The sequence below is a fragment of the Rhinolophus hipposideros genome (genome assembly GCF_964194185.1).
Source record: "Rhinolophus hipposideros genome assembly, chromosome: 21".
Lineage (NCBI taxonomy): Eukaryota > Metazoa > Chordata > Mammalia > Chiroptera > Rhinolophidae > Rhinolophus > Rhinolophus hipposideros.
The window spans coordinates 913474-1056671 of record NC_138067.1 but is presented as its reverse complement, the minus strand read 5'-3'; the positions used below and the strand labels follow the sequence as shown (position 1 = coordinate 1056671).

At 53.5% G+C, this 143198-nt stretch overlaps 1 protein-coding gene across 1 annotated transcript; it reads right to left on the bottom strand.

Moving 5' to 3' along the window:
- Positions 1-36252: 36252 nt before the first annotated feature.
- TSHZ3 (teashirt zinc finger homeobox 3) lies at positions 36253-102628 on the bottom strand. The gene is made up of 2 exons (XM_081030492.1): positions 102393-102628; positions 36253-41006 (listed from the first exon to the last, which is right to left on the bottom strand). Exons 1-2 carry the CDS (start codon positions 102430-102432, stop codon positions 37837-37839), a joined length of 3210 nt encoding a protein of 1069 aa, XP_080886618.1. The 5' UTR covers positions 102433-102628; the 3' UTR covers positions 36253-37836.
- Positions 102629-143198: the final 40570 nt, after the last annotated feature.

Here is a 143198-nt window from a genome sequence, read left to right as displayed (position 1 = left end):
ACAATTGTCATGAATTGTTTTCTTACACAGTCTATAGTAAAGATTGATAACTTGCTAAAGAATCTCCCATAACTTCAGAGGAAAACCATGAAAATCTCAAACTTTTAAAACTTCATTACAATTCACATTGTATATGAACATTATGGCTGGTCACCAAATCATTCTTAAATATTCATGTTATCTATTCTGCTGGAATAATCAAGAAATCCGTTCACCAGTTTGTAGGGCTTCCTGCTTCCCACTGCACCAGAGAAGCAAGGCTCTGGGCCTCCTGGTGGCACCTTTCATCTAAGAGGAAGGCTGCAAGGGTCATGCATGCTAAAGGACAGTGACACAGGGCAGGCACAGACTGGGTGACCAGGAGGACTTTCTGAGGAGGTGGCGCTTGAGTAGAGACTTGATCAAAAGGGAAGACGTGGAGGTGTCCAGCTCCAGGGCCGGTGGGAGGCCCTGATTCTTTACTCCCCGCCTTCAGAATCAGTGTTGCAGACCGGCCCCAGCAATACACGAATCCTCTGCTCTTGGACAAAACAGCTCTTCACCTGGGACTTCTCTGCTGGCTACCGAGAGAGATGTGAACTAAATGATTCGCCATCTTAACACATGACCCTGTAATAAATAAGGGTCATTACCTACAGTGAATAATGAACCCCAAATCTAAAAGGGCACAAACAACAGAAGTTTATTTTTCTTTGCAAACCCCATCAGTGGCCGTGATGGGTGAGGTGTCTGCTTCCTGCATGTTTCCAGGACCAGCCCCTCTCCCTCTGGCAACTTTAACCTCTTCTAGAGCAGATCTGGTCAACAGAACTTTCTGTAGGGATGGAATTTTCTATACTTCCCTGTGCAAAATAGTAGCCACTAAGGATATGTGGCTATCAAAATTTTAATTGTGGCTACTGAGACTGTGGAACTGAATTTTTAATGATACTTATGTTTTTAAAGAAGAAAAGCATTGGGGGACCTTTTTCCCCTGGCTTCCAGATTGACTTTGTAGTATTTAAATATAGTGAACACAGTCATGACAGTGGTAGCAGTGTACTAGGAGCCTAACAGAGCGATGCAACCAAGTCCGGTCCAGAAATAGACCCACAAATACATGTTTAGTTGATCTTTGTAAAAGGTGCCAATGCCAAGGTGAGTGGATGCGGGGAAAGAGCACCTCTTCGACATATATCTCTGGAATAACCGTACAAAATAAAATGGTCGCAACAGATCTGAGAGAGAAAATGACTATGCTGTGTGTGTTACTTCTATAAAACTGATTCCTGACGTTAGATGCATCAGCTGCAACTTTATAAAGAGTGGACTGAATCCCAGAAACATTAAAGAAGACTATAATGGTAAAAAGGGAATGCTGAAGGCAGGACTCAGACTAGAGACCTACAATCCACAGCTGCCCACGATGGGGAGGAGCCTCAGGCTAGGAGGGTGGTGGGCAGGCCTGGGAAGGAGGACACAGCCCGAGTCATCAGGACACGGGAAAGAGGACGCAGCCCGAGTCATCAGGACACAGGAAAGAGGACGCAGCCCGAGTCATCAGGACACGCGAAGGAGGACGCAGCCCGAGTCATCAGGACACGGGAAGGAGGACGCAGCCCGAGTTGGCCGGAGCTGTGTTTGCACTGTCTCTTGGCCTTTCTGTTTTGGGGTCCCATCCAAGTCCCAGACACAAGCCAGAAATAAAGGATCCTCTAGTTCAATTTCACTTGTTTTTGCCATTGGGTTTGAGGGAAGGAAGGAGTCATGAGTATATGGAACTGCGACATTACCTGTCCCTCATTTTTAAAAATTTTAGTTAATTTAAATTTAAATGTGATTAGTGGTTATTAGTGCTTAGAGCCTTAGCACTCTCTCTGTTCTGCTGTCAGATGAGGAAAAAGAAGAAAGGTCCCATGGGCTGTCCTGGAAGTGGTGCACTCTACTTTCTCTTTCTTTTCATTGGCTAAAACTTGGTCATGTGGCCACACCCAATTGCAAAGGAGGCTGGGAAATGTAGTCCAGCTGTGAGCCCAGGAAGATGAGGGACTGGATATTGGTGAGCCCATAGCAGTATCTATGATCCTGGGACTGAAAGTTAAATGAAGGCCAAAATATGTGCCATTTCCTTTTGAGGCGGCAACAGAAGAGAAGTTACATTCGAGCAGCACAGAAGCCAAACTCGTTAGAACACTGGGGCCCTGGGTAGACCATGCTGCTCATCGTTTGGTCCAGAGTCTTCTCTCTTTCCTTCAGTTCTTTTGGGCCTTGAGAGGTTCTCCACACGGTTCCTGTAAGTGCACATGGCACGGGTTACAATGAACGTGACTGCTGACTAAGTGTGAAACCCCTCGCAGGCCAGTGCAGTCCGATTTACACAGAGGCAGCAGAAAGCACACCAGCGGATATTGGAGTCTGCACTGGGGATGGGCTTATTCAGATGCGTGCAGCCGGCTGTTATTTTCAATGTGCTCGGAGATATTTTCATTTGGCTCTTGACATGGTAAGGAGAATGATCAGACCCCGTGACTCTCTAGATTTAGAAAAAACTTTAAAGGCTCTGGAGGATGTCCAGGTCCCACCTGCCTGCTCCCCAGTGCTAATCAGAGTGGAGCTGACTCCTCCCGTTGTCATGTTGTCCTGGCTTTTCTCTGCCACCTTCTGTTGTCTGGATTCTTTATCCCTGAATATCTTCCTCTCGACTGGAACTTCCAGAGGGCAGATGGACCTTTTCCTGCGTTTCCCACAGGGCTCACAGAGGCACTTTCGTGGAGGGTCAGGAAGTGTTCGCTGAACTGATGGAGTTGATGTGGATGGCTGAGTGCAGGTAAGTGGCTTAGGTAAGTCCACTGGCTTTGCCCTGGGGATTGCGGGTCCTGTCCTGTGCCATTAGCATTTGACCAAGTTGAAATGACAGAGAGCGATCCAGAAGCCTTCCTCATTCACATCGGAGGTTGGAAATGAGATGTGAAAATGACAGCCAGGATTCGTGTCGGTAAACACTACATGGAGCCAGGGCAGGAGCGGGTCCTGCTGCCTGCCCACCTTCACGGAAAGGACGCCGTCAAGGCCCCTGGGATGGATGCCGTAGAAATCACCCGACTCCAGACAAGCACGCTGCTCTGGAAGCTGATACCTGGGATTTCCGTCGAGAGGACGTTACAGACCAGTGCCCCTCACTCCCTGAACATCTGAGCCTGGAGATTGTCCCTCCGCCCATGTCATGGAGCAGGATTTGGTCTTGGTGCCTACATGACATATCCGGGTCAGCTAATACACGAATGAATAAGCCTCAAGGCTCGTCAGCTCCCAGGACCTTAACCCTCTAAGGCTTCACTGACACGTAGAGCCCTTGGTACGTCTGGGCCACATGGTCATACCTTCTCCCAGGTAGGTCCCTACATGATGGACTCTGAGTTTTACCTTTACAAACCATGTGTATATATGTGTGCGAGGGAGAGAGAGTTACATCTGAAAAGCCACAACATACAAGAAGCAATATTAAGTGTGTATTTAGCCAAATGTTTCGTGGATTTCTTTTCTTTGAGAAACCCCAGTACAGGTGTTGAAGCCAACGGGGGGCCCTTTCACTCCAGTATTTATTTATTTTTCTCTCTCCTTGCAAAGTGGTGCACATGTACTATGGAAAGCAAACATTATACTCTTTATTGTCAAACAACGTTCATAAGGTTCATGTGCCAATGATGAGGCCGAGGACCTCCCACAGAATGTCTCCTGTCCCGGAAGAATTTCACATGAAATACAAAATACGGGAAGTGAGGGGACCCTTTACTGCCAGAAAAGAGAACCAGCCCACACCTAGTGGCACTGGTGGGGCTGGATGAGCTCAGGCCCTGACTGTCCCAGCCGACCGGGGCTCCTCCTCTGCAGACAAGCATGGGGGCTCAGGGTGGGGGTGGACCACAGTGGGAGCTGAAGGGTGTTTACTCAGAGGAGGCGACTTGCATCCATTCTGTGAAGCTCTGACATCCAGATGCATGAGGCACGCAGCCCTCCGGGGACGCGGGCAGTGGAGGCGAGGTGATGACAAATGGAAGGCACTCTTGGCCCTGGCGCACAGGCCTAGAATCCAGTAGCAGTCCAGTTACTATTTACAGGAAACCGGCACAGAGTTATAAGTTCTCCTAGACGGCTTGGTGCCATGGTTCTGGCACCATGAAAAGCATTAAATAAGGCTCAGCATTTGTCTAAACCATGCTGCGTTTCTCCACTTTCTGATAGAATTGCATTCTCTGACTGGGAGCTTCACTGAAGCCCTTCCTGGGGGAGTAGAGAGCGGGGCCTACCGTCACCCATGGTTAATTTGTGCTCTGTGCTTGTTTATCCAAACCGTATGTCTGGGTGGTTGTAATTCTGTGTCACTGGCTGTGTGATGCTCTCTGTGCTAAGAGCTCGGGAAATAGCAACAGCGTGATACATAATCACGTCCGCATTCTGAAGGGGGGCAGGCAAGTTTCTGGTGACGTTTGTTGTGGAGACAGCCTCCTGAGGACGTCGCCATCCCTGCCTCCCAGGCTGTGATCCGTGTGCTCCTATAAGCAGGACCCTGTGGACGGGACAGAACCTGAGGGAAGCCACACGTGCTGGGTCGATGCCATGTCCCGTTTTCGTGCCCGAGCCCTAACGCTCGTGAACACCCCAGGTATGAAGGCAGACTGTTGCTATTTGGGAGTTCTTGCACACAAGAGAGATCCATTCATGCCAGAAACAGTTCAAAAATACACCCAGACTCTGTTACCCCCCGCCAGCAAGCTCGTCCCACCATCACATGCCACCTGCACGACAGAGGTCGCTCTCAAGCCGCCACACTGCTCAGCCATCTCCGGGCATTTCTCTCACCAGCCCACGTACCACAGCGACTAGTTCAACCCCTCTTCTGTCCCCAGACTCCACACCTGGCAAATGGTCTTGTCCCCTTCTTCATGGAGAAACGAGATGCCATCACACAGGAACATGTCATCTGCCCAAACTGATTCTGTCGGCCCCCTGCCCCACCACCCCTGCTCTCCTCCCTGAGGTGAAGCCGCTTCTCAGGCCTTCCTCCACCCGTTCCTGTTTTCCTTGCTAAGAATGCCCACTAGTCCCCATCCTTCAATTTATCTCCCTTGCCCCCCATATTCCCCTCCTTCTCTTGCCTTTCCTCTTGCTGCCCTCCCCAACCCAGCTTATGGGAGGTGTGCGACGTGCTGGTCCCAGGTCGTCACCTGCTTTTAATCCAGACATTTCATTCCATAAGCCAAGACTTCCTTTTCACTTCAGAGAGTTGGAGGGGGGTTCTGTCATTTAATGCCAGTGAGTCTGGCCCTACACGAGCACTTACTAAATTCAACTCTGGCCAGTCGTCCTGTTTCTGCTGCCCCCAAGTCTTCTACCTGTGCCTTCGAATCTCAGCAATCATCCAGCTTCTGCTGCCAGAAACCTGGGAACCAGCTTACACGCCTTTCTCTACTGTCATCATCAAGCCTATAGATTCCATCACCAGAATACATCTACTCTGTTTCCTTCCCTCCAGCAAGTCCGTGATGCCGCCACCCCCCACCCTCAGATAGCAGAACTGTCTCCCCACAAAACATCCGCAGTCATCTTAAACCCCAAGTGTGCCGCGGTGCACAGGCCTTAGTGTCCTGGGGAGCTGGAAGGACAGTAGAGGGAGCCCAGTGATACCCAGGAAATAGGCAGGCGCTACTGGACTTGGCATAACTCCAGAATGCCCAGCGATGCAGGAGGCGACGTCAACTATCATTTCCCAGCATGTTTCCCAGAACAGGTGTTTCATTTTTATCATTATTGCTTATTTTATTTCACAGTAGCTTAAGGACAAATTTTCTTCCTTTAGTTGGGACATTTGAACACGGAAGTTTTCCAGCCACTTCCCGTGGGCAGTTTGCAGAGAGCAGTGTGCAGACTGTAAACTAAGATATCTCCTGACTCTGCCAAGGTGCTAAGTCTGGTACGTGGGCCATGACAGCAGGGTCACGTGTAGGCTTTGATGTCGGCAGCTCCCGACAGAACCTACGAAGATGTGAGTGCTTCCAAGGAGACACACAAACACCCTCATCACCCTGACCTCAGATTAGCCCCTCCACCTTCTCCCTCTCCTTAGAGACCTCGGGATTCCAAACTCTATTGCAACAGCATCGAAGAGCGTCAGTCCTTCCTGATTGGGGAGCTATCCTGACCCAGTGGCCTTGGAAGGGAGTGGAAAGAAAAGTTGTGCTGAGGTAGGTGCTAGAAGGCTACACCAAGAGGGGACACGTTTCTTCTTTTCTGGAAGGGATGCTAAAACACTAAGGTCGTCCAGACCCTTCAATGTACTGATAAGTCTGTTGTCATTTCAATCCCCAATTTTAGAACTTTTCCTCTGAAAAATGACTATGATTGTTGTCTGAAAGAATCAATGAACAGTCAAGTGAAATTTAACAAAACAAGTATTAGGGATGTTTGCACAAACAGATGTTAAAATTGATTCTAAAACTACAATAATTAAAATAAAGTGGTACCGGACTGGGGTAAACGGGTAGAAAGAACATGTAAGACTCAGTTCATCCTTTTACACTGCTGGTGGGATTGCAAACAGGTGCAGCCACTATGGAAACCAGCATGGAGGGCCCTCGAAACGTAAGAAAAGCACTATCGTGTGACCCAGCAATTTCTCTTCTATGTATCTACCTGAATAATATGGAAACCCTAATTTGAAAAGATAGAAGCGCCCCTCTGTTGATTTCAGCATGATTAACAACAGGCGAGATAAGGAAACAACCGACGTGTCCACGGATTGATGACGGATAAAGAAGATATGTGCACAGCACCAAACTCTGCAATGAAAACCATGAAATATGACCATTGGCAACAACCTGGATGGACCTTGAGGGTATTATGCAGACAGAAAAGGACAAATCCCGTACGATTTCACTCATGTGGGATATAAAACAAAAAGAAACAAACAAAAGAAAAACAAACTCATAGACAACAAATGAGTGGTTACCAGAGGGAAGGGGGTGAGAGGAATGAGAAATGGGTCACGGGGGACAAGTGGATGGCAATGGATGGAAACTACACTTTTGGTGGTGGGCACGCTACAGTGTCCACACAGGGAGTTAGAATATTATGTACCTGAAACTTACATCATGTTATTAATCAATGTTACTCGAATAATAAAAAAAAAAGGTTTAGTTCATGGTAGGAGGAATATTTCAAACCTCTGGGGCAATAATGAGAGACAGTTGTGAAATCCTAAGAATAAATTGACTCCTCACCACTTCACACCACATCCTAAAATAAACTTCAGGTGGATTAAGGTTTAAAAGTACGTATACAAAATAACTAGAAGTAGATGTAGGTGCATGTTTATCGGATGTCGTGTTGGTAAAATCTTCTAAATGGTATTTCCCCATAAAGTAAAATATTGGTAGAATTAACCATATAGAAATTAAAACCTGCTGCTATGAGCAAAGTTTCAGGCAAATGACAAACTGAGAAAAACAATATTTGCAACATATGCAACAAACAGTTAATATTCTTAATGCCCTGAAATGTCACTGTGGACAGCAGACAAGATTAGGAAACTCACAAAAGGAGTACTAACGGCAAAAATATGAAAAATGTTTAACTTTGCAAGCTGTCAAAGATGTGCAAACTGAAACAATAGTGAAACACAATTTTTCAGCTATTACGTTGACAGTTGAAAAGAAAGAAGAAAGATTGTCTGGAGCGTGGGGACCATGCGCCCACAGATTGTGGGCATGAGCTTAAAGTGACACCAGCTTTCCAGGGGCACTGGGCCGGACTCTTCCAAACTGCACAGCCCATTCCCACAGCAATTCCTCTGCTAGAAATTTATCCTTAGAAAATAATCATAAATAATGGCAGACATTTATTTAAAAGATGTTCCCTGGAAGGTTGTTTATAATAGCAAAAAATTAAAAACAAAATAAATGTCTGACAATATGGAACTGGTTAAATAAATTATGGTGCAGTATAATCCACGACCATAAAAAAGTCACACTGGGAACTATTTAGTGACTTTGGAAAAGGTTCACAATATATAGTATAATGGGGCAGGGGGGAGTTGCAAAAGAACCTGTACAACGTGGTCTCACTTTTTGTTTTTTAAAATGTATGTATGTAAATCTATGCATAGAAAAAGACTTTAAAAGGAAAATCAAAAAGTTAAGGGTGATTATCTCTGGGTGGCAAGAATATTGGTGATTTTCATTATTTTCAAAATATTCTGCAATAAAAATGTATTACTTTTGTTAACAATCTTCTTAAAAACATTAGCTTCTATTTAAATTCTGCCTAGAAGTCAGGTCTCAGAAATGGTCTTCAGGGGCCTTTTTTGGGAAATTCTTGCAGCCAGAAATTGGGAAAACAGTCTGGCCTCAGAGCCAGGACAGGAGGGCACAGAGGATGTCCCAGGACCCATCCTGCACACTTCCCACAGCTGTCCCCTCGGAGTTGTGGCGTGGGAAGCTGATGGAGACTGGAAGTAAGAATAATAAGTAATCAACTTGATAATATATCAATAGATGACAATAAACATTTATTAAGCACTTGGTACTTTCCAGACACCAAGCTCACTGCTTTACAGATAATATTCCCATTTAATTTTCTCAACAATCTTTTGGCAAAGAGCTTTTTGTCTGCAATTTACATATGTGTAAACGGAGACAAGGGTGGTGATGAAAGTCCCCAGTCATCCAGCCCTCAGGCTGCCGAGGGGCATTTCAAACCCATGAGACTCAGACTCCCTGCCCATCTTCCTGGATTGGGGGGGTGGGGGGAGGAGCGTTTTCTCCAAACCCTGAACCCTCATCCCCTCATCACCACCCAGGCCTCGATTTCCTTTGTGATTCAGCCTTGTATTGTGTAGCCTGCCTCCAGTGTGAAAGATTTGTGGCAATTGCATGATGTATGAGATGCCATTTGTAAAAATATTATTTAGTGTAAAACATGATGTTTTTCCTCCTGATTTACAAGTTGGATTTATAAATCTGCACATCCCCTATCTGCGTTATATATCTTGCCGCTGATTTATAAAACGTGCCTGTAAATCTTCCCGCAAAGTTTTGATTCAGAAATCATTATTTTAAGAATTAGATTTAGGTACAACATTCAGCTGCGGGATAGGGGAGGCAACGGATTTGCATAACGCTGGTGGGAGCATAGGGGTCCTCCAGGGGCTTTGCAATTCGTGCCCAGGAATTCCAAAAGAAAATATCGGTATAAGGGCCTTATGTCACACTTCAGCTGCAACTGGCTGATTCACACAGCCAAAGCCACACAGTAATGAACCCTTTCATAAAGCCCCACTTTTCTTTAACTGCAGACCCCGATGTATGCACCCTGATTACCACCTCCATCACAAGCTCCTGCACACCGCTGGTCTTGGTGAGGAGACCCCGGGGGCAGGGAGAGTCAGAACGGATTCCAAACGGGGGTGAGGGGGTGTGCAGGGTCTGTAAGATGCTGCCTTCAAGGTCGCGTGGAGCTGCACTGTCACTCTGTCCCTGTTCCTCAAACAAAGGACGGGAGATCTCAGGGAGAAGAAATGGCCAGAAATTAGAACGTATTTTACAAATGGCTGATGGCCGAATAAATCAGTGAACAAATGAACAAACTCAGTAATTTTTTTAAGAGTGGAGGCCAAAAGGTATTCAACAGATAGCAAAAAGTGACACACAGTATAAATGAGGAGAGAGGGGTCCTGTGGGGACTGTAGCAAGATGCTTGTCCCGTCTGGATGGGGCAGCCATGGCTTAGCTCCACCTGGTTGTTGCCACGTGGGATGCTTGCCTAGTATTTCTAGATCTGGCTTTTCTAGAAAATCCCCAAATCCAGATTTTTATGTTAAATGCCCCAATTTTAAAGATCAATTTTATTCAGCTCTAATTTATAATAGTAAAATTAGCACATTTTAAGTGTAATGGTCAATGATGATTGATCAAAGTACACCCCTATACAACCAATTCGGGGACATTTCCATCTCCCCAGAAAGTTCCCTCCTGCCGCTTGAAGGACATGTCTCCCCCGTCCCACTGCTTCGGTGAACCATAGGTCTGCTTTCTAGCCCTATATATAAGTTTTGCCTGGTTTAGAATTTAATGTAAGTGGAATCATACAGAATCATGTTTTCCTCCCACTCAGCATAATGTCTGTGAGACCCACCCACGTTGTCCTATGTTTTTATACTTTGTCCCTTTTTATGGCCGAGTTGTATTCCATTGACACTTGACACTTTACACTTCCTATTTTACAAGAAAATAAACTTACAATAGTATTCCATTTATCCTCACATCCTTTCTGCAATTGTGTTCTCTTTTTCTTCTCCATACATGGTAAATGCTACTCTACAATATTATAGTGTTTTTTTTTTTTTTAATCAGTGTTATTCTGAGTAGATTTAAATTATAAAAAGGGGAACAACATAGATTTTCATCTGCCAGACTCATTTCCAATTCTGGTGCCTTCTATTCCTTCCATGTACATTTAAACTTTCCTGCAGTATGATAACATCTTTGGACATTTTTTTTTTTTGTAGTACAGATATCCTAAAATAAATTTTACAAACTTTTGTTTGTTCAGAAAATATCTTTATTTTATCTTCAATTTTGGAGGTAATTTTTGCTGGATATAGAATTCAGGGTTAACAGGATATTTTGCCTTTTACATTTAAAAAAATAATAATTCAGTTGTCTCTTAGCTTCTGTTATTTCAGATGCAAATTCAGCAGTCAGTTCTTTGTTTTCCCCTGTATATAACGTATGCTTTTTATCTGGCTGCTTTCAAGATTTTCTTAGCTTTGGGCAATGTGACTCTGATAGTTTAGTTTACATTTATCTTGTTTGGAGTTGGGTAAATTTTTCTAACTTAAGTCACTGTATCTCATCCAATTTAGTAAGTTTTCAATCATTAGTTCCCAAAATTTTGGTCTGCTTCATTATCAGCGTTTTCTCTGCCTGGGACTCGAATTCACTGTTTGTAAGACCAATAGCATGCCTATTTTTGTCTCAGGATTCCTTTACATGATTTAAAAATTTCAAGAACTCAAAGAGCATTTGTTTATATGGGTTATATCTGGTGATGTTTGCTGTACTAGAAATTGAAACTCAGAAATTCTTTATTGACTTATTTTTAAATAATAGTAATAATGATAAGAAGGAGGAGAAGGAGGAGGAGAAAAAGGAGGCCATGTCATGTTAACATAAATAACAAATTCTTAACGGAAAAAAATATTTTAAAAAAATCTTGCTGAGAAAAATGGCATCATCTTATATTTTTACAAACTGTTGTTCTGTCTTAATAAGGAAAAGACAGCTAAATTCTCTTATTCCTCATCAATCTGCTGTGACTTAACACATCATGTGGCCCACAACTGGAAATAGAAAGGGCAAGTAAATCTTAGTATTATCATGCAAATAGCTTTAACATTGTAGATTTTCTGAAATAGTCTTGGGGACTCTCACTCTTTGAGAACTGTTCTTAGGCAATTTATTATTTTCACACAGGTCCCTAAGGTTCTGTTCATTTTTATTTTTTCAATCCTTTTTGTCTCTGCACTTCTACTTGTAAAATGTCTATTGATCTGTAAACAAGATTTTTTCTTTGTCCACTTAAAATCTTCTGTTAAGTCTGGTAATTTTTTATTTTCGTTATAATTTTCAGTTCTAAAATTTCCATTTGGTTCTTTTTTATATAGTTTACATTTTTCTGATCAAATTCTTTTCTATTCACTCATTAAGACAATATTGTCCTTTCATTATTTGAATATAATTACAAAGCTGCTTTAAAGTCTGCGAACGCCAACGCCTGGACCCTCTCACATTTCGTTTCTATTGACCATATTTTCCTTATCCCTGGGTCATATTTTCCTGTTCCTTTGTATGTTTCATGGTGTTTTATTGAACACTGTACATTAGAAAAGGCGTGTTGCAGAGAACCTGGACTCTGTAGCTTCCTTCAGGGATGGGAATATTGCTTCATTCTTTGCTGGCAGCTCACTGAGAACTTACGCTGGCTTGGTTTTATGTTTGTTAATGCAGATCCCTGGAATCCCAAGGCATTTCCAGGCCCCTCTAACTTGGACTCAATCTCCAAACTCTCTACTCGGGGTATCTTGTTGGGGCAAATCAACAGCACTTCTTATACCTGTGCCACAACCCTTCTGGTGACCCAGTGGAAGTCTGGGGTTAGCAGCGTGCTAAAGAGGTCTCTTCACTCTGACAGGACCCTGCGCCCAACGCCCAGCACACAAGACTGCTCTTCATACATCCCTGCTGTTTTGATTTCAGTCCCCCAGGAGCTGCTGTCTGGTCAGCACTGGGTAACATGGCCTGCAGCCATGGACTTGTGTGGGGCCCACAACAGCCCCCCGCAAGGCACTACAGGTGACCCAGGCTCTGACCTGTGTCCTCAGTTCAGCAGGACTGCCCAGACACCACATAGCTGTGCTGTGGTTGGAACCGTACCCAGGCAGGGACCTAAGTGACCAGGGAGCTCATGAGTGTCCCTCCTGTCACTAGTCACTGTTTTTGTTACTTATTTTGTGTTGCTGAGCACAATTATCATGTATTGTGTCTAGTTTTATAGTTGTTTATGGCAAGAGAACCGGCCTGCTGCCAGTTACCTCATCGGGGCTGGAAGTGGGAGGCTTCGGTTTTTTAATATTGGCAAGGACACTTGAAAAAAGTGCAAGCACATCTACAGCTCAAGGGCCACCTGTTAGGATGCTTGCATTACATCCCACTTTTCAAAATGTGGTTTTTAGAGGGGCAACGTCAGCATGACCTGGGAGCTCATAGGAAATGCAGAGTCTCAGGCCCCGGGACAGACATAGGGACCAGAGTCTGCAACTCAACAAGATCCAGAGGGGATCTCATGGGCATTAGCACTTGAAAGGATCTGGTCAGAGTGTCTGCACTAGCTGCCTGGTATTTCCCAGACCAGTACTAGGAACCACGTGAAATACATGTCCCAAGGCGCTGTCTGTCCTAAGCCATGGAACCAGAGCCATCAGGGTAATAACTCCTGTCACCTGGAGCGCTGGGGTTACTGAGCTATTCCATCTCTGAGCCTGTGAGGTGCACTGGACCCAGTGTCCCTATGGGTGCCCTATGGGGACCTGCCCTGTACTGCCACGTCCATCTGATTCCAGGTAGACAACTCCCAAAGCACGTAAACCACAGAGATGATGCCACGGGTAGTCGTATTTCCTCAAGGACTTTCAAGCCCTGCTTCTGACACCTCTCTTACCCACATATCCACGTGGGCAGTCAGTGATTTCTACTCACCAGGACAACTCTGCTTTTCAAACTTTCACTTAAAATTTGCCTCGGCCAGGAAGCCCTCCTTAACCATCCAGTCAGAAGCCCTCAGTAAAGATATTCCTATAGCTGAAAACACAGCTACATGGCTGTGTGTATGAACTAAGAGAAGAATGGTGCTTTCTACTGGCCACTGACGGATGGCTGTCCACTACACGGCGAGGAACCACAGCCCTAATCTGCTTGTCTGAGTTCAGCACCTTCCAATTTGGGTACCAGCCTAACCCTAACCCACGCTGTTACTCAACCCACGATTATAGTTACCATTTACAAACATCACCCAGAACAAGTCTGTGGCAGGAGGTCCAGTTTGGGGGGCAGATCGACACCGTGCCAGCGTCCTTTTGCAGACACACTAACATTAAAACTAAATCGCATAACTTTACTAACAATTGTCACCCCAATAAATTTTAATTAAAAAAACAAAACTAAACATAATTGCAGAAGAGTCAACCTGGAGAACCATGTGAAGTCTAGCCAAACAGAAGTTTTATAACTACCTAAAGAAGCAACCAGGGCGAGACTGGTAGGACGTATGGAGACGCGGAACGGCCCCACCCCTGCGGGTGGTGCATGAGAATCAGGTGGGTATCTCGGCCGCGGACATTCCCCTGCAGGAGCCACCGACCGAGCCCCACACCGTCTCCCCAGTCCAGAGTGCTGGTGCCCAGAAGAGGACCCCCACCACATCTGGCTGTGAAAACCAGTGGGGATTCTGACTCTTCCATGTGGGACGGAAGGCGGGAGAAACCCAAGCGTCCTCTTAAAAGGACGCGCAGAGACTCGCTCGCTTGCAGGCACTCACCTTGGGCTCCAGCAAAGAGACAGTGACTTGGCGGGGTGTCGGAGACATACGGGGGTGCAGACTGGGGTATGTGGCTTCATGGCCAGGGCTGGAGCACAGCCGCCATTCTTCCTGTGTTGAGCCCTTCTCCCCAGTGGCCTGCAGGCGGATGACGTCTTTCCTGTATTGAGCCCGCCCCCCACTAGCACACAGCCAAATCTGAATCTGATTGGTCTGATGAACTCTGCTGCTCCACGCTGCTGACTCAGCTGGGACCCCACCCCATCCAACTCCCACTGCCTCAGGCACTTTCTTTGCAAGCAGCCAGCCCCGCCTGCATTGCACTCTTTCTGGAAAACTATCCTAGTCTCTAGGCCCCAGGCAGGCAGCCACTGACCCCAGGGTGCTCTGAGACTTTAGCTGAGTCACTCCAGGCTCAGCACTGGTACCAAACCAGAGTCTACATTAACCTGATGACCACAATTCTTCCCACTCTAGTGACTCCCTATGACCCTGCCTCACCCAATTCACATACTGTATGAGGCTTTATCAGTGGCTGAACCTTAAGGGAGCTGGCATGTGGCAGCAGGCCTTGGGGTGTCCTGGCTTTTTGCAGAGTTACCTCAGGCTCAGTACTGGTGGCCACTGTTCGCAGCATGGCCTTTCCCATGTGCCTCCAATTTTAGCTCAGGCAGCAAACGTGGATCACTCTGTAGCTCCTACCAGGTAGTCCTTGGCCAGTCACAGGCAGTGGGAGACCTGGGCCTGCACCAGAGCCACCACCCTCCACAAAAGAAAAAAGAATCCAAAAAAATTAGGATAGTTTAAGGGGCTTCTGGAACATCAAGCATAACAATATTTGCATCATAAAGGTAACAGAAGGAGAAGAGAGAAAGGGATTGAGAACTCATTTGAAGAAATAATGACAAAAATTTTTCCTAACCTGCTGAAGGAAATAGACATACAAACCCAGGAAGCACAGAGTCCCAAACAAGATAAACCCAAACAGGCCCACACCAAGACACATCATAATTAAAATGCCAAAGGTTACAGACAAAGAGAGAATCCTACAAGCAGCAAGAGAATGACAACTAGTTATTTATAAGGGAGCTCCCATAAGATTGTCAGCTGATTTCTCAACAGAAGCTTTGCAGGCCAGAAGGGATTGGCACAAAATAGTCAATGTAAAGGAAAGCAAGGACCTACAACCAAGATTCCTCTACCCAGAAAGGCTATCATTTAGAATTGGAAGGCAGACAAAAAAGCTAAAGGAGTTCATCACCACCACACCAGTACAACAAGGAATGTTAGAGGGACTTCTTTAAGACAGGGAAAAAAAGGATAAAAAAACATGAATGATAAAATGGTAATTGCTACATATCTGTCAACAATGGCTTTCAATGTAAATGGATTAAGTGCTCCAATGAAAAGACATCGGTGGGCTGAATGGATAAGGAAATAAGATCTTATATATACTTCCTATAAGAGACTCACTTCAGAGTGAAAGACACACAGAGATGGAAAGTAAAGGGATGGAAAAAGATATTTCATAACAATGGAAATGAAAACACCTAAAATCTGAAGTAGCAATACTTATACCAGACAAAATAGACTTTAAAACAAAGGCTGTAACAAGAGACAAAGAAGGACCAAACCTTCCTACTGCTGGTTAATTATTTGAAGAAACCCAAAAACACTACATTGAGGGGACCTGTGCTTCCATATGTTCATTGCAGCACTTTTTATGGTGCCCAAGATGTGGAGGCAGCCTGGGTGTCCGTCAGTGGATGAATGGATAAGTGGAGGTGATATATACAATGGAATATTGCTCGGCCAGGGAAGGGAATGGGTTCTTGCCATCTGAGGCGGCATGGATGGACCAGAAGGGTACTGTGCTGAGTAGAGTTATGTCAGACAGAGAATAACAGAGGCAATGTGATTCCACTTATATGAGTATGTGGAATCTAAAAAACAAAATAAACAAACAAAACAGAAACATACTCATAGATACAGAGAATATTTTGATGGTTGCCAGCTGGGAAGGGGCAGGGTGAAAAAGGGGAAAGGATTAAGAGGTACAAATTGGTTATTACACAGTGGTCATGGGCATGTAGGGTACAGCATAAGGCATATAGTCAATAATATTGTAATAACTATTTATGGAGTCAGATGGGTGCTAGATTTGCTGGGGTAATAGATGGGGGAGTTGGGGGGCAGGGTGGTAAAGGGGAAGGGATTAAGAAGTACAAACTGGTAGTTACAAAATAGTCAAGGGGTTGTAAAGTAAAGCATAGGGAATATAGTCAATAGTATGGTAATAACTATATATAGTGTCCGGTGGGTACTAGACTCGTCATGGGGGTCACTTCTTAAATTATACAAATGTCTAACCACTATGCTGTACACCTGAAATTAATATAAAATAATATTGAACATCAACTGTTATTTATAAATTTAAAAGGGGTGGAAAAGGGGAATAAGAGGTCCAAATCTCCAGGTATAACACAAATAAGTCCTGGGGATGTAACGTACAGCATGGGGAATATGGTCAATAATACTGTGACAGCGGGGACGGTGTCAGGCGGTTGTGGGGCTTATCGTGGTGGTCACTTCTTTACGTGAATAACTGTGGTGTACCCCTGAAACTCATATAGTATTGTATGTTAGCTATATTTTTAATAAAAACATTTTTTTAAAAATGTCTGTGGCATTTTTCCTTTGTCACTTATATCATCTATCCAGTCACCCCTGGGATGGGCCCCAGTGTGTCACCATATCACGCAGCATATCCTGTATCATCCAATGCCCTGAACTTCGTGGGGTCAGAGGGAGGTGAGGGCTGGAGGCTGGTGTCACAGGGGTGACCGTCCGGCTGCCTGCCTGTGGGACACGTCATCTCAAACAGCAGAAGCAGAGGGGTGGGGGTCACAGGCAGAGAGAGACACAGGATCCCATCCTTGGGGGCTCCTCCTCCCTTGCCAACGTCAGGACGCACAGTGTGGGCAGCTGATGCGTGTTCACCTGGCCGAGGCAACGGGGGCTGAATCCCCTCGCTGTGACCTTAAGAAGCTTGTTGCATCTTGACGACTCCGTTTTCCCCATCGCACTTGGAAACTTGACGTATCTGTATTTTTGTGTCCCACGTGAGTGAGAGGCGGTGCTGGCAAATGCCATGCAGCCGTTTGGGGAGCAGAAACGAGCTTTAGGTAGTAAAAGCCCAAACGTGTGCATAACTTTTGGTCCACATTTTTAGTGGTATAGTTAATATTTGCATACAGGATTTATTAGAAACTATTTACAACGACAACAATATAAAATGATCCTGAATCCGACTATGGAGGACTGCCCAAATTATGATGTAGCCTCGCAATGGGATATTATACAGTCGTTTGAAACCTGACAAGGAAAGTTAATAGTGTTGGAAAACGCTCCTGCTCTAAAGCACCCGGATATACACTCTGCATGATTTTGTTATCTGGTACAAAGCACGTGAAAACACATCTATGGTGATTATCTCTGGGTGAGTGTTGACTATGGTGATTTAAAATTGTTCACCGTGTTCTACATGTTACAACTGTACAAGTCCACACACAGGAAAAACCCGATTTGAAAAACGCCTTGGACTGGAGTCTGAAGGCAGGTTTGAGCCAGTCCCAGCTCAAACTGTGTGACCCTGTGACAGTCCAGGGAACGCAGCAAAGGGGGGGCTTGCCTGGCCTTTCTCCTCAGAGGAGGGGCTGACACAGGGCTACGCGCAGGGCAGGGTCCCAAGGGGGAAACCGGCAAGCAGGTGGCAGGGACTGTGCTGCCATAAACTGGATGAGGAGACCAGACGCTATTCTCCTAAGGAAGGTGGTGCTGATAGGATTGCAGCCCTTATCATCTCCAACCCAACTTCAAAACAGACAACATTTTGAAAAAGACGAAAAGATGAAAGCTCATGCAGAAGTTTCTTTGCCTAGTAACAGAAATGTCTCTGGGTGGTTCAGACATAAGCTACAGCCGAAAACTCTAAGATCTATGGAGCCCTTCTGCCCCCCCCCTGCACCCCCCACACAGACATGCTCCCGCCAGCCGCCTGCTGGGATGCAGGGCAGGGGACAGCTCTGTGCAAAGCCTGATGTGCCAAGACGCCTGTGGCCTCCGAGGCTGTTCCCCACCTGGGCCCACGGTGCTGTGACATCCAGCACAGCCACTTCGCAATGTATTTGTGGCATTTATTTAACTGCAGACTGTGGCTGTCCTACGGTGTGACAGGACCACTTCTCCACAGCGACTCTGATACTTGCACACGTGAGTGACATGGCTGTGCATTCCTTTGAGTGTGGCATTGCCCAGGGACAGTACTGCTCAGACACGCCCTTCCTGCGGCCTCTCAGATCAGCTGTGGCCGAATGGGTCCACGTGAGCTACGTGGAAATTCTCCAAGAGTTTTGTTTTCTTTTTAAATAAGCAAGCTGACAATTAGAGCGTAGACCATGAAGCCATTTTTACAAAGGTCACTCGAGACATTCTAATTCTAATTTCTGTGGGTATGTGAAGGTCTGGACAGAGTGACACAAAGTGACAGCAGTGGTGAGATCTGGTCGGGGGAAGGGTGGAGGACAAAATGGACTTTACCTGTATTTAATGTTTTTTCAAGAACCATGTGTTCATAGATCACCTGTGCAATCAAAATTGATTTAAATATAAAATTAAAATAGCTAACAAGTAATTATAGGTAGCTGATAATTGAACAAACAAATAAATATTCTGTGGACAGTCGAAGCCAGGTTTCATGGCTGGAGAAGGGACTTACAAAAATGTAAAGGGACTTTGGAATGAATCTTGTGTTGAATTGGAAGTGAAGGTATAAGTGTGAACTCACAGTTTTAAAAAAAAAGGATAAAGGGGGGAAGCGAGGGAGCTGAGAGAGAGAGAGACCATATGTGGACATACAGAGGATCTGGAAGCAATGGCACCCCAGTAGCAAGGAGCCTTTCAGGACCCAGGTTTGGGTCTCTATGCGTCATCCTTCACTAAAAGAACCAGGCGCCTTGGAGAAACGGCTGTTTCCAGGCGTGGAACACTGAAAAGACAAGATGATTCTGGAACATCTTCTTGTGCTGATAAAGTAAGGAAGTGCTTAGAGAGTGACAGGGTCATCGTTTGTCAAAAGGGCGATGAAGCCAGTTTGAAAGGACTCCCCTCGTCAAATCTGACCATCTTAGCATTAAAATAAATAATAATAGAAAAGAATCATTACACATTGAATGAAATAAAAACCCATGAGTTACATTGATATAAGTGAACAAGTGGGGAAAAGGGAAAGGTCTCCCTTAGAATAGAAAGACAATTAGTTAAAGTAGAAGGAATGAGAATTAGAAAAAATACCTTTAGGCAACCTCAAAATAATAATGGAATCAACCCAGTCATCCATGCATGCGAAGGCACGTGGGTGAATGCTTGAGGAGTAACTGGATATTCACACAGTCTCAAGCTATCTGTCCACAAGAGACCAGTCACAGCGGGAGAAGGGTGACTTAGGTAGAGAAACTGGCAACACCACTGTAACCAGGTGATCCCAGGAGCATCTCCAGTCGGGACAAAGTGACAGCCTGACCCCTGAGGAGCCCACTGGGAAGAATGAGGCACCAGCTCAGGGCTGTTGCTGCCCAAAATGCATAACCTGAATCTAACCCTAATCACACATCACACAGACCCAAACCAAGGACATTCTGCAAAGTAAGAAGCCGGTGGTCCCCAAACGCATCCGAAGGAAGCTGAAGGGACGGAAGCTGGAGGCAGCAGTGGCCTGGGGTTTCCTTCGCTGTAGAGGGCGTGACTAGGACAGTGGCCACTTCGGAACGCAGTCTGTGGATTAGATACGAACACGGCAGTGCTGATCTCCAGAGGTTTTGCTTATTTTCTGATTCCTGTGGTTACACAAGTGAACAGAGAGCGCACACTTGAGTATTTGAGGTAAGAAGGCATCATGGCTGCTAGTCACTCTCACCTGGTTCCGGAAAATTAAAACACACGTGCATACACATAACAGCGTGTGTGTGTGTGTGAGTGTGTGTGTACGTGAGTGTGTCTGTGTGTGTGTCTGACTGTGAGTGTGCGCATGTGAGTGTGTCTGTGAGTGTGTGTGCATGTCTGTGTGTGCACATGCACAGAGAGGCTGGCAGAGGAGGACGGGGGAGACAGATGGAAGGAGAGCCAGCAAATGTGAACAACGGGGGATCTGATGAAGGTAACATGGCGATTCTTGCAACTTTCCTGTTAGCCTTGAAATTACACACTTGAAAGAAGTAACACATTGGAGGTGAAAAGGAGGAGACAAAACAACTTGCCGCAGACAATACGGGCTCCATCCTGAGTCAGGGTCAGAACCCCGGCAAAGCCGCAGAGACTGCAGGTAGAATGCCTACGAGCTGGCGTCCAGGTCAGGCCGAGGGAGTGGCCCTGGGTAGTGACCTCTCCCAGCCTCAATCTCTAAACTCGGGCTTTGAACCCCGAATCGTGGGTGTCAGGTGACAAAATGGCAGCTGGCCAGGCCCCCCCAAACACATTCCGTGAATATGAGCCATGACTAGCCCTGCCCTTGCAGTGATGCCCCCAAGGTCCATCACTGAAATGTAACAAGAAGGGGAGGCCCCCAAGACCTGAAAAACAAAGAACAAGCACTACGGGGGGGGGGCAGTAGCCTCTGCCTAAGAGGCCGTGTCCGGTTTGATGGCGGAGAGCTTTTTCATGAATAAAGTTACAATTTTAAAACCACTGAAGGGCTTCAGTTAACTGAAGGACACTGGGCTCCACCAGCAGATGTAGGACAAGCCGAGTGTCCCCTTATTAAAGGGGCAGCGACCCCAGGCAGTGCTGTAACTCCCCTGCACCCCCGCCAGGGCCTGACCTGACCTGGGAAACTCTGAGATGAAGTCAAGATGCCCCTCCCCCCACGCCACCCCAGGCTGCCGCAGCCACTGTCACTGTCACGGGGCCAGGCCCGCGGGTTCCCTCTCCTACCGGTCAGCTGAGCAAGGACCCTGGCACTGACCCAGGAAGCAGTTGTCAGACTCCACACACAAGTGCACAGTCCCCACCCCACACTGTACACTCACACACTGTACACACACACGCACATACACCACCACGAGTGTGTCTGAATGAACGTGTGCGTGTGCGCACACACCCTACAGGGAACCTTGACACACAGAACACACAGTCAAAGGAGACTTAAATGCCTCGGGCACTTTAATTCTTTCTGTCCTTGGCAGGGAACTTTTCAGTGTTTGCAAAGCTCCTGAAACGCCCGCTGCCCACCGCAGCTTCAGTGCCTGAAGGTCGTGTCCGAGGGCAGACCTGGCAGGGGCAGGAGGCGGCCACACGCTCGGGGCTGCGTCTCTGGTGGGCAGGTCCCCAGCCTCCTGGGCCCCGGCCCCTCTGTCGTGCTTTCCTGGCCCCTGGGGACTGGACGAAGGGGGCGAGGAGATGAAATCTCAGCTGTGGGCAATGGGGACTCTGACCAAGTGGGGCAGCGTCAGAGTGCCCGACCTTCAGCAGGACCGTGGTCAGCACACGTCCGGGGTGACGGCCGTCCCGCAGGTGGAAGGGGCCGACCCCTGCTGCATGGCTCACTGGCCACCCCCTACGGGGCACAGGAAGTTGCCAGGCCCCAGAACCCCCAGGCCCTTCTCCTCGAGCCCCACCTTCAGGACCACCTCCTGAAGGCCTTGGGGCCTTGCGTCTCCCTCACACATGGGCCTGTTTTCAAGTCACTGCCCCCACTGCCGAGAACGGTGCCCTGTCTGTGGGCACTGTGGGGCGAAAGGCCTAATGAGTCCACACTTCCCACTCAAATGCCACGCTGCCACCTGTCACCACAGCTGCTGTCCCTGCGGTGATGTGTGGTCTGGGCTGGCGCCACAGTCACTCAAGGGCTCCTGGGTGTCCGGGTGGCATCTGGCCCTCGGACGGTGGGCAGGGGGTACGCAGGGAAATTCCGCACAATCCCCTCCTCCCTAGGAACCCGGGGGTTCTCAGGGCCTCGGAGGGGTGTGCCCGGGACCACCCCCAGGGTGTGCCAACCAGGTGCCAGGCTGGGCAGGGGCGGGTACGGGACGAGTGAGGTGCCCCCTCCCCTGTCCAGTCTTAGGAAGGAGCCTCCCCTGGGGCCACGTCATAGGACGTGACACTTTCCCACACAGGAGACGACAGGCTGGTCAGCCTGGGCGTGCTGGGGGCGAGGGGGGCACGGGCTGGGACAGGAGAGCCGAGTGGTAGCCCCAGGTTCTGCCTCCCCTTCTGTGAACACAGGTTACAGATCACACTGCTTTGCGTGGGAAGTGTCATGAACATGGGGTTCGCCCAGGCCCTGGCTCTGCCTCCGGTGGCCTGGCTCCCAGGTGCTCCCCGCCTGTAGAAGAATCCCTTCTGTGGCTCGGGGCAACCCACACACGCCCGCCCCACACATGCCTGCCACCTGGCCGCACCTGCCCTCTGCCAGGCGCTTCACAGGTGCCAGAAAGAGAGGAAGACGCAGCCCCCAGGTGCTGCCTGAGGGGCAGACACTCACCTGTAAGCAGATTGAGGCATGAGCAGTGACAGACGTCTGCCCAGGGGCCTCCGGCGGCTGTGCTGGTGCCTGGGGTACCCCGGGGGCTACGAGGCGAGACACCAATGTGTCAGACACAGCAAACAGGCACCCAGTGTGCGCTGCTTCTGTGACGACGCATTCCTTCATTTGCGATTCATTCATCATTTCTTGATTTTCTACTCTGCCAGGCACAGAGAAGGCCCCCAAGAGAAAGACAGCCCTCTGTCCACAGGGAGCGGCATTCCCAATGGACAGGACCTCCCGGGCACCGTGACAGCCTGAGGTGCTGGCTGAGTGCGGGCAGCCCCCCTGCACTGGCCAGCTGCCTGCCTGTGGTACCCAGCCCAGGGCCAGACACACGGAGGTCATCAGCCAGTACGTGGCGGTGCCGCCTGAATTGACTCTGACGGGAGTGAGGGCAGGTGACTGTTGGTGTGGGCGGTGCCCCACGGAGGGTGGTCAGTGGCTTCAGGCAGCGCTGTCCAGGAGGCCGGGGGCCACAGAGGCCCCAACATGTGGATGGACAGACGGGAAGGCAGGCCGGGGACGTGCTGAGCTGCCCAGGACAGGCACTGGCTCTACCTCAGGGCCTGGCACACGGGGACGCACAAGACATTTGTTACTGCCGGCAGGAAGGACGCACGCCCCAGGCTCTGCGAGCCAGCCCTCATGGGTGTCCTCCTGGGAGCACAGCAGGCGCCTCACGGCACACCAGCTGCCTCCTCCAGGTTGGCCTGGCCTGGCCTGGGCGTCCACCACTGCTCACCCAGGCGGCCATTCCTCCGGCCCCACGCTGCCGTGTCCAGCTGGGCGGGCATCGTCCGGCCCCGTGCCGCCCCCGCCATGGCCCCTGGCCCCACGCCCTCCCTGCACAGCGTCTTCCTGTAAAGTCACGGCAGTATTCATAAGGTTAAAGCAGAGTGAACTGTTAATTTTAATGCTTTCTCTAAGCTTCAGTTTTAATAAGCGAAAATGATGTTCTTATTTGCAGTAAAGTGGTGTTATAAAATTCTGTCTGTCAAGCTCATTTTAAAACCATGGAAATAAATGATCTGACAAAATCAGGCTATTAGACAAGTGAGGAAGAGTGATTTCCATAAAAACTGGAGGAGATGCTCCTTAATTTCACACTCGGTAGTCTTTTGGGTCGACTAAATTTTTAAATAAGTGATAAAATTATATTAGCACAATTGCATTTTTATAGATTTTTTTGGTCATTGTACTCTTTTTCAATCCCTTTATTTTAATTGAAACTGTTCTGCTGAAAGGTTACTCGCGCCTTACTCTGCCTCGCGTGGCCCCCGGCTCACAAGCCCTCCGGCCGTCCAGCAGGGTCGGCTCATGGTGGACATGGCCACTGCCGGCCAGACCTGTGGGCTGGGGCCCCTGGGCCTGGTGGAAGGGCGGGGTCCCCGGAGGGTGTCCCCTGGGGCCAGCAGCACATGTCCCTGGCTTCTGAGACCGCCCCATTCCTTGCTGAGAGTAAGAGAAACGGGAGAGCGTGTTCCAGGGAACTTAGTTCCCCCACTGAGCATGCTCAGAGAGCAGGGCCAGTCGGGGTTTGAGAGGGAATGGCAGCTCGGCTGGGATCCTCCTTGTGCCGCAACCCTGCCAGGCAGAGCCTCTGTGTCCTTCACACGCACGGTCAGGGTCCGGGCCTCTGCTCTCTGCCGTTGCCGCTTTGGGCCAATTCTGAGACCTCGCCAGCAGGTCCCGCTCACCGCGGCCCGAGCGCCTCTCTCCTCGTGCCGGTGGGGCCTAGCCTGGGTCACTGTCGTCACAGCTTCGCACAGGTCCAATCGTCCCATACCCTCGGTGCCCGGCCTGAGTACATAAAGTTGGGACATGGCCTTGTCCCCCTCAGTGGGCAGGTCTGGACTCAGGGGCCGGGACCTGGAGCGCACAGGACACTGGGAGGTCCAGCCTCTGGCTGCATCCCCTGTGTGTGAGCAGGGGCCCCGGCCAAGGTGGCTCTGCAGGCTTCCAGGGAGGCAGGTTTTAAAGGCTCACACTGACCTCCAGGCCGCCCTCTTCCTGTGTGGGTCCCTTCCTCACTGAAGGGCAAGCACATGGCCCTGGTGTCTGAGGAGGGGACAGGCTGGCGCAGAGACCTCAGCAGGAGGCTGTGGCCTGGAGCTGTGTGGAGTCGTCACCCCAAGTGCTTTCATTGATTTAGCCGATGCTTATGCTGCACTTTCTGTGTGCCCAGCACCGCGTGGCCCAAAAGCAGAGGCTCATTTCCCACGATGGGGGAGGAGAGGATGCCCGTTTTCACCCAGGGACCTTTCAGGGTGCATGCTGGGCCGTGAGGGACAGCTGGCCTCTCTGTGCCTCAGTCTCTCGTCTGCGCCATGATGCTGAATGGCTCTCCCAGCCCCCACCACGTGTGCCCCTCCCAGCTCCGGCTGCGTGTGCCCTCTGCCAGCCTCTGAACTCTTCTGACATTCAGGAGAGCACCTTCCAAGCACAGAAGTCAAAACTGCACTCTCCACAGAGCCTCCAGGAGGGAAGGGGGTGCAGGGGACCCTGAGAGTCCCCTCCCTGGGAAGAGGGTGAAGTGCCTGGGAGGTGGAGCCGGCTGGCCGGGTGGCCTTGGAGGGGCCGGGCTGTCTCCTGGGAAGGAGGAAAGAAGTCCAAATTAGTCATGTTGTATTACTTCTTTTTATGGCAGTGCTCTGAAGTCTGCAAATGTCAGCATGTTAATTTACTGTCACTCAGTGATATTATTGCATCCTTTCAAAAATGTGTTTCTTGCATTTTCAGTAGCATACTCCAAGCGTTCTCCACCGCAAAGTTTCTATAGATAGTGCGACTACTTTCGCTCTGACCGGTGCCAAAATGTAGAAATCATGGTTGACTGCAGACACGTATGTGTTAAGAGTGGCGCTGGGGCCTCCGGCTTCCTGCTTCCAGAGCTCGGGGACAGGGCTGAGTTTCTCTGTTCTGGTCCTCTCACCTCTTGTCCTCCAAAGTGCTCTGGGGTTTGTCTCCGAAGGAGCATCGGAGACAAATTTAATGGAGCGATTGTAACGACACTGTCATGGCTGAGTTTGTACGAGACGTCTGGACCCTTCCTGGTGTGAGCCCCGCCCACCCAGTCCCTCTCCTACGGTGGCAAACCCATTTCAAAATTCTGATGAAACACTTTGTAAATTTTGTTATTCTGTGATGGTAATAAATCATTATAGCCTTAAACACTTCTCTAGCTTGGAGCCTCAGTCACAAATTATCTTGTCATTCTGACCAAAACATTCTCCAAAAAAGCTTGACAAGTGCTAAAACCCAGAACATGAAACCATGTGTTGTTGTGAAGGCAAGATTCAGAAATGTCAATTAATTAGATTAAGAGGCTACTTTTAGCTTTCCCCGTGTTGCCAAATAACCCTTAAAATATGCGGAGCAGGGGAAGTCTACCTCGCGGTACAGCACTTTTGTGCCCAAGCACGAGGGTGGGTCGGACTAATGGACGGGATGATTGTCTCCGTCAGCTGGCAGAGAGAATGATCTAGAAGCAGACGTCTTGCTTCTCTTCCCACATTGAGGCTTCACGAGCTGGATCAATCCTGCATTTCTGTGTTTCCCGCCCCGCCCTTAGAACTCAGACCCAGACCTAGGCAGGAAGTCAAGCCCTTTGCCTGTGTCTTCAGCAGGGAGACGGCTTTTCAATGTCTTTCTGTGCTTCTCTTTCATTTGAATTTGCATTTTGAAGTTCACTTTGTAAAAAAAAATACCGTAGAGAAATTATTTAAATGTTCTTTATCCCTGTTTCTTGAAAATCTTATCTTTAAATAATCTATATCCTCCATTTTATTTATGCCATAAACGGTTCCTATATTTTAATGGTCTGTTTGCTTTCAAAGGGTTGTTGGTTTTAATAGCTCAGTTACTATCTTTGTAAACTAAACTCCTTCTGACGAAACTTCAGCACATCATGTCTGCTTGTGTGTGGAAGGCGCATTCCAACCCCCGAAAAGGAAATTTAAGCCAAATAAATGTTCTGCCCAAATTAAAGTACATAAAATGAATAGTTAATTTGGACAAGAGCTGATGGACAGAGCAGTCGGACTGCGGACATGTGGGTGTTGGGAGAGCGAGCTGCCAGCAGGCCGCAGGAGGGAAAACTCAAATGAAATTAACTGCCTGTAACCCCCTTGGCCTGGGCCTCAGGACTAGTTGGTGGCAGTGTTGGCCTGGGTGTGCCAGGCGCACAGAGACGGGCAGGACGGCAGCACGGTGGAGGGTGATGCCAGGCCGTCCCCTCCCAGGACCTGATGAGCAGCCCCTGCTCCCTGCCAGGACCCCATCAGCTCTCTTGGGGGGGCTGGAAACACTTCCAAATCCCATGGCAGCTGTACCCACCTTGGTTCCTTTGTAATCCATGTGGATTCTGACACTCACTTTGTGACAGGGCATTTTCATGGGGGAAGGACACATGAGTGCCCACACACAAACGGCGGGGGGGGGGGGGAGGGGACACACGGAGAAAGATGAAAGGCGGGGAGTCTGGGCACAGCTGCATGGTGCTGAGGGAGCCGACTCCCATCGGCACTCAGAGCCTGGCCCTCCACCCCCAACTACCCACAGCCACCCCAGCAGCGAGCGTGAGGAGCCAGGGGAGGCAGGAAGTCGGCTGCTGCCCGGAGCACGCCCCTGGCTGCAGTGTCCATGCTGCTGTGGGAGGGACTTCCTGTGTGCAGCTATTTCCTGCGTGACGTTGTTTTGTGCAAGGCCAAGAGCGGTGGGGACGTGGGGCTCTACAAGCAAAAGCCAGGCCCCAGTGTGTCAGAGCTCCCACCCCCGCCTGGCACCTCACACCCATTCCAGCCAATGTCACTGTGTCTAGCCGGCAACGAGGCAACTAATGAGCTGACAAAAGCCTGAAGTTACCTCTGGAACTAGGTGGGTAATAAACACAGAAATAAACAGATGCCCAAATAAAATAAAACGGTGGCGCAGCATGCGGGCCTCCCATGCCCCTGGCATCCGCCTCAGCACAGGGTGCTACAAGCACTGCAGGTGCAGGTCTGGGCCCACGTGTCAGCCCTGCAGCTGACATGGTGTCACCTCGGCCAGGTCCACTGACCCAAAGAGCCCACTGTGAATAAGTGCCATGGCACACAGGGCTAGGGGGACACGAGGGGCTGTGGGGGACACGAGGGGCAGGGGCTAACCACAGCCGCGTGGCAGGTGCTGCCCATACCCGGCCATGTCCCTCCATCTTCACCATCACCAAACCCGCCGAAGGCGTCCTGCTGCCCATGACCTCATGGGCAGTGCCAGCCGAGGATAGCCGGGCCTGTGCTTCTTGTCTGCCCGCCCCTCGGAGGGGGCCACAGGCAGACTTCCCTGCAGGACCCCTGTGGGGCCCCAGTGGCAACCTGCTGTTTCCCACCTGTGCTTCCTGGGACCGCCTGTCAAAGGAAGTACCTGCCTTGGAGTCCTCAGCTCAGCATCTGTTTCTGGAAGACCCTCACCTTCAGTAGGCAGGGCCACCTGGGAGCTGATGCCCCACCAGAAACAGGCAGCCACCTGCTGTCACCTAGGAATGCGGCACCTGGAGATGCCAGAAATCGGCAGGAAATCTCAAGTTTTGGCGAGGAATTAAAGTGGTTTTGTTCGTACGTGTGGCCCAAACCAAACATTGTGCAGGTCACACTCAGTGCACAGGCCACGCTTTACAACCTATGCAGGTAACGCGTCATGTGCAGCTCAGGTGCCAGAGGCCGAGGGAGGACGTTCTCTTTCTAGTGAATTCTGTGCTGCCGCTGCATCCGGGCCCAGGAAGTTACAACAAAAAGGACCTGCAGCTTTCGTGTCCCCAGGGTCCTGAGCCTCAGCTGTGCCCTAAGACCAGAGCAGTCAGGACGTCCCCAAGGTCGGCTGTGTGAAGCCAGGACACTGTGACCCACGGGGGGGACGCCGCCCCCATCAGTGAGCCTGCACCGAGCGGCCTGCGGCAATCCCACGGCGCAGTTTCTCCCCAGGTTTGTCCCCACTGCCCCCTGCACGGAGATCCTTCGTGGGGGCAGCCACCCTGAGGAACCCGGGCCAGAGCTCATCACCCCACGGCAGAGCTGAGGCCACACATTATTCCAGAAGCGCAGAGGAACAGCTACCAGTCCATACACAGCACACGTGCTTGACCCTGACATCAGGCAGGAAGGGCCTGCACTTGGAGCCTGGAAGCAGGCTGAGGAGAGCCTGGGAGCCCCTGCTGCTGGGAATCACAGCTGTGGGTTCAGGAATGACCCCGTCCTGGCCACCCAGGGCCCTGGCTCCCACGATTGTGACAGGAAGCTCTGTTCCCCTCAAGGTTGCTAAGCGGGACCCCTGAGGACAGCATCCCTTGAGGGGAAATCGGCCTGAGCATGAGGGGAGGGGGGTGAGAGGCAGAGAGAGGAAGGGATCCTGGGGACATCACTTAAGCACACATGTCCAGTACTTCCTGGAGCCACCATGTCTGGATTTCAGCTATATGACCCAAATTTCCTTTCTTTGCTTAAGATCCTGAGCCAATCCGTGCTGACAGCATCTTGACGACCACCCCTGAACCCCGAAGCCTGGAAAGGGACGGCCACCCTCTGTGTTATAAGTTGCAGAAGGCAGAGGGGGGCCATCTGTGCTGCCTGGGGACCCTCCACGGCCTGTGAGTGTACTTCAGGGAGCCCAGTGTCCCTGTGACTGAGCAAACGTATCGATGTGCCCCAGGCACTCCTTCCTAAGGATGTGCATGTGTCATGCGGGAACACCCCTAAGTGGTCACGAAGCTGTGGAAGAGTCTAAGAAAGACGCCCAGGTGAGAAACACAGGCAAGGGGTAAAAGACAGCTTGCCTCCCTGTCACGGCAACGGTTCAGGTCCATTGACTCAGGATGTGACAGCCTCGCCGTAGGGCTGGCCATCTCCAAGCGCACCCTCCTGGGCTGTGACATGAGGGGAGCCTCGTCCCCCAGGCTCCTCCTGGCCCTCCCTCACGGTCCAGCCCAGGCCCACGGCCTGACTTGTGGTTTTGCTTTCTTTTCTGGCCAGTCTCATTCTTAATCGGATGTTGCCATTTATTTGTCACCATTGTTTTGTCTCCTTTCTGCGGCCCGACTCCACACACATGAAAGGCCAGCACAGGTGGCTGGGTTCCTGGTTCTGGGTGCCAACACCAAGGGTCCCATGTGAGAACCGTTCACATGGCGACACATCATCAGACCTTCTGAGGTGACACGAGACGGGCTGGGGGCCACCCCTCCTGGGGTTTGTGCAGGGTCCAAGGAGCCCTGCCAGTGCCCCAGCACACGTCCTGGCCGGCCACACAGAGCTCCTCAGAACTCCTCTCAAGACAGAACCATGGTGCCCACATCTAGGGACGTTACCCCTGCTGTCAGATGGGCTGGGGTGCCAGAGCCCCCACAGACGCTGCAGTGACGACTGTCTGGGTGTCCGGATCCTCATGCCCTGCCATCGGTGGCCCGTGCCCGCGGCACCGTCTCCGTCCCAGCATTCACCTCCCCCGCTGTGCACTCCTTCATTCCCCCTCGTGTCCTGATCACAGAAAGAGAGGGACTGGCTTATTGGCAGACACCTCACATCTCTGGCCTTCAGCCCAGCTGGGACAAGGGGTCCACCTCTTTTCCAGCCTCGAGAACCTCCCCCAAGAACGGTCACGTGGTGGGGTGGGGGCCTGGGTGCAGAGGAGGGAGCCGGGCCTCCAGCACTTGCTGCATCGGGTCATTTTCTCAGGCTCTGTGCGGCCTTGTTGCCACGTGGCCATGGGAGGCATTTGAGAAGCTAGAGAACACTGTTGCAGGTAGTGGGTCTGTCTGTGGTCACCCTGGGGAGCAGCCGGTGGCAGCGGCCTGGGCTCGCTTTCCACACCCTGCCCCGGCCCTCAGGCCCAGCCCCCCTCGGGTTCACTGCCCCCAGGAAGGGGTGGGTATCGGGAAGCACATGAGACCCAGCCTGACTCAAACGCAAGGGCCAGCTGTTAAACTCCTTCCAGAATGATGGTCCTTTTGGAGGTAGGGACTGGGTGTGCGGTCAGCAATGACGCGCTTTCTGCTCAGCTGTATGGCAGATGCTTCTGGGAGCAGAAGTCTGGCTGACCCTCCTGAGAGCAGCAGTGGGCTCCTCCCTGGACCTCGGCTACGGGGGTCCCACAGGAACCCTGCCTGCCTGGCTGGGAGACGCAGTAAAGTACATGAACGAGTGACTGTCCTGAGAGATGTACTTTGGCCACATGGGGAGGCTGGGGTGACGCCTTGGGGCAAAAACAGCGTGGGAGAAGGCCGTGACTTCTCCAAAACATGAGGACTCCCACCTTGTTATCTTAGCTGGGGCCCCGGGACCCATCCCTGGCTTGAGAGGTGGGCTCTGCGTGTCACCCTCACTGCAGCCAATCCCAGCAATGCCATCAGCGTGGCATTAACCAGGGCGGGGACTTCCCAGGAACCCAATTCCACAGGCCGTGCCTGGCAGGGCCGTAGCTGCAGAAAAGCCCCTTTCTCTTTCCCAGCCAGCGCTCCTGTCTGAGGCCTGTCACCGCAGCCCTTCAAACCCCTCTGACTGGGTTGGAGCACGTCACACTGTCACCAACTCAGTTTTCATTAGAAGGCTGCTTCTCGGTTAGCGTAGCCAAGCAGAAAGGCTCAAACACGTGCACAAATTAAATCGACATCCAAACTCCACCAATAGACAAAGCAATTTAAATGATATTCATTAGAGCGATGACAAGCCCTGATGAGGCTGCGGGAGCCGGGTCCCTCAGCTCTCGCCAACTGGGTTTCGTGAGCGCTGAGGCGGAACCACAGCCATGGCACCTCCTCTTTTAGCTCAGAAAACGAGTCCTTCCTGACACACCTGATGTTCCCTCCCAGCTCCTCTGCTGTCTCGACCCAAGTTGACCAGCCCCGGTTCCTGGACACAGGTACGGCCATGAGCCGGAGACCCATTAGAAATGCTCCAATTAAAACAGATTTCAGTGTCTCGTAATTTCCTTTCCCTTGGCCTGGGAGATCTCTAATTCACAGTTATGATGGTTATAAATGTGTCCCTGGGAGCCTGCTGGGGGAAAAATCATGGAAGAGAAATGTTGGAATGAAGTAACTTTTAAAACTTAACCCTCCAAATTCAAAATGTGGTCTCCAAAGTCTTGTTTATACATTTTGGTTTTTAAAGAGAGAGCAGGCTGCACACCCCATCCTCTAGCCCCCACCACTTCAGGCCGTGTGGCCACGGGACCCTCAGGCCCCACACCTGGGGGAGGAGCCACGCCAGCCACAAGCCACGTCCGAGTGTCCGAGGCCCAGGGAAGAGTTGAAGTCCACTGGGCAAAAAGCGGGGGTGGGGGGGGCTTCTGGTTCACGGCTAAGGGCAGAGGGAGGCCACGCCACTCCTCTCAGGTCTCTGGGCTTGGGGTTTGCAGCCCAGGTGATTCCATCATGGGGGAACAGTCGGCAGCTTCTCACATTTATCATTTGATGCTCGAGGTTAATTACGTGTGTCCTTGGCTTTGATCAGAGATACCAGCACCTGAGAATGCTGCCGGTGCCCATATCGGCAAAATAGGGATTCTCAGAAACAGCCTTGGAACACACCTCACCATTAAAGCATAAGCTCTGCCTCACAAAGAAGCTCACAAACAATGACACAGATGGGGCCGTGCCTCGGACTTTCTGTGTTGACAGGAACGTCCCGCCGTGTGGCCCCAAAGAGCGGTCACCAGCCACGTGTGGCCATTGAGAACTCGAAATGTGGCCGGTACGCGTGAGGACAAAACCTCGTTTTATTTCATTTAGACCGAAGTAGTCACATGTGGCTGGTGGCTGTCCAGCGGACGCCAGGTGACACGATCCACACAGCGCAGCCTGGTTCCTGAGGCACAAGCTGTGGGTGTGGTACCCTGGGAAGAGGTCACCTTGGCGGCCATCATGTCATCGAGGGATTGGTAAGAGGACATTAGCACATGGCACCATGCAGAGGTGGTGGGATGGCAGCTCCTCTGACCGTCCATCATTAGAATTTCATTTGGAGACACCTGGCTCCTTGGACCGGGGAGGGGGTGCCGACCCCAAAATGCTGAGCCTCAACAAGCTGCTAACTGAAGCCCCTCCTGACAGGCTGTGCCCTGACTGACCAGCTTGCTGTCTGGGGCTGTCTGGACCTCACAGACCGTCAGGACACTGCCCATTGTGTTGGCCGAGCAGGGAGTGTGGTCCTAATTCCAGGGGCCTCGGGGCCCTGGGGACCCTCCAGGGCACGGCCTCTTGGCAAACCACTGGGGGCAGGAAATGGTGCCATGAGGCCAGCAGCACTGCCCTGTCTCTGTCTCGGGGGCCCCAGCAGAGGATGGAGAAGAGCGGCACCTCCCTGTACGGCAAGCTGGTATCTGGTCACTGCTGCACAGGGACACTGGTGTTCAGCCCTCGGCTGTGACAAGCCGCCACCCCCACCAGTAGGGCAGCTTTCTCAGAGAGGGGCTTTTCTTCCCAGAAGCTTTAGGCTCAGAGACAGAATACAAGCCTTTCCCAAAGGAGTGGGACTGTCCCCAAAGCAGTGGCAGTGACCGTTGCAAAGGCCCAGCGTCCGACAGCTGCATGGGGGCCCAAGCACGTGCCAGCCCGTCTCCCCAGGTCAGCTTCCACGGAGGCGTGGGCTGGCACGGAGCTCCTGGGGAGCTCAGTTCAGGTTCCTTTTGACAAATATCACATGTGCTTCCAAATAAATCCCGAGGGAGAAAAAAGGTTAGTTTTTCTATTACCAAAAGAATAACTCTGGCAGAGTAAAAATGGTAATTTCCCCATTAGCTAATAGGATAATAGCTATTATTTTAAAGTTAAAGTATTTATTATTAAAGAGTGGTGTTGGGGTTTGTGTGTTTTCATTTCTGTGATTGCTTGCTACAATACAGAGTGTGTTATTTTTGTGCTAAATAGTCAACACAATACAATGTGACTGCAATCCTCCAATTTCAAAAGAGCTGTGCCGATGAATTCAAAAAAATAATATGATTTTATTTTTTTCTACTCGATGACTCGAAAAGTTCTGGAGAACATGGTTTGCACAGAGGACTTGTTCTGCAGCCTTCTTCCCCGGACCCTGTCCTGCCACCCCCCGAGCTGCTGCTGCCCAGGGGCCCTGCTCTCAGATGGAGCCACAGAGCAGGCCTCAGGTGGGCAGTGACGTCCCCCAGCTGCAGTGGTAGGAAGTTGAGGGCGGGGCCTCCTCCATTTGCAGAGACCACAGCGGGCCGCCCCCTGTACCTGAGCCCAGCCTGAGGACCACACCTCTTTGGGCTCATCAATACCTTTTCCCTTTTGCAGAATAAAAATAGAACAGAGGTGCCGGGGAGGTCTGGGTCCTCCCCACAACCACCCCTTCTACCTAGGTAAGATTCTGGTTAATTATAGAATACTTGCTGCCTAAAACTTAAAGATACATCGCTGATATTTTTTGCTAAATGTTGACAGCAGCGAATAGCTGAGATGTGGCATATTGATTTCTTGTTGTGAAGTGAGCTGTTCAAGCTCCATTTAAGATTTTCATCTTGCATGTAGCCCTGAGCACATCATAGCACCATAAATTAGTTAAATTGCACATTTATCACAAATGTTATTTTAAGATACTGTGTAAATGTGATGGCTGCAAGATATACAGTAGGTCTGCAACAAGGCCAGGCTGGGGGGTGAGGTCGGGGTCACCTGCACACCTCTGGTTCAAACCCCCTCCCTGGCCCCGGGTAAAGACCTGGCCTGGAGGCCCCGTCCCTTCCTGCTCTCACACTGTCTGTCAGCGGCACCGGTAGGAGGGCGACCACAGTACCTGAGGCTGGAGCACAACAGCCTGCTGCCTGTATGACCGGCTGGGCTGCGCCTGGAAGGCTGGTCCAGGCCGTGGCCCATTCTCCAGCCAGGAGACACCTGTGTGACCTGGGGAGCAAATGGCCCTACGTTTCCAAGTGGGGTGAGGGCTGAGCCCACACCCCCACCCATGATGCCTGGTTTGGGGATGGTCACTGTGCTCAATTCTGTTTCTGTTCATGACCAGGGCCCTCCACAGCTCAGACGCTGTTTCCTCTCGAGGTGAAATTCATCTCTAGGCCCCTTGAAGCGAAAGTCCTCTCCTATCCTGGCTGTGAGCCCCAGGTGCCAAATGAGCGATGTCACCCGCTACCTGCCTCGACCATAAATGTTCACTTCTACACCTGAATGGAGAAGTCTTGAAGTCACTGCTGGGGGTGGGGTGGGGAGGAGATGGGCAGAGAGTCAGGTCCTTCTCCCAAACTGTGAAAAGGGGTTCCACCACCGCGCACACAAATCCCATCTCCCTTCAAGCCCCATGGGCCCAGGCGGTGATGGAAGTGTTGTCAGTTTAATCTGTTAGATGCAGGACTTTGGATTCTAATAAACCAATGCTATATTTAACCTGTGAAAAATTCAAGAGTAGAAATCTGGGCTCCAGGATGTGAGGTGCGGAAGAAATGAGAGGGAGGGTGTCTCTGTCCCCTGAGCCAGGTCCCCCGGGAAACACGCTGTGTCCTAGAGCTCTTCCCAGGTAAAGGCTCACAGGGCAGAGAACTGCTCGGAGGGAACGCGGGCCACGGCCATGGAAACAGGGACAGGCCCAGGACCCAGAGGGCAGGCACAGCCCGTCCTGCGTCTGCACCACCATGAGAAGAGAGCACAGCCAGCTCGGCGCACCGTCTGCCAAAAGCCGCTCTGAGTGGAGCGCCTTCTCTCCAAACACCCGGAGGGAGCTGGTTTCCCGAAGGAAGGCGGGGCAGACAGACTTTGGACTCATCTTGACAAAAAGGGGTGGGGATGAGTGGGAAAATGGAGGCACGTTGCCAAACATCTCTGAAAGGGCTTAATTTAAATTTTTAATAAAAGAGTACTTTATTAAGTCGAGGTGTTTTATGTATGACACGGATGTGAGACACGTCTCATTTGTATAATTCTAGGGTAGGAGCTACGATTCCACACAGTGCCAGACTGGTTTGCACACAGCAATGAAGGTATTTTACAAGTTCATGTGCCGTCATGCAGCCTGCCGGCATGACGTGCTAGGTCTAGTAAACGCTTACGCTGCTCACGTACACGCTGTCCCCGCTGCCCCTGGGGACAGCTCACCCCCGCACCTGCTTGTCTGCGGCTACTTCGGCCCGCTCCCCACCAGGGCTGCTGCCTGCCGCCTGGACATCTCATTCAACAGCAGGGGACCACCCTGCAAAGACCTCGGCTTCTCACAGCCGGGATGGAGGCCCAGCGGTGGCCCCACGCGAGTCACCTGGTGTGTGTGACTGGGCTCTCCCAGAGAGAAGCTAACCTTGTGAAAGTGTCCTCCTTTCTGTAAAAGGTCCTTTCCTGGGGACATTCTGCCCACGCCGCCCGAGGACTGCCACCTGCTCTCCAAACGCCGAAGTGCACGAAACTGCCCTGATTCGCGCAGCTCCTGCCTGCCAGCACCGGGCAGACACGGCTACCAACTCCGTCATAAACGGGTCGCATACAATTTAATTTTAATGTGCTCGTTAGGCGGAGCACATTTCAGACATAATTGTGAATGCAACACAAAATTATAGCAAAAAGACAATTTTAATGCTGCCGTAGAAAAAAGGGTTATATGAAGAGTCACATAATGGCGGTTCATTGTCAACAACAAAACGGGGCACAGAGTGTTACAATGTCTGTGCTCTTTACATGCCGATATTCTATACATAGGTTCTCGTATGGTGTCAGCTGTCAGTTACTTCTGCAAATTAACTGCCAAGAATGGAGACAAACAGGACCCCCTCGGAGCGCCGGTAACCACGGGTTACCTCACATCAGCCTAAAGATAAAGCTGCAGTGTGGGGTCTTGGGAGAATCGTTAGGAAGAACAAAACGGAAAGTTACCGACTGAAACCAAAAGGCATCGCCCAGGAGGACCCCGCCACCCCGAGGGCCGGCGAGCCCGTGCGACAGGCGGCGTCACAGGACACCACCGTGTGACTTTCAAGCAAAGTATTACAGTACAAACATTTTAAAGGCTTTATCAATGTTTAGGAAATACAGTACAAGTTCCTCTTTTTTTGTTCTTTTTTCCTTTTCCTTTTCAAACAGACTTAACCCTTTGAGCACTGAGTTTATTTTGAGCATCCTTTGATTTCTAATAAATACCTTTAAAAATCATGTGCAAAATAGTTACGGGGCCGCCTGCCGCAGATACACCTCCTGGCCTGGTTTATTCCGACTGCTCAGAACACATGGGAGTACAGTGGTCATAAATACATATAATTTAAACACAGACCTCTGTCAATATAGATGCACTGTAAACAAACAGTCACACTTTGCTTTCAGACAATGCTTCTGTATACTTTATAAATGCTATCTGTGGTATCTTCTGTATAATTTACAATGTTTGCATGTAAAAAACAAAACCCATAGACCTTAAAAAAAAAAGGGAAAAGAAATATACACTATACATAGGCACAGCTTATGCCCAGAGCATAGCAGGTACGTAAAACACCGTTGCTGTAAATGCAGGAAAAAAGGTCATTTAACCACAATCACATTTTTCATCAGAGAGTCTGAAATCTATACAATATATACATCTATGTTTCAATGTGAAAATAATATTCTTTTAAATTTCAAGGCGTGTTATACCCCTGCAGACCTGCATAAATGGAGGTTCATATTATTAATTATAACGAAGCTGGTACGGAGCTTAAAAAACAGAGCTTCATACATTATCATCATTTTATTTTATTTTTTAACCAAATTAATGCAAAAGTGCTTCAAAGTACTCAGAGGGCTAACGATGAAAGGGTGGGAAACGCCAGCACTCACGTCGCGTGGATTGAGTGTGCCCGGTTTCGTTACAAACGCGTAATTAAACTGTCCGGTAATGCATGCAGCTCGGAGCCCGGGGGCTCACAACTAAGTCCCATGTACACAGAGTCCCGAACACGTCCACTGTGTTTCAGCCTTCATGTTTCACCAGTAACCACGGCTGTCTGCACCTCCACTGAACACTGTACAGTTACACAAAACAGTGCGGCCGGGGCCGAGCGGCTGTGTGCAGTTACCGTAGGAACGAGTGCCGAGGGCGAGGCAGGGGGCCCGAAGGCGCCTGCCTACGGCAGGTTCCCTCAAAGCACGAGACGGCTGCTGTCATCAAAAGCCAGCGCTACTGCTTCTCTAGCTCACAGACGTACAGGAGGTGGTCTTCCGGGGACTTGCCGTGGGTTTTGCTAAGGTGAAGTTTCACAGCATGCTTGCTCGCAAAGGTCCGATTGCAGAGTTTGCACTGGTAGGAGGTGCCCAGGTCCTCCTCGGGGGAGGACGTCATCAGCTTCTCCGATGGCGACTTCGTTTGTGCTATCTGATTGTTAAGCTGCTCGGTGGACAGTTTGGATAAGTCCCGGAGCCGGAAGCCCAGGTGAGACTCCAGGTGACTGATGTAGGTGGAAGGAGTCCTGATTTGGGACGCACAGTCATTACAAAAGAACACGGGGTGGCCCGTGTCCAGGTTCTTGAGGAACTTGGTCCCCCCTGTCCTCCGCAGCTGGTACTTGACGTTGGCCAGCCAGTGGCTGATGGTGGTCATGGACAGCCCCGTGAACCTGGAGACGTGCATGCGCTCCTGCGGGCTCAGGTCCGACATGACGTACTTGCCCTCGGGCGTCTGCCGGAGGCTGGCTGCGAACTGTGCCTGCAGGATGAGCAGGTGCTGCGGGTTCCAGTTGGACTGGCGGCCCTTCCGCTTCTGGGCGGGCGTCGTCTCCTCAGCCTCCTCCAGCGTGGCCCCGTCCACATCCGACTTCTCGGAGGCGCTGGACGGCGTGGAGGACTTGGACGCGTGGGTCTCCGTCAAGTTCTTGAGCATGTCGGAAATGTCTGACAAGGCATTCTCGCGCAGCGGCGAGCTGGACACGAACGACACGACAGCGGACGCTTTTGCTGTGGTCACGGGGGAGGAGGAGGTGGCCGCGGACGTGGGCGTGGGCGACAGAAGCACCGAGCCCACGGCGCAGCCCTTGTCACTCTTCCCTTTCCTCAGGTCCATGGGCTGGTCGTTGCTGACGTGGTAGAAGTAGCGGTCCAGCGGCTCGGCCTTCTTGGACGGCGGGGGCGGCGGCGTGGCCACGGCCGCCTTCTCGGCCAGGCTGTTGCTCATCTTGAAGAGCATGCTCATGGGGTCCAGGACGGGCAGGGCGGGCTTGGCGGCCTTGCCCAGGTGGATGTTCATGACCGACTGCAGGGCGCTCAGCGGGTTCACGAAAGGCTGCTCTGGAGGGTGCTCAGTGATGATGGCCGTGCTGCTGCTCAGGCCGTTGGCCGCGGGCTCTGCCGGGGGACTGCCCTCCCTGCCGCCCTCCCGCTGGGGGCTGGGGCTGTCCTCCTGGCGGCCCCTGTCGCTGGGCGCCTCCCTCTTGCTGGGCTCGCTGATGTCGCTGCTGCAGGGGGACGGGGTGGCCCTCTTGGGCGGAGAAAGCGTGCCCTCTGGCTCCTTCATTTTCTCCTCCACTCTGGCCACTTTCTCGGTGACCTTTTTCACCAGCTCCTCCATGGCGTGGAAGTTTGTCTTGGGCACAGGGGATGTCTGGCTACTGGGTGGAGACACCAGGCTCTGGCTTTTGGGGGGAGACAGGATGTCGCTGCTGCTGAACACGGGTTTCAGGGGTGCGCTTTTCGCCGATGAGCCCAGGGACAGCTTCATCATGTTGGGGAGCTGGTAGGCGGCGTGGATGCTGGGGTAGCCCCCCCAGCTGGGGGTGCCGTTCTGCGCCTTGTTGATGGCAGATGTCACGGTGTTCTCCAGGGACTTGAGGATGTCCAGGCCCCCCTTGGGACTCTCCTCCAAGTCGCTTTCCGTCAGGTAGTGGTACTTGGAGGGGACGTCGTACTTCTCCTCCTCCTCGCAGGGCTTGTCCTTGGCTGTCTCGTCAGGGGTGGCCTTCTCCTTGTCCACTTCCTTCTTGACCTCCACATGAAGCTTTGGGGAAGCGCTGGCTGGAGTGTGGGACGGGGACGTGAAGGTGGTGGCGGCCAGCGGCACAGACTGCACCTTGTCGTCCAGCAGGGCCGTGACGGCGGGTGTGACGGGTGCCTCCATGATGGGCTTCCCCTTCTTCATGGCCGAGTTCGTAACCTTGATGAAGTGGCCGGTGACCATCATGTGGGCCGTGAGCTCCTGCAGCGAGTCGTGGGAGCTGCCGCACTCCATGCACTTGAGGATCTGGGACTTGCGGGCCTCGAAGTGCCACGCGTAGCTGGCGCCGTTCTGGTGGCCGTAGCGGTTGTTGGGCGTGATGTAGGGGCTGGCGGCCTTGGGCAGCAGGTCGCCCGTGTCCGACAGCGCTGCCTTGGGGGTGCCGCCCGCGGAGTCTGGGGAGCTGGGCGGCTCCAGCTCCAGGGGCGCTTTCCTGCGAGCAGCCGGGAGGATCTTGGCGGCGACGGGTGTGACGGGCTCCTTCAGAGGCACTTTCTGGTAATGCTTCGTCTTGATCATGTGGACGCTCAGGTCCTGCAGGGACTCGAACGAGTGGCCGCAGTACATGCACTTGAGCACCTTCTGGGCGTCCTCCTTGCCCTCCATCTCCAGCAGGGAGCGCTTGCGCGGCTTGGACCAGCGGCGCGGGTTGTCTGCGTCGGCCTCCTGGTTGTCGTCGCGGTAGTGGCCCGTCTCGTTCATGTGCACTGTCAGCTGCACCAGCGTGTCATAGGCGGCGCTGCAGTCCTTGCAGCGGAACTTGCTGGCGCCCGTGAAGATGGAGCCGTACAGCTTGCTGCTCTGCCGGTACAGCTGCACGGTGCTGAAGAGGCTGGGCTCGGGCAGCACGCGGCCCTGCGACACCTGCTGCAGCGTCTTGGCCATGGCGCTCTGGTGCCAGTCGAAGCTGCCACTGCCACAGCTGCTGCTGCTGCTGCTGCTGCTGCTGCCGCCACCGCCGCCACCATTCTTGTCGGCGGGGGGCGGGTGCAGATGGAGGCTGAGGCTGGACCAGTAGGACTTGGACAGGAAGTTGTTGTACACTGCCTTCATCTGCTCCAGGCTGTCTGACATGCCCGTGTCCTCCGGCGGGGCCACGGCGTCCTTGCTCTCCTCCTCATTCTTGATGGAGCCACTTTCAAAGTCAGCCATGCGGTCACTGGTCTCGCTGATGTGCGACTCGCTGTCCATGTCGTGGCCAGAAAACTCGGCGGCCGGTGAGTTCTGGTAGCTGGGGCAGGCCCTGCCCGGCTCCTGCTCGGGGCACGCGTACTTGGCCGCGGGCTCCCCGTCGGCCGTACTCTCCTCGGGCTCTGCGTCTTCGCCCACCAGGGCGGCAGCCTTTAGCTCGTCGCAAACATAGGCTGTGTGACACCGGGTGGGAAGGTGCGGAGAGCGGGCAGGCCAGACAGAAAGACGAGAAACAGGGGGAAGAAGAGAAAGAAAAAAAAATTAGTCACTGTTGATCTTACCTGGAATATTTTCTCAGCGCTCAGGAAAACACAGCAACAGTGGATGGGCACATTTATTTGTAAAATTAAATAGTTACAACGTGGTGTTTCTTTGGAGCGAAAAAAAAAAACAAAAAAAAACTCTGCTCTTCAAACATAATTTGCCACCTTATTCTTCTCAAGGGGCAACAGCTTGAAATTAAAACTAAATTTGAAATTAATGAAGCACATTCTGGAGGTGGCATTCATTTCTAAAGTAATAAATTACTTGTATCAACCTCAGAGACAGCAGTTCCTGTCTGTCAATTAATACGTCTTATGCTTCTCCTATCCTAATGTGTTTCTTAACAGACAGATTCACAATTTAAATTAAGAAGCATTTTTTACTCATTACATTTTTGAGACTCAATCTTTAATAAATATAAAGGACAAAAACATCAATAAAATTTTTACAAAGTAAAAAGAAAGTACACCAATTGCAATAAATTAAAACGATATTTTTTTTTCTTTCTTCCTTCTGGAAAAGCATGTCTCATAAAAGCTCAGCGTGCATGTCCTCCCAGGAGAAGTACGCTGTTCATTCCAGGTGGGAGGGAAGACAACCCACTACTACCCCCTGGCCTGGGTCCCGTCCCCCGTTGTCCACTCAGCTGTCCTCAGCCAGCGGCATGCACACCATCCATGCAGAATTATGTCCGCGCGGGTTCAGGACAATTGGTATGCGGCCCTCATCGTGCTGTATAAATATACACAGGACCTTCCGGTGGGCCTTACAAATGTCAGCGTGTTTGCTCTTTCCACCACTTTGTCAATATTTGCTCTGCATCCGCTTCGCAGGCTCCAACAGGGATCCCGTCCCCGGAAGCAGTGAGGCTGGATTGTAAATCCAGTGTGCACTTCCCCAGCAGGTGGGGGGCACGGCTGAGCAGCTGTGGGTTCTGCAGCCGTACACGCACAGACGCGGAGCCAGAAGAACACTAGTGCTAAGGGAACAAAGTGATTCTTTTTCACTCTCTTGCAATCAGCGACGTGGGTGGTTCCTTACTGGAGGCTGCCTGACACGGAGACCCGAGCTGGCGGGGCTGCTGAGGACAGGACACTGGGCCTCACGCATTCATAGTGTCGCCACGACTCGGAGCCGACTCCGTGACCAGCTAGCCCTATGGTCACAATTTTAACCCCGAGGCGAAGGGGCAAAGTAGGTGTCTGCTGCTTGACACCTGTTTGCTGCAAAAGGCCAGTGGGCGCGTCTGCCAGGTGGCTGGGACACGGCAGGGCCAACTGCATGGCGGGTGGAAAACAAAAACGAACACTGACTTTTAGTAAAGAAAGAACCTTTATTTGGGAAATTCAGTCCCATAACTAAATATTTGCCCTAGATGAATTTCACCCCCCCCCCAAAAAAAAAAAACAGTGAAATGACTCAAACCAATAAGATTCCCTGGAAGACACATAAAATTTCCCCTGGCTCTTCTACGTTCATCAAGTGTGATTTCTTTTCTTTCATTTTTTTTCCCCAAAATTTCTTTCTTCGGCTACACTGTCTTTTTTTTTCTTTTAATATATTTTTTCAATTACAGTTGCTATTCAATGTTATATTAGTGTCAGGTGTACAGCACAGTGGTTGGACATTTATAAAACCTATGAAGTGATCACCCCAATAAATCTAGACCCCACATGGCACCATCTATAGTTATTACCATGTTACTGACTATATTCCCTGTGCTGTACTTTACATCCCGGTGTCTATTTTGTAACTGTCAATTTGTACTTAGTCCCTTCACGTATTTCAACCTACCCCCAACCCCCTAGCCAGCTGGCAACCATCAGTTTGTTCTCTGTATCCATGAACTTGTTTCTGTTTTCTTTGTTCTCTAGATTCTATGTATAACTGAGATCATACAGTAGTTGTCTTTCTCTGACTTAGTCCACTCAGCATAATACCCTCTAGGTCCATCCACGCTGTTGCAGATGGTAAGATTCCATTCTCTTTTATGGCCGAGCAATATTCCATTGTATAAATGTACCACCTCCTCTTTATCCATTCTTCCATCAATGGACACCCAGGCTGCCTCCACATCTTGGCCACTGTAAACAATGCTGCAATGAACATATGGATGCAGACGTATTTTTGAATTAGTGTTTTAGGTTTCTTTGAATAAATACCCAGAAATTGGATTACTGGCTCTTTGTCTCCTGTTACAGCCTTTGTTTTAAAGTCTATTTTGCCTGGTATAAGTATTGCTACCCAGCTCTTTTTTTTGTTGTTGTTCCATTTCCATTTTCATGGAATACCTTTTTTCCATCCCTTTACTTTCCATCTGGGTGTGTCTTTCAATCTGAAGTGAGTCTCTTGTAGGCAACATAAGTAAGGGACTTGTGTTCTTATCCATTCCGCTCTCCTATATCTTTTGATTGGAGCATTTAATCCATTTACATTGAAAGTAACTGTTGATAGATATGTAGGTATTGCCATTTTATTATTCATAATTTTGATTTCTTCTTCTTCTCCTCCTTCTTCTCCTTCTTCAAAAAGTCCCTCTAGGATTCCTTGTAATACTGGTTTGATGGTGATGAACTCCTTTAGCTTTTTCTTGTCTGGGAAGCTCTTTATCTGTCCTTCAATTCTAAATGATAGCCCTGCTGGATAGAGTAATCCTGGTTGTAGGTCCTTGCTTTTCATCACTTTGAATATTTCCTGCCAATCCCTTCTGGCCTACAAAGTTTCATTGAGAAATCAGCTCACATTCTTATGGGAGCTCCTTGTAGGTAACTAACTGCTCTTCTCTTGCTGCTTTCAAGATTCCCTCTTTGTATTTAACCTTTGTCATTTTAATTATGATGTGTCTTGGTGTGGGCCTCTTTGGGCTCATCTTGTTTGGGATTCTCTGCGCTTCCTGGGCTTGAATGTCTATTTCCTTCCCCAGGTGAGGGAAGTTTCTGTCATTATTTCTTCAAATAGGTTTTCAATCCCTTGCTCTCTCTTCTCCTTCTGGTCCTCCTATGACGTGAATGTTGTTTTGCTTGATGTTCTCCCTGAGGCTCCTTAATCTGTCCTCAATTTTTTTTTTTGGGGGGGGAATCCTTTTTTCTTTCTGCTGTTCTGGCTGGGTGTTTTCTGCTACCTTATCTTCTAAACTGCTGATTTGATCCTCTGCTTCATTTGATTTACTGTTGATTCCTTCTATTGCATACTTCATTTCAGTTATTGTATTCTTTATTTCTGACTAGTTCTTTTTTATGTTCTCTATCTCCATTTTTATGTTTCCTATCTCTTTGTTGAAGTTCTCACTGAGGTCACTGAGCATCCGTATAGCCAGTGTTTTGAACTCAGTGTCTGGTAGGTTGCTTGTCTCCGTTTTGTTTAGTTCCTTTTCTGGAGCTTTGTCCTTTTCCTTCATTTGGGACATTTTTTTTGTCTCCTCATTTTGGCTGCCTCGCTCTGTTTGTTTCTATGTACTAAGTAGATCTGCTATGTCTCCTGGTCTTAGTAGAGTGGGCTTATGTAGCAGGTGTCCTGGGGGGCCCAGCGGTGCAGTCTTCCTGGTGTGTCCCTTGTGTGGGTTGTGTGTGCCCTCCTGTTGCAGTTGAGCCTTGGTTGCTGTTTGCCATCATTGGAAGGGATTGACCCTCAGGCTGATTGGTTGTGAGGACTGGCCATGACTAGAGTGGAGTTGTGGTGTAGAGGCTGACCCTACAGAGCAGGATTCACTTAAGTGGGGCTCTGGTGCCTGCTCAGTCTGCCCTGTGCATGTGTCACTTGTGGAGGCAGTTGCTGGGTGCTGTGGTGTGGTCTAAAGCTGGCCACCAGGTATGTTGGTTCTGGGGCCTTTTGTGAAGGGCTCTGGTGCAAGCCAAGCTCAGCTGCTGCTTGTGCCCTGCCCGGGACCATATGTAGACCTTTGAGAGATTTTAGGAAAGTCCACAGCATGAGCCAAGACAGGCCATTTATATGAAAAAGCAACTGGAAGTGGCTTCAGAGAGCCTGTTAGTTGGGTGGGTCAGGGTCTCAGGGAATCACAAGGGCAGGGCGAATGGTGTCATCCAGATTGATGGAGACTCAGAAATAGGGCCACCTGGGTCAGCACGCCAGGAAGGGGAGGGCATAACAAAGGAACAATGGCATCTGCCAGCACTTCTGCCTGGGAGAAAGCTGCCCCTCCATCCCTCACCCTGAGGTGAGACAACTCAGTTCCTCGCCGTATGTCCCTGGTACCTTCGAGCTGTTACCGCAGCCCTGAAGCTCAGAGCAGTGAGTCTATTAGCGAGTAAGTCCGTGTGTGGGCCCTTTAAAAAGAGAGCCTCGCACTCCATCTGCCTTCGTCTCACTTAGCCACAGTCTCCACTGGTTTTCACAGCCAGAAGTTATGAGGACTTCTCTCCCAGGCACTGGAACCCTGGGCTGGGCAGGGACTGGGACCCCTCACTTCTTGGGGGGGACCTCTGCAGTTGAGCTATCCCTCCCAATTTTTAACCAGTACATGTGGGTGTAGGGCCAGCCTGTTGTGTCTCCGCCCTTCCTATTATTCTTGAGGTGGCATCTTCTGTATGTGCTCAGTGGTAGGGCTTCTGTTCCGCTGGACTTCAGGCAGTTCTCAGTGAGGGTTGTTCTGCGGTTGTAATGTTGAGGTGGTCCTGGGAGGAAGTGAGCGCAGCATTTACCTACTCAGCCATCTTGACCGAACTCAAATGTGATTCCCTGTTTCCTCCTAAGCCACTCCTTGAGCTCCAAGCTTCCTAAGCTGATCCAGCGGTGACATCCCACTTGGATGGAAACAGCATCCCAGGAACACACGTTCATCCCAGCTGTAGAGGCAGAGACATGGTTGCTCATGTGCAAACAGGGAGCAAGAGTCTTCTGCCTGAGCCATGGAATGTGCTTCACAAATGACTGGAAGAAGGTGACCTGCTGCAGTCACCCGAGGTGTGAGGGGCTGTCGTGAACCATAAGTTTGCGGCCATGCACTTAGAGTTGACAAATTAAAATGGGAGAGAAGCTGTTTTCCTAGAGCAGGACCAACGTCAGCGGGGAGCGTGGTGCTAGCCCAGGAAGGCTGCTTCGCCACAATGAAGAAGGTGGAAGCATGTGTTGGAACACGATTGGGAAAGAATGATAAAGGCAGTGTCTCACTCTCCCTACAAACTTCCTCGCTTGCAGCTCGCTCTGGAAATCTGGCTCCCAGGCTCCAACAGGGCTGGCAGGTCAGGAGAGAGGGCAGCCAGGGCGAGTGTGCCCCCCAGTCACAGTTTCCCTGGAACTGTCCTAGTTTTAGCACTAGGAGGCCACATCCTGGAAATCCTGTCAGTCCTGGACAAACCTAGGTTGTCACCCTAGCCAGGGACACAGGGCAGGACCAGGTCAGAGCATCTAGGCAGGTCCAGGCATCCTGAAGAAGAGCTAATGCAGGGAGTTCTGGGTTAACTCGACACATCCCAACATTTGGGAAAGAAGGAGGAAAGCACATGGACCTTGTTCTAACAGCCATGGCATAAGGAGAAGCCTGGCCCCGTGTGCACAGGGATGGGTCCCAGAGCCCTTCTCTCCTGGAGACGCCCATGAGCCACATGCTGGCCACTCTGATCCATTCCAATTCCCCTAGAAGTAAGTTTGGGAGAGTCAGGAATTCAGACATGGCCCCAGCTGAAACCACTGCGTGACACCAGCCAGAAGAAGCAAGGCCAACGGCAAACATGAAGGAGCCTGTGTGGCAGGAAGGCCTAGGGGCTTCACCAGCCCACCTCCCACCCAGGCCCCGGCCCCTGGGAGGCTACACACAGCGGGGTGCACGGCAGGCCGTCTGGAGCCCCACACGTGCACTATCCTTGATTTGACCCGCTCCGGCCCCCAGCTGGCCCCAATACGACCTGCAAATCGCACAGCAGTATCGGAATGCCATCAGTCTGGTGACGGAGGAGGACACTAATATTGAAAGAAAAGTAAGGCCAACCTCCCTGTGGGAACAAAATCCTGCTCTGAGGAAAACTAAAAAGCTGTGGTGCCACCCGACCCTGGGTCCTGGGAGGCCGGGCTCACCGCACACCCCGGCCCTGCATGGTTTCCGAGGCCCTCACCAGCACGCTGCCGTTCACAGGGACCTTGGCACCTATGAGAGCAGCCACCCCTTTCCAGCCCGACAGTGACAAGTACATCCTTCGGCTGAAGTAAGACTTCTCCCGCTGGTTCTTCCCTCCACGTGAAAAAGGAGGCCAAGCTGAGCCATCCCGCTGCGTGCTGCAATGGTCGCAGTTCCCTGAGGACACAGTATTCTCTCCTCACTCCTGAACTTCAGGAATTTGTGAGAAAGCACAAGACGTGGCGGCAGGGCCTAAGGGACGGAAACGTCCGTCCGTCCCACACATCCGTGCCGAGCACCCCCATGTGCCGGGAGGCTGCACTCTGGGCACTGCGTCATTTCTTTCTCCAGGCCTCAGTTTCCCCATCTGCTCGAGATACTGGGTGTGTGAGGCCCTTCCTCCTCTACTTCTCTGGGGGGTGAGCTCGCTGGCCCTGGTTTATTTTCCCCACACAGGCTCCCCGTGACACTTGACAAGCAGTCCAGTCCTCAGTGTCCCACTGGGCCCGAGGGGCGGGCTGCACGGCTCACAGAAGGAAGGGCTTCTGGACCCTGCGCAGGTAGCGTCGTAGTCATGCAAGGACGGGAGGGGAGGCTGGGTGGACAGTGAGTGGTCCCCCGGGGGGCGGGCAGGTGGGCTAAGCAAGAAGCAGCTCCACCGGCTGGCCTTTGCGGGGCCCAATGGCTGGCACCATCCGCCGCTGGACCTGACAATGACCTGCATGGTCTTGGGAAGCTCTGGTCCTGGGAACACTCTTTGGAACCCTGGTCGCTATCTAACATTCCCGTTTGAGCTCTCCGAGGTCAAAGGCCCCACTCTACACCCTACAGTTCTGCACACAGCATACAAGCGACACATACTCACTGCCTTTCTGGGAAAGACGCCAGCCGGAGGCCTCAGCCAGCAGGAAGATAATGTCACCTGCTGTCGTAAGAGGATCTGCCCCTTCCCTCTGAGCCGGAGACCAGCATCCCCACGGAGCCCAAGTCCAGCCCAGCCCTGCCACCCATTCTCCACAGAAGCCACTGGCTCCTTAGTCAGAGGGATGGTCGCGTCCCCCGTGGGACACTCTGGGTGGCTTTGCGTTGTGCTTGGATGAAGGCGCGATTCCCAGAGCAGCACAGCCCTGTGTCGTCAGGCCTTCTTCCTGTGACTCGGCATCACTGCCAGAGCTTCTCTGCTGGGAACCCCTGGGCGTGCAAAGAGGGTGGGGGGCCTCTCTAGCCACCTCTCCCCACCCCCCAGGCCACAGGTGAAAGGCCTTCCTGGGGGGCTCCTCTCACCCCAACGTCTGTACCCTGAGCTGCAAGGTGTTCCAGGACGTCCTAACAGACTGTCGGGACCAGCCCCACCCTGTATCTGCCGCAACCCTACTGCTGAGGGAAGGGCCACTCGGTGTCTTCACTGACGTCCAAATGATGAGCGAGCACCACAGACAACGTCCTCACACCTCCTAACAGTGGCCCCACTCCCAGGAGGCTGCTGGCCGTCGTGAGTCCCCGAGCAAGGAGGAGGCACTCGGACTGGTTCTGACGGTCACGGGCATTTTCCACAGGGCTGCACCACGAGGGACAGGCAGGAGGAGAGAACCCTCCCCGGCTGGGGGTCTGCGCGTACAGGACCAGCCCTGGCTGTGCCCTCACTCCAAACCCGTCTCCAGGACGTGAGGCCCTCAGTCTCCCCACCTTTGTGGCCAGCCCAGGGATGGGAGGGGCTCTCACCGCAGCAAGTCAGCAGCTGCGGAGACGGAGACGCACCTCACCGGAGCAGTCAGGAGCAGAGACGGTGAGTGGCAGGAGGGTGGGGCCTGCATCGCACTGTCCCCAGAGGTCCCAGGAGCCACGTCCTCTCCGAGAGGGAAGCCCCCACAGAACTGGCCACTCCCCCTGCACCCCATTGCCTTTCCCTCCGCGAAAAGTCAGCTCTTCCAGCCAGACTGCCAAGGGTTTCCCCTGAGGGCCAAGGACAGACGTTGCAACAGCTGGATGGACGAAAGGAAGGACGTGGCGTGAGCAGAACCGAACGAGACCCCTGGGTACGGACGCACATTCATGAAAACTCTCCAACCTACAAAAGCTTCCTGCAAAGTTCTGCAGCCTGACACCCCTGGCGCGTCAGAGACGGAACAAGTGGTTTCCCTAATGAGTGCCTGTCACGGACCTCCCTGCACTGACCACGCATGACCCTCTCGGTGGCCCTAGGAGGCCAACACCACCACCTCCCTTTTGCAGCCCAGGAAACTGGGGGTCAGACCAGTTAAGGGGACATCCCGCGCCCTCTGCTGGGACCCACAAGGTTTGACTAAACTCCCGAGTCACACAATGGCCCGTAGACAGAATGCTGTGCTGCTGCACGTGGAGTGGCCACCAGGTCACAGCCTTCCCCGCGGCCCCGACCCCAGCGGGCCTCCACGGCTGCCCCCCAGCAGGGTCTCAGCGGGCCAGGGGGACGATGGGCTTGTCCGGGCATGAGAGCCCCTGCCCACCACAGCAATGAGGTCCAGAGGTAGCAGCTCCCTGAGTGACATCACTGTCATCACTGACTGAATCAGCCACTAGGTGCAGAGGAAGCAGTCAGGGGCTGGGGGTCTGCCCCTCTGCATGGGGCTGGGGACATTGGGAGGAGGGAAGAGGCTGCGTCCCGCTCCCAGAGTGATTTCAGAGTGAGCTGTCCTGCGGGCTTTCACATTTGGGGGCTAAAAGGAAGGTTCTGAAGTTAGAATTCTGATTTCTCATTCCCGAGACTCCCTGGGAGGGTGCTCTGCAGGTCCAATTCCCTCATGCCCCCTGCCCCTCTCTTCCTATAAAGACCACCCAGAGGGGCAAGTCTTCCAGCAACGTGTGTGATTCTGGTCATGTGTTTCCAAAGAAGCCAGGGATAGTGACGACAGGAGGGGGAGGAAAGGCTGGGAGAGGAGGGAGCCTGGCTGAGGAAGGACGGTGCTGAGAAGGGAGCGGGCAGGACGGAGCGCAGGGAGCAGAGAGGACCAGGGGACAGAGGGGGCACAAGAGGCAGAGCGCAGCCAGCAAGGCGAGTGGGAGGCAGGCAGGAGAGGAGGAAGCCGGCGGAGATCTGGGCAGAGACAGGAAGAAGAGGCTACCCCAGGGGCCAGGCCTGAAGTGGGTCCTGCTGCAGGGACGGCGCCGGGTCGGCTCCACAGCTGGACACTCAGACCTTCCCTTCGCTTCCCAAGCACTCAGATTTTCAGGAGTCACACGGTGACTTTCCTGAACAGTAACAACCAGCTGAGGGCCGGTGAGAAGGCCCCTAACTGCCCCTCAGGCCTCGGTGAGCACCTCCCCCCACAGCTGCTCTGGGCTGTGCCAGGTAGAGGACTCCTGGCGTCCAGCCTGTCCGGGAGCCCCAGGAAGACAGGCCCCCGAGCCCAGGGCCTCAGCCCACCCCCAGGAGCCCCTCTGAGGCCCACAGACATTGGGGACTCAGAACAGCCCAGGAGACAGGCGTGGGCAAATGTGGGGGGCTAGTGAAGCAGGCTGTGGAAGCAGGTGTCCCGACCCCTCTCGGGGCTCGTGCACGCCGTCTGCACACCCCCTGCCTTCCCCTCAGAGCCAGGGAGTCTGTCACAAGCCAAACGCAAGTGGGTGTGAGTTCATAAGCGCTGTGCCAAGCCCATGTTTAGAACGCGCCTGACACAGAAGCATGCCGGGGTCACCATGTGCTGCCTCGGCCACTGTGCTTCCCTCCCCTGCACCCCACACCTGAGGGGAACCGCTGGGGAGGCCCAGCGCCCACTTGGAGAGCCGTCCCCGGGAGCCTGGGCCCGGACTCCCGAGAGGATAAGCCGTTTTCGTTCGAGTTCCTTCTTTGCATTTTTTCTGTTAAACTGAGTGATGTCACAGACAGTGAGACCCCGGGGCTTGGCGCCTGCCCTGCTGGGTTTTGTTCACGTGACCGTGAGACTGGCTTCCTGTCTCTGAGCTCTGGTGTCTCCCCATGAACGGGGGAGGGACGATTTCTGCGGAACTCCTCCTCAGGTGTTTGTGAAACCAAGGACTTCCTACGGAGTGAGCACACAGGACTTTCCCGAGCTGAGGGGCCTGCACAGGGCTGGCGCTTCATGCACACAGGCCACACGGCCCCGCACCGGGTCTGCACGCCTCTGGGCGGAGCCTGCTCCTGGAAGCACCGGTCTCTTAGGAAAGGGGGCGGCGGGGGGGGGGGGGCTGGCTGGGGTGAGAGGTCCCCGTGACAAGGGTCCTGCCCCTCCTCCCTGGGCTGCCTCCAGATGTGCGCTGCAGAAAAGGGGGGAAGCCAGGAAGGGGACGGACGGGAAAGGGAGGTGGAGGTGAGATGACATCACAGACATCCCTGCGCAGCACAGGCCTGGCTCCAGCTCCAGCCCCGCCCACCGCTTCCACCTGACTCAGGTGCCCTCTGAGTGTGGGGGGCAGTGCCAGCCAGTGGGCGGAAGGACGCATAGCAGACACTGGGACCCTGCGGCTGCCAGCACCCCCGCAGCCCAGCCCCAGGCCCGGCCAGCGCCCGCCTTGAATCATTCTCCTTCCTCTTCACAGGGGAAGAGCCCAGAGTCCCCAGAAAACCTGGCCTATATCTCACCGTGTTCTAAGCATGCCTGGAAAATCCAGACGGGCGGATCTGTTTGCACAGAAATGTGTGCTTTGCCAAAGACTCCTACGAAGTGCCGTGAACCCGGGGCCCTCTGGGCTACTGCACACGGGCCTCTCTTCTGTGCGCGTGTCACGCCCCAGTGGTGACGGGGTCATCAGGCTTATCTGCTGCAACCTGATTTGGGGCCCCGAGTCACCCGTTGTTCTGAGAGCCCCTCAAATCGGCTGCCAGGAGCCCTGGAGGGTGTGACGGGCAGTGAGACAGGAGGGTGCTCAGAGCTGGGCCAGCAACGACCACTGTCACCCTCCCGGCAGCTCCCAGCACCCTGACACTCGGTGTCCCGGGGGAGGAGAAGTCAGGATGCGGACATCCTGCTGGCTGGGAGGGGGTTCAGAAGGCAGCACTGATGAGGGGATTCCTTTTTGTGCCTTGAGAGTGAGGAGATGGCAGAGGGAGGGCAGCTCAGCTAAATGCACTGGGTAACACCACCAAGCTGGGCAGCCTGAGTTGTTGAGGGGCCTCTGTTAGGATAGTAAGTGGGCAGCAGAGCGAAAGGCATGCTCGTGGCTGGTGCCCAGGTCACAATTGGGCAGAAGACACAAGTTTTGTCCATCTGTCCACCTAGGCACCTGGAGTCATAAGAACCAGCATCCAAGCGGTCTGGGGTGACAAACGTCACAGCCCCTGGGGATGAGAATGGCATTCTTGGGTGGTACCAGAGAGACCAGGGGCCTCCCACCATTCCTGCTGGGAACAGCAGCTTTCCAGAAAGCAGAACAGCAAAGGGTCCAGGCCAGGCCCGAGGGGCTAGGAGCTCAGGCCTGGCTCTGGGGGAGGGAATGGTGGCTGGAGCTACGACGGCCAGGCCTTTTCCGGACGGCTGGCCATGCTGGGATGACAACCTCCTCTAGACTGACTGTTCTTCCCACCAGCAAGGTCAGGAACGTTAATCCCATGTCATGGGTGAGACGAATGCTTGTTCACAGGGTGTTACTGCTGCTGAAGCTGGGACACTCTCACACCAAGAAAAGCTCGAGCCGCCTGGCGAACGGGCCTGGCGTGCGTGTGGCAACGTCTCTCAACACAGCCACAGGGGCTGGCAACCTGGGGCCAAACAGGCTTCTGCTGGGCCTCTAAGAGGCCAATGAACAGCAAGATCCAGGCCATGCCCGCCCTGCTGTTGGAAAGCCAGCCTGTCCTGAAGACTGGGCACCCCAGCCCAGGCCGGGTCCTCTCGATGGGAAGAGAACGAGAGGCTGGGAGCCCACCCTGGGCCCACCGCCGGGTTAGGGAGACGCTCGCAATGAAAGGGCCCCATTTGGCCATCTCAGCTGCCCCTCTGAACAGCCGTCCTGGGGCCCTCCCCATGGCAGAGCTGGCGCAGACAAAGGAAGCCAGGATGTCACAGGCAGCCCAGGAACAGAGAGGGAAGCCAGCTCCCTCAGCTCTGAAGTCACACTTGTCCCACTGTTTCTGGCGGATGTGCTCAACTGCAGGTGGACACCAACCCCACCCCGCAAAAAATGTATCAAGGACACAGCTGCATTCAAAGCAATTGCCTTGGATAAATCTGCAGATACTAAAGAGCAAATAAATACTGAGACCATCTTAGTCACCTCTGTCCTTGGCTCCAAGCACACATGAGCCACCTGGGCACCCAGTCAACAAGGTACGTCCCTGACACTCAGCTCTCAAGGCAGAAGTGTCCCCCACCCTGCTCTGGGCAGTGGGGGTGGGCCGTGTGGTAACCAGTGATGGTCTAAGCATGGCTCCTGGAGCCTGGCGAGTCCTGGCAAGAGGGTGAAGGACGTGAGGCCGGCTGTGGGCACCACGCTCCCATACTCCCATCTGAGCTCAAGATACGTCCAGGTTCCCTGCCCACCTGCAAGAAGAGTCTCAGGTCAGAACCCCTTCCCATGTCCTTTCTCTGTTATTCCACAAAACCCGTAAAGGGGAATCCTAGTCTATAATGGAATTAATAACTCAGAGAATTAACTTCATCCACAGACCCAATTCACTCACGTTGGTGGGGTTTCAGACAACAGCAAATGGTATAGGGGTGAGTTCTTACGGGAAGGTGTGTGCTCAGACCTCCCAGAGCTCACACAGAAGCAATGGTCACTGTGCTAATGGCCGACGGTGGTGCCTTAGACACCCTCATGTCTGGGACAAGGTATCCCCTGCAGGGAGCACAGTGATGCTTCCTGGGGAGCTTGTGGCCCCTAAAAGGCCGCTTAGAACCAAGGGGAGCTCCTGCCTACTCACTCAGTGACCTCAAAACCCCAGGAAACCAAAGTAGAGAATGGGGAAACAGGTTGGGGAAAATTGGGGGCCATCTTTACAATACGCCTCTGCAGGGTGGGCTGTACAGCTCCATTCTCACTGGGCCTTACGGCTGTTCTCCAGGGCACCAGAGGAGCTGTATTCAGAGAGAAGGTAAAGGGATGGCTCTCACGAAAGAGGAATCAAGATTCAAATGGAAGAGAGGGTACAGCTTAAGCCACTCAGTCACCCACCCACCAACCATCCATCCATCCACCATCCATCACCCACCCACCAACCATCCATCCACAAAGCCATCCCTTCATCCAATGTGTATATGAAACCACACACACACTCTAGCGCTTCAGGGTTCACAGAAGAAGTTAGCAGCGTGAGTAGCTCCGCCACAGGCTGTGCTCCCACACGGCCCACACCGCCTTCGCTGTGTAGGTCACACGCAGTAGAGGACCCTGCACCACCCCGACCTCTTAGCTTCATGTTCAAAGCCCGTATGACCGAGCTCCATCTGTCACTGAGCCTGGTGACAGCCCTGTGGTCTCGGGGTTTATGTCGCTTCTCCCGTTTTGTGTGCGATGTTCCACCTTCTCCACACTGTCCCTGCTTCTCCCACCTCCCCCCGAGCCATTCTCACAGGTCTCTGAAAGGGGACTCTTTAACCTCAACGGTGACACACTGGATGGGAACTCCTCTCTAAATTCTCAAGTCTAGGGAGAAATAAGGAACGATTATGGGCATCATCGCTTGCATGTCTCTGGCATTTATCTCTCGCAGCCTGGGAACGCCTACCCGCGGACACAAATGGCTTCTCCACATACATCACAGGGGCAGAGGCCGGGCACTCCTCACACAGCCTGGCAGACCAACACTCTCAGTAACTCCTGGCAGCGCTGAGCGCAGGGGCCACCCAGACCCAGTGTCACCGCACACAGACGCCCCACCACACCCACCCACGCGGAGACAAGCAGCCCTGAGGGACCTTCTGTGTCACACACTTCGCTCCACGTCACCTCCCTCGCACTTCACAGGACACAGACACTAGGCAGAGAGTCAAGGCCATGGGGTTTCTCAGCAGTTCCCCACATGGTTCCTCATCTTAGGACCACAAGGACACCAGAAAGCGAACGTTCCCAGAAACGCCCAGAAGCCCAGCCCTTCTCGCACGGCACTGGGCCCCCACACGAGAGCCACTTGGGCCGCGAGACCTCCCTGAGGCCTGCAGCACTGCCAGCAGACAGACAGTGTACATCCCAGCACCCAGCCAGCCCTCACCCAGCACCCAGGCAGCCTGCACCCAGCACCCAGTCAGCCCTCACCCGGCACCCAGCCAGCCCTCACCCGGCACCCAGGCAGCCCTCACCCGGCACCCAGGCAGCCCTCACCCGGCACCCAGGCAGCCCACACCCGGCACCCAGGCAGCCCACACCCGGCACCCAGGCAGCCCTCACCTGGCACCCAGGCAGCCCTCACCCAGCACCCAGGCAGCCCTCACCCAGCACCCACTGAGGCCTACCAGCACACATGACCACCATTTGGATGGGTACATCACATTCAGAATAGAGATGTAATCTTCCTAGTCAGCTTGAAGTATTAAAGTATCAAATGTTTTATAGTTTTCACTGATGTATATAATAAATACCTTTTGATTTTAACTTTATTTCTATTTATTAAAACAGGTTTCCCCAAGAGCAATATACCAATAGTGTGCTTCAGCTGGCGGCATCACATGAGTGTTTCCTTTCCACACCCTGTCTCACTAATTTGTACTGCTGTTCACATAGTCTGACCTAGGTGCCCCTTGTTCTACACTCGAGACCCCTGCGCACCTCACCAGCCTTCAGAAGGGGGGAGAGAAACCTAAAACAGCAACAAACGCTGAGAGTGGCCCTGCCACCAACTGCTTCGTGGGTTACTCGTCGTCGTACGGATGGTGACTACGCAGCACGCATCTAAATTGAAAACACGCTCACCATTTGTCGTAGCGAGGAATTGTACTACAGAAATACACACTCCTAAAAGACACCCTCCGTGTTTAAGGGCGTTCTCGGCATTTTCTCACAATTCCGAAGCAGTGGGCAGATACAGTGAGGAACACGTACCATGACGTCATACGCAGCCATTTCCAAGGAAGACGAGGGGGAAAGGCCCGTGGGCGCGGGGTGCAGAGCCACCGGACCCCTCACTCACGCTGCAAGGTCTGAACCGGGACCAGAGCCGTGCCCTGTGGCAGCACCTGTGCCAGCTGCACACGCACACGTGACACTACCACGCTCCTCGGGGCATCTGCCCAGCGGGGGTGAACTCACCCACTGGGAGACCCGGACAGGTGCCTCCTCCGGCCTGGAAGTAAGCCCGGCAGCCACCAACAAACTGTCCCCAAACCACTGGGAGAACCTTACACACCGACAGGAAGGGAGGGGCAGCAGCCACAGACGGTCCTACGTGTTTGACCCATTTGTTTCAAGCTCAGTCAGGCAAAACAAGTCTGTGGAGTGACGCTGGTGGGTGACCGGAGGTTCCCACTTCCGCATCGGGGCCCTGGTCACACGTATGTGTTCACCTGGCAAAAATCCATCAGCCTGCCACCTTTGTCTGCTGTCTTTCTCTGTGTTATATGAAACAAAGGTCTTACTATAAAAAGAATAAGTCTGTAAATTGTGACATGGGAGTATGTGTAACACATATTGTCACGGGGGGGACATAAACAGGTCTCAGAAACACAGCCACTGAGCCCTGCACACACTTGTGTGTGTGAGGCCTGGATGTGACATTCTGGCATTCTGGGTAAAGTTGTCACCTGTCACAAGGGACTATGGGAAAACTAAGACAAGAGGGGACTTTGTGCTGAAAGCCTGGGACGTGGGAGCCACTTTCCCACCTGCCTCAAGGGCTGCTGGGCTACCTGGCTGCCTTGCTGTCACTGAAGCACGAAGGCCTGGCACCCGAGTCACAAGTGTGGCTCTGTCCCCGAGGGAGCCAGTGGGTCTTTGGTCTACCTCTGCCTTTCCAGTTTGGGCTGATTTCTGTTGGGCTGACCCTAGGTGAGCCCTGGCCCCTCCCAGGGATCCTCCCAACCTCAGAGCGCAGCCCCGAGACCACTTCTCTGACCCCCCGGAGCCCGAGGGGTCTGTGTGACAGGCAGGGGAGGCTCGGTGAGAGGTGTGCAGTGCCCCAGGGGTGGCCATGCCCTTGGGGCTGTCAGGGCACAGGACACACACATGGTTCACTCCACCTTCCTGGCCTTCCTGACCCCCAGTCCTCAGTGCCCCCAACCCCCAACGCCAAGAGAAAGTTCTGGGGCCTGGATCTTCTGGGTGTAATCCAGGTGCTCAGCACACACCCAGGCCTGAGGGGCGGAGGGAGGGCTCTCAGGACCACAGAGCATGTGTCCTGGCTGCCGCTTGCTTGCCTGGCGTCCCCTGCAGTCCCTTGGGACACCCCAAGGGCCCCAGAAATCAGGCTCCTGAGGCACAACCATGGGGCGCTGTGCCCTGCGCCAGGGACCTGCAGCCCATCACAGCACTTCCCAGGCGGCACCATGAGTGGCCCCAGGACAGAACCGGGGGAGCTCCTATGTCCTGGATAGCCGCCACTCCTCAGGTGGCACGAGGGACCTTTGTGGCCCCAGCACCTCCAGACCCACTGGCGCTTCGGTGTACCAGGGCAGTCCCTCTGGCCCTGTGTGCCCCCAACCCTTCAGAGACCTGTGGCTGCTCGTCCCCACAGTGGCCTGGGCCTGGGTGGATGAGGACACAGTTTCCACAGTCCCCGCCCCAGCCCAGCACTTGCCTAAAAACACTCTGAATTGAATCAAAAGTTAGAATGAAAAGATGCCAGAAACACGGAAGGCAGACCACGCTGTTTCATTTCCCTGAGACAGTTCAGGACCTCGCTGCATTTCCATGAAGAATTAAACGCCCTACGCCAGCTGTCAGCGCACAGGGCGCCCTGTTCCCCCCGTAGGACAGCACTGGGGGCGGGCAAGCCAGCACCATGAGCCGCACTGAACGGCTCAGTGATCAGCTCCCACACCCACAGGACACAGGTGTGGGCCCTTCCCGCCTCTGCCCACTGCTGCCGTCCTGAGTACACACTGGAGTGGACGGCTGGAGTGTGCAGACGGGCCGGAGGGCCCTCACTCCCTGGGCAACATCGCCTCCCCTGGAGGGCTGTGGTGAGTCAGACGGCACAACATACGCACGGTCGGGGAAGGAGCACGTCAGACGACGGGGGTGCCGAGCCCGCTCCAGTCCCCAGTGTGGGGTCAGGTCTTTCTCTTCTCCTTGGTCAAGAGGGAAAGTGTCTTTTAATCTGAAAACACAAGTGGAGGGCTGCTTCCTGGGTCAAGCAAAACCTGGCAGCTCCTGCAGCCATGTGTGCCAAGGCTGCAGAGTATGGGGGAGCCGTGCTCCGTGCTGGGCACCGGGCAGAGTCTGGCCCCTGGGGGTGAGCGCTTGTCAGGAGGGGCCAAACATTGCCCTGCAGCTCCCGCCTCCTCCTGCTGAGCCCCAAGCCCGGCCCAGTGTCGGGCGGCCCTTTATTGGGGTGGCCTCTCCGATGGGACAGTCTGAATAGCCTGTAGCCACCACAGAGAACACGAATGTCACATGAGCAAAGACACTTGTCAAATGCCTTTCCCTTACAAGCACCCTCATCGTGACCTGTGTTAATGAAGTTAATTGAATTTAAGATCAATAATGGTTAATTATTGCAATTTGACATTAGAGATAAATGGCTTTTAGACAGAGAAGCGCGCACGCGCATGTGTGAGTATGAGAGTGTGTGTGCATGAGAGCGTGTGCATGTGTGAGTGTGTATGTGAGAGAGCGTGTGCCTGTGTGTGTGAGAGCGTGTGTGTGTGTGTGTGTGAGAGAGAGCGTGTACCTGTGTGTGAGAGTGTGTGTGTGAGTGTGTGAGTGCATGTGAGTGTGTGAGAGCGTGAGTGTAAGAACAGGCGGACCCTCTCGAGAAGGTCCCCACAAGCCTTCCGTTGTCCCGGCACAAGCTCATCGACCCCGTCCTCTGATGAATGTAGGTTCTCCGGAGCGACAAGTAAACTGTACGAGACGACTCTAACGCGCGTCACCGGCCGAATCCATACCCGCCGCACAGCAGGATCTATGGAGATGGGTCAGAGCAGCACTGCAGACACAAGAGCAGCTCAGAAGGGTGAAGGGCTGTGACACCGACCAAGAACGGACGTAACTGTGGACAGTCATGGACGCCACAGGTCGGGGCCGTTTAACTTGGGGCCTCAGAGAGGATTCCAATTGACCACCCTTTTTTTTTTTTTTTTTAACATCACCAAAGAGGAACTCAGTTTAACATGGAAAAACACGCCTATCTTGGAAAGTAGGTTACAAGCAGCTTCCCATGGAATGGCCCGGGTGTGGGGCCCCCGGGCGGCAGTGGGGACAGGCCCGGCATCTCTCGTGCTGACACTGATCATTTGGCCCCATCCCAGGCCCACGGCTCGCGGGGGCTGAGGCCCTGGCTCTCTGCAGCTGTCCCCAGGCCCGGACCAGAGCTGATACACAGCTCCTCTCATTTCTTCCAAGTTGGGGAAAAGTTTACTTTTTAGGAGCACTTCTTGGTAGAAAGACAGATCCGCAGAGGTGCCTGCAACCCCCTCCGAGCACACAGGCCGTCCCGTGGCCACTTAGGACACTTCTAATGACGAGTGCTGTTGCGAGGCGAGCCTAGGACGGTGGAGCGCTGACAACAGGCGGCTGAGGAGCTCTGTCAAAATGTACGATTATGCAGAAACAGTGCTGAGAGCCTGCTAATCACCTGCTCGTGTCAATTACTGAAGGATCTCTGACAGCATATTTACATTAAACACCTTCAGGAGCAAAATGCTCAGCGCTATATCAGAACGGCTTTCATTAGCATTAGCGACTCTTTCAAACTCTTCCTTTCTGTCTACAGCAGGCGAGGTGTGGAGAGGCTGGGCGGGGGCCGCGGAGGGTGGGGTGGTTTGACTCATCCTGCTGTAAAGACACAGGTGACGCTGACGTCACATGTGAGGGACCCCAGTCCCATGTGACTCTGAGGGGAGATGACAGGGCCCTCCTTAGTTCCCGAAAGCGGCTGCCAATGAAAAGCAACACCCACTTTCCTCTTGGCTGGGGTGGCAGCCCTACATGTCTAATGCCACCTTAAGTGACAAGGCAAATGGCAGGAGGACAGGGCGTATGACGAGCTGGGGCTGGGCACCATTCTAACACCTCACCCTGGTCACGCCGTACTGCCCACAACTAAGGTGACACGGAAACAACCAAAATTAATGGCGTGGGGCATGGAGAGGGGCAGCTGAACGAGACGCGTCCAGAGGAAGGCTCTGGCCCTCGTGCCAGGCGTTGTCCCGGAGAGGGACGCCACGCCAAGGCACTGACTGCAAGGCCCACCCACGGGCCCCCTTGGCAGGTCAGAGTACCCAGAAAAGCACATCTGAACTCGGGTCGTCCAGCTAAGATGGCCTGTCTCCCCACACAACAGTGCTGGCAGCAGCTGGAATGGTTGTGGCTTCTTGTTGCACTTTGTTAACTTTTTACGTCCACTGCCTCCTGTTCTTGTCACACCCACCCTGTGAGGCAGTTGGTGGCCCTCCCACTTCTCAGATGAGGACACTGTGCCCTACTTCATGCACAGCTGGTCAAGCAGAAAGCCAGGATGTTCACTCAAGTCTGGGCTCCCTGCACTCCACACCAGGGACATCTCAGTGACCGTGAACAAGCCCTGTGAACACGTGGTGACATTCCTCACACTCCCGGAGGCAGGCAAGGGGTCCATTCCATGACGCTTGCAAAGCCCCGGAACCACCTTAGTCTCCGAAGGTGAGTCTGCACCATTCAGAATGGAACGCACGGCTGGGTCGTCTGGGCTGCCACTCACAGAACTGAGGTTCTGGGGCAACCCAGTCCCTGAGCTGCCGCCCACACCCCCCAAGCACCCGCAGCGGAGGGCCGAGCCCAGGCCCTGCATCCCGGGGAGCACTGGGCTCCAGTGACCACACGGGCTGAGGGACACACGAGGGCACACACAACCCCCAGCCCGAATGAGAGACACAAGGACACACAAAATTGGAAGGACACATCCCTCTGCAGCCAGCCCAGGGAGCCCGATGCTCGTGCTTATTTCAGAAAGGGGTATTAAGTTATATTTAAAACAAAAAGGATTTGTTACAGAGACTCTGAATGTGTATTAAGTAAAAGCTGTCTCCTCCACTGCCAAACACAGGCCTTCCCAGTGGGCCGCGTATATTTGCTTTTACCCTGAAACATGACATGTGCCTGTCACTTGTCTCATTAAAGTCTGCGGGACGAAAGAGAATGCAAAGGGCTGCCACAGTCATCCCCAGTCCAGGCCCCAGTGAGCTCAGATGTGGCGGCCGTACGGGACCAGGAGGAGCCCTGGACGCCGGGCTTCTAGCCCAGGGAGCCCCAACCCAGGTGGCTCTGAGAGCCCCAGGCCTGTGTGCTGCGTATAAGACGTCATGGCTGGGCCAGGTGACACAGCTCGCTTTCCTTTTTCTGTACAAATTAAACATGCACGTAACACACCCACACACGTGTGTGCACATGAACTCACATAACACACCCACACGTGTGCACATGAATGCACGTAACACTCCCACACACACGCATGCACAACACATGTGACACACCCACACACGTGTGCACACATCCGTCTGCACATGCACAGATGGATGAATGCCTGAATCTGGCTGCCCTACAAAGTTATCCTTGAAATAAATTTGAACAAACAACTCCAAACAAACTTACAGCAAATGAATACACTCGGCAAGAGACAGGCCTCCTCAGGGCCAGCCTGCCGTTTAAATCTCTGACTCCTGGCTCCCGGAGCCGCCCCACCACCTCTGCGCAGATATCAAGACCCTCCGGGCCCGCAGGCCATGAGCCTCCGTCTCGTACAATGACCCTTCTCCACAGTGCCCAGCGGTGCCCAGGCTGCGCCCTCGCTCCAAGGATGGCACAGGCCTGGCGCGACGGGGGCCCTGCGTCCACACGGGGCAACAGCCTCTCCCGGCCAGAGTCAACAGGCGAGAGGAGAACTCTCCAGACGTGACTTTTCTGGGGTCCGGCCCACACAGCCCCCTGGGGTTGCTCAGGGCCTGTCCCCACCACACCCCTGGTGGCCTGCCTCCTGTCTGGTCAGGCCCTTCGTGCCCAGAAAGGTCCAGAGGCCTCCTGGGCCACATTCCTAAAACCGCAGAGCCGCGACTGAGTGTGGGCACTGTCAAGGGACAGCCCAGAACCCTCTATGACAGCTGGGTCATGATTGTGGCCCATGCCAGCCAAAGCAGACAGCTTCAGAAAGATGGAGCCCCCATGAGGGTCTGGGTGGGCAGTCACACTAATGGGACCTTCAGCAGGTCCCTGAGTGGGCCCGGTACCCACTCAGGCTTCCCACGCTCCCCCACTAACCCCTACAGGTCTTATGACACACACACTCCTACCACTCGCACCGCACCTGGGACTGGGAAACGTGCTCGAGGGGATGGGGTGACTGTGTAGGGCCAGGACGCGGACCCGGCCTCTGTGCCCGTACTGCCACGGCCCACCTTTCTGGTCACGCTGAGCCTCACGCACACCCTCAGCTGTTTACAGAACGCAGCCCCTTCCCCGAACTGCCAAACTGGGACCCCAACCAAACACATGGAATCGCAAGTTTTTAAAATATCAAAACCTTAAATTGTCTAATTAAATTGATCATCATAAATTATGTTTTAGCACCGAGAGCTGGATTTATCAGAGTGTGATTTAAATATTTTACGGCATATGTGAGTTAGAGGGAGAGTGTCTGAGGGCTAAGTACCGCTGTCGAGCCGCAGACTTTGACAAAACTGTAGCACAAATGCTTCCGAGGTAGTTTGTAAAAATTATTTATTTCCATCCCAGTTAATTATGACGGGAGTCTTTGTTGAATGCACGAGCGTTAAAAAAGTGGTGATATTTTATGCGCCTTTAGCTGGAGCGCGGTTCCCGCAGTGCACTGGTGGCTCTGTGACATTTAGCATTCACTCACAGCTACTGTAATAAGGGGTTTGATTGCTTCCTTTGCAGACGCAGTAATTTAATAACTGTGATCAGTTGCATAAATTTACTATACAACCATCTTAAGTTAGCCACATTAAAATTAAGCAAAATTGTAATCTGTTGACAGATTATTGCTACTGAACAATTCTACTAAAAGCATTTCAGATTAGCAAGTGCCATGCACATTTGTGTTTTATAAGCTTGTAAAAAATACGGCGGCTTCTCCCCCCCACCACGCTGCACTCACCCTCTACCCCATACACCCCCGATCGGACCAGGACACAACCTGTGGACATTCTCAGCTTTCTGCCAATCACCTGAATAGCCGACTTCGTTCTGTGAAATGTGTTGTGTGGCAGGTCCTGCTATCTGGAAGGGGAAAAGCAGCGCATCAGCCTCTTCCTTTCCTCCCAGGAATTTCCTTTGTGCGACTTTACACCCATTGCCTCTGAAGGAACCTCCTACCATGGAGCCTTCCGGATGACAGGTGGCGTCCCCAGAGGACAGGCAGAGCAGCCATTCCATAGTTGGCTGCAGGGCGGCAACACTGCCCAGCTTCCTCGTGGGCTCCCGCAGCGGGCACCGGGACTAGGGAGACACCAGGAGCCCCGGCTCCATTGCTAAAGGACCTCGCGACAGGGCACAGTCTCCACGGGCAGGTTTTGCCTGCAGCCTCGAGAGAAAGACTCCGGTGCCCTTCCCGCTCTGCTCAGAAGCCAGTGGGGCCCAAGTCTCCTGCTTTGTGCCCCACACTGACTTTTCAGAGCACTGTTTAGCCAAGCAGGCAAGTCAGGGATAACTGTTTCTGATCCTTCCCAGCAAATATCTGTAACCATCTGTTTACACTTACCGCATATGCTTCCACATTGCCAATTTTATCAGCATATAAAAAGAATATCTGCTTTAAAAAAAAATCGTAAATATCTTAGGATGCATCTTTACATAATTCAAGAGGAAATTTTTTTTAAAAAGAGTATCACTTGAAAGCAGTGTGGGCACAGGTCTGTTTCAAGTTTCATTCACGTGGAGCTTTGGGGTGCAAGCCACTGGAAGAGGTCGGGCCTTTTCCGTAGGGCAGGGTCAAATGTCAGAGGTGACAGACGGCCTGTCAGGGAAGTGGTGTGTCCTCCCTGAGCAAATGACTGAAAACATGGAGGACTCGTGGCTGGGGTGGCCCTGCATATGCAGCCTGTCACTTCGGATGGAGTTCCAGCTGTCCCCAGACAGGGGACGCGCGGGGCTGGCCTGCAAGCGTCCTGCAGACCTGAGAGCACCGCTGCGCTTGACAAATTGGATGGGACTTCTCTACCAAATTTCCTGCCAAGAGGCCTAACAGTCAAATGTCGATCTTCTTCTCATCAGCACGGAGTGATGCCCTGACTCTGGCACGGTGTCCCCGTTACTTAAAGACAGAGTTAATGGGAAATGATGGAGGAACGTGAGGGCCATGAAACTCCAGCCAAGAAAAAGCGTCTTCCATCACTGGCTCCTTTATCCTGGGATAGGATAAAGTGTGCGCACAAGTGTGGAAGACCGTGATTCTCCTTCGACAGCAGGGAACCCGGGTCTGTCACTGCCACCATTACCTGCAATTCTACATAACAAATCGGAGCTACCCTGGGCCAGGTTTGTTTGCTTCTAATTATAACTAATTACGCTTCTAAATATGTTCTTTAGGGTCCCCACATGTATAAAAACAGAGGCAGGAAAGGAAGGAAATGCATCAGGATTATTAAAAGAAAGAGAAACATACGAATTAGCTAACTAGTATACTCATTTCAATGTTTAATAATATTTGTTAACATTCCAGCATACGCTGCGGAATAAGGAATTACCCACAGCACCACCTGTGCCCGCCTGGGACACGGGGGTGTGGCGTTCTTTCCTGGAGTCTTGGAGCCCTGCTCTCCAGGTTTCCCTGAGTAGTTCTTTGTATTCCACCCCGTCCCACCCTCCAGAAATTTAAAAAAAGAAGATGGTAAGTTTTGTTTCCCACCAAAGCCTTTTAAATAACATCTTTACAAAGCACAACTTAATTACATAACTCAAGTGCTTGAGGAAAAAAATAAGCACTTTCCCCATAATTTTGGAAGGTGTCTCTACCCGTTTCTGCACTGCACCAGCTGTGTGAACAGCCAGGGCCCACCCTTTCCCTCCGTTTCTTCCATCTGCTCGGGCCTCCCCTCGCCCTATGCTCTGGAAGGTTCCGGGCTCCTGAGGCTTGTGCCAGGGCTGAGAAGACAGGAGAAGATGCAGAGGGCATAGAGAAAGGCCAGGGTGAGGGCTCAGGCCCTCCCACCCTCTCACCTGTACGCAGAGCGCCTCTTTGCCTGAGCACAATGCAGAGCCAGGTGGGGCCCGACAGGGTCCCCCAATCACACGCAGGGAAGGGCCGGACCGAGGGGCCCCCGCCACCCCGTGGGCTTGCCTCCTTCCAACTCCACTTCCGATGCAGCTCGAACACAAAGAAAGCCTTAACAGAAATGTTACCGAGGAAATAATGGCCATTTCCAATGATAATACACAATTTTAGCACTGACGCTTGGCTGATTTAGGTGTTCGGCCAAGGTGTCAAGCAGCCTGGCTTCCTCACGCAGCCTTTAATGGGTAACTGGCAGGCCCTGGCAGCCTTATTTCTGGTTTAGATTTGGTTTGTCGTTGGGTGCCCATTACCTGCCACTCATCTTTGATCTCTTTGGACAGGTCTGATCAAAAGACGTCATTTGACCTACTCCACTTGGCAGAAACTTGTATGACTCTCATAAAGGGGCCACCCCAGCTATAAATAAAATGACATTATTATTTTTCTGTCCCATCATGTAGAAGAGACAATTATGATAATGCAGTGTCTGTCATCGGGAGCCCAGCAAACTGCTAGCTCTCACGCAACTGTTTAGCTTTCTTATTTGTTTTTTGTCTGTTTTCCTCCATCTCAAGTTGAAAATAAAGCAGAAGTGAAATCCCTAATGCTCGGCTCCCACGCCCGCCGAGACGCGGGGCTCCTTCCGTGCTGCTGGCCTGCTGGTGTGGCCAGCAGCTGTGCCTGTCAGCGGTGGCTGGTGGCTCCGGCTGTGTTGGAATGGGAGGCAGCCATGGGGTTAGTGTTGTCCGGCATTTAGTGTTTGGAAAACAAGCCGATCTCTGAAATTAGAACTGAGAGCTAGTACTGCAAATAGATCAAACTCATGGCAAGGGCTTATTGTGTCCTTAATCAAGTCAGAATAAGGGAAAATGCGTTGGAAAGTTCACCTGACAAACCAACTAGAGACAGCTCAGGAGGCACTGCCAGGAGCCCACGTCCTGGGGACACGCTGGTCCTATTGTTTGTTCCCTTCTCCCGCGTGGACCACAAACGGGCTCCATTCTCATGCGACTGGCCCTCAATCCTCTCTGGAAATGGAGGTCGGGGTACCCAGGTCTGCCTCCTTCCTGGGGGTGAGAGCTCCATGGGCACACAGGGGAGTGTACAGAGATAACGGGCTCAGGTGCCTCTGAGGACCAGAGGCAGCGAGTCTCCGCCCGCTGCGTGCCAAGAACCTGCCACTCAGGGTGTGCACTCAGCCAGCCAGTGCTCTTGCCTGGGACGAGAGACACCGTCAGAGACGCCTGCTGCGTTCCGCCCGTGGCCTCGGACTCATGTCACCCTAGAGCTGAGCAGGGAACAGGAATCACACGGACACGCACCAGGTCCAACCACTCACCCGAGAAAGGAGAAAGCGAGGCCCAGGGAAGGGGGCAGGCCACCAAGAGCAGTTCAGGACAGAGCTGAGAGCGGAGCCCAGGCCCCCACAGCCGCAGTCGGGCCCACACACCTGACTTCCCCGCTAGCTCACCCCTCTGAGAGCCTGCGACCGCGTGCTGAGCCCGCTGGGCCTGCAGCTCTATCCAGCTGCCTCTGGCGTGCTGGCTGGCTGGCAGCTGGCTTGGCAGAGGCCATACACAGCAGTCAGCAGGTGAGAGGCACCACTTTGCACGGCGCCCTGGGTACAGGGCATGGGTGCCCTAAGATCCTCAGGGCCACCATTTTCCCACCTGGTGAAGGGATATGGAGTGAGCACCGGAGAGGATGAGGCAAGGGGGCTGCAGTAAAGGGGCGGAAGGATGGAGGGGGAGGGAAGCAAAATGCAAATGCCTTGTCTGCAAGGAGCAGGGCGGCCTCCCGTGGGCTGAGCCTGGGAGCTGCGTCTTCTGCGACTGTGCACACAGAACACTTTCCAGGCACAGGAGCACAAGGCAGGGCAGCTCCAGCCCCGGATAAAGTGGGGACAACCCAACGAGGTCCTCTCACTCTGAGGAAGAGCGCAGCTGAGTGACTTCTCGGCTGTACCGACCACCAAGTCAACAGGGACAGACATTCTGCGTTAGCAGAGGCGTCAGGAAAGTTCTGGAAATAGCCCCTCAACTGGGAAGTCGAGGCAGGAAGTGACGAGTGTAGAAAGCGTGGCACTCCCTAGTCCCTGGAATGTGACTTGTCTTGCAAAGCACTAGACAACAGGGCCCGGGGGAGAGCTGGTTCTCCAGACCTGTTGGCATATTATTCCCTGAGCCTGGGCTCGGGCTCCGCCGCAGGAGGCTGTCGCTAGCTCTGCGTCACCCCTGGGACGAGGAAGCCATCGCTCCTCTGTGTCCCATCCTGCTTAGTGACCACCTGCATCACGACACCCCCACCAGGATCACCTGTTTCTGCCGAGTCCTCTACACGCTGACCACCTTGGGGACTGCCTCCATTGCTGTCCCCTGCACCTGCCAGCACTGGCCTGAAAAGGTGCTCAATATACGTCCACACAGGTTGTTCTTGTGACTCACGACACACACGCTCCTGAGACCTGGTGCCCCTGGAGGGATCTGTGATCACAGGAAAATGCACACAAGCCCGTCTCCCATCCTTGGGCTTGAGCAGGACCTGCCTTCCACACACCCAGACCCCAGGTCCCACTCGTCAGCTGTCTCAACAGTTTGCAAGCCTCTACTAAGGGCCCCAACCTTCTCATGTCTCCCTGACCCTGGGCCCAGATAACGGGCCCCTCTTTCCTCTGAGCTGCTGCTCAGATGCCAGGGGATCAAAAACTGAAGACGCAGGGTTGAGTGAAACAAGGCAGAGTGTGGGGTCAGAGCAGAGGGGGCACGGCACAGCCACCCTTTATCTCCCGGCCCAGATGTGAGCCCCACGGGCTCAGGGCCCGTCCGCACCCTTTCCTTCTGCTGTTGGGTACAGCACCGATCCAGGTCCTGCCACCTGGGGGGTCTGCAGATACCTGCCATGTGGGTGACCAGCCGGGCCAGAGGACAGTGAGTGCGGGAGGAGGTCTGAGCGAGCCGCAGGCTCTTCCTGGCACACATGGCACAATACTAATGTGCCAGACCAAACCTCACTTCCACTCCGTCCTAAGTAGCTGGGGGACTCGGGCAAACTACGGAAGCTTCTGTGTCCTCGTCTGTAAAACAAGAACAAAAGTTCCATCTTCTGAGAATTGCTGCCGACAGGCTTATGCCCAGTGCCCGGCACCTGGCAAACAGCCAACACAGAACAGTTGTTTCTAGTTATAGAAACCGTGCCTTTCCATTAGCCCCGAGGACCCTGCAGTAACAAGATGGGCAGGGCCTTCCCCGGGGACAGGACCAGTCCCGTGGGCCCCCCCCTGCAGCGGGGACAATCACTCAGTCTCTTCAGCCCAGAAGAAGTATGGTCACCTTGGCAGGGCAGGAGCTGAAAACCATTTCTCCATCCAAAAGTCTCTCCCCATTCAGGTCAAAATTCCACGCGTAGCCACCCAGGTGACCTCCAGGTGAAGCACTGGCCTGATTGGCTGCTCTTATAAAACGCAGCTGAGCCTGGGGCGGGCTGGCGTGGGAACACTGAGGGGGGCTGTGCACGAGTGACTGGACCGTCCAGCTGTGCTGTCTTTATCAGGTTACCCCCTCTCCCTCCCATTCCCGTCTTTTCCCAGGACAGATCCGAGCACTTCTGTCAGCTGAGGGGGGAGAGTGGAAAAGACCCATAGCGGAGGCCACCCAGGTGCCCTGAGCCCCGCTGTGCCTGCCCCTCCCCCACCACCTTCCCCAAGGTGAGAGGCCAGAGAAAGGCTGGGGTTGGTGGCCTCTGACCCCCCAGGTCTGTCCCTTGCTGGAGGACAGGACTGGTCCCACAGACCCCCAGTGCGGGCAAGAAACGGGGGAGACACGGTGCCAGCTGTGAACAGAACGTGCTTCTCGGGCTGCTCATGCCACACACCAGTGAGCGGAGTCCCTGGCTGAAGACAGGAGACGTCCTGAGGTCCACACCGACTCCGCTGCGGGAGACTGATCGCTGAGCTCGGATCCCCTCTGTGCCCAGGAGATCCCTCTCTGTCGCAGGGCCGTCAAGCCCCCTTTCCACACCTGCGAAGGGGCAGCGGTGACAGAGGCGAGGACAGAGGGCTGTGTCCCCCAGGGCTCTCAGAGGCCACTGGCCGCCCAATGTGGAGACCTGAACGGGCGGTGAGCTCTCGGTCAGGGGCCGAGCACAGAGACACAGGAGAAGCTACTCTGTGGTCGCACGCGGCCTCAGTCAATAAGCTAGAAGTCAACGCACTCAAAGGCCAGCTCCTTGGTCAAGCCCGCCACATTTCCTGCACCCACGTGAGCTGGCCAGCCAGGCGGCTGGCTGCCACTCGGACGTTCCCCAGGACAGACAGCGTCCTGCACTGTGGAGGGGCCCTGCCCTCCCACGTCCTCTGCAGAAAGACTCCCCTACAGGACGTCCTTAACCCTGTTGAGACGCAGGCCCCTCTGAGAAGCTGACAGAAGTCAGCATCCACGGAGCTCAGGCCAGCCTTAGCGTGGGACGGACCCCAGCAGTGGTACGTGGAGATACGAGGGGTTCACCTTGAGTCTCAGGGCCATAAATTACTCCCTTGTCAGTCGTGTCATTTTCCCTTCTGACTGCTTCAAGGAGAAAGTGTCTGCTGCCCCGCACACCACCCAACACTGGCTGATCTGCTTCTTAGAGAGCGAGATAAGGCATCAGACTCAGACCACAGTCAGGGGACCCGGGACAATTTAGTGCCGTTGTTTGATTTCACTGCATTTATTTTCATGGTTATTTTCTCTTTATGGCAAGTGATTCTGGGTCTTCATTTATGGAAGTGACACACTTTCCTTTTAAAAATAAATTTATTTGATTTAAAAAGTGTGTAAATAATAATGCTTAGGCAGTATGTGTGGTATGCAGATTTGTCAAATAGCACGACAGGTTTGGGACACAAACGCTGCGCCTGCCCCAGAAGGTTCCAGAGAGGACTCTGCACAGGAGTCCCCTCACGGCCCCAGCGCCCAGGCTGCGGCGAGGGACTGAGGCCTGGTCAGAAGCAGTGTTTGCTGCCTGAGATTCCCAGCACCCCCACTGCTAAGGGTGTTTGGCAGGCTGCTGTGAGAGAGCTGCTTCTCCTCCAGGGAGGTAGCAGTTATCAAACCTCAGCACCAATAAATGTGCTAATAAAAAATGTAAAATCCGCAATGAGCCGTATCGATTAAAGGCAGGACACTCCGCCTCCAGTGCCTGGCTCCCGGGCCTGGCCGCTGCCCGGGGCCTGCCGCGGAGTCTGTGTTGCTGGGAGGACCCGGCCGGCGGCCGAGACGGGGGCTGCCTGTGCCTGCGGGTTCCTGTCAAGAGCGCTGGCAGTGACGCTGCAGGTACCCGTGCTGCCTGCCACCCACGCACATCCGCAGCGACTCCGTGAGGGGGACACACGTCTGTCTCTGCCAGCACCCAGCAGGCGGCAATGACGGGGAGCTGACTCTAGGCGGGTGGACTGTGGGTCAAGTGAACACCCAGGCATGTGGCCTCGGCCACCTGGAAACAAGGGGACGGGGGCTGATGGACCCCGCCCCACGCCTGGACAGGCCCCCAGCAGCGCCGAGCACGTCTGACCCGGGACGATCAGCAACGGGCGCCGTGGGGATGGGTGTTGGGCTCAGAGTCCAGACCCCTGGCCCTGGCCCGACACGTGCACCTACCAACATGGAACAGAACGGAGTGCATGAGCCTGGGGCTCACCTGTAAGTCAGGTAACACCTTTGTTCTGGAGAGTGACTGCTCAGAAGAGGGGGCTTTTCTCGCGGCCTCTCCAGGATGTGGGGGGGGTGCTTTGTGGATGAGGACACCAGGCGTCCCGGGGCTGCCTCCTTGGGCCCCTGCAGAGCCCGGAAGCTGCCTCTGGCTGCCAACCTCTCCCCATACCAGGACTAGAGGCCTTCTGCCTTCACCGTCTGCAGGACAGATGCCAGGCCCAGCGCAGTCATGCCCCCCCTCCGGCTGCAGGAGCGAGGGCTGGCATGCTCTGAGGGGGCCAGGCTGTGTGCAGATCCACACGGAATCTGGCCGGGCCATGTCAGCTCTGCGCCCACACTGCAGCTCCTCTTCCTCCGCCGGCCACCCTCCTCTGGCCTGTTTCTGATGGTTTTGAATCCTTTCTAACGAAGGGATCACAGCCCCTTGTGACACCACATTCTGTGCAGAACCTGTGATCTGAGTGGTTGTGAATTGTTCCAAGAGCCGGAATTGTATTTTGGAAAAGATCGGGATTGTACTCGTATCTGAGTGCATAATTTTGCCCCACGATGTGTTAGATTACACTAATTAGCTTCGTAGCTGGAATGGGAGGGATTAACCGTTTGGATGAACCTTGCTCTGTAATCACCCCTGTTCCCACCCCCTTGTTCTGTGCCCCTCTGGGCCCTCGCAAGGGCAGAAGGAAGAAGAGATGCTGGGTGGCTCCCGGAGAGCTTGGAGAGCTATATCCCTGAGCCTTGGGAGTTACTGAGCCCCGAAAAAAGGAGGACGGGTCCCACATACTTCCGAACTTTATCAGTGATGCTGGACAGCCAGGCCGGCACGCCACCGCGGCTCTGAGGGGAGGGCACTTCTGCCCTGGGCACAGGTTAGGGAGAAAGCCATTCGGCCCAGAGGGTTCAGCCATGGTCCGTGGGAATGCACAGCAAATGCAGCCACGCACAGCGACACTCGCTAAAGCGAGAGAACTTGGAATGGCACCTACTGACCAATCCAACTTTTTTTGTAACTCTTGTATTTAATGTTTGATTGTTTTCCTTTTCTTTCTCCCTTCTCCTTTGAGATAAAAGCCTGGGCCCCCAACAGCCCTCCAACTTCCTGACAGAATCAGTCAATGAGAGCCCAATGTCTCTGCAGTCTGTCTGTAACTTGGGACTCATAAGCCCACTTCTCCTCCAAAGGGTGAACCCCGGGGGGCTCCGGAAACCCTGCCTCTGGGGGAGGTGCTCCCACCAGCGGATGGCACAGGAAATCTGGGCGCCATGCAGGCCCGACAGTGCGGCCCCTCCTGCCTGACGCCAGGCACTGGGTGGCTTCGTCTTGGAGTGGTCCCTCACCACCCAGGCCGGCTGGGCATGGCGCTGAGAGGTAAATATGAGAAATACAATTGGAATTATGATAAACAGAAATAAAAGGGGGCTAAAATCAGAAAGGTTTTGTGAAAAGAAAAACGGCTGGCAATAAAGCTGAAAACAGCAGTGCTCTGAGGCAATTTAGACTGCAAAACACAAACCATTAAGTTTGTGCATTATCTTTTAATTTAATCTTGAATGATTTATAATCCATCACGCAAGGCTTCAACCATATCCAATTATTCTCTGCTGCTTGATTGACAAGAAAGGTGATTTATTAAGCTAATAAAAAGTGATGTGAGCTGAGCTCATATAAAAAATAACCAGCCGGACAAAGACTTTAAAGAGACATCGACCATTTTTTTTCCCATAGAGAAGGGTTTTGTCACTTTTACCCATTCAGCACTAATCAAGTGGTAACTTAGGAGAGAGTGGCAAGGTGTAATGATCACTGCTATATAAATTAGACTCCCACCTTGAGGGGTCTGTAAGGAGAAGAAAACAAGTATCAGGGCAAACAGAAAAGGTCTGAATCCCCTAAAATGGTCCCAAATGTGAGAGGCCTGAAAGTCCTCGTGAGGAAAGCAGCACCGACACGTGTGGCTGTTTCCAAGGACGCAGAGCTCCCTGCTACTGAAAAACACCTTCCTAGTTTCCCACTTTCCAGGGGGGATCCGCTGGAATCTCCAGGTGCCTGTTTGGAGAGCGCCCCTGTTTCCCACAGCGGTGACACAGGAAGCTTGTAGGCATGAATTACAGGGGAGAGGGCACCTCCAAAGTCAGCTCCTGGAACTGTTTACCTAATGCTGCTCCAAGACTCAGGGGAGAAGGCGGGTCTGCAAGATGGAGTGGTGTGTGCGAGGCCTCCCCTCATGCACAACAGGACGCCACTTGAATGTCCGAGATGCTGGCGTGTTTCAGTGAGCACAGCACTTCAGAACTAATGATGCAATCAGGCCGCGTGCAATCAGACCGCCTGGGCCTGGGAAACAGTGCTGCTCACAGCAGCCGTTGTGCCGTGTGCTAAACCCTTCTGGAACAGAGGGAATAAGAAAGTAGAAAAGCAAAATTCTTAGTTTGCATGGGGGAGAGCAGGGAACATGTCCAAGCAGCCACTTTCCCTCCTGCCAAAGAGGGAGGGGCGGCCAAGCCCCCCACCTCCCACTGTGAGCCCAGTCACTGAGGAGCCCCTCTAGTTCTTTCACCGTTTTATTTCTCAATTATCTGAGTCACATGTGTTCCGGCAAATATCCTGGGCTCGATTTTATTTTCTCCGCAGCCACCACTACCTACAGTATGTTACGCGACCTGCAAGGGCCGGCCCCTGGCATCAGCCCTGGGGGGTGGGGGGGCAGCCGAGACTGCAGGGGCTTCACAGCACAGGCAGAGCCACAGGGACCTGACTTCTCCGGATTTCTCCACCTGTCCACAAAATCCAACCTGCTTTCCTTCCCTCATCTTCCCCGTTCCACCTCTCTGGGCACCCCAGCCCCAGCCAGAGCCCATGTCAGCCAGCTGCTCTGAGGGGCCCGGGGGGGAGGGCAATGCCTCAGTCCCAGCCCCCAGCCATTCCAGGGCAGACCAGGCTGTGACCCACTTCAGCCGCCTCCGGATGACAGGCCCCTGACCCCGCTTGCCAGGCCCTGCAGGATTCCGACCTGCCTGCACTGATCCCACTGGCCAAGCAGGGCGAGAGCCAGGGCCTGGGGAGCTCCCGCGGAAACTAAAGACAAAGGCCGTCAACAGGATGGCTAATTGAGACGCAGGAGCCAGGTGTGGGGACAGCACAGGACAGAGCCAGGGCACAGCCTCAGGGACAGTGTGGCCTCCCCTGCGCCCGCCCAGGCACAGGAGCCCTGCTGCTGTCCCCAGATCCCACCGCTCCCGCCGGGTTCCTGCCAATGACTCAGGCAGCCTTGGCTTCTGTTGTGTCTTTCTTTTTTCTTTTTTCTTTTTTTTTAACTTTCCTTCCGGAAATCAGACCTGAACATCCGGGTTGGGAAGACCACAAAGCCCAGCTTCACTTATAAAGTGTCCCCCGCCTCTTTGGTGTCCGGGTCCCAGGGGCTGTGGGGCAGCCCTGCCTGCCTGGCCAGGGGGCCCAGCCCCACCCACGGGCTGCTGTGTGAATGTTTGGCTGCAAGACCGAAAAAGCTCCCTTCACCAAAATCAATTCCAAGATTCCAAACAATCTACCGAAGAGTTTGCAGTCAGCTCTTGAACCACTTAGAGAAGACAACACTCGGGAAGATTAACCCTGTGGCTCTATTAGGGGCGGCATAATAAATGTACATTTAAAAGATCTATAAACACGTATTTATCTGCAAAATGTTCTTGCATAAAACTGTTATTGAAAAGGCTTTCATTTTATCTTTGTGTTATTGTAATTTTATTGAATTGCTTATTCATTCTTTGATATTGTATTTTAATGGTATTATAAATCTGTTTTATGTCTGATAGGAGGCTCATTGTAAACTGATGTAACAGATAATATGGCAATCCACCATAAAAATTCTAAACCAAAAATGCAGATCAGAACGCAAAGAAGCACTTTAATTCATTCTCGGTTTCTTTTCATTTTATTTTTTAATTATTTTTCATGTGCTGGTTGCCATCTGCTGATAAAGGATGGTTGTGTGAGACTCACTGTACAACACAATAGGAACTTTTTGTACAATTCTATTCATAAAAAATGATAACAGTATAAAAGCGCTACACTCCTTTCGACGAGGATCATTAGCAAGTTCATTGTACAAACTGATTTAAATTAGTCACTTTTGGAACAAAATCCCTTTTTTGTAAAATGTCTTATTTTGGGTAATTTTTAGTATCATGAATAATAGAACAAAAAACCCACTTTCTAAAATGTCTCCTATTATTTTTATCCCTTTATTAAAAACAATGAGAAACAATTATGATACAAGATGGTATCAACACGCAGAGCAATTATGTCATAAACCCAAGCGGCTCAGAAACTTAGCAGGAAGTTCATTCAATAAAAGCACCTTCACGTGCTGTGTCTAAGTGATAAAATCTCCGTGATCGCAAGGGAATGCGGCCGCCCATCCTGCAACCACCGCCCAGTCCCAGGAGGACCCTAAGCCTTGCGGCGCCTGCTTGCAGGTCCCTCCCGGTGGCGTGCCCACCAGCCTGGTGCCGAAGCGAAACGCATCTCATTCGCCTCAGCCCGGCTCCTGGGTGGTCACGTGCGCCTGACACTAGTGGCCGAGGAGGTGCTTTTCCTGGGAGAGCTGGAGGCATCGAAACCGCTGCTAGAAGTCGAACAGCTCATTCCCCTAAAGAAAGGGAGCAGGCAGACTCGGGGAAAGGTGGCTCGCCACCTAACAGCCCGGCGATGCGGCAGAAACACTGCGCTCCGGAGAGCAGCTGCTGCACATCCGAGAAGGGTGCTGTGAACACAAAGGACCTCCATCCAAAATACGGAACATTGGGCTTCTGTTCCTTAAGAATTCTGGACGTAAATCATTGTTTCCAATAAATACTTTAAAGACTTCATTGTATAATTGGGAATTTGTACATATATATATATAAATACATATGAAAACCATTCAATGAGATGCCAGCAATTAACCACGTAAGGAGTGAAATGGCTGAGCCCTCCCAGCACGAGCCCGTAGGTTGACACAGTCATGACGCCTCTTAACCTGAGCTGTCACCTGCGAGGCAGAAGGCTAAATCTAGAGGAGCCAGGTGTCCCCACAAGGGTGGCAGCCAGGCCCCAGGAAACCACGGACCACTCACCCCACACTCATGGTCCCTCCAACCACCGCCAGTCCGAGTCCCTACTCAGAGAACTTGGGGAGGGGCAGCCAGCACAACAGTAATAACTGCAAAACGCTCTTCTCACCCTGAAAACACAGTATCACTGACACAGGGGCTGAGAAAGACGCTGAGTCCAGGTTGGGTGGGTGAGCAATGAATGTGGGCTCTTAAGGGGCAGCCCCTAGAGAGTGTGAGTGATGGACCCTTCAGTTCACAATTCTTTCCAAAATCAACGGCTGACAGCAGCAATAGGGAGTTTGTCCCTAAATCTCCCTACGCTAAAGACACTTGTGACAGTGTGGCTCAAAACCATAGCTCAGAGCTGGGAAGTCTCAGCAAGACCACACTGGAAACAGGGTCGCATGGAAGCTTTGATACGTACAACACTTCACATGATACATTTGACAGTTCTTAAGTATAGTAAGAAACCACATAGCTGTGACCTAGGACCCAACCTGAGACTCACAACACGCCATGGGGCCCCTCCCACCAGGCAGGTCTCCTGGGGACAAATGCAGGGACCCCAGAGCACCCAGGGTTGGCATTTACTGCTGAGCTTCGTAAGGACGACTGCCAGCCTGGGGGCTGTGGACCGGCCTTGCTGCACCATGCGCAGGCCTCTGACATCCAGCTGCCGCTGCAGGCGCTGTGGTCCCTCCCTGTTTGCTGCTGTCTAATACTCTGTCTCGTGAAGAATACTTACCCTTCAGAGAGACAGGAGGGGCCGCGCAGGGGTGTCTGTCTCAGAGCCCACGGCTGGCGCGGCAGATCTGGGCTGTGCTCTCCCCACCCCCGCCACGCTCTCTGCAGTCCTTGTCACTACGTGACCCCTCCCCTGTCCTTCCGGGAGGGGACCTGCCCAGAATGACCTGAGTAACAGGCCGCTCCCCTGCCCTATGCCTTTGCAGGCTGATGGACTCAAGATGCAGTAGGTGGGGTGCGAGAGAAGGCCACAGGGCAAGCGTGGGGCGCATGCAGGTGCCGGGCGCGGTGCCCGGAGGGTGACAGGTCCCTGATCTCAGGGCACTGGACCAGCTGCAGGCCTGGGACCCCCGGCCCTCTGGGGACTGTTTGGACGTCACTGAGTCCCGAGCGTTTGCTGAGCTCTGGGCCGCGTGGAGGACAAGGCCAGGCTCGCTCCCAGGGGCTGTCGAGACGTGTGCAGCCTGAACTGCCTCCAAAGAGGTGAGTGTCCGCCTCAAGGTTTCAAAGTCAGAAATCAGCGAGTGTCACCATATCGACTTAACACATTTCAACACCCAGAGAACGTAAAATGGTGCTGGTGTGGAAGGGTGACAGCAAGAACTACAAGCAAAGTGCAGCATTTTATCCTTTTCCTTCAGAGTCCTCCCAACCGCTCGCAGCTCCCCATAATCTAAGGTCAGCCTTGGTCCCATTCATCACTCCCTTACAGACCCAGGTGACGATGGTGCTGAAAGGTGAAGGCCCTGCTCAGGGCTGACCTGTAGATAGGCAGCGCTGGACTCCTCACCGCTCCACGCCCGTCCCCCTTATTGCCGCGCAGCTCCCCTCGGACACACCTATGGCCTCACCAATCGGTTGGCACCAAGACTCCCTAAAGATGCGTTTCTGGGTTATTTATGTTCAAACTGCCCAGCTAGTGAATGCACTTCTGGCTGCCTGGAGCCTCAGGCGCTGCTGGGAGCCGCACAGAAACCTGCTCATCCCAGGACACTGCATGGAACAGACTCCAACCCAGTAAAACCTGGGCCCTCAGCACAGGCAGAAAGCCGAGTCCAGTGCAGACACTCGTCCTCCATCTCCCTGCCACCTGCAACAGCCAGCCCATGTGGAAAGTGCTAGCTCCCTCTAGGGTGTGTGTGTGGGGGGGGGGAGAGGGGTGCGCGCGTGCATGTGAGAGCGAGAGTGAGAGTGACAGAGACAGACAGAAAGAGAGAAATGAGGCGAGGAAAAAAGAAGAGAGCAGTACTTAATTTTGAATGAATAAGTGATTAATGTATGTGTAAGAGAATGAATGAATGAATCAATCCATGAGTGAATGAATGAAACTATTTAGTTACCTTCTGCCTGGTCACAAAGGTCTCTGATACAAAATGGTATCAACATCAGGTCCAAGGATTAGTGATATTGTGTACTGCTGAAAATGTGGACAATAAGGAAAGACATACAGAAGACAGAATGGAGAAGAAGAAAGACGACTTGGGTTTTGAGGTAGGAAATCCCTTTTTCCTGCTACCACACGCGCCTATGTGCCTGCTGGGTCTGCTGTTGTCAGGCAGCATTGAGTGGAGAGCACCAGTGTCCTGGACAGCGTTGCAGACAAGCTTTCTGCTGAAAATGCTGAGACGACCTCAAAGGTGTGCCCCTCACAGTCCCGGACACCACAGGCCCGTTGTCCTCTGCCGACAGGACCTGTGTTGCCCCCGCAGCCCAGGATCACACGATCGGCTGTCACTTAACTCCACGGAGGAGGGCGGGACCGAGAGCCTCTGCCGCATGCATCTGGGAACCTTTGCTGTTCAGAGCTTGGAGTATTTTCCAAACTAGAAAAAACTACTATGATTCAATGATGAGCTCCTGTAAATAAGTTTAATTATAAAAAATTAAATTTATTTGAGACATCAGGACACATGAGCTTGGCATTTAAGTAAAAAGAGAAAGCATAATTCTGTCAATGCTCATTTTTCTTTTGTACAGTTTTTTCTAGACTTTTGCTGTGGTTTTGTTCTTCACCTCTACAAGGACTGAATGTCAAAGAAGTGTACAAAGTGGGAGATCAGATTTACCTCGGCTCTCACGATATACAGCTGGCTCCTGAATGCCCAGGTGACAGTACATCAGCTCACCCACAAGGAGCCCTAAGAAAGGGCCATCGAGGCCATGGGAGGAGCTTGGCGTCCGCCCCACACAGACACATGTGCACACACACATGCATGCACTTATACATGCACATATACATACACACACACACATGCACAGCAAACCACATACATGCAGGCACACGTGCACGCACATACACACATGCATATACAAATATACACACAAATGCATGCACACATACACACATATGCACACACAGACATGCATGTGCACATATACACACATGCATGCACACATGCACACACATAAACACAAATATACACATACACATGCATGCAAACATACACACACCCACAAACATATATGCAAACACATACACACAGAGACAACACACATGCATACATACACATGCACACACAGACACATGCATGTACACACATATACACACGTACACATACACAGATACATACATAGACACACAGACACACATGCAGATATACAGACATATAAACACACACATGCACAAAAGCATACACATACAAACATACATACACACAACGTACACATGTATGAATACACACGCACACACACGCACAGATACACACACATACACATACATATACACAGACACACACGGGGCGCCTGTAGGAGCTCAGAGTCTTCCCTGGTTATCCCACTGGCTGCTCACCGTGGGGACCAGTGAGGCCCGGGGATCAGCAGTCAGGAGAGACGTCACCACCAAACCGGAGGAAGGACGACGTGGGAAGCCCAGGGCAGGTGGGCTCTCAGCGCAGCCCCAAGCCACCCGGCCAGCGAGCAGGCCTCTCAGGGAGCCCCGCCTCGCACAGCAGCCAAAGGCACTTTCAAAGCATCACTATTATTTTTTAATTTAGTAGACCTGTGAGTTATCCACAATGAGAAAGCAACTGTCTGAATTTTTATTTTTAATGTTTATAATTTGACTCTTCAGAATGAAGTCTCAAGTAGCAAGATTTTGGACCCAAATTAAATCTTACTGAAGACTTAAATTGCACCCACCCCCCATACAAACAACGGTGCCAAGACTCGGAAAGCTAATACAATTTATTTAAAAGCCCCGATTTCTCTGATGCCAACACAAAATTACGACAGCCTCCAGTTCACACACAACTCTGGGAACGGAACCTGTTCCTGTGTAGCAACTGACGTGCTGTCCTTCCAGCACTTTCCAAACCCAGTGCAGAGGCAGAGGCCCGAGGCCCATGCAGCAGGGGCTCCAGGCGGGAGCGCAGGGTGTCAGCTGGCCCATCGTGTCCCAACCCACGGACACGTGGGGCTCCACACAATCTGCCCGGACAGCATTCTTCACCAACCCCTGGACACAGGCCGCCCCCACCTGCTCTGGCATTGCCTCCCAAACACGGGCACGCCAACTGAGAAAGGTGAGGCAGCCGGGCGCCATTCGGGCCACGTCCAGAGGGGACACATTTTAAAGTCAGCGCGTCCCTGAGCACAGCAGTTCCGAGGAAGCACAATGATTTTTTTTTTTCCCAATTCCATGAGTGGAAAGTGAAGAAACCATTTTCATATGAGCATATTTTTCTCCAAGGAACAGTTAGAAAAATGCTGATGTGGTGTCTCAACACATTTTATTCCAACACCATCAATTACATAAAAACACAATTAAGTCACTGCTTCAAAATCCTTAAATATTATTCAGCCAAAACCCAAAAGGACATTCTCAGTGTTCCGCAATCATTACTAAGGGGCTGCCGCCAGCCACCTCTGCCGTCTCCGCAGCAGCTGGACCAGGAGCCTGCGGTCCCTGCACTCCTGCCTGGCCGCCGGGCTCCGCCAGGAAACGACCACGTGAACTCGGCGGGCCCCGGCCCACTCTGGGCCCCCGTTTTTGCGTCCACCAAACAAGGCCGTCAGTGGATCTCAAGGGCTCTGATCCCAGGAACCTCACAGCAATTTCTGTCATCCACAGACTTCAATAACAAAGGCAGGTCTGGGGCCCACGTGGGGCTTCCTGTCCTGGCGCGTCACATCCTCCTTCCGACGCCGGAGATGGGAGCCCTGCCCAGCTCAGGCCGGTGCGGGCACGAGGCCGCCCTCCGCAAGCTCTGGCCGCCTGTCAGAGTCGTGAGCACACACCCACGCCGCTGTGAGAGGCGAAGGCCGCAGCCTCAGGGAGAGCACTCCGGCGTTTATCGTTTTTCTAACTGAATGCGCCCTCCCAGATGCCGACCACCCTTCTGGGACTGTCCCACAAAGTGTAAGTGGAGGGGTGTGCAGGAGGCTGGCACAGCAGCCGAGGGCCCATCCGGGGACCCTTGCTCACCAGAGTGCTCCGCAGCCCGGACGAAGCCCGGGCCGCTCCACACCACGTCACACAGGGCTTCAGAACGTAGGAGACAGAACACACACATCCCGTCCCCAGCTTGTCCTGAAAACTGGGGCACATCCAGATTTTCAATGGCGCTGCCTGCACACGCAGCCCCGAGGGCCTCTGCTGGGCCTGTCACGTGGGTCCCCTTGTCACGCGTCCGTCCATCTGTCCTCCGCGTATCTTAGCTGTTGGGTGCGTGTCAAAGGAAGCGGAAGGGACTAAGCCACACTTGTAACTGCACACAGGGGCAGGGCCACGTGTGAGTCCACGGTGGTGAGCGCGTGCGTGGACACACCTCACACCGTGCCTGGCCAAAGGGACTCTCTCCATGGTTTGCCCTTTGCTTTGCTTGGATTTTGTATTATGTGCATTATTGTTTTCTAAAGAAAAAACAAAAATGTACGTAATTTCACGAGTGGAAGCTACTGTCCGACTTTTCAGGGCTTTGTATGTGCAGCGTCTGCGGAGAAGCCCTGTACACAGAAGCCTGGCACATGTGCATGTGTGTGTGCACGTGTGTGCAGGCGTGTGCGCCAGGACACGTGGGCCGTCAGAGTGGGGGTGCTGCTTCCCGCTCCTCATACAGCCTCTACGTCACTTTCATGGACATGCAATCTCGGGTGTGGGCGAGAATCTCCTTTAACTTCCCGGGAAGCAGCCCTCAGGGAGTGTGCATGCTCGCGAGGGAGAGCGGGGCTGCGGCACACTGGGCCGGGCAGACGGCCCTGCGCCGGGCCGGCGGTGCGCACGGCCTGGTCTGTGCCCCTTCAGACAAGTGTCCCCCACAGGCCCCCGCCACCCTGAGTTCTGCTGGAAAGTCTATGCAATGCAGACCAGTGTGCTGGGCCCAGGACCACGCAAGTCAGCGTGGGAGCAAAGGCTGGAGAAGACGTCCTGGAGGGCCTGAGCCATCCAGAACACGCACTTCTCCTCACGCGCTCAGACTGCCGCAAGGCGTGGGGGGCCCGCTTCTTAAAAGCAAACGAGTAAAAACCCATAAGAAAAACTGTATCACCATCATGAGCAAGGCGAAGAGTAGGCCATACTCACAGAAAACAAACGACGTGTCCCCTGGGCCGCACGGGGGGGGGGGGGGGGGGGGGCTGAGCGGGTCCACTTCTACGCGGGGTTTTTCAGTAACTCCAGTAAATGCGTTTTCTCTCCCTTGTGATTGTCTTAACAACACTTTCTTCTCTCAGCTTACTTTATCGTAAGAACACTGTATATAACACATGTAAAGTCCAAAGCATGTGTTAAGCAAGTGCTTATGTTATCATAAGGCTTTCGGTCAACTGCTACCAGTTAAGTTTTGGGGGAGTCAAAAGTGAGACGGGATTTTCTACTGTGCGGGGTTGGCCCCCCTCACCCCCACGTTGCTCATGGGAAAAGTGGGTTCCACATAAACACTTGCCGTGTTCCTACAATTCCCTTCTACCCTGAGGCCTGCAGGTCCTAGACCTGCAGCCCTGGGCTTTGGGTGCCTGTCTGCCCGACGGCGGCGGCTTTCCACATACGCTGTGGACCTTGGAGCCACACTGCAAATTCTAGAGACAGTAAAATAAAACAGTGAGATAAGTGCAAGTGCGATGCCTTATATCAACATGTCAGGGTAAATACCTGAGGCCCTTCCTTTCCTGCACATGAAAAAGATTTGGTAGCTAATGAGAGGGAAAGAAATGCAATCTGTTAGCATTCTGCTTATTCTGTTTGAAAACACGCATGAGGCTAGTTTGAAAAATGCCTTTGGTGAGAATAAGACTGTGGAAACATTGGTCTCGGCCACTGCACACGTATGTCATGCTCATACCAGGGAAACGCACAGACCTGTGCAGACATGCACAGAAGCACGCACACAACACACAGCATGTATGTAATCAAACCGGCGCTTAACTTACAGGCGACAGCACGCCAGCAGGTCAGCCCCGGTCACAGAACCTCCAAAGCCACACACAAGTGAAGCTAAGTGCTGGGGAAGTGAGCTCCCCTGCTCCCTACCTGCTCGACACGCCTTTCCCAGGATTTAAGTGGACAGAGCGTCTCCAGCTGCGCCTTCAAACCAGTCGGCCTGCTGTGAGGTCGCCAAGGCGTTTGAGGAGATCGTTTTAGGGCCTTCGGGTACTGAGACATCGAGAAAGGCATCCAGACCCCACTTTGTTCCTGTGGGTGCCAGCTATTTATCTCTGTCCTCTGAAGAAGCTAATGGTATAATGGGCAAAACCTCAAGAATAATTAAGAGAAACGCTGTTCTAAACTGTCAGCAGAAGTCTAACTTTCCCAGGACCCCAGCTCGAATGGACCCAGTGCCGACACATCGTGCCACCAAGGGAATCGCCAAACCCACCAGCAGACAGTGTGCTCAGCTTCCACCCAGGGAAAGGCCACCAGGTGTCCCCGAGCTGTTCCTCCAATTTATGTGCCGGGAAGGCCTGCCGATGGATGCGATCCGCTGTACCTCAGCACCTCGGCTGTCCCCGGGGTGGGCTCCGAAGGCGGCCGGGACAAAGACGCAGAGGCTCCCCTGTTCAGGCTGACCTTGCCCTGCAGACGCGCTGCCCAGGCCAGCGGCAGCCAGCCCTCGGCCAAGACGGAGCCCCTGACAGTGTGCTCTGCCAGGGAACGGTCCCTTTCTCTTGAGTAGAAAGTGTATTTCTCCTTTTACATCCAATACCAAATAAAAAGGCAGACACTGTTGTTTCTTTTCTTCTCTTAGTCAGACTCAGGCCTACTGCTATGTGAGCCTCCAAACAGGAGGTCCCATTTTAAGCCAGTGACAGTTAGTGACAACACTCTATGCATATGCAGATGTCGTAAGGCAAGAACTAAGAGTTATCTGGAAGCACAGGAATGGGAGACAGCTTTGAGGAGGCAGCCTTTCAGACGGGCAGTGTGACATCCACACGCTTTCCAAGACTCTCTCTGCCTCTCCACTAAGTTTCCGATCACTGTTGCCAACCTAACCTGTGTCACTTGTCGGCCAGCTTCCTATGGGGGCCACATCTGCACCCCACTGACCTCGTGTAAATCCAATGAGCCACGTTTACAGAAGGACGTACTCCCGCCTCTTCACCGAATCGCACCAGCCCCAGCCCTGTGGGCCCAGGTCCTACTGCACGGGGACGGCTTGTCAGTGGCAGAGACAGGCAAAAGGTGGCCTTGCAGGAAGCCACCCACATCGAAGGGAAGAAATGGGTGGGAACGGCTTCATCCGCCCTAAGGCCGGAAGTACTTCTTGGCTTAGTCACCTAAGCTCAGAGCAAGAAATCAGAGACAGTGCATTTCTTACTGCTGAGACGCAGGTGTCAGCTGCCCGGGCTGTCTCTGTGCAGGCAGAGCTGAAGTTTACATTTGTACCGTGTCACCACACTTAGTCTCCGAGCACAGCCAGCAGGCAGGGGCACCCGGTGGCCGTCACACGGGCACGCGCACAGCCTGCACTTCCCGGAGCCAGAGTCAAGGTGGCTCCCTGTGCTGGGCTCCGCCCTCCCTTCAGCCAGTGGATTAGTCAGCTGCTACTGACAACTTGCAGACTAACGGCAACAAGATGCTCTTTACAAATGGTGTTAATAAAGTGGCTACTAGTTATAAGTAACCACTAGATGGCTTTAGATTGTCACCTCTGGATATCTGAAGGTGAGTGAGCTGTGGTCCTGGCAGCTCCGCTGGCCTCCCTTAAAGGCTGGTGTCAAAGTCTAGGGAGACGTCTGGAGGCGGCGGCACCCGGCTGTGAGCACTCGGGCTGGGGACGGGTGGCAGGGCCGCCCGCTCGATCCGCGTCGCCTCATCTCACCACCTTCATGCAGCTCAGGAGAAGGACGCGTGCCAAAAATGTGCTGTTGTTTTTCACCAAGTTACAAACCACTCCTCATTCTAATAGAAAAAGGGGCAGAGACTCAGCTAGGAAGAGGAAAAACTGAAATTCCATTAGAACCGGCTCCCTCCAGGTCCCGGCGAGGGTGTGCGTAACCACAGAACTGTAACATCAGCTTCTTTGTTTTCCTTACCCTGGGTTCCTCTTTATTTCCTTTCAAAGAGGGTCAAGATCTTTTTTTTTTTTTTTTAATTCACCAAAGCTGCTTTGTGATTACTGAAAGGTTGGTTTCTCTGTGTAATGGCCAGTCTTAAATTTAAGGGCAAAATGTGAACCGCTCACAAAATCTCAGCCCTCACGGCCCTTGCCCCACCTCACCCCGGGGCTGGTGGAAACGTCAGAGGGCAGCTCTGAGTGGGCTGGGCCGTCCCATCCCTGGGACAGGCAGGCCAAACCCTTCCCAACAGCACTAACCTTCCAGTTCGGGTTTTCTGCCCCCCCACACCCTCCCCACCCTCCCCTAACTGGCCCTGGGGTGGGGAGAACACAACAAACAGGCTGCTGACAAGCTGTGTGGTCCACACCCCTTTGGACTCAAAACATCAATGAGCTTTTTGACAAGTAGGCTAGTTCCACTTAAATTTAGACCAAAAAAGTCTGGGACTCTGTCAGGCATGAAGCAGCCCAGCGGGGGCAACTGGACACAGGCGGGGGCTCAGGACCACGTTTTCCCAGAGTTCCTGTCGGCAGAGACACAGCTCTGTCTGGAGAAGGTGGCCGGTGCCCCGGGCCCAGCGTGTCCCCTCCACAGCCCCAGGGCATGCTGGCCCCGCAGGCACAGATGGGCCCGTCCGCACCCACACAGCAGCGGGAAAGCAGAGGAAAAGCAGGGCCTGTGGGGCTCATTCAGCAGAGCGGCCCCTAACGTCTCCCCCTACTTGGAGCTGACCCCCAACAACAGAGTCCGGAACCGGCCAGGACGGCCCTCCTCCTTCCAAGGACTCCCGGGGAGGAAGCCGACTCAGCCCAGAGGTACCAGCCAGAGCGCCGCTGACACAGGTTCCTGCAGGGGACGTACACAGAGCGATGGCCAGCCTTCACGAGCTCACTGGTCCTGGAATTTCAGGAGACACATCCATAAAAGGATTTCCACAGCAAGCAATTTACTATCTATTTTTGGTGCGCCGACGAATTAAAAGGGGGCATTAGTTTTCTTTCATAGGTTGCGATAGCCGAGTTATCATTTTTGTCTTTGTCACTGATACTCCACATCTGTCATGAATTGTCTTTTTAAATCAATCTGCATTCATACAGGTACCAAAACATCCCAGGAATCACCATTCCCAGACGATGTGGCTAAATGTGACGCGGGCCTTCAGCCGCCCCTCCGCTTGGCCTGCGTGCCAGGCCAGGATCAAGGGCAGACGCGGGACAGGTGACCACAGACCAGGGGGGCAGGCTGGCGCTGGTGCTCACGGACTCACGGCAGCCAAGCGCGCCAGGTCCTGCGCGGCCCCCAGGGGCCACCTACCGGAGCCCAGCCATGACAGTCTGTTGATTTGACCAAACGTCCGTCCACTTTCTGTTTCCACACTGGAGCACACCGCACCCTCACCAGCAGGAAGGCTATTGCAGAGGACAGAGTCCCCGCCATGTCCACGTCCTGAACTACAAAGACAGCATCTGCCCAGCACGTTCGTCTGGGCAGGCACACCCACGAGGTCGGGGTACGAGGCACATACTGTCAGACCAAGGAGGGCCCCTCTCACCTTCTCCCACTTCCCCTTGGAGCTGGTTCCCAAACACAAATGCTGCCATTCACAAAAACGTGCACAACTGCCGCTGGGCAGCAAAATCATCCCTCCGTGACCAGACCCATGCCATGTGCTAACCACGGGGAAACACTGGCTCAGCCCCCTCGTCCCATCCGGGGCCGACAAGATGGAGTGCTCCATGCCTGATAATACACTCATCAATAAACCTTATTATTACATCAGGAAGTGCAGGATCTGCTCCGTCATTGATCGCAGAGCCACAGACCACCATGCTGCTCCCACCAGGTCTGCACAATCCCCGTGGGCTAAGTCCATGAGCACGGCCAGCCTCTGTGTCCCCACGGACACAGCAGCAGGGCCAACGGGAGGCCGGGCAGGCGACTTCTGAGAGCTGCAGGCGATCTGATCTCCAGCCTGGCGGGACGTTAACTGAGACCACGTCTTGGGTTACCCAACATCAGGCAATTTGGGGGCTGCCACACTGAGGTTATCAGCTGTGTTGGGGCCTGAGATCAGTAACAAAGTCTGCATGAAGCCATCACCCATCGACACTCATTCTCAGTTGGGTGTGGACTCCAGGGAAGAGAACCATGATTTCTGGGATCCTGAAGGGGCCCCAAGCACTCTGGTTCTGTCCATGGACACCGTGCTACAATGTAAGGTAAAGCAGAGAAAAGGCCACAGGGGCCAGACTATAAGTACCGACCCAATAGGAGAGAAGATGGCAAAGTACTCCAGGGTGAGCTCACACCCAGGGTGACATCGCGAGCGGGGCCACAGCACACACAGCACACTCGCTCCCTGCCACCGCACCCCACCCGCCGCCCCAGAGAGACAGGAGCATGGCCGCTGCCCCTGGACACCACCTGTGTCAGGAGGGGCGACGTGGGCAGGAGAGCCCCGCTGTTCCCACCAGGAGAGGCGCATACTGGGCTGGGGAGAGGCGCAGGCAGCCCCGCGGCCGGCACACACAGCTCCCCCTCCAGCCTCCCACCCAGAACCCAAACAGTCTGTTTAACCAGCAAATCCTCGGCCAAACTCCTGGCATGCAGAGTGTGCTCTCTCTCCAGCAAATCCATATTAAACCCCCAAATAAGTACTATCCACTGTTCTGTTTGCAACAAAAAACAAACAAACAAAAACAACTTTGCTGAGGTCCTGCCAGTCTGAGCCCACGGGACACAGGGCTGGGCTCAGCGGGCTCAGGAACCGACCGTGTGTCCTGGTGAGACGGGCACCCGGGGAGCTGGCACCGGGACCCTCTGTGACCGGCCCCTAAACCTGGCCAGCGAATTCCCATCGAAAATGGCACTGCCCTCCCCCTCAGCCAGGTCACCGCACAGACGCTGGTAAGTACTTGTTTGTTGAACTGAAAAATCATTACCACGGAACACGTGAAGTAATGAAAGATGTTTTCCTTGGAGAAATGTTACGTACGTCCCTCCTTTCACAAGGAACTGGTACATGCGTTTCCAGACCATGCGCACGCAGGACGCAGCATGAAGGTGGCCCTCAGGACGCAGCCCTTGCTGGTGGTGTATTCCTCCTCCGTCGCCCAGCAGACCGACCGCGTGCTTGTTCTATTGCGTACCCACTGAACCACCTGGCTAGGAAGCTGAGTCACACAGCAGTGTCCATGGCACCTTAGTATTTTACACAAAAAAGCAAGAGAAAACCATAGCACCGCACCTCATAGATGACAGCGGCGGGGTCCTGCTAGCTAATATAGATGAAAGAGCCATTTTACTACAGGCCCAGAGCAAAACAAAGGCAGGAAACGGAATATCAAGAAAGGGGACCATTTGAGCACAAGAGAACCACCGGGAACCCCACTTTCATCTCTCCCAAATGGGTACCCGGGCCCCCTTCTAAAGTGTTTCCTTAGGCAGAAGAGTAGTAACAATTGTATCATAGGTGATCTGAGGTCTTTTAAGTGTTTCAAAATGTCTTCACCTACAGGGAGGCCTGCGGTTAATTTGTGTTCTTTGTATCTGTCGAGGCTAATTTGTGCTTTCTTTGTATCTATGGCACAGCCATCAGGGTGGGGGCCAAGCCTGCTGAGTCTGTGGCGCCCACCTAGGGAAACTCCAAATCACTTCCAGGTCACCTTGTCTCAGGGCCTACGAGAGGGGCATGTGTCACTCAGAAAAAACACCCAAACGTGCAGGTGACGTGGGGCTCAGTGGAGTCCTCCATTTTCTCACCACAACACGACCCTGAACACCCTGGCTTTCTCCTGATACCCCCTGAGACACTAGACACCCACTTGTATTCACCCTCCCTTGTCACAGAAACAATAACCCATTGACAGAGGTGCTAAAATTCTGGCCAAAATGGACACTCACAGAACCAAAACTAAAGAATAACCGACCCGGCCTTCCCTCCTTCCCATCTCTGTCTCTCGTTTGTGGCTTAAACAGATGCCGGGGTCACCTGGGAGCATAGGAAGTAGGAGACCCCAACCACAGCTCAGAAAAACTGACCTGCACGAAGTTCTGCTTAAAACTTAAAAGCCCTCCCCTTTTTCCTGTTCCCTTGTCCTTTCATAAGGGGAAGTAAATTTCAACCTGATTTCACCAGTGCTAATGGTGGGTACTTTTCAATACGTAAATTCACAAACCTACCATCAGCGAACCTCTTCCTTTGCTCTGCCCTGAGGGCCTGCCACAGTTTAGGCCGCATGCTTTCCCAGTGGCAAGTATTTGGAAAGGGGAGAAGAACGTCCCCCATTGCCCATCTCCAAACGGCCCAGTCTCACAGGGACAGGAGGGCCCCCTGACGTCACAAACTCCAGCCCGGGCCAGGCCCCCACGGCCTCGCTGGCCTTCCTACAGCACAGCCCTTACAAGTATCAGGCACTGCCCAAGAAAACGTGGGACCTCAATGACGGCTACCTCATCAGTAGACCCCCAGTGGGACCCTGAGAGCTCAGAAGGGTCACCCAGGGACCCAAGGAGTAGCCTGAAGTCAAAGTCATTCATTTGCTGGAGGTCAAGTTCTGAACAAGAATACTTCCTCTGGCCACCTGGCCAGGTGAGACCTCTCTGAGGGCCCCAACAAGCCAGGCAGGTGCTTTTTCTTATCTGAGCATCTCTCTCTCTCACCCCTAGTGGGCTCCCAGCACACTGTGGGGGAGATGGACATCACACCTGAGGCACGTGCCTGGGACCCCCCCCCCGGGGATGCTGGGCAGAGTCCCCACTGCCACCATGGAGGGGCAGCTGAGGCATGGGGTTCCCAGTGACCCAACCTGCCACACTCTGAGAACAGTGTCCTGACTAAGAAAAGTGTTGCTTTCTTCCTTCTTCCGAATTCTAACATCCAGTCCTTTCTTCCTCCTGCTAATTTTAGAAGCCCTGCTATTCTTTGGGAAGAGAACGGTGTGAAAATCAAGCATAGTATCCAAAAATAAAAGAGTGGATCTGTTTCAGGGCTTATAGCATATTTAACTGAAAAGCAACTGCAGATATGCCACTTTCTATCTAGTCTTTAATACGTTTTCCAATTTCTCCAGAACATTTTAGGTTCAGAAAAGGCAAGGATGAACTTCCCAATCTACGCATATTTTTGAGAATGAAATGGGCACCCCAAATTGTTTCTAGGTTATAATTGGGGGTCTTTTCAAACAGTGATGCCAGGTAATCAGTGAGGACGTGAGTCACCGCTGTGCTTTATGGGGCCACAGGGAGATGGATGGCAAATTCCCCTGGAGACCTACAGTGTTCCCAGACAGGTAAAGTGACACAACGCTCTCTCTGTGGACCCGAAGGTGGACATCACTGCATGCTTCTCAAGCCTCCCACCTTCATTTAAAAAGCAAATTTTCGTGATCTGAGGAATTCAGTTTTTCCAGACCCACAAGTGTGGGAGGCCACACAGCCCAGGTTAGTGGGGTCTGAAACTCTCCCGAATAGCCCTGTGGGACGGCCAGGGAGCCAGGGCAGACCCAGGGCGCTGTGGCCACCTGAAGACCGCAGCCCGGGCCTACTCCAGCCTGGGGAGCCGCAGATTTGTGACAGGAAGTTAGAGCTCCTTCATGCAAACAATAAATATTACTTCTGCTCATATCGGACTTTTCTCCAGTATCGTCTTTGAATGTTGAACCTTTTTCAATTAATTAAAAACTATGCACTGCAGAGTGCATATTTTATCAGCCCTCAGCTGCTTAAGTGTCTAGAAAAGACCAGGCAGTTTTTCTTTCTTTCTTTCTTTCCTTTTTTTTTTTTTTTTCCAGGCAACCCAGAGCAAGTACTTGCAAGGGTCATATCTTTTTAATTATCTTTTCTCTCTTTGATTAATTATTCCGTCTGACAATAGCGTGTTTCTAATGCTATTCACCTGCCTTTGATGATTGACAACTTTTCTGTCTGATTCAGAGCAAACAGCTGCTGCTACGATCTCCTAGCAACCGGGGTGTGATGGATGAGCCCCCAAGATGGATGGCTGCAATAAATCATGTCTCCAGCCATAAAACTGAGAGAAGGGGATAAGAAGAAAAGCGAACAAAAAACAAAACAAGGTTTCTTCCCATGAGTGCACTCAGGTCCTCACCAATTATACCTGGAATGGACTTTCCACCTATTAATAGGGAAGTTTTTCTAATCAGTAAAAATGGACGGTGCCATTTGTATCAAAGGTGTTTACAATTGTTCCTGCAAATTGGCACTTGTCCTCCAATTACCTCCAACACTGCCCAAGTGCAAGGGCAGAGGATCAAAGTTTTGCTTTCTTCCATGAAGTCTCAGGGAGACATGATACTATCGTTTTGTAGTCAGATGCGATTGCAGGCACCAACACAGCATATAAACCTGCTTCTGCCCGAGGGGGACGAGACCGCAGTGGGCCACACAGAACGTGAGCCCGGGTCATCGGTGCGCAGTGTCAGGCCCGCGACACTCGGAACACACAGACACACTAAGCTGCAGGACTGGTGGGTGAGGCAGCCACACGCCCGTCTTTACTGGTCGGGGAAAAGTTTCTTCAAGAAGCAGCAAGATATGAACGTTCAGCCCTCCCATAATTCTCGGCTCTCATCTGGGTAGATAAAAACTACCCCAGTCTAACTTTCCGTCATTTTTTAAAATTAATGTCCACACTGTAAGTCATACAAGAAGCCCTAAATCTAATTAGCGGCCCCAGATGAAGTCACATCTTTACTAGAATGCCTCACAATTAAATCTGCCTATCAGGGCTCCTAGCGGGGGTGGGGGACAGGCCAGAAGCCAGCAGTCCCCGTCCCCATTTTCCACCGGGAAACAGGCGGCAAGGCCAAGCTGATGTTGGTCCTCCGGGCAGCTGGGGGCTCCCTCGGTGAGCCAGCCTGCGTCCCCGAGAGCTTCCAGTAGGTGGGGGTGTCCTGGAGCAGAGCTCAGGGTGCGAAAGACCCAGAAGTGATTAGCTGGCGGGGCCTGGAAACAGCTGTCCACATAAGTCCTGGCGGAGCCGGACAGGGCGCAGACGCCAGGGGGAGGGGACTGCGGAGAGCAGCAGCAGAAAGCCGCAAAAGATCATTTTTTATCTGAAATATTCCTGAAACGTGGAAGTCTATTCTCACACTGCTAACCAAGCCAACCAGTATTTTCTGAATAGTTATATTGTGCTAAGCTTTTCAGATACAGATTTTTTTAAAGCATGTCACAGAGTTTTTAAAAATCAGACAAGGGTCCTGGCTTTGGAAAGTACAGCTCTGTTTATATTTTAATGTTTCCTACGTGACTGGCTGTGTCGGGAAAGCGAGGGAGGGGAGAGGGAGAGGGAGAGAGAGAGAAGTTGCCTGTTAGCTTTAGTGTAAATCACAAATACTTCATTTTTTTCCCTATGTCCTTGGAAATTATTCAAACTTAAAACCTCCCCCTGCCCGTTTTTTTTTTTTGGGGGGGGGTGTCTTCTCTATTGTAAATGGAAGGGCTTGTGGCTGGTCAGCAGCAATGAGAACCCAAGGCCAATCAATGCAAACACACTCACACACACACGCCCCTACCCTGGCCCAGCTCATCCAGCTCTCAAGTTACAGGTTTACACGGCAAGTCTAAATAATATTCAAAATGATAAATGGCACCCTAAGCCCGGCATCCACCATCAATCTTTTTTAAGGAACATCCATCTCCAACAACGCATGTTTGAATCATGTGAAGCTAGGAGCCTGAGAGCCGTTTATACCACCCCTCACAAGCTAGGCGACTTGAATGATACCTGTCAGCCCTGGGGTTCTTTTTCATTGACTACTAATGGGAAAAAAGAAAAGGAAAGAGGAAAGGAATGGAAAGGGGAGAGACAGAAACGCGTCAAAGGCTGAGCAGTGTGGTTTAGCAGATAATACGAAAGCACAGACTTCTCCGTGGCTCTGCCAATCTCGTGCCCACCAGGCCACACACCCCGACAGCCACCCGCCCCAAGCTGCCTGGCCTCTCCTGGGCCCTGATGTCCTCTCTCCTCCCTCTGCCTCTCTCCCTGCAGGCCCAGGGGACTGTGCCGGAGGAGAAGATAGCACCATAGGGACCGGGCTTCCCTCCGTCCCTGTTGTCTGGCTGGGGCCCATATGATAAATGACATATGTCATTCTGTCAGGAGGGAAGGGTGGGTCAGTGATGTATGACTCTGCTGAAAAGGAAATCGACTCTTTGGCACGGTGCAGCTCTCCCCCACCAGGATCTGCTCAGAACTCTGAAATGAATCCTCTCCTGGCCGTTTCAAGTGCATACTTAGGGCAGGCTGATGGGAGGCCTGGGGAAAGCTACTTTATCCTCCCTGCCCTTCCCAGGGCCAAAAAAAAAAAAAGAAAAAAAAAAAGGTTCTGCCACTGGGTACCTGCAAAAGGCCACGCGTGTGTCAGAGTCCCCAGCAGTCACACACCACGGGTTATTAAAAATGTGACTTAGAAAAACAAAAAGAAATTAAGTGAACTAAGGTTAGTCCTTTTATTTATTTATTTGTTAATGGCAAAGGGCTGACACAAAAGCTAGATAAAAATTAGCATGTTTGAAGTAATCATTCCGCAGCTTGACATCTGCATAGTAAATTTTAAAGGGAAAAAACGTGTGAGACAGCCGTGAGCCGCTGCGCCCTCCCCCTTTCATTAGCTCACTGCCAGGGTGGCAGCGCCGAAGCTCATTATGGCAGCAGGATTTATGGAGCTGAACCCAATGGCAAAGAAAAGGCATCTGTCAATAATTGTAGGGAGCTGCACCCACAGCTTTGAAATCTCATTAAGTATGCAGTTATCAGGCATAAAGATCAAAAACATTACTCAACTCCGACAGAATCTTATGGAGGAACATTAATTAGCAACAGGCCTACAGTACAAAAAAAAAAAAAAAAAACACAGACTTCCTCTCACACCTGCCCAACCCACAAACCTAAAGCAACACTCCCCCTCCCGCCCGAAAAAAAATAATTCCCAGCATGTGAGGCTGATCAAGAACATGAAACAAGAGAGACAGAAAGGAGAGGGAGGGAAGGGGTGGGCGGGCGCAGGGAGGGAGGGCGGGGCAGCCGCTGAGAAAGGCTTGGCGGTGAGGAGAGAAAAGGAAGGAGCTGTCAAACTTGAGAAGGATGTCAGCGCTGGCCCTGATTACAGGGGCCCACGGAGTTCTCAGACCTTTTATCATCCTCGCCATCAAAACCAGCGGGGAGACATGGCAGGAGAGCGGGTGGCTGCCGGCTGCAGCCCAGGCCCAGGGCCCAGACCCCAGGCTGCCCCACTCCCCTGGCAGGCAGGAGCCCCAGGTCCACTACAGCCAGGGCCAGACCCAGCTCCCGGGGCCCTGGGCGTCACTGCTGTCACTGTCCACCGTCTTAAAACACCTTTCCTTCCTCCAAAAAGCCTCTGATACCTGCTTCTGAACATACATTTTCTCCTGTTTTATGTCCGGGTACGACGGGCTTATGTACTTTGTCACTTAAAAGACACTGAGAAATAAAATATAAATGTGGAGAATCACATGCAGACTGTCAGGCCAACTCTGGGTCATGAGACGTCAGGACCACAGAGACACCGGTGTGCGGTGCCTCCAGGGTGCACACGGCGAAAGGACTCGCAGACCAGCTGCCTCTCCCAACACACCCTCCACCTTTTGGGAGCTGCACCGGCAAAGGACCGTTCACACGTGTTTGGAAGCGTCCCCTGAGGACTGTGGGCTGGGGTCCCAGGCAAACTTCTCTGATGTCCTCCCGGCAGCCTGGATCCAACGGAGGGACGCACGGCGAGGCTGGGGGCCTCACATATGACTGGGGTTTCAGACAGGACACCAGCCAGCTCCCTGGTCCCCAGGTTCCCCTGGAAAGGTGCAGAATCGGGTAACAAAGCACCCGTTCTGTTCTGATCTCCCTCATTGCACTGTCACAGAGGTGGCTTTCTCTGGTTCCCCATAAGCACATGCTGGTGTGCTCTGTGTCACACACTCACACACACGGCACTTTCCATAGTCACACATCACAATCTGAAACCTGTGCTGTCACTCTTCCCTGAGCTCGTCTTCCTCTCCCACCCCACACTCGGACCTCACTCCATGCCCACCCCTGAAGTGTTTACCTGTCTCCTGAATTAGCCACATCCTTAAGGAAAAGGTCATTAAGATTCCTAGGCAACCAGCTTGGAGATCCCTCCAAGCCAAGGCCCATCCTTTCCAATGAATGACTGCCCTCTGGAATATCAATGAACACGGCTGGAAGGAACTGTCGCCGGTGACCAAGAACAGGAAGAGCACTCGTCCAGGAGCCAGGCTTGGCGAGAAGAGACTTTAGCAGCAGTGCTACAATAAGGTGTTTATATTTTTTATGTGCTTACCATATTACCTTTATTATGTGTAACAGCGAAGTGATTATAGCAATTACATCTAACAGAATTAATTACAGAATTGCCATCATCCCAGGATACATAATGCATTAGAGCCAAAGAGAAAGCGTCCTGATTGTAGGGACCATTGTTGCTGCGCATTTCCCCAGCAGCAATGCCAACCAACGGCAGCCTGCACAGAGAACCAGCCAGGGGAGCTGGGAGAGAAGTTTAACAGGAAATGAGGTATATTTTCTTTAAATGAAGTAACACTTTTGCGTAATAGTATGCGGGCACTATTGGACATATAAAATCAATTTAATTTTTAAGTGTAAGTCTTATAAATCCACACATCCACCATTGCCACATAAAGGAGAAAGCACATGGGTGGAAGTCTTATAAGTCTTTACGTATGCAAAACAAATTCACTCAAGGCTTCATTAATATTAATTTAAATTCAAAACCCATTTACATTAAATTGTTCATTAAAAATTGCCTATTTTATGCAACATGCATTTCTCAAAGAAGCCAGAGGAAACTGAATACATAGGGCTAGATTTAATGATGGGGATAGAAAATCAAAAGTAAATGGATTTGAGTCATTTCACGTATCTTACCAAACAGGCCTTTGCTCTCCTTTAAGGAAGGGTTCCAGTTTGGGGAGCAAACAAGCATTCACAATATTTTCGCCCTCTGCTACTATCAACTGGCAAACATGACCTTCTGGTCTACCGCAGGGGAGGAAGAAAACGAGAGACACTGCGGGAATGGAGAGGGCAGCCAATCCAAAACTGGACCACAGAGCACTCGGAGTCAGGCTTACTTCTTTAAAAATGCACACCAGTTAGCATTTGCCAGTGCCCACCCTGGACTAGAATGAAGACTTTCTGTGTCCCCTTCACTCCGCCCCTGCAGCCCTTTATTCCCCAGGCAAGGGGGCAGGGGTACGACCAGGAGGTGCGAGTTCCTGGACTTGGCGCCCTCCCCCTCAAAGACCATCTAAACCGACCCTGTCTCCCGAGCAGCTGTTGTGGATGAAGAAAACACAGTCATAATTAATAACACGTGTCCTGACAGTACGAATTAATAATTTATCATTAAGCCCAAACAAATTCAAATGATTCTTCAAGGGCCTCACCTTTGCACGTTTGAGAAAACAATGTGAGGAGATAGTCGCAAAGTCCAGGTAACATGACCTGTACAGAAGGGCTTTTCTCCCCACTTAATACATCTCCTGGGCTCATCATGTTGAAATACAAAAATAGTTTACAGAATTGAAAGTAATTAAACCGAAGAATCTGTGCTGATGAAATCAAGTATGTGTGCTCGAAACGTCTTCTTTTTTAAACTAGGCTGATAAAATAGCCAGGGTTTGGTCAAGGACACGATGTCATCTTTCTAGCAAGGAGCCCTAACCCAGAGCAGGACGGCTGTCCAGGCCAGTGGTCACAAGCAGATTATGTTCTACTACTGTCTGTGTTTTCCTTCTAAGAATGCACAGCATTATTCTTGTCACAAACAGTAACCTGAATTTTTACTTCCACGTTTAACATAAATGTTTGCAAATGTTGAAAAATAACCGAACGCTAACAAGTGTATAGACCCATTCCTTACCATTCAGGTAAAAATTCCAGAAGGCGGGGAGAAAAACAACCATATTCATAGGCATTGTTTAGTAGAATTTAAAAATTAATTTAATGACTAACTGCAAATACTGGAAACTAGAATTAATCTGTCTGGATTTTTTTAAAGGCTTACAGACATTTAAATGCATGTATCAGGACACTTTATCAACCTAACATAAAATTGTCATCTTATCTTATTATATGACTATTTTATGCACGTGTCAAAGAATTTAAAAATGACTGCCTGTCTGTTGAGTCTAATTACAAGTGCACATTATCTGTCTAGATGTACCAGTCCAGAGCATTGTTACCAAATACGATACATTGTACTCACCTTTCATTTTTAACTTCAGACAGAGAAACCACAATTTGGAGCATAAGTAAGACACACACACAGGAGCACCTGAGTGGGTCCCGGGAAGTGACAGCCCTGGCCTGGGCTGAGGGGTGACGCTGAGGGCGGGTCTCGGCCCGGCTCAGAGAAGGGCCGGCTCTACAGCGGCACTAACACAGATGGGGAGACACACAGCCTAGTTGTTGTTTGTTAACAACACGACCAAAGCTATTTTTATAGTTTGTCCAGTGACAGGCAGGAATAAAACAGGCCGGCAGGAAAGCTGCACAGACTGCACGCAGAATGGCTGTGACCTGCTCACGTTACTGGATCCAACATGGCTGTGGTGCAGGGCCGGGGCTCGCGTCCTCTCTCTGCTGCCCGCCTGTGTTGGTCGGCAGGCCTGGCCACGCCAGGGGGACAGGGAGCGCACGCGGGCAGACCCAGGCACCTAGCCCTCTGGGACCCCCGAAGTGGAGGGCGGCGCAAGGAAGCGTATTAGTGCTGGGAACTCACCTGCGTCTCCCAGCCCTGAGCAGTCACCGCTCATTCTAATCACTTCACAGAACAATCTTTGGCAAAAAGAGGGAAAATGCAGACTTACGAGGCAATTTAGGGGTAACTGCTGATACATCAGGTATTGACTGTCACGCTGCCGTTTAGGAGTGCGCTCAAGGCAAAACTGAGAACAAAATGACAACATCAGCCGCTCACAATCGAGTGTGGCCCTGGAGAGCACTGAAGCCCTCACTGACAGTTGTCAAGATAACGGGGGCACAGCAGCTGATTCTGGAAGGTTCTCTTCCCTAGGTGCGTGTCCAAGACAATACCCTTGCCTCCTGACCTTTCGTTTTTCTCCTTCAGCTTCTTGATTGTCCTTTTTGAAATCTGCATTGTTCCTCTCATTTTGTAGGAGAGGGGGATCACAGAACACCCAAAGCAGCCACGTTGTCACTCGCTGTAGGGTTGGATGCCTGTCCAAAGGGGAAGCGTGGGGCAGGTCTGGGAGCAAACACGTCCCCAAGGCAGAGGCCGAAGTGCCCTCTGAGTGCTCCATGGCCTTCCAGGAGCGAAGGGGACTGCTCCCGGAGCGGTGTGGCCCAGGGAGGAGCCTCGGCCAGGCCATCACCCGGTGTATGCCACGTGTACTGGGATGAACCCCTGTACCTTGCCATCCTGTTCCCTGGGGACACACAGTGACCTGTCACAGCAGCAGGCCCTAAGGAAGCCAGATCACTTTCACGAAAGTCAAGATGCTTGAAGGCTCACCTAGGGATGTGACCCTCTAAGGACGCCACGGAACAGTCTTCTCTTCCAATAAGTGAGACTCCAAAGGTCAGTGACAAGTTGTTCGCTGAGGACATATTTTTTTGAAGTTTAGGCTTTTTATGATTTTGCCTTTTCCTCCAGAAAATGAATGTGAATGGATAAAATGTCATCTGCTATTAAGTGTTGTTCTGATTTTTTTTTTTGTATTGTCAACAAAAAAAATACTTGTTTAGAAACACACACTACGCATAGGAGAGAGTCATACTCAAGCAAGAAAGAACGGTCACTTTGCCTGGACGACACTGGCCTCCCCACCCCGCTCCTCTGAGCTTCTCCCGGCAGCGACATCTGGCCAGCACTTGGCATTCCACACCCGGGTCAAGGCCACCCTTGCCCGGGTTTCTGTTCAGCAGCAGGTGAGGAAATCTCTGCCTCTCTTTGAGAAAAGACACTGAGCCACACATAATTTCTGTCTCAAAAAGAAAATCCTGAAGACCCAACGTCCGCACCTGCAGGGGCCCTTGGCGCCCGTCTGGCCTTCCGGGGAGCAGCGCTCCCTTCGGCCCCTGCAAAGGCCGTACCTGTGTCTGTGTCTGCACGCTCACCCCGGCTCCAGGCCTTTGTGCTTGTTATTCTACCCCAGACCATTAAAAGGGCCCTAATTCCTATCACATGATTATCCAGGTACCAAAGCCCATTTGTCACCTGCAGCAGAAAATCGAGTTAATGCACAACTAAAGGCAGCAGGACTGTGTAATATGAAGTTGATTACATCAAACTAGCTGCAAACCTAATTCTGCTGGATGACACTGCGTCGAGCTTGTCATCTCCAATCATTAAAGCTGTCAGGGACCCATCAGGTTTACAGCTAATTAGGTGAACACTAATGAAGCTGGCAAAACAACTTTTCTTTTTTTATGGCTGAGCGGACCTTTCAGTTTGGAGGGGAAAAGAATTCTCAAGTATCCTCAAGGTTGCTGGCGACTAGATTTCCAGTTACCAATCAGCAGACATCTTTCTTTTCCCCACTCTCTATCAGTACAAAGCAATCAATTTGTCGTCACTCCCAGGACGCCACAAAAGCAGGCATGAGCCTTATAACTTGCAGCTGTGAGAACTAAAAAACGAGGAAAAGAATGGGAAGTTTTTTGTCCGTCCAAACAAACAAACAAACAAAAGCACGCTCACAGCTCACTTACTGGCCTCTGCCTCCATCCTACCGGCCTAAATGTGGAGGGTATTTTCCCCTGCACGCTTCTTAAATAAGTAACCCTTCAGCCATGCCCACCCCTCCTCCAAACGTCCATTAGGCAGAGGCATTCTGATAAAGTAAATCCAAAACCAGGGTATGGGAAAGAAAGAAAGCACTCTGCTGCCAACTTCTGATTCGCCATTAAGCTATTGATGAATGTGCCTGTCAGGAGAGAGACAATTAAATCAAATATGAAACAAAGTTGTTTTGACGGGTCATTTTGATAGAGGAAAACCATTCTTCCATCTCCTATTAGTCGAGCAGTCAAGTTTTTATATAATGAATATTTCTTAACTGACCTGAGATGTCCTGGCTGGCTTTTTAAAAGGTGCAAAAAGATTGGTGAACAGGTTGCGTTAAAAACAAACCAACCAACAAACGAACAAAAGTACATTTCCTCCTTATCATATATTTTTAGCACAAAGTTATCAAATAAGAGTGTCAGATGGGCAAGGTGGGAGAGAAAAGATGAAGCAGCCGTAGAGAGTTCTAAATCAAATGTAAAGACGTGACCACATATGGCTCATTTGAGGCACACAGATACCTTAAAATGTGCATCCAAAAAGAAAAGAAAAAATTTCCAGGACTGGAAGAAGCCCAAGACACGCCTACTGCCCAACTCTGTGAAGGAATCCTCCAAACTCTTAGAGGTTATTTTGGGCAGATCAGCTTCTTCTTGAGCTTGGAATTCAAAGTAGAAGGTGGTATGGGCCAAAAGCACAGCCAGGAGGTGACTGGGGAGGTGGCACCCTCTCTACAGCCAGTACCTGGGTGTTCAAAGTTCCTCAATTTGAGCAATGCTGAGCACCGGGGGCAAAGTCTGCACTATATGCCCCAAACCAAGTCTGTTTGCTTCTAAGATTTTCTTAAGACACTAACAGGAAAGTACATTTCTGGGGGAAGAAAGACGAGCCATCCCTTCCCTGTGCCCTGGATCAGAGTGCAGACCACCTGTGGGCCCGGTGGCCCCGCAGCTGGCAGGATGGAAGTGACGGTGAGCACCACCCCACCGTGGCCACAGCACACAGGGGCAGCACGAAGGGCACCAGCCAAGTCCTGACCCTTCTCTCTGCTCTCCCTCTTTCCACCGAAGGAACAGAACAGAACAGAAAAGGAAAGACATAAACCTCGTCTTCACCCTCCCAATCAGGCAGCATCTGAACCTCAGCACATGTGAGTGTCATTCATATCAAAATACATCCCATCCATATGTGGTGCTCTCAGCAATCTGCCCCAAATCCCCAAGTTGCACTGACAGGGCCCTAGTGACGTCACAGAGCTTGGCCTCACCAGTGCCAGTGATTTATTGATGTTTATTGGGAATGAATAGATCAAAGGCAGCAGCATGACAGGCGATCAATCAGTCATCAAATCAAGGGTGGCGAGGGGCCAGCACCCCTTCTTCCAGGCAATGTGCCCCCGACTGACATTATTGCAAAATGATGTTATGTGTGTGGGTTTTGTTTTGTTTTCAATGATGCTTTTTCCAGAAAAGAAAAGAAAAAAAAACCAGCTTAGTCTTAACAGGAGTTGACACTCCAGGCAAAAAAAAAGGGGGGGGGGAAGTACTCAGCACATCCCAGAACTAAGTGCGAGAGGAGGAGAGGAGGGTGGGAGAAGCAGGGAAGGAGGATGGGGGCGAGGGAAACGCCACGGGGTAAAGGGGACGCCGGCAGCTCACACCAACTTGACAGTCATCTGACAATACCCAGACCCCGCGCGCTCCGGTTCCCACCGCGGGGCCGCTTTGGGCCCAGGGCAGGAAGACCCGGTCGGATTACTTGTAAGGTGGCCGAAGGGGACCGCTCGCTCACTCGCTCTCTTTCACGCTGCAGACACCGGGCAGCCGCTCGCCGTCCGGCCACGGGAGGACACGGAAGGTGTCCCAGGGAACTCAGGTGACCCCGCCTGCCCCCCACAGAAAGACACGGAAGACGGCTCCTTCCCACTCCTGTCCGCAGCCCGAGAGCGGAGGGGAGCTGCGGTCGCCCGGCGCCCGAGCGGGTGCGAGACGGAGCCGGGCAGCGCGCGGCGGGGAGCGGGGCGGCTCGGGGGCGGGCCGCGCGGGGACGCGAGAGGGAGAGGAGCGGAGCGGTCGTACCTGCTGCGCGCCGGGGCGCCTGCTGCTTCCTCCGCGGCATGATGCTTCTCGGGCGACTGCCGGCGCCGCGCCGCCGCTGCCGGCTCGGGGGCGGGGGGCGGGCGGGGGGGCGCGGGCCGGGCTCAGCCTCCCCCGGGAGCGGCCGCCCGCAGGACGCCGCGCGCCCTGCTCTCCGCGCTCCGCCGCGATCCCCGAACGTGCGGAGGGAAGAGGGAGGGCGGGCGGGAGCAGGAGGAGGAGCGCGGGGGGGCGCTGCCGGCGGATGGGAAGTTTGACAAATCGCTCCAGAGGCCGGGAGGGGGCGGGGACGAGCGGCGGCCCTGCCCCCCCGCCCGCTCCCCAGGCGCGGAGCTGGGGTCCGGGGCGGGGGGCGGGGACAGGCCTGCGGGCGCGGCGCGGGCGCGGCCGGCCGGGCGGGGGTCACGGCACCGGGGGACGCGCGGCGGCCCGGGGCTCGGCGGTGCAGCCTTCGGCCCGCAGCGCGGCGGCAGCGGCGGCGTCGGCACCAGGCAAGCTTAAAGGAAAAGGAGATGGTCGTGTCACCGCGCGCCCGCCCGCGAGGACCCCCGCCCCGCCCCGCCCGGGGGAGGCCGCCCGCCCCCGCCCCCGCCCCGTGCGCGCACGCCGGCCCCGCCGATTCGGCCCCGGGCCGCCCGCCCCCACCCCGCCCGCCCTCCCCGCCCGGCTTCGCCCCCGCCCGGGCGGCACTCCTCTCGCCCGTCGCGCCCACAGCCCCCGGCTCGGGCCCGCGCCCCCCGGGACCCCCTGAGGGAGGCGGCGGCCGCGCGCGGCAGCGGGGGTGGGGGCGCTCTGCGGCCTCGCGCCCCCGGCTCCTCCCCCGGGACCCTCTCCTCCACTTCCCCGATGTTTTTCCCCGGCAAACTTTCCCGGGCCGGTCCCGGGGGGTCGCCGCAGGAGGGGTGCCTGCAAGTTTCCTCTCCAGACGGGGGAGATTGCGGACCCCCGCCCCGGCTCCCCGCGCCCCCAGCCCCGCGCCCGCGCCCCGAGGGCGGCTCGGGGCGGGGAAGGCACTCGTGTCCGCGAAGCAGCCCCCGCCCGGGGCGGCCCCGAGACGGGCACCACGGGGAGCCCGGCCTGCCGGGTCCTGAGCGAAGGACACTGAGCGTTGATCGGGCGACCGGGTCGCCGGGGCGCCGCACGGGCTGCGGGGCGGGCGGCGCGGGCTCACCTCCGGGCGCCGCAGCAGCGGGACGAGCCCCGGGCCGCGGCGGCCGAGCGGCAGCCGGAGCAGGAGCGGCGCGGGCGGCGGCGCATCGATGTGCTGCGGGCTCGATTGCGTCTCCCTGGGCAGCTCGCGGGCCGGGAGCGGGGCGGCCGCGGCGGGGCGGCTCCGGGCGCTGCTGGGCGGCGGGGCGGGGGCCGCGGGGGCCGCGGGGGCCCGAGTCCGGAGGCGGCGCTGCGCCCGGGCCGGGGCGCGCAGCGCGGGGGGCGGGGGCCCGAGCCCGTCCTGGGACCCGCCGCCCGAGGCCCCGGCCGCGCGCCGGCCTCCGCCCCCGCCGCCGCCCTCGTGCTGCCGCTTTGCCCCGCGGAGCCCCCGCTCCGTCTCCCTCCGACCCTCTGTCCCCTTAGTGCTTCTCTGCGACTGTGCCTCAAGTTTGTTCTCAAAGTTCAGCGGCGGCGCTCGCCGCTCTCAGACCCGAGGCCGCGCGCTCACCCTCCGGCGCCGGGGTCCGGGGGGCGGGGGGCGCGGGGGCGCGGGGGCTGGGACGCTGCGGGGCTGGGACGCTGCGGGGCTCGGCGCGGGGCGGCGCGGGGGGGGGCGCGGAGGCCGGAGCCGCGGGCCCCCCAGGCCCGGGAGACGCGGCCGCGGGGCGTGAAACGCTTCTTGCGAACGAGGAAACGGTGAGTTGGCGGAGCCGCCCGCGGCCTCACGGTCCGGTCGCGCCGCCGGGCGCCTCTTTCCTGGAGCCGCGTGGGCGCCGCGCGGGGTCGGCTTCTGCTTCCCCGGGCCGAGCGCCGCGCACCGGAGGCCGGGAGCTGCGCCCGGGTTCGTGCTGCCGCCGCCTCCCTCCCGGCCCCGAGCCGCCGTCCGGCCCCGGCTCCCCGCGCCCCGTCCCCCTGCCGGCCGGACACGCCCGAGCGCCGCGCCGCGCGCGGAGCGACCCGCCCCAACATCTGTCCGTCCCGCCATTGGTTCATCCGTCAGTGTCAGCGAGCGGCACATCGCGGCCACGGCCCGTCACGCACGACGCGGGCTCTGCGGAGGCACACTGCGCCCGCGCCGCCGCGCCTGTCCCCGCTGGGCACGGCCGGAGCCCTCATCTCCACGGTGGACCCCGAGCTGCAGCACCCCGTTCGATGTCGGCACCGCAGACCATCCCGGGGAGGGGGCGCCCTGGCCTGTGGCGCGGGGAGCAGGCGGGCAGCTTCCCACACGCGCTCCAGGCACGGTGTCAACCTGTCGCAGGGGCTTACCCCGCCGCAGCTCGGCCCAGCCGGGGCTGTCGCGGTCGCCAGGCACGTCTTCCCCGGAAAGTCGCGAGCCCAAACTTTGCCAGGCCCCTCCTGGCTGCTGCGCGACAGGGCCTGGCAGTGAGGACTGGGGGGCGAAGGAACGGCAACCCCAGTAAGAATCGCGGCTCGATTTGGGGAGAAGTGGCGCCCAGGTAGCACCGTGGCTCACAGAGCAGAAGGGGCAGGGCCGTGGCTTGGCTGGGCCGGAGCCTGGCCGGTGCTTCCCGACGCCATTCTCCGGGGCGCCGGCCTGGGGTGGCCGCAGTGCCAGCGCCCTCGCGTCTTGCTGCCCCCTCGGCCGCCCACCCCTGCCCGGCCCAGAGCAGACAGCTTCCCGTTTGTCCCTGATCGCGTGGCCAGGCCAGAGGCCCTTCTTGCCACACACACGTCCCGAGAACCAACTGCGCGCGGGACCTCGGTGTCTGCGGGGCGGCTCTCCCTGGCCTCCCACCCGGCTGGATTCCTGCGGCAGAACTCCGGTCCGGGGCCGGTGAGCTGTGCCCGAGAGTCCACGACACCAGTGGGTCGACACCCGTGCGTCTGCTGGTACCGCCACGTTAGAAGGGACCCCAGGGGGGCTGTCGGGCGAGCGCCAGGGTCCGGGCGACCACAGGGGTGCCGGGGCGGCCGCGGCGGCGCTCAGTGGGCTGGTTCCCGCGGGAAGGAGGGCCGGGCCGCCGTGGGTGGTGGGTGCGGGCCTCGCGCACCGCCTCCTACGGCCGCCCCGCTCTCGCGCCAGGTTAGAGGCCCGAGAAGCCGGCGCCTGGCGAGGGCTGCGCTTCTGTGGAAACACACTGCACACTCGTACCCCACGGCGACGAGCCGCAGGCACCTTGGAAAAGCAAAGGCAGCGGTGCGGCCGCACCAGCACCTGCTAATTCTGAGCGCGACTCACCGCAGAGCACCGCCTTGGCCAGTGAGGTGCTCCCCACCCCCCACCCCAGGGGCGCCCGTTTCTGGGAATAATTTTCTAAACCCCTAAAAATCAAAGGAAGAAAAGTGGGCTGAGGGGCAGTGTGGAACAAGAAACCCCGGGCGGCAGTGGCTCATAGAGGCTCCCACTGCGGCTGGTGTTTCACCCCGCACCTGGGTGGTAACGTTTAGGGCCCAGAAAATTCCCAGGGACCCGTGAAAACCACTCCTGAGCTCCAAGGTCGCCTCGGGCCCAGTGGGATCCCTGCTGCTCCGCGCCAGGGCGCTGAGCCCAGGTCCGTAACAGTGCCCCCAAATGCCTCTCCATCAGTGCAGGGGTTCCAAACCTGACTCCAGCTTTCTGAAAGCCAGGAGCCAGAGGCGCCCAGACCCTGGGCCCATCGGGGACCCCAGCGGAGTGCCTGCTCTTGGCTCACCCTAGCCTCCTCGCGGGTCAGGGGAGAGTGGGGAAGGAAAAGGAGGTGGAACTCGGGCATGGTTCGCCACGGTACGGGGCGCCGGGGTGGGGTGCGGCTGTCAGGCTTCCCGCGGGAGTCAGGAAGTTCCCGCCCTCCTGGAGTAGCCCAGGTTGGGTTCAAGGTGCGCTTGAGGGGAGCAGGTGACAGCCCGCCTGTCCGAACTAGGCTGAAATGCGTCCTAATTTGGGATGGCCGGTGAGGGAAACGACTTCAGGGAAAAAGGGCTCTGGAAGCTTCGGGTTGGGTTGGGGTCCTGGGAACCCAGGGGCCTAAGCCCACACCTTGGAAAGGGTTTCTCCGTGCCCCGAGGGAGGCACTACCTGGAGAGACAGGGCACCTAGGTAGGCTGCTAGGGGAGCCTGCACCCCGTTTCAAGGTGTGAGGGCCCCCAGCCTGGCTGTGGGCCTTCTGGGAGCCGGTTCTGCTCAGCGGTGCAGGTGCTCGCCTGCCTGGAGGTCTGGGCCTGGGGTCTGCCCCCCCACACTCGTCCTCCCACCACAGTCTGGCTGGGCAGGAGCGAAGCTGCCTGGGGCCACCTGCACACCTCACCCAGGAACTGGGCCTGGACCTCAGCCTCTGCCCAAGTGCTTAGGGTTTGGACCCTGGGGTCAAGCGCTGGCCAGGCAGTAAACTGTTTGCTAAAAGTACATTTTTTTCTGGTAGCTTTGTTTTATGGAACCAGATATTTTGTCTGTAAATTCTCCCAAAAACTTTTACAGCTTGATGTGAAATAAACCTTGGAAAATCGGGCTGTATATAATGCCACTTGTGTGGGGCCTGTGGGCGCTGCATCGTGGGGCCTCTCTGGTGGGAGCTGGGGTGGGAGGGTCACGTCCTAAGAATAGAAGGAGACCACTCTGGGCCCTGGGTCAAGAACTGACGGTGGTTGTGCAAGTGCCTGCCCCTCCCCCAGGGCTCAGTACCAGGCTCCCTCCCAATTCTTCCCTCCCTCAGCAGGGCTTCCTACTTTGTACATTTCTCGTAGCTCCGGGCACGGAGGTTGGCCCGACTTTGCCAGCTGTGCTCACTGAACGCCATGCCCTCCAGAACCACTTGATTCAAAGGCAAAAAATAAAATAATAAAAAGCCCCCCACTGGCCACGTTGATGCTGGTGGTTGCTGGGTGGGGCCGAGCAAGGCTGCCCCGGCCCTGAACTGGGAGGGGCTGGACGCGCACAGCTGGGGTGGCAGCCGACCTGGTGGAGCCCTGCCCTCCAGGAAGCCGGGCCGCAGGGCCCCCACTCCAGGGCTCACTTTTTTCTAACTCGGGATTTTCAGGCAGTCATAAACATCTTGAAACAAAAACTATACGGCTGACAGGGAGGGAGGGGGGCGGGACCACGGTTTTCCCGGGGGCCCAGGCGCCTGCACACCCATCTCGCTGGGCTCCCCGCGCGGCCTGGAGTTTCCTCTCCCAGCCTCACGTCTCCTCCTCGCGGAGCCCATTTTAGACTCTACTACTCCTCTTTTGTCCGTAATTCTCTTTCATGCTCAATCATTTACCGAACTTTCAAAAAAACTTTTTAAGGAGACCAAAGATTAAATAAAGAAAATACCAAGTCTGTGTGTTGGTCTACAAGGCACCGATGGGCGTGACGTCCGTCTTGGGGGCGCGTCACCCGCAGACACTCTTTTGTCAAACCCCGCACGACGACTTGGCTTGCCGGTGAGCTTCCGAATAACTCCAGCAGCAAGGCGTTTCCCCCCGCTTTGGGTGAAATGGGTTTGGGGGGACCATTTGGGAAGAGCCTAAAAAACAACAACAGACCCAAACCTACACGGACGGGGCTCACGCCCGCTGGCAGCTGCAGGCGACGCCCGTGGGTCCTGCGCCGGCACAGGAGCTGCAGGCTCCCGCGGGCGCTGAGTCCCTGCGTGGGCAGCCCGGTGCCCGGCTGGGCTCAGCTCCTCCAGGGCAGGGAGCTGGGGGACCAGGTCCTCGCACAGCAGACGGCCCGCTTTGCACGCCGGGGACCTTACTGACCAGCCAGGGAATGTGCAAGGAGAGAAAGAATCTCCGTCCCTTTCCGCTCGCCCCTCATTGCTCCTTTCTCTCTGTCGTCATTACGGTGTATGTCTGTCCCTGAATTCCGAAGGGGAAGAGTAAGGGCAGTTCTCAGTAGGACAGATGTAAGCGAGGGGGACACGGGCGGGGACCTCCATCTTTCTCGTTTATCTCTTCAAATTTGGTGCCTGTCACTTGTGTTCCCCAGATGGGAGAGCGGGAGTTCTTGGGGACAGGGTGGTCAGCGGGTCGCATTCTTTGTATGCAGATAGTCTGATCTCGGAAGCTTAGAGGAGACTAAGTCCATGCTCCTCCGCAGTACCGCTCGAGCCTTCCCTCCCTCCCATCGTCTTCCTCCCTCCCTGCCTCCTCTCTCTCTCGTTTCTTGTTGCATTTTGTCTCTTTGTCAGTCCCTCCACCACCCCTACACGAATTCGCAAAGGCTATTAACTTCGGGTCCACCAAATGCTCACCCCAAAGAGGTCTAGTCCTCCTGCAAATGACAAGGCAGGGCCAGCCCCCCAGCGCCCAGGTCCCGAGGGAGCAAAGTAGTTTTAGTTGCTGCCACTTGTTAGGTGGGGGAGGGGAGGTCAGAAACAGGTTGGCGCTTAGTTTAAAATAAAAGAACGTGTGAAGAAGTTTCAAAGCTGTCAATAAAACCCTTTAAGTGGCTTATGATGCAGTGCCTGGAGTTGCAGAGATGGCATTGGTAAATGACTCTAATGCCCAAAGAAAAATATTACAAATGCCTCTGTCTGGGCCACCAATGGGGCGCCGCTCTCCTGCGCGGTGCCGGCTCCTCTCCGGCGCGGAGGGCACTAGCATTTGCATGATAAATTGACCAGACCGCCGGCAGCCAGCGAAATATTCAAATTAGGCAGGGGGTTAGGGGTGGAGTCCCGGGGCGCCCCTCAGTGCCACCTCCCCTCCAGCGCCCTCTGGAGGCAGGACCGCAGGGGCGGCTGCTCTGCCCCAAGGACAACAGGGACAGTTGGGGGGGGGGCCTGGGGGGCCAGGCACTTGCCGTGAAGTGCTGATGGATCACAGACGCAGGTGGTGACACTAAGGAGGGTTTAAGAGCTCCAGCCCCTCCCCCCCAACTGGCTTCCCTGGGTTCTCCCAGCCAACCTAGCACAGAGTTACAACTGTGTCTGCTCCCGTGACACATCCCGGAACCATGGCCACCCGCCCCAAAGCCCCCCAGTAATGATGAATTCTAGAGCTGACCAATCCACCTGCCCCGAGCAGAGAGGACTGTGCTCCCAGGCGGGCGCCACAGTCCAGGGTTCTAGGAGTGGGGATGAGGTCGGGGACCCCAAGGCCTGTGCCTGTGCCTGTGCCTGCCTGGGGCTGCCAACCTTGGCGCAGCTGTGGGAGCCTTGCCCCTGGGAAAAGCCTGAGCAGACAGAGCTCCTGCCCTGGAAATACCTTAAGGCTGGGGCTCCCAAGTGTGCAAAGGTGTGCAGGCAAGGACGTGCGTATGACACAGCTACTGATGTAGATACCCAGCCAGGAAAGGTGTGGAAATAAGCGCCTGCACACAAAGAAGCAGTCAGCTCTGAAAAGACGCTGACCTCTGGCAGCACAGGAAAGGGGTCTCCACGGGTGAGCTGAGCTCGGGACTCAGTGGGGACTCTGCCAAGGACCAGTGGATGTGTCTGTCCACCCCGCCCCCCTGTGGTCATCTGGTACCAGGTATCCTGGGGCCGCCCTGACCCCGCAGACTTAAAGGACACTGAGCACTTAGACGGGTTGTCTTTTTCTGCTGTAGAGTGGGAAGACTGTGTTTTCAAGTAGGACTTGAGTCAGGTCCGGCTGACACCGGGGGGAGTGCTTGAGCCCCTCCTCTTCCGAGCCACCAGGCTGTGCAGGGGTCAGGCTTCCACCCAGTCCTGCTCTCTCAGTAAGTCAGTCCCCACAGCCATCCTCGGAGCTCATCACAGGGGAGCCCAGGTGTGGGGGAATCTCAGCATGTGGCCCCAAGCTGGCAAAATAACCCCTTGGAAACACAAATCCTAGGTGTTGGGCACGAACTTGAGAGAGTCGGTTTTGATTGTGATCACCTTACAGATACTGTCAACACCTTCGAAATATGTCGCTCAAAGAGGGACTTACTTAGTTCATAAGAAGCCTTTTGCATCAATTAGGTTTCTCAGGAATGTTTGGCTGAAGAGAAGGGCCTTGCTGGCGATGCACTTGGAAAACCGCTGCTGACAGGGTCAGTTCAGGTACAAAGGGGCCCGTGCTTATCCAGACACTCTTCAGTCCCCGCTGACTTGCGTGGCCAGCACCCACCAGAAGAAGTTCCCACCAGAAGGCCGTGGCCTGGAGGCAGCGTGGGTCTGGGAAGGGAGCCCTGCTTGGCAGGGAGGCACCCCCCGACCCTCCTCCTTCTCCACGCCCTCCCTCCTGCGCAGGGCTCACTGCCCGCCAAGAAAATGAGCCTTGAAAATGGATCAGAGTCATCGTCCAACAATGCAACGTGTCAAGGAGCCACTCGTGTCTCAGATGTCCAGCAAACGCAAGCTGCTCTGTCTCTGAGGACAGCCGCCCCATCTGAGACGCATCCAGACTCAACAAGGGGAAGCCTAAGGGGAGACAGGCGGGGAGCCCATTTCTCTTAGGGGAGGGAGCCCATCAGCACCGCTGGAGGGTCAAGCTCGCAGAGGTCTGCTCTGGACATGCGCATACCCTGGGCCTACCACAGGGCACTGCGAGCTCTGAGCTACCACACAGGCTGCAGGTGGCCCTAACCCCCTGGGGCCTGGAGCAGACTGCCCCGCTCTCTGAGCCTCATTTCTGTCGTCTCTGAGCTGGGCAGGGCCTCCCCATCTTAAGCATTGAGCAGGGACTCCGGGAGGAAAATTTTATCAAGTTAGAGATGACTTTTGAAGCCTCTGCTTCTTCGGGCCCCATGCTGGGAGGTTTCCCTCAGACCAGGGTTTGAGAGAGGGCCTGTCACCTGTGGTGTGGTCCTGGGCCAGCCCCTGGAGAGCACCTGTCCCAGGTACGGGGGGGCTGCCCTGAGATGGTGGTCTTTGGTGAAGAGCCTGCCACACAGCAGTTGTGCAATAACAATGAATCCCCAGCCCCGGCTCCTGGAAGACAAAGGCTTCTGAATGGCTGAGGTGGCTGCAAGCAGTGATGGGAGTGGGGCCCAGGAAACGGAAGGCAGGGCAGGCACAGGCCTCCTGCCTTTAGAAAGAGTGGGCATTTGCAGGGCCAGCAGGCATACTTCTCAGGCCTTTCTGGGAGCTAATTAAAGGAAGGGGTACGGTGAGGAGCCTCACTGATATTTCTGTTTTCCCTGTTAGTAGCGACTGGAATTTGCACCATCCAGGTCAGATGGAAACTAGAAGCCTGGAATATCTGACACTCGCATTGATTTGCTCTCTTTGCCATAGCTCCTTGTGAGAGGAAGAAATGTGCCTTCAAAATTGCAATTAGGAAGCAGCCTGCTAGGGGTTCCTTGAATGAGTGCTGGGCTGTGCTGGGCACAGGCCTGCTGTGTCACCCCCGAGGAGGCCGGCCCCCCAGGCTGGACCCCATCCCGCCACACTGCCCTCTCATTTGGGTCCAGTCTTTGAAAGGAAGGCAATTTTCCCAATGTTTTAAAAGTATTAACTTCCTTTCAAACATTCTTTAACCTTTAATGTTTTCTAACTTGATGAAAAGGTCATTTTGTTCTAAGGGTGCTGCTGTTCCATAATTGTTCAGCTTTCTGGGCGAATTCCACCCAAATCCTGAGTTCTTTAATGGGACCCCAACCAACACACACATGCCATCGAGGGGAGTCCCATCCCAGGTGCGTCTATGTAAATGTATGTCGTGTGTGTGCACGGCCTCACAGGCACCTGAGTGACGTGACGTCTCCAGCATTCTCACAGAGTGCCTTCTTTAGAGGGAGATATCAATAAAAGTTACTGTTCTGAGTGATAAGTTTTGCGAAACAGTTGCTGTTAATCATTTACTATGCACTGTACATGCTCGTGATTTTTTAAAAACGGTTTAGTCGATTTCTAAGTTAACATGTTACTGCTGCCCCTACAATAAATAGCTGCAGAAGCCTCGGCGAGTGGACGTGCCTTTCTGTCTGTCTTCTTACAGTGTCAGCCTCTTAGCTGTCATGGAAACAGACATCTAAGCCTGTTAGATTCATATTGAAAATAGACTAATAGGCTCCAATATGAGCATGAAGAGCTTTTCTACTGGAAACCGCGTGAAGTTTCTGGGGCGGGGGGGGGGGGGACCCGCAGTGGATCTCACTCGGGTGTGGTATGCTGTCTTCTGGCTGTGATGACTGAATATTTAAAACAGAAGGTCCCCAGCCTCTGAGGACCAGTGGTGGGGCACAGCTCGCCTTACGCTATTCCAGACCCCCAGAAGGGACACCTCTGATCTACACTGAATGAGTCAGTGTAAGAGTACTGTACGACGTGACATTCAGGAAACTCAAGAGAGGAACTGATACTTTTTAAAGGACACAGATTTACTTAAACACATACACTTTTCCAAGGCCTATGGCTGGAGTATGTGGTTATGAAGTGACCAAAGCTCTGACTGTCTGGGGCCATGGATCCCGGCCTCCACTTCCAAGAGGGGACACAGAGCAGGGTCACGTCCTGCCCCCAACACCACCCCGTGAGCTGGGGGCAGGCCTGTCAGTCACAGTGGCAGAAATGAGGCCACAGCACTGGGCACGTTATAGTCACAGGTCCTACTATGGGGCTCCCATAGTCCCACACCTTCTCTGCTTCCATTTCTGAGGCCCCTTCACATGTCAAATGTCCTGACAATATGTTTCACAACTTGGCCATACAGCCTTTTACAAGAAAACAGAAAGGACCAGCTAATTATATCACTCAGCACTCTACTGCAAACATATATTTTTAATAAAACACTTTCATAACCGGAATAGTCCCTTGAGGGGCAAATCCTCCTTTACAAGAAGTCTCCCAAAGAGAGTTAAAGACAAGATACCGTATGAAGAGCAGAGACAAAGAGAGCCGCCGGGAAGTGCTTTCAGAGAGCCTGTGAAAGACACACTTATTCTGAGGTTGAAATGCAGGTGTTCAAAGGTGAAAACTTTTATCTCAAATGTCTCAGAATTCTTTCCTGTATTTTGATCATCTATATCTCCTCTCTTTGATTATTCCCACAACGCCTGTCTTCCTCAGTCTGGTATACTTCATACGTACAATATTTAAATAAACAAGTGATTTTCTGCATGTGCACTTCATCTCCCACTGGTGCCACTCCCCTCGTCTGGCTTTGGGACTCACCCCTCCCCATGGTGACCGGCTGTGCAGAGCTGGGCACAGGCTTGTTAGCATTCACGGATCAGAGCCATCCCAGCGATAGCTAACGTTCAGTGGGGTTCACTGCAGCCAGACAAGCAACACGCTAAGAGGGCTAGGGGCCTCATCTAGTGTGCACAACACTTGTGAAATGTAGGTGTTCTTACCTCATTTCACAGGTGAGGAACGTGAGACCTGGCGAGGTGAAAGAACTCTTTAAGGATTACATGGCTATTAGAAGGGGCAGCACTTGAACTTGCACTCGGGTCTGTGGGCCCGAGCTCAGCCCCGACACTCCCACCCCAAGGCTCACGGACGCCACGAGCCACAGAACTTGTGCCTCTCCCCTTGGCACCCGCTGTGCAGTACAGACCCTGCTTTTGCTGCGCAGTCCCATGTCAGGGCAGGGTCCTGGCAGGGAAGAGAGCACACTCAGGTCAGGATTCTTCAGGGAGGATTTCCTAAAAGGGGCTCTGGTGAAGGTGAAGGGAAAGGGGACTGGAGCACAGAGAAGGTGCCCGAAGTGGCACAGCCCCGAAGACCGGCGGCAAGAGGATAACAGCTGGTTCCTGGAAGCCAGAAGGAGGTGCTAAGGGGCACCCTCAGCTGTGTCCATCAGAAGACACACAGGGAGGTGACCGGGGATGGCACACTCGGACCCCCGGTCTTGTCTTTCTCTACTCTCCTGACGGCCCTGCCCTTGGGACAAAGCCCACCAGAAGCTAGTTGGCAAAGGTCATCCATTGAAACAGTCATCCAGGTAGCCTCTGGGGCCCGGAAGGGAAGGAGCGGAGTCCTGCCCAGGTGCGGTGCACTCTGGCAGGGCACCCAGCCCGTGCCAGCCCCGTGGGCCTACAGGACGGGAGGGGCCCACGCTGCAGCTGCTGCCCTCAGGGGGAGTCTGTGGGCCATGGAGCAGACTCAGTGACCCAGCAGGTCCCAGCTGCCGAGGGTTCACTTTCAGAAAGAAAGCTTGGGGTTTGCCTGAGCACCCGCTTACAACACAGGCAAACTCCTGAGAACAGCCCTTTTCACCTGAGACGAGACAGGTATAATGCTCTTTTATCGCAAGCAGATTAAACACAATTTAACTGAAAGAAAAAGAAAGGAGAAGGAGAAGTCACTCATGATCCCTGGTATGTGTGACACCACAGTGGTGGCCCCGGGGATCCTGGACCCACAGTGACAGTGTCCGCAGCGTGATTCTGAAGCGCGGCTAAGCACTGTCCCAGCGTTTGGCCACGTTGGAATAAAATCTTTGGTAAGCAGAGTTTCTGACGGCCGCACGACGCTCTGTGGTGTAGATGAGCAGAGTTACCTGCTTCTACTGCTTAGATGTTTAGGTTGTTTTCTGTTTTTCATTCTTACTATATAATGACATAATTGGTAATTTTGTGTAGGAAGAATTTTCTCATGTTTCAGATTATTTCTTCAGGATGACATCCAGAAAACGAAATTACTGGGTCCAAGCTACAGTCCTTCGTCGGAGTAGGTGGTGAGGGGCTAGTGCCCTGCCAGTAGTGCACCCACGTGAAGGCCCTTGACCCTTATTCTTCCAAGGAATTTCCTCTAGGCCGGCTCTGGAATATGACACAAGCCACACATGCAGTTCTAAACTGTATTGTAGCCACATTTTAAAAGAGAAAAAAAAATCCCACTTGAAATTAAATCTAATAATATATTTTATTTAACCAGTTATATCAAAAATGGTCATTTCAACATGCAATCAATATAAAAGTGACTAATGACGTACTTTACATTCTTCGCTCATGTAGACCTTTGAAGCCTGGTGTGTAGTTTACACTGACCACATGTCTCGGTTTGGCCCAGCCCCTCTCAAGGCTCAGTAACCGCACAGCTGGCTAACAGCTTCTGGACTGGGCAGCGAGGGTCCAGGGCAGGACACTGACGGTTTGCCACTGGCCTATCTTCACCTGGTCCCCCGTCCAGCCACCTTGTCATGCCTCCCTGAACCCCCGACCCCCAGCCCTTGGGCTGAGTGGATCGGGGGGTCGCGTGTAGTGTGACTTCCGTAGCTGGGTATTTTTAGCAGCCGTCCCCGTTCCTGCCTTGCTGATAACAAATCACAGCCTCCCCTCCACTCCCAGTGGTTCTGAACTCATTCATTCAGAAAGATGTACTGAGCACTTCCTACACGTTAAGCCCTGTGCCCGAGCCAAGGGATACAGGTGAGCAAACAGACTTTTCTCGTGAGTTAATTAACAGGACTTGTCATGTTCTTAGGGTCTAGTGGGGAGACAGACTTTAATCAAATAATTGCACAAGTATGTAATTTCACACTGTGATCACTGCTGTGGAGGGAACGGACATTGAAAAAAATGCTAACCCCTGGGGCACGGCCTGGGTGGCTTATCCCTGGAGATGTCTGATGAAGGTTGTCCTGTCCCTGGCCAGGCAGTCTCGGCGAACACTGCGGTGATACATGAGAGTTGAATGACAAATTCTCAAGGTCCCAACATCCATCAGCTGCGTTTGGAAAGTTTCTAGGATGACAGCAACTCACTGATTCCTATGCCAGTGACCCTGTTCATCTAGTCGTGTTTGTTCTCTCCAAAAATTCTGGACGCCAGCAGGAATATGAATCATGAGGAAGCAGAAAACTACCCATTCACTCACTCATTCATTCATTCATTCATTCATTCATTCATCAGTTCTTGTTGAGTACTCTTTGGGATGTCAGGCATTGCTCTGGACATCCAGACAAACAAAGCCAGCATTCTCTTTGGCCAGACTATACTGCCAACTGGACACACATTCTCAGAGAAGATAACAATTGAAAGAAGAGGAAAAATCAATGCTAACAGGACTCCTTTTCTGGCCCCTAAAACGCGTTCGTCCACCATGGCCGGTGCTTTGAGCCTGCAACTGGGCTGGGGAGTGTGAGTCCTGGACGGACGCAATCTCGCAAGCCCCTAAGATCTGGTCAAATCAATAAATGAGAGGCAGCAATAAAGCCTCCGGGGGGCAGGGGGAGCTGGATTCAGGGGCAGAGTGGACCCGTCCTCTTCTACCCCCAGGAATAGGACGGGTCCCTCCCTTCAGCCTGAAGCCCCTGGGGACAGACTAATTTCAGCTGCGTTTGATATAACCTATACATCACTGTCTTCTCGACCAGCTCTCAAATTAAACTCTGATGGATAAAGTTAAACAAAAATGAGATAAAAACTGGCAGAGGTTGAAGAGGGTCACAGTAGTGAAAACACAGGTGGACTATTGCCCTTTCTGATTTATGTTACTCTGCACACTCCGAAAAAGAAAATTCTAAGCCTCCCTGAGACATTCTCATTGAGAAACTAATTGTTTTCAATGGACTCTGAGGTTTCTCAACTGGGGGCGGGCAGCTATTATTTCCAGTGGAGACACCACAGCTAGACTCAGAAGTGGACTGTGGTGACAGGGAAACGCTGCAAAATTAGTGTCCTTAGGTGGCAGCAGGCGGGGCCCGTGACGCGGGCCCCAGACCAAGGGGTCTGCTCTGCCTTATTTTCCTACTTAATCCTCACAAGCCCCCGAGAGGTGCAGCACACAGAAATTGTCACCCTCCTTTCATAGCTAAGGAAATGGAGGCTTACGGAATTGCATCCATCCATAAACAGTGTCACGCCCAGTGCACGCCGGGCACAGATGTGAACGGGTCCTGCAGGCCACACCGTGCAGTGTGACAAAGCCATCAAGTGAAGCGGCGAGAAGTGAAGTATGGTTTCAAGCACAGTGGATCGCATGAAGGAAATGGAGTGGGATAAAGGGACAGTGAGATGGGCGTGGAAGCCAACGCACGCGTAAATGGAGGGACGGACGTGACCAGACTCACATTTTTAAAACATCACCAGGGCAGCTATGTGAAGACTTATCGGAGAGGGCCAGGGCGAGAGCAGGAGGCCAGTCAGCAGCAGTGACAACTGTCTAGGCAAGAAAACATTGGTGCTTGGCCAGGGTGCTGGGTGGCGGTGGGGTTAAGAGCCAAGATCGGGTTTGAAAGTGCAGGCATCTGAAAGGGTCTGTGGCTTCTCGTCCAGCACCCTTTCCACAGCACAGCACCGCCTGCCGTGAACCCCGACCCCATGTACCCGAATCCCGGTGGGGAGTGAGGACACGGGCTGGAGAGGAGGCCACTGGCCCAGGGGTGTGTGTGAGTGTGTGTGCGCGTCTGTGTGTGGGGGGTGAGTGCTCATACACATTGCCATCTCCGGGCTTAGTTTTCCAATTAATTGGGAGCTTTGCTCCCAGCGCGCGGACCTCCGTTCCTTTTCAGAGCCTGTAGTCTGGCTTTGTCTCTTCTACACTAATGAAACCACTGCCCTCAAGGGTATCGTCACCTTCTATGCTGCCCAACCCATGACCCAGCATCAGAGCTGTTCCAGGACCGACTGACCGGACACACAAGTTTTCTGACACAGTGCTGTCTGCGTGGGTACTGGACGCCACCTTCCCGGCACTCTGGGATGGACGTCCACGCACATGCCACCCCTGTGGGCACACGGCAGGACAAGGTTTCCGTGGCTGTGAAGCCCAGCCTTGGATCTGCTTCTGGGGTGACCACAGCCACCGCTCCTTGTGTTGGTGCGTGACCCCCCGAAGCTTTCTGCTCATGCAGTCGGGAGGTCTGCACTGAGAGGACAAAGACGCCTCAGCCGCCGTCTCCTCCCAATAACCCTCCTGCAAACCAACGGGCGGCAGCAGCAATGACAGCAGAGCAGTGAAAGGAGAAGAACTCCGCTCACAAACACAAACTCCATATTTTATGAAATGAGCAGACAGCCAGAACCCGACACACAAGGATGGGAAACAGATGGGCGAGGACGCAGAGACCTGGTTCTGCTACATGTCACCAGCCAATCACCAGGTGGAACCCCAGAGTAGCTCAGGAGACACCACACGAGGTAGGGATGCAGTCTGTGTGGGGACAGGCAGGCCCCCAGGTAAGGGTGAGCAACCGAGGGCTGTGTGGATACAGACCCTAAGCAGGGGCCTTGGGGGACAGCCTGCTGTTAAACGCAGGCCCAGCTCCTTCTCCCGTGTGGAGGCAGGTCAGCAGGCCGCCCGACCTTCATGTCGTATGCGTCCTGGGAGTTTTAGCACATATGCAGGTCCCTGTAACCACCGCACAATCCGCACACACAATACTTCCGGCACTCCCAAGACGCTCCCTCAGTTTCCTTCACAGGCACTTCATCTCTCCACCCAAAGCCCTGGGACCCACTACTCAGCTCTCCACCACTGCTTGGTCTCTTTCCTCACATCATATGAGTGGAACCTTCTGGAATAGTTCCAATAGTATGGAACCTTCTGGAAGGGCTTCTTCCACTCGGTCCAGTGTCTTTGAGATTCATCAAATTGTTACATGCACCAATATTTGTCCTTCTTTGCTGCTGAGGGGCGTTCTGTCCTGCAGCCACACCCGGAGTTTGTGTGTTCTCTCCTTAAAGGACATTTGGGCTTTTTCCACATTTGGCAATTATGAATAATGCTGCAACAAGCACCTGTACGAGGTCTAGCAATTAAGGTCGCAGTCTCATCCTAGAAAAAATGCTCCATCCCTCACTGCTGAATATCACTACGGTCACCTTCGAAGTCCTCCCCTTGGGAAGCTATGCACCGATGCCAGGGCCTAGTCCATCCTTCAAAGCAGTTTTGGAACTCTTTTTCTGGAATGGCCATCAGAGCTGTTGTCGTATTACCCTTGATGCCCTGAATGTCATCCAAATGTCTTCCTTTCAATATTTCCTTTATCTTTGGGTAAAGACAGAAGTCATTGGGGGCCAGATCAGGTGAGTAGGGAGGGTGTTCCAATGTAGTTATTTGTTTACTGGCTAAAAACTCCCTCACAGACAGTGCCCTGTGAGCTGGTGCATTGTCGTGATGCTACAGCCATGAATTGTTGGTGAAAAGTTCAGGTCGTCTAACTTTTTCATGCAGCCTTTTCAGCTCTTCCAACTGGTAAACTTGGTTAACTATCCCGTTGGTACAAATTCTTAATGAATAATCCCTCTGATATGAAGAAAGGTGAGCAACATCATTTTGATTCTTGATTTGGACCGACAAAACTTTTTGGTTGTGGAGAACTGGCTGACTTCCATTGTGCACTTTTGACGCTTTATTTCAGGGTCATATTGGTACAACCATGTTTCATCACCAGTGATAACATGGCCCAAAACGTCGTCTTGCTGCTTCAAACGGTTTGGACAGGCTTTGACTCCTTTGTTTTCGTTCATTGGTGAGCTCCTTCAGGACCATTTTTGCACACACAGTTCTCATGCCATTTTCAGTTAAGATTTTCCTGTTTCCCTATTGATGTTTACTTGGTCTGCTATGCTTTTCACAGTCAGCCGACAATTTTGATGTGCAATCCGACAAATTTTTGCAATGTTTTCATCAGTTCTGCTCGGTACTGGCCTCCCTGACCTCTCTTCATCAATGATACGTTCTCCCCCCTCAGAAAGACATTGAATCCATTTGTACACCGCCATTTTCTTCATGGCATTATCCCCATAAACTTGGACTAACATGTCCCTGATTTCACTTCCAATCTTGCCAAGTTTAACAAGGAATTTAACGTTTGATTGTTGCTCTAATTCAAGCTCAGACATTCTCATGACGGCACAGAAAAATACGCAACAACAATAGTGAACGCCACTCAGCAAGACACCACCACACGTTGACAGGAACACAGCTGTGGGACACTGATGGGCTGAGGTTATGGAACCTTCCGAGCTGTTTGTACAGGGCTGCCAATGGAAGCGCACGGGGGCAAGTTCGCGAAACTGTCTGACCTCATATGCTGGTTTTTGTGTAAAGATAGTTTTTTCCCACCTGGGTAATGACCCTGGCCCATTGCCCCAGCCCCCGGGGCCGTACCATCTGACATGAGGGCAGCCCTGTGTGCTCCCCTCCGAGGCTCTGCCTCCTTTAGGGTCAGGCCAGCTGTGGTCTGCTGCCCCCATGGCGCCCCTTGTCGGCCACTACACACCAACCCAGAGTTTTATACGATGTTGGTTCCTTTTTTTAAGTATGTGAAGGAATAAATATTCATAATAGAAAACTTAGAAAATAAAAAAAATCATTGAAAAAAGATTTCATCTGTAATCCCTGTACTCAGAGGAAATATATCCCTATCCTTGCATCCCATTTTTGTTAATATACACCGGGGGTGCCAAAACCTGTAGACGAGTGGACACTTTGGTCAACGTGGCTCAAGCAGCAGTTCACCGTAATCAGAAGTGTCTGGACGCTGATGGTCACCACTTTGAGCACCTCTTGTCATTGCAGAAGTCAAATGTGACTTGTATTCATCTTTTGTTATTGGTGTATATTGAGTATTACAATTTTAATATAATGAGGTCTGACAATTAAGTTGGTGAACTTGTTGCAACGATCTTGCTAACCTTTTTCGATATCAGAGGGATTATTCATTATGAATTTGTACTGACTGGACAAACGTTAACCAAGTTTACTAGTTGGAAGTGCTGAAAGGGCTGTGTAAAAAAGTTAGACGACCTGAACTTTTCTCCAACAATTCATGGCTGTGGCATCACGACAATGCACCAGCTCACAGGGCACTGTCTGTGAGGGAGTTTTTAGCCAGTAAACAAATAACTATTGGAGCACCCTCCCCACTCACCTGATCTGGCCCCCAATGACTTCTTTCTTTACCTGAAGATAAAGGAAATATTGAAAGGAAGACATTTTGATGACAGTCAGGACATCAAGGGTAATACAACGACAGCTCTGATGGCTCTTCCAGAAAAAAAGTTCCAAAATTGCTTTGAAGGGTGGACTAGGTGCTGGTATCGGTGCACAGCTTCCCCAGGGGAGGACTTCAAAGGTGACCATAGTGATATTCAGCAGTGAGGTGTGCAGCACTGTTTCTAGGACAAGTTCAGGAACTTAATTGTCAGACCTTGTAGTTTTCCTTTCTTAGAATGTGTATACATTTTTTGGCACCCTCTGTATTTTGTAACAAAACTGTGACCTTACTATTAATTAATTCCCGTATCTTGCTTAACAATATGTCAAGAATTCTTGTGTATCATTATTGTTCTCTGAAAGCATACTTTGCACTGGTTGCATAGGGTTCCACTGTTTATTTACACTGTGTATTTCCTCCATCCCTGCACGATTAAGTGTTTCAATTATCTTGTACTAGAAAATAGATAAAAGTGGACATTCTTGAGTCTCTCTGATTATTTTCTTAGGAAAACCTCAAGACCTTTGTTGGATGGATCAGGAAAGCACTATTCTACTCCGGCCCCTTGATGGGTACATGTCAGCCTGGAGCAGCTGGAGGCCACTTTGCTGACTCTTCGAGAATGAGGTCACGGGAAGGGGGGAGAGGGGGGCAGAAAGGAGGAGGGAGACGTGGCTTCCTGAAGATGTCATTGGAACACCTGGAGCCACTGTACCTGGACTTGTGGTCCCTTTGTCTACAACACACGTCACTGAATCCAGTTTGAGTGGGTGTCTTGTGGGGAGGGGTTGGGGGTGAAGTATAGAGTCTGGGGGTTGGAAGTGAATGGGACCACACATCCCTTGCTTCAACACCGTCCACAATAGCAGCTGGCCATCCAGCCTCTGATTAAAATCCAGCTGTGGTGCCTTGAGAGTTACTGGCTTGGAAGTCTGCCCATTACCTTGCTGAAAACTGAGTTAGAAAGTTCCCTCTCACATTAGCTGAAATGTATCTTTCTGTACCTCTCGTTCACTGGTGAAGGTTAGAGAGTGCCAGCATTCCTACAAGGGGCGGCCAGTGCCAGCCATCCCCTCCACACTGCCGTACTGGACTCAACGTCATAGCAGAACCGACACACAAGCCTTACGGCTTGAAGTGCTGTGAGTCCTAGACCTGCATCCTCAGTTTCCCCTGCTCCAGGTGGGCTGCCACGGGGGGCTGACTCAGCATGAAGCTGTCTTATCCACTTTTTAGCAAATGTCTGTGGCGTCTTTAAAGCGGTTTCTATCATAATAAAAGTATTTCAGCTTATAATCTCAGAAAGAGATAGGCATGGGACTCTTTACAAAGCACAGAAATCCAGATGAGCATAATTTAAAAGTAATTTGAATCATAATGGGTATTTCCAGTGTAAATGGGCAGGGAGGAAACTGCTGGGTTTTGATGTGGCTCACACGCCCAGTACGTGCCTTGTGATGGCAGAAGTAGCGTCTGGGAATACACGGTGGTGCCGGTGGCGGTGGACGGACAGGAGAGAAAGGGTCTTTTCTGTGGCTACAGGTTGGGAGTTTCAGCGGGAAAAGAGAGACAAGCTGTGTGCTCTGTCCGTAATCGCTGCAGGTCTAGCCCCTGAATGGAAGCCAGTGGAGAACACGGCCTTATACACAGGAACTGGAAGCTCGACACCGGTACGTGCCTAGTGCTCTGGGCCTCAGGCCTGTTCTCTTTTTGTTGAAAAAGATGAGAGCCAAATACAAGAAAGCTGCTCAGGCCATCCTGGCAGCAGGCTGGGTCACTGATCTTGATGTCCCCAGTGGGACAGAGAGAAGGACACAGAGGCAAACACCTCAGCACGGCGCCCACTGCCACCGAATGGCCCCCACACCTGTGGAGCTACCCATTCTGTGCAGGCACCCACAGTGGTGGTGCCCAATTCCCTCCTTTCACAGGTGGGTGCTGAGTGCCAGGGGCGGAAGGAGCCTTCTTACTCCTGGTCACGCTCTCCCCTGGTGACGATTATGACTGCCATCCACTCCATCAGCTCCAAAATGAATGTGGAGGGATTGCGGTGCAGCCAGGGGAATCAGGGCAGGTTGCTCCCTCTCCTGGAAGAAGGGCAGCGTGAGGGGGTCTCCGTGCGCAGGACACAGCCCAGAAGTCCGCAGTGCAAGGCAGAGGGCCCAATGTCCCATCTCGAAGACAAGCACACACTCAGCTCAAAGCGTGGTTTTCTCTGGCTCGCAGTGTGGCTTCGAGAGTGGCAGCTGATTCCTGCACAGCAAATCGTGAAGTCCGTAACTTTCCAAAGTAATTTCCAACCTGCAAAACAAACGTTTGCCCTGAAACTTCTCGGCGTGTTCGCCTGTGCTCACGCCGTGCTGTGTTGCAAGCCCCGCAGTGCACCTTCCTGCTTCCCGCCGAGCAGGGGCCTCCCAGGGGCCTCAGTGTGTGCACAGAGATCTGACCCCACTGGCACCCAGCTGGGCTCCTCCCGCAGTGGGTGCCTGGAACTTGGTGTGGTCCTTCCCTCGGCATTTTATCAGTGGAGCCTGTGCAGAGGCGGAGAGCAACGTCTCAGCCTCAGGGCAGCCCCAAGGGAAGCTGAAAGGCTTTGCCAGCCCTACTGCAGGTGTCTTCGTCAGGCCTGGGCCCCAGACCCCAGTTTCAGGAGCTAATTACACAGGCAGCTTCCTGGGCCCTCCCCAGAGTGACCGCTTCTGAAGTGGGAGACTCTTGAACTCTCTGTTTCGAAACAGGGCTCACAGTCGTGGGCACGCCAGGCTGATGGGAGATGTCCCTGCTGGACACACCTGTGCGTACTTGGCACCCCACTGCACTCCGTGTCTGACACAAGTTGGTAAACACCCGGCTCGAAGGGACTGCCAGTCCCAGGACCGCTGGATCCAGGTGGTCCCCGTCCGCCCGCAGCCGGCCGAGGCGGGGGTCCCCACGGAGCTCCTGCTGGGTGCCGAGCCCTGTCTGTGCAGGTCTCTGCTGCCAGGGAGGGGCCTGGCCTTCGGGGCCATAGGCGTGATGGGAAGGCGAGGCCTGTGTTTTAGGAGGCCTACAAATGCGAGACACATGATGACACAAGAGCACGGACCCCAAGCTTCTGTTCACTTACTGATTCACGTGCGATGTGCTGCTCACCTGTGCTGGTAATTCAGAAATCATTCCTACATACATTCTTATGAAGCGGGCACCGTGCTGAGCTGGGCGCACACGGGGGTACAGAGCATGTGGCCTTGGCCCTCCAGGAGCTCACAGTCTGTACTGGGGAGAGCGACTCTTGGACGAGACCCAGGGAGCCAGCCGGGTCAAAGTGTGTCCCCACCGTGGAGCCTGGGATGCAGGACCCCCAGCTGGCGGCCCTGGGGGCTGGCGCCCTGAGTGGCGGTTCTCCCACAACTTCTCGTGAGAAAGCCCCGTCTTAGGTGGTGTACAAGCTTCCTGTGGCCGCTGTCAACTGCCACAGATGTGGGGACTCACAACAGCAGCTGCTTGGAGCCCAGGGGTCCAAATCAGCATCACTGAGGCCACATCGAAATGTCAGCGGGGCTGCTCCCTGAGGAAGGTGTGGGGACAGTCCGCTCCTTGCCTCTTCCCGCTTCTGGTGGCAGCTGGCCTGGCTGGTGGCTGCATCTACCCAGTCTTCAGCGCCAGACCTTCAAATCTCCCCGTCTGCTTCTTAGAAGGCTGCTGATGGTGCGTGGGGCTCACCGACATAGTCTCGTCATTTCAAGAGCCTTAATTTAATCCCACCTGCAAAGACTCCTTTTCCTCATCGGTGACGTTCACAGTTCCAGAGACAGGACCTGCTTTGGTCCCAACGTGTGCAGCCCCCACAGAGCCATCTGTTGAAGTCCTCTCCCTCAGAGGTGACAGTGTGGCGGGTGGGGCCTGTGGGAGGTGCTCGGGTCCCAATGACGAAGTTCTCGTGGGTGATTTGTGCCTGTAAAACAGGCTCCTTGCACCTTGTGAGGACGCAGCGAACGGGTGACGACTATGGAAAAGGAAGCGGGTCCCCACCAGAACCGGACCATGCTGGCACCTTGACCGTGGGCCTCAGGCCCCAGGACTGTAGGAAATGAGTTTCCGTTGTCCACAAGCCGCCGGCACCAACCACCTGTGGTTTTCTTGGTCGTCAGCAGAGCCTGGGCATTGAGCTGTCACCTCGGGGACTTGCCCCACAGGTGCGCACTTTTGTCCCCGCCCCTGCTGGACACCTGTAAGGTGGACACCTGTAAGGAGGAGCTCCGGGCGCGCAGACCAGGCTGCATCTGTGTGGCCCCCCTGGCGGTGGCCCGCCCACTCCACCCACTCGCCGAGGTTTCTGCGAGCTCCTTGCCACCTTCCAGCGCCTCGGTGGTGCCTGCTTTCTGCCAACAGCAAGAGGGTCCGAGTCAGCGCACGCCGAGGGTCAGTGAGGAAACAGGGAGATCACAGGACAGAGAGGGCAGCGCAGAGTGCGCTTCCCCCTGAAGGTAAACGCCAGGACCTCAGCAAGCCAGGCGGGCTGCCTGACTCTCGGTGGAGACGGGACACCAGTCCGAACGCTGCATGTCCCCCACTGTGTGTCCCGGAGCCCAAACCCACCAGTGGAAAGTCTGCCTTCAAAACAAGCCGGCCAAAGGACCCTACAGGGGGGCCGAGTCTCCCAGGAGTGTGGCCCCACTATAATATTTCCCTTCTCAAAGCATCACAGGACGAGGCTGGCTGCACCCAGCCCACCTCATAGACAAGAGACGGAGGCCCAGGAGAAAGACATGGGAAAGACGCTGCACTGTGGACATTCTCCACTAAATACGCCGCCTTCACAGCCGGGCTCCTAGTCTGGGCTGCCCCAGGGTGTGGGCAGAGCCTGGCCTAACCTCTCCCGAGGCCCCGGGGGCTCCGGGGCCCACGTACTTAGGTGGCCCCCGTGCCCCAGGGCGTCAGGGCACATGTGACCTGACACGGATGCCTGGGAGTCCCAGGAGGAGTCGGGGTCTATGACGGCGGCTACAGAGGTACAGGCTGAAGGTTTACTTGGTCCCCACACACAGCTCCCCCCTCATTACCAACAAAAGCACCCCGTCACTGCCCAGAAGCCAGATCTGTGGGGACCTGCCTGGCCAGTGACCTAGTCAGGCTCAAGCTCCCAGAGAAACTCATCAGCTTACCGGGCCTGGGCTCTGAAGGGATGGTGGGCATTGGTTGAGTTTTGGGCGGAAGAGGAAATCTGCCCTACGCATGCCCTCTGTGCCCAGGACTGACACTCGGGGTCGTGTCCTGTATGGCCATCTCCCCGTGCTCTTTGTGGTGAGAGTGGGTATCTGAGCCAAGCTGTGCCAGTCACCTGCCCCTTGTATGGACTCAGGTCAGGAGGCCCTGGGGGTCCCCAGTGTGCTGGAGACAGTCACGGGGACCCATAGACTTGTGTCTTCTGTTCTAAGGAAGCAGCAAGAGCTGGTCTGCAGGGGCAGAAAGAGGAAAGTGGAGGGAGAGAGATGCCATCGGGCCTGGCAGTGCCCCAGGCCTGATGGCAAGGCTGTCCTTCCCTCTCTGGGCTCCTCCTCTGCTGCGTAAGACCGTAATGGCCGCAATGACAGAGTTTGCTTGACTGCTTGGCCCCGAGTGAGTGGCTTCTGGGACCTGCTGCAGCCAAAGGTGCTGTGACAGCAGCACAGCCCGTGCACGGCTGGGTGGGAGGCCCCTGACCCTGGATGGAGCGTCAGCTGTTCTGATGCCCTGACACCCAGCAGTGCTGGGCTGGGTCCTGATGGCCCTGAAGTGAGGTCCCCCGTCAGGAGGGAGCAGTCTCTGCAGACGTCCTGAACGGCATGGTAGGACGTGCCATTTGAGGGGGGCAGGGCTCCTGCATGTAGGGGGAGGAGCGAGGCCATAAAGTTGCCCCAGAACATGTGGGTATTGGGGAGCACACTGGGCTGGGGCCATCACATCATGACTGCCAGCACTGTGCCCAGCAGTGGGGGGCCCTGGGGTCCCCTTTACCCCTGTGTACCTTTGCCCCCACAAATGTTTCTACATGAAGTGCAATTCACCCTGAAGATGAGAGCCCCCAAAAGTGAAAGTGTTGGTGGGTCCAGGGTGAAAGTATTCTGCAGGGCCGTGCCAGGGAAAGCATGAAGGACAGGGGCAGAATGAAGCAAAATTCCTTCCCCTGGGCTCTGGGACAGAGGGCGCTGTCCCTTCTGTGCCAGGCTGAGGGCAGGACACTGCCAGGGCCAGATGGTGGCTGAGTCCAGGTGACAGGGGCTGCCAGGAGCCCTGGCCCCACTGCGCTCCCACCACCCTGGAGCTGAAAGGCTCATGACACTGTGTACGCAGTCTGACCTGTCAGGCACACTGTCCCCTGCAGAGCTGGGCGGGGGACTTCATCGGGACCCATCCCCCGCCCCCACACAGTTTTCTGTGTGATGAGTCCCACGCACCCTCCCTTTACCTGCATACGTGGCCTCGCAGCCACCAACCCCCTCCCGCCCCCGCGTGCAAACTAGGTAAATGTTCTTTCTCCCCAACTCCACTAAACCACTGAGATGTGGAAAGTTAAGTTCAACACTAGGGAAATCGAATTTATCCTGGAAATGTTTTATTCTTCCCAAAGTCCACTCCGCCGAAGTCTAATGCACAGGAAAGCATGAAATACTGCGGTGCAGCCCAGCTGCTTCTTCCTCGACTGTCAGCCCCAGGGTCCGAGCCAGCCTCGCAGCCGTCAACCACTCTCTTTAACTCAAACGCCCATCAGCGTCCCTGCTAAATGGGAGTCTTACGCACATCTCATCTTATCATAATGTCACAAAACCCATCGAATTACAAATCAGGTTTAAGGCAGAGCCCTGACAGCAGAGTATCAGCACACACAGAGCCCATTAGGCATCTGTCTTCATTTAGCCCATTGCAGCCTCTCCGCTCAGCCCACCCGAGCAGCCGCGCAGCCGGACGCAGCCCAGGGTCCGTTTCAGATGGACTGAAATATAAATGACGTGCACACCGCACACGGGCACAGACAACCGTATGAAATATTTAAACAGAGACGCAAAGAAGAGAGCGCTGCTGCAGAGCCTTTGGCAGACCCAGCCTTGGGGGATTCAGCAGCTTGAGATTCATTACAAATTTTATCTTTAATGTTATTTTTAGTTCAATACTTCGCAGCACTCAGAAGTAAATCTTGGCGTGCTGTCTCCCGGGCCTGGCTTCCTCTCCTGCCGTGTCTGAGCCTTCGGTTTTACGGAAACCTAATACGCTTTCAATAACAGTGATTTGTGACATTGTGATGCCGTTTGCTACTGTCTCCCTTCCCGACGAGGTGGGAGAGCCCGGGCCTGACTCGGCCCAGTGAGCGGATGGCTCTCAACGTGGGAAGAACCAGCCGGCCTGGGCACAGCCACCACAGCATGAGGCCTCGCATATCCACTGCCCTCTGCTGCTGCCATCTTGGCGGTCCCTCCCCACATTGCAGTCTTGAGTGCAACGGGGCCACCTGTCCTCCCCAGAGACAGTCACCCGGTCTGGCACAGGCACAAAGGAGAGGGAAAAAAATCTTGTTTTTCCCATAACCACTGCTCACTGCTCTCTCGGTAGGATTTCCCACCTGGAGACCCCAGCCAGCACGCTGCCTGCATGTGACATCTAACAAGGGCATCTGTCCCCAGCGAGGGTGGCCATGGGCCACAGCCCTGGCCAGGATGGCTGGGCAGGCTCTGCAATCTCCCCGGGGGACGTGCAGCACTTGAACACAGCCACACAGGAAGGAGGCAGCCGGATGGAGACAGGGAGACAGCAAAAGCTGACCTGGATAAATGAGCCTGAAGTCCTTGAGAAAGGGATGGAACCCAGAAACTTCTGGACGCTTCTGACCTAACAGGGCTGGGCTTTGCATTTGTCATGGTAGGGCAGGCGAGGGAGGGATGGAGCTCAGAGCAAGCAGCCTGAGAGAAATGGAGTGTCAACGCCCAAACCAGGTGGCCCAGGATGTGTGCCAGACGGGGACTCGCGAGTCCCGCTCCTTTCTGTGACTTGGATTTCCACGCAAAAGTGGGTCTGCTGCCCTTTGCCTCTGTTGTCACACTATCCTGGGTGAAGGGAAGAAAGAGCTCTTAGCATTAGGCCACGTTTCCACGTGACACAGGGGAGAACTGGGCTGGTTACCTGGGTGATTCATCTCTAAGTGAAACCACTGGTTTCTAAAGCAAAGATGCTCAGAGTGTCAGTGCTTGAACAAAGGGCACCTAGATTTACGAAGAAAGTGCTTTCCTGTGAGACTGCAAGGGGAGCAGGGCGTGGGGACAGGCAGAGAGCTGGTCCAGCTGGAGTCAGCCCGGCCCCCAGGAGCCTGTGGTGTGAATGGCACCAAGAGCTGTCCCACCTCAGGCAAGGACTTGTCACCCCTGTATTAGTTTGCCGTTGGATGGAGCCGCCTCCAGGGCAGGGGTACCCTCCCAGGTGTTTCCAGGTGAGGTGACTCCCAAGGGTTGTGGACACTTCTCAGGAGATGCGTGTGCTTGTTGCCGCTTAACTCTGGGTGGCCGAGGGGAGTGGCACAGGCTGCCACAGGCCGGTCTGCACAGGGCACCACGCACAGCTGCCCCAGGCGTCTGGGCTGTCGACTGACCTCGCATTCTGTCGCTGCGCACAGAGCCGCGGCCCACATGTAGGCCACGGAGGCAAGAAAACTCACCATGCTGCCGGCCCCGGCCCGTGTCTGAACCTCGGCCGGTAAATGTGCGACACATAATGAACTAAAGAGGGAGGGTGAGCTGAGCCGCGGGGGACGTTTCTGCCGTAATCATGTGATGTGACACCGTCCCACTGAGGAGCTGCGTTGGATTCGATGAGAAAATATGTGTGCAGCATTCACACCATGTCTGGCACAGAGTAACCACTCGGTCGGTACACGTTTGCTTGTTATTATCGCCATTTCCGAAATGGTGAGTCAACCAATTCTCTGGGTTTTTCCTTCTACAGAAAACTCGGACAAGATGCTCACTGTGAGGTGGGAGCCTCTGAGCCTCTATGATCTTGGGGGGACGAGACTGCGCTTGGTCACACAGGTGCAGTGACACCACCTGGATTCTCTCACACACCCACCACGGCTGACTGCGGTGGCCACTGCAGCGAGGGCGGCCTCTGGGGCCAAGCCCAGGCTTCGGGAGACGCAGTTCTCTGATTTAGTAGCCCTGTCACCCTGCACACCAGAGAAGAGACGGGGCATGTCCGATCGTGACATCCCTGCCTCTGGAATAGTCAGAGTTCACAGTTCTCCCAGTCACCAAGCTCCGAGGAAGCAGATTACAAGAGCTGCTTAGCTTCTTAAGCAGCAAGTGTCAGACAGGGCTTGCTGCTTTGCAGAGGTTAGACGGAGGAGGTGTCCCTAGAACGTGCCGGAGGTAAAGAGCTTTTGTCAGCAGTGCCTGGATTCTCCCAAGGAAAGGAAAGGAGAAAGGAGGAGGAGAGCGGGAGGAGGAGACAAGAAATGCCAGGACTTACAGCATCCAACAAAACTAAAGGCATCGTATCCAGGATACGTGTGCATAAATATATAAATAACGACAATTAGATAATGAAAAGACAAATGTCTTAGAAGAGAGTCGGGTAACAGCTAGGACATCTTAGATGAAAGTCAATGGACAGACAACAAAAGCTGCTCAATTTCACCAGTCGTCCACAGTACGTAAAATAAGACAGCGTCGTATGCTCCAAGCAAGTGTTTACACCTGACAAAATAAAGGGCTGGGTGGATGTGGGACCTGAATGGGGGGCGTACACTCCTTACAGACCTTTAGGAGAGCAAATCGACAGCATCCATCCAGCACGGCCCCCTCTGGGTGACCCTGCTAGGAAAACTGTGCCCAAGTACTCGCACGGGGTGCTTAGGGCAGTGTGGGCAGCGTGGGGAGGTGGGCAGCCACAGTGAGGTCAATGCGCCGACTGCCCAGGCCCAGGGCACCAGAAACAAACAGTGAGCCGACGTCAGGCATGCAGCTCACTTCTGGGGAACAGGCACACCGAGTCCTCTCCATGTGGGAACAGGGGCAGCCGTGCAGCCCCTGCCTACACGGCCTGGCCACGTGCACACCACAGGTGACAAAGACACTACATGGGAGAACAGTGACAGGGAAGGTCAAAGAGGACTGCTTCTAATGTGTTCAGTTTTGCAATGAGAACATGTGCACGTGGCCAGTGAGTAATTAAGTTACAACAAGCCTTGGCCCCTGGGCTGTGGGCAGGGCCGCAAGTGGCAGGGCAGGGTCAGCAGGACAGGTGTGGTGGGTGTCCCTGTGTCCACAGCAGCCCGAGGCGCATGCCTTGGTGCTCACTGGCCATGCTCATGACAGAGCTCCTTGTGAAGCTGAGTCCTCAGGCCGGGCAGCCCGCAGCTTTCCCGATGTCTGCGGCTTGGAGTCCCGGGCACGGAGAGCTGGCTGTGGGGAGGGTGGCGAGTCACTGCGGCAGGGAACAGAATGTCGGCACCTGCTTTGCTCAGTCTTTTGAAGGCTCCTGCCGTCTCTGACACATGGGCGTGGACTGAGCAGCAGGAGACATGTGTCCGGAACCCCTGCTGTCCTTGCCCATGGCAGAGAGGGCCGTGGTCTGGGCACAACACAGGTCACATAGCTCCCAGAGGCTGCAGGCCGCGTCTCCTAGGGGAGTGAGGTCCGCGGGAGGGGCATGGTCGCTGCTCACGTCACACCCACCGCCTCTGGTCACAGGAGCCTGCCTGGCCTGCAGGTGCCACAGCCCAGAACGCACGCTGCCCAGACGACCTCAGCAGCCACCACCTCACCCCTTCCCTTCCCTGCCTCAGTTTCCCACTGCCCCGTTACTGTTTTCTGTGCTCACAGCAGCCTCCTGTCTAAAGGTCCTTCTGGGAGGAGCCAGCCTGGGAACTCGCCTCTGCGAGTGTTTCGGTGGCTTTGCTCCTGCCTTACCTGCTGAGGGGTGGTCGGAGCACAGAGGCCCTGGTGCTCCCTCGCTTTCTCGCAGGCCCCCATCACACCCACACCCGTCATTTACCAAATGTTCAATTTTGGTTATGTTACTATAAAAACCAAGCAGCTGGCAGTTTCAGCTTGATTAGCAGGTCCCCGGCTTTGATTAGTAAATCACTGTGATAATCAAGGTTAATTCTGGTTGCACTGCTCAGCAATAGGTTTCCATTTTGCAGGAAATGGAGCTTCTGCCTGGGTGGAGAACATCTCGAGAAGGAAGCAGAAGGTGGGCATGACCTGGGAGGTGCACCACGGCACTGCAGCCTTCCCTCCGTTCCATCGTCCAGGCCCTTTCCTCAGACAAAGGGTTCCAGGCAAGGCCCCCGAGAAACACCCATCCTGGTGCCTCCCTGCATCTGTGGCCAGCTCAGGGTTCCAGGAGACACTCAGCCAGCAGAAAGCTCTGGGATGGTGGCACCTTGCAGCTGAATTTCACTTGACTTTGCCCTGGGTGTGGGGCTTGGGCTGTGCGTCCTGGATGAGACGGATGTCAGGTGTGCACAGATGGGAAAGAAGGATGGGAGGCAGGAGGGTGGCCCAGGTCACCCAGGCCCTCGTGTGCTCACGCGCCCACCTGTAGGTCTCTGGGAAGCAGTGACTAGATGCCGGCAGCAGGTGCTCTGCCTCCAGTGGGCAACCTTTGTCTGCAGTATGTCTGGGGGGACGGCTGCCCTCAGTCCAGAGAGGGCACGTCTAACGTCAGCAGGACGGAGTGCGGTCTGGCGTGCCCAGCCCCACCCTCCCGGGTCGTTGCACGCCAGCCGGGCTGGACAGGAAGCGAGCAGGACCGACAAGCGCCCTGGCAGAGAGCAGCAAATTAGAACCCAGGCCTTGCTTCTGACTTGGCCACGCTGGGGGTCTTGGAAAGGGACTTCCTTTTTGGTGTGTCCCTTTCCCATACTACCTTCCCAATTTCTGCAGTCCCCAAAGCTTCTGGTCACCTTTACAATGAGGGGGTGGGCTGGGGGCTCTGGGCAGGGGGAGCTGCAGCAAACACTCCTGTGGGGGTGTGCTTGGGGGTCTGAATTCTCAATGTCCCTGTGTGAACACATCCCATGGGCGGTGGCGGCTCTGGGGAAGGCCCAGGTGGGCCTGCAGCTCACTGCACTGTGCTCCATTCAGCAGGAGCCGAAAAAAAGGTTTCTTCCCCAATACAAACCTGGGCGCCCAAGACCCATCACAAGCCTCAGGAAGAGCTAAAACCTTCATTTCTGCTTCTTGTGCAGCCACACCAACCCACTCACTCTTAAAGCGTCCTTTTGTCACCAGTGTCCTGCTGGGTTCTTTTGCAGCAGTGTGTGCAAGGCCCCGTGACAACAGAGAGAGCCCTGGGGTAGAAGCAGAGTCCAGAAGCACAGGGAACCTTTCCCGGCTTCTTTGCCTCCCCTGCCTGGGAGCTGAGGCAGGACAGGGCAGGGGGCCCAGCTCGGGAGGGACTCAGGGCTCCTGCCTCCCCGACAGCCAGGGTGTTGGCCAGACTCGGGCCCCCTCCAGCCTGGCCTTTGTCTGGCCCATCACTTGACAGTTGTGTGCCCCACGGCAAGGCACTTACCCTGGCTGCTTTGTACCTTTGTACCTCAGGGGCCTGTCTGTGAAATGGGCGTTCTAACACTGATTAATTCAGAGGGCTGGGTAAGGTTGAGATAATACATGCAAAAGGTTTCCTTCTTCTAAAGAAGCAGTGCTTAAATGTTATCCCATCACATTCACAGGTGACAGCGCTCCAACGGGGTAACCCCAATGGGCCCCCCACCCCCCACTTCCTGTTTGCGGATGAGCTGTTCTCCAGGGCACGTGACGTGGCCAAGCCCAGAGCCCATGTGGCACGCAGGGACACGGAAGGTGCGACTGCTCGGGCCGCAGGCAGAGCAACACGCCTCTGAGCCCACTGTCGGTTCTGATGCTGACCACTGGCTTAAAGGATGAATTCCTTCTCGAGCACTTCCTTGTTTTACTCAGGTTCCATCTTACCTCTAGAGCAGTTAAAACACTTTGGCTACCTCAGCACCCACATGACTGTTCATCCAAGTGTGCTGTGAACTTCCTTTGTCCAAACTTGTCAGTTACTTCACTGCCTGAGGCTCCAGATACCGTCGTCTCCCCGCCCCCACGTCCTGTGTCCATGGGGTACCCCCCTTTTCCCTATACGTTTGTGTGGGCCTAAAACACCAGCAGGCTGGGGGGTGGGGGAAGAGAGCTGCCTTGAGGAAGAAGCTGTCACAGGCACACAGAGAACCGAGCACCCATTCTCCGCAGGCCTTCAGGTCTCAGGAGAATGCTGTGATGCTCAAGTGTATTTTCCAGGATTAAATTTTCCAAACTCCCTTAGTGTCATGCCGGTTCTCCTTTGTAGATTTCTGTCAACAGAGGGAAGCCCCATCGTGCTGCCGCCGCCTTGAAGTTGTCACCACGTTGTCCTACAGTGAGACTGTTGAACCAGAACCCAAGAACAATGGCTTCTGGCTCTGTCTTCCTGTTAGTGACGGCAGCCGATGTCATTCTGCCCAACAAAATCATAAGTAAAATGGGTGTTTTGGGTCAGAGTGTGGCACAAATATATAGCTCCGTTTCCTTCAATAAATCTGCCCTCTTCTGCCCAGACAAAGACGTACAACCTATCGTGATTGACGTTTTCACCACTAAATTATACTACGTCTATTTCTAGAAGAAATGTCTCCATTCCAAAATTAGCTAACCATCAACATAACATAAAATAACTTCAACTCAGTGTCATTTCACAAAGATATTGATTCATGCAGACGTACTGGATTAATAGCTGGTTTCCCATAAAAGGAGTCGTCACTATGTCTTTGGGAGACAGAAAACCACACACTTTTGAACAATATATATCGCTGCATTTAAGCCTGATTGCTGAGCTCAAATAAACAGACCAGTTTTCAGAGGCAACATTGCAAATGAAGAGCGAGGTGACACAATGCAACTTACAAATGGGTGCAGGGGTGATGGAAAGCTAATAAAAAAAGACAACTATGTATTTATTTGGGGCATTTTGTTTTACTCTATTGCGTTGTGCAAAGCTCTAATTTTTCACTGCAGTCAATCTGTATAAAAGTTCAACTGATTGAAACATTTAATTCCCAAATGCCTTTTCTTTCACCTCTTCGTCCTCAGAGGTGGACAACCTGTGGTGTCCTGAGTAGCAATGAGGCCTGGCTTCCGTCGGGGGGGACCAGACCAGCGGCAGTGCTGGGACGCGGGAGGTGATTTATGAGTCTCTAACCACAGCCAATCCACTCTTCCCTCCTTGAGAACTGGTTTTGCCAATGGGTTGAGAAAACACGTTTCTTTGCTGTTGTTTTTTGAGGGTGCTTTCTTGGATGAAGTTCCGTGCTAATAAAGTAATTGCAGTTAACCTTCTGAGTTACTCATCTAAGAAATTAATCCCTCGGCATTGAGGATAAAATCCCCACGTCTCACCATAGGTTCACATAATTTCGCTCAGCTGGCTTCTCTAAACGCTTGTCTCTCAGCCCCTGTCCTTGTCACCTTGCCATGTGCAGGGCTGGCCCTGTATATCCCTTCCACTATCATCCTCTTAGTGGATTCTTCCTCCAGCTCCAGACCCTCCCACTGCACCATCCTTGACACCGACCTCTGCTCCTCAGAGACACCTTCCCTGACCATCTCCTCTGTTAGAAAAACACCCTCGTTTTCATTTCACTCCGGCATTTCACTGTCATCACTGTTACCCCCTCCCCCTGGAGTGTGGACTTCTTGGGGACAGGCAGGGGCTGAGTCCGCCTGGCGCAGCACTAGGATACAGAAGGCGCTCAATGATTGAATGGAAATGTTTCTGCAAGGAAGATTCAGAAACAAAAAGTTTTCATCTTGACTGGATTCCAACGTTGTGCCATGTCACTGTAGGGTAATTATCTCTGTCTCTCAGTGTTTCTTCCTTTAAATAAGAAGTGTGGTGTTCATTTGCTGCCCAGAAGCAAGCAGTGCACAGATTAACTCGTTGACAAAACAAAACAAAAGTATTCATTCATTTACTGGCTTCCGAGGCACCTTTCTGGGTTTTTCACAACAGGATTAAGAGGCAGGAGTTTTAACAGAGAAAACCAGTAACTGCCTGTAAGACCACATCCTCTGTAGGCAGCGGGGTCCCCCAGCTTCCGAGGCGTCTCTTTGGGAATGGTCCCCCGAGCTGTCGTGATGACAACAACCCGTTTTCCAGTTGGTCTTCTCGTGTTGCAACAGGTCACTGTTTCTGCAGTCGACCACCAGATTAGGTAGTTATATTAAAATTGAATATTTTAAGGCACTAGAATCATACACCATGAGATGGCCACTCAAGGACAGACAAGTGGGAATGTCACCGGTTCGAAGTCCACGTGCCCGAAGCTTCGAAAGGCCAAACGCAAAGCCTCAGAGAATGAAGTAAGGAAAGGTTTGCTGGCCGAGAAGATGGGAGCCCTACAGGTGCCTCAGACCCATCCTGCTCGCTGGGCCTGGTCAGGGGTCTGGAGGGTTTAGGAGGCAGGCGTGTGCTGGTGGGAGCGTTACTTGGTGGACCTGGGAGCCTGGCGGTTTATGGCAAAGGGGCGTCAGCACTGCTCTTCCTGGACAGCGGACACTCTGCTTCTGACAGGTTCTGGTTGGTCGTGTGGGTCCTTTGGTTCCGTGTGTGTGAGTGTGTATGAGAGTGTGTGTGTGTGTGTGTGTGTGAGATTGTGTGTATGAGAGTGTGTGTGCGTGAGGGAGAGTGTGTGAGTGTGTGTGTGTGAGTGTGTGTATGAGAGTGTGTGTGTGTGTGAGAGTGTGTGTGCGTGTGTGTGTGAGGGCGAGTGTGAGTGTGTGTGTGAGTGTGTGTATGAGAGTGTGTGTATGTGGCAGGGGTCACGGTGGTGTCCTGTGTGTGCGCTTTGGCTGCATGACCTGCAGTCTTGGTGTGTGGTTTCTGAAAAGCAGCTCAGCGTGTCGTCCAAGAGGATGGAGCCGTTTTGACTAGGTCTGCGGTCCCAGGAAGGAACTGCTGATTCATGGCTCTGTCCGACGTGTACTTCTGGCCCTGAGCTGATGAGTGAGCTGGCAGGGAGAGCGGGCCCACAAGCTGATCCGCTGTTTCTCTCTCTGGTCCCGAGTGGGTGCGGCTGCGTCTGCACACAGCGCTGGGCACCTCCACATGCTGGAGGGCTGGGCTGGCACGCCTCTGGGGCAATCTCCTGGGAGGACTTGCTGGCTGTGCCCATAGGAGGCAGGATCAGGCCCGCTCATTGGCTCTCTCTCTGCGGGTGACAGAGGTGACGTTTGGCAGGTCTGCGGACTCCAGGAACGGTCTGCAATCCTGCCTGCCAGTGATGGGAAAGCGTTGCCCATCTGCTTCCGGTCAGTAAACCTGGAATACCTAAGGCCTCTGTGCAGCAGGATTTACGTTCTTTTCTGATCAGCAGAACCTGGAAACAAGCCTGTGAAATTGGTGCCAAAGAGCACTTTCACCCCTGACTTTGGATCCTAGAAATGTAAAATCAAGTGGTGTTTACTGAATGTTCCCAAATTCCCATCCTTGTCTCCAGAAAAAGGCCTGACCCTCTGCTGCCACTCAACTCTGCACAGTTTTTAACTGTGGTCTGTCCTGGGACAAAGAATCAAAGTGTGGTTGGCAAATGAAGATCTTTTAAAAAAGACTGGATACCTGCTAAACCTCCTTTTCACTTGGAAAAATGGGAGACTTGTTAATCCAGGACGTGTTTGAGAAAGAGAGAAGGGAGAGAGGAGACGGTGGCGCAGGAGAGATCTCAGCCAGTCGCAGCCCACTGCCCAGGCTGCTGTGCCAGGACCACCTCTCCCATCTTTCCAAACCTTGCTTCCTTGTTTGTCCCTGACCCCCATCTCCACAGTGATTCTGTAATTTCCATCATTCTGGAAGATAAAAGACACCATAGGCGGGATCCATGAATAAAAGTCGTTATTTATCGATGCTGGTTTTGGGGAACATTTTTCCTTCTGATTCATGAACCACTTTTCCACATTCGAAAAGCAGTTCATAAATCGTTCAGCGCCCGCAGAAATTAATAATAATGAATCCATTTACATAAAATGGTCTCATCCTGCCAGGTGCTGATAATGTTGGAAGCTAGAACCTTGTTGGAAAGCTGGATGGGTGTAGTGTGTGTGTGTGTGTTTTCCCTCTCATCTGACCTCATGCCTTCTATTTGTGAATTTAACTAAAAGTTTAATTATTTAGTCCAGTCTTGATCACTGGGAGATGCTATCTGAAAAAATGGGAAAAGATAAAAAGAAGAGAAATAATCTGTGGTCTTAAAAAGACAGTTTAATTCGTGTAAGAGTCCAAGTCTAGCCAAATTAACTCTTTGAGCAGTTCTGAAAAATGCACAATCTATAGAATCCTTAACTCCCAGAAGGACCATCAGCATTTGCTCGTGTGCACGCGTGTGCATGCCTGCACACGCTCACACACACACAGACACACACATTCACAGAAGTGTAAACGCACACAGAGCTCCTGGAGCAATCCAATGGATGCAAAGTTGGCAGGCTGAGGTGTCATAAGCTATTTGCCAAGACGCACACCTGCAAAGACCACCGGTTCTAAGGGTCACAGGTAGGTCTCATGTGGAAAAGGTGTCCTGGGACCAAGAGAGCTGGCGCAGCACCTCGAGAAGCCACACGAAATTGGGCTTTGCCGACAGCAGGGTCCACACTCAGCAAAGTGGACTGGCGGGCCCAGCGGAACGTTTTTTGTGTGGTGGAGTTGGAGTTGTTCTCCCTCAGACACAGAGGCTTACGTTCTCACAGTCCTCAGCTCTCTGCCTTTCTTATTGCTGGGCCACCCAGGGCCCTTGGCTGAGTTGGATATTTCTTACCCCTCACGCTCCTCCTATTCCTACAGGAAACTACTGAATTTGGTTTAATGTGCATTTTGTTTTGGCTCCATGTATTTTTAACTTACATAAATGATACCACGTTATCTCATTCTGTCTCTCTCTTGCTTCATGAACCACCATGATACTCGTACGGACCCCTGTTGCCCTGCTAACACAGCATCCAATGCTTCTTTTCTACACAATGGTGTACAATGTCTGCCCATTCTCCCAGGAGATGGCACCCACGTGGCCAGCACGCTGCCATGCTGCGAGGCGCAGCTGGTGGCAGAGGGCGAGGGCTGCTCTGGGACGAGTGTCAGCAGCGGATTGCTGGGTCATGTCGTGTGCATGTGGTAAATCTGACCGGGTGGTCCAGGTGCTCTCGCTGTGGCCCCTCAGCTGCATTCCCACCAGCAGCAACGAGAACCCCACATGCCTGCCTACACCCGGCATTATCAAGCCATCATGGAGGTAGGGGACTGACTGTAGGCCGCGGCCATTCCACACGAGGAAGCCCCACAGGCATGCAGAGTGTCCCGAACCCACGGCGCTCGTGCGGGATGCTGACACGGATAGACCCCCGCTCCCGGCCCTGTATTCCCGCCTGCTGTGACCTCTCCTTTGGGAATGGTAGGCAATATGCATTTATCAGAAAATTGCATGCTTCCTCTCATCAGCTATTTTTAAGATTTTATGTTAGCTAGATAATGAATAAGACTAAATTGATGCCAGGCATGGAACAATTTTAAGCAATACCTTTAACAAAAGTCTATAATACCGAATATTGGAAAATTATATGTAGGCTAGTATAAATAACTAGATGTTAAATATTTTGGGTCCAGAAGCTCCCGTATTCACTCAGCCTCACTGCGGGGCGCCATCCCGCCATCTCCAAGTACAACGCTCTCATTGCCAAGTGCGTTGAGCCTGACAGGAACACTGTGTGTGACCCTGGAGAACAAAAGAGTTAAATGTAGGCTCTTATGCTCAGGTGCAGTCAGGCAGAATGCACGAGAAGCTCAGGGCCCGACCCCAGGAAGGAGGCACGTGAGGGAAGCAGCGGTAACCAGAGGTGCTGAGACGAACAAGCAAGGACACTGCCCTCAGACCCTGCAGCAGGTATGGCTTCCACCCCAGGAGGGCTGGTCCCAACACTGGGGACCTCAAAGGAGGTGTCCAGAGGAATGAACGAAGTGGGCGGTCTGCCCATGACAGAGGAGAAAGGGGAAGGCAGCTGCCCGAGATCCGCCTGGAGACCTGGCAGGCCCCGGCCACCACCGGCTCATTTTCCTCATGATTCCAGAGACAGAATGAGGATCTGGGTGAGTTCAGGCAGGGGGAGGGGGCCCACCTACGTGTTGGTCTCCACCTCGCACCAGGAACTGGCTGGATGCTCCCCAACATGATTAGATTTGATGTTACGTGATGTTTGCTATTATCACGCCTTTACGTGGATGAGGACAGACGCTCCGAGAGGGCAGCGTGCCCATCACCATCACTTAGAGGACAGGCCCTGTCCACCAAGTTGTGAACCCCCCACCGGAGAGAGTGTCCAAGAGTCAGGGGACACTCAGCTGGAAGAGAATGGACCACAGGTGGCCTCTGACAGTTTAGTACTGGTTACATTTTGCCCAAATGGGTCAAATGTTTTCAAAGTTTAGAATGCTGAGACAAAGGCTGGGAAACGTCCTTTGTTTATTTTGGCACTAAGCCCCCCTGGTTTTGTGGGAGCAGTTTTGGTCCTTTGCCCAGACCATAGGTCTCGGCTGCTGAGGGCTGAGGAGGCAAGGCTGTTGGAAACTTGCAAGACCAGAGGCACAGCATTGGGACAGGTGCCACTAGAAGGGTCGCTCGCTGCCCACCCAGCTCTGGTTTGGTTGTCTGCTCACAGGAAGAACGGAAATACTGAGACTCATCCTCCAAAACTCAACTCCGATGTCCGGACCCTGCTGAAAACCTCCCTAGATGCCAGGAGGTCCCTGGCTCCACCCTACACTTGTGTGTTTACGTTTATGCCTGCCCCAGAACTGGGGACAGATGAAGCTGTGGGGGGTGGGGCGGGAGAGGCAGGCCGCCGGCATCCAGGCTGCAGCTGCTCAGAAGCACACGAGTGGCGACCAAATGGCCTCCTTGGGACCCTTAACTGAATAGTGCGTGGGGCGGGTGGCCTGGGCCCAGGGTCATCTGTGTGTCCAGCTCCTCGCTGTTCCTTCTGGCAGTGGCAGCATTTGAAGTGCCAGTAGACCCTGATGGACATAAGTGATGACCTCGCTCCCCACCCTGACTGCTGACCACAGACTAGAACTCGGGTGCCACACTGCTGGCCTTGGAAAGGTCTTCTCCTCTGAAACCCCCCCAACCCTCATCAGAGGTGAGATGAGCTGAGATAGGACACAGAGGAAGAGAAAGGACCGGACGAGTCTGAGACCGACAGGACAGATGCTGAGTGCGAGCTGGGGGGTGACAGCAGGATTGGACGGGTCCAGAGTCGCTGGGAGAATGCAGGAAGCCGCCCTGGCCCCGCCCATCCAGCGCCCTTCTCCCACACACAGAAAAATTTCAAACACACTCTTTTCCCTCGTACTCAATTCCCCTGAGGACTATTTTTGTTTTGCTTTGTTTCGTTGCGTTTTTGAAGGAAAAATGTTCACGGAAGGTTATAAAACACACCTAAATTACTCACGGTAATTGCTCACATGTTATTTATGTGCCATGCTGCCAATGAAGCCAAGAAGAGAGACTTGATCAATGCATGAGTCTAATCACGAGGTCCCTGCTCTTAATTTCTTTTGTTGGTAATTTCCAGACTCGGGCAGCACTGCATAGAATTATCTTGATGCACAGATCTTGGGACCCTGGGGAAAATCTCTTTGGAGCCATTTCTGTCCCCTGGGGAATTTGATATTTGTACAATACTGAGTTTGAAAGTCCTACAACATGGATCCAACAACTCCAAACAACTCCTTGGGAGCGTATTGGGTCTCTCTGACATTTCCACGTTTTAACTGGTAATTTAGCGGGGTTGAGAGATCATAGAGCACTACTAGGAACAGCATTCAGTCAACAGGAACCTCCGTGAGGTGTATAAACGTGTCACCACTGTGCTGTACCCCGAAACGTATAAGATTATATGTCAACTGTAACTGGCAAATAAACAAAAAGTTTAAAAAGAAAAGCAGCTTGGGAAGAACAAAAGCAATGCATGTGACAGGGCATGATAGAGGTGGGCGGGCGCTGGCAGGGGTTGACCAGAAGGCCTGCGGTCTCAGTCAGCTGTCAAGACCAGCCTTCCTTTACCGCCTACTGTCGCCAATGATGACAAGTGGCACCTCATGGTTAGCTCTCAGGGCATCTCAGCAGCCCTAGTAGGTACAGCTAAGGTGCTCGTGTCACAGGCGAGGACGCTGTGCCTTTGGGACCCCGGGCACAGTCCCAGTGGCACAGAGACCCCCCGAGGCACATTCTGTCTGATCCCACAAGTGCTTCCTCCCAGGGGGCGAGTTGTCACTTCTCAGAAACAACTCCAAAACACGCTGACCGCTCCTGGGCAGGCGGATGACCAACCACCCCAGTTTGCTGGGGACAGAGGGGTTCCTGGGATAGAGGCTTCGCAATGCTAAACTGGGAAATTTCTGCACAAACTGGGACAAGCTGGTTTCTTTATCTGCAAGTGAAAATAAAGGAGTTAGGACTCAAGACGGTACGAACCCAAACAAGAGCAAACCAGTGGTTTGTGGGTGGAATGGCCTCCTGTGTTTTATGGGACCCGCAGAGCGCTCCACAGGCATTTGAAGTAGAAATATCTGAAATTCAGGAGATTTCACACAGAAAGTTGGACCTTGCGTATCTCTTAAAAAATAGAAAGACCAGGTCTCAGAGGCCTCCTTTGCGTCCCACTTACTTAACCTGTGCCCACCCGTCCCTCACTCGATAGGTCAGCGGCTTGGCTCTTGCAGACAGTGGAGTTTGCGGTGTCGGTCCAGACAGCGTTTCCCATGGTGACCAGGAAGCAAATTCCACTAGAGCCCCAGCACTTCCTCCATTTATAAGTCCTTCCTCTCCAGGCCCCAGGTTCTTTTTCAGGTCGAATACTCCAGGGTCCCGTGCAAACA

What these genes read in the sequence shown, in the direction of transcription:
- TSHZ3 (XM_081030492.1), bottom strand. Translation starts at nt 102,432, where the DNA reads ATGCCGCGGAGGAAGCAGCAGGCGCCCCGGCGCGCAGCAG. An exon ending in GGCGCCCCGGCGCGCAGCAG is followed by an intron (nt 41,007 to 102,392) that starts GTACGACCGCTC and finishes GGTGTCACACAG; the next exon opens with CCTATGTTTGCGACGAGCTA.